Source organism: Pagrus pagrus, assembly GCF_965226575.1.
Source record: "Pagrus pagrus genome assembly, chromosome: 3".
Taxonomy (NCBI): Eukaryota; Metazoa; Chordata; class Actinopteri; order Spariformes; family Sparidae; genus Pagrus; species Pagrus pagrus.
In genome coordinates this window covers 17,174,207-17,300,935 of record NC_140187.1, presented here as the reverse complement: position 1 = coordinate 17,300,935, position 126,729 = coordinate 17,174,207, and the positions used below count along the sequence as shown (strand labels likewise).

General features: G+C 41.6%; 8 protein-coding genes across 23 annotated transcripts; 6 read left to right on the top strand and 2 right to left on the bottom strand.

Moving 5' to 3' along the window:
• Nucleotides 1–7,003: 7,003 nt before the first annotated feature.
• LOC311254636 (transketolase-like) lies at nucleotides 7,004–18,386 on the top strand. Its single transcript, XM_084348508.1, has 14 exons — nucleotides 7,004–7,244; nucleotides 9,071–9,188; nucleotides 9,334–9,447; nucleotides 9,555–9,652; nucleotides 10,478–10,669; nucleotides 10,817–10,935; nucleotides 11,441–11,637; nucleotides 11,716–11,880; nucleotides 13,011–13,167; nucleotides 13,647–13,777; nucleotides 13,864–13,947; nucleotides 14,063–14,156; nucleotides 15,209–15,331; nucleotides 17,272–18,386. Exons 1-14 carry the CDS (start codon nucleotides 7,138–7,140, stop codon nucleotides 17,457–17,459), a joined length of 1,887 nt encoding a protein of 628 aa, XP_084204634.1. The 5' UTR covers nucleotides 7,004–7,137; the 3' UTR covers nucleotides 17,460–18,386.
• A 759-nt stretch (nucleotides 18,387–19,145) lies between these two features.
• LOC311254909 (uncharacterized protein) lies at nucleotides 19,146–21,003 on the bottom strand. Its single transcript, XM_084348960.1, has 8 exons — nucleotides 20,926–21,003; nucleotides 20,624–20,660; nucleotides 20,437–20,508; nucleotides 20,226–20,294; nucleotides 19,998–20,048; nucleotides 19,614–19,676; nucleotides 19,454–19,529; nucleotides 19,146–19,282 (listed from the first exon to the last, which is right to left on the bottom strand). The coding sequence occupies exons 1-8, from the start codon at nucleotides 20,926–20,928 to the stop codon at nucleotides 19,249–19,251; spliced, it is 405 nt and encodes a 134-aa protein (XP_084205086.1). The 5' UTR covers nucleotides 20,929–21,003; the 3' UTR covers nucleotides 19,146–19,248.
• Nucleotides 21,004–23,823: 2,820 nt separating this feature from the next.
• On the top strand, nucleotides 23,824–35,554 carry LOC311255077 (protein bicaudal D homolog 2-like). Its single transcript, XM_084349255.1, has 8 exons — nucleotides 23,824–24,364; nucleotides 28,831–29,043; nucleotides 29,775–29,927; nucleotides 30,203–30,649; nucleotides 30,957–31,946; nucleotides 32,121–32,272; nucleotides 32,760–32,991; nucleotides 34,292–35,554. The coding sequence occupies exons 1-8, from the start codon at nucleotides 24,125–24,127 to the stop codon at nucleotides 34,292–34,294; spliced, it is 2,430 nt and encodes an 809-aa protein (XP_084205381.1). The 5' UTR covers nucleotides 23,824–24,124; the 3' UTR covers nucleotides 34,295–35,554.
• Nucleotides 35,555–36,705: 1,151 nt separating this feature from the next.
• On the top strand, nucleotides 36,706–41,851 carry card19 (caspase recruitment domain family, member 19). Its single transcript, XM_084350000.1, has 6 exons — nucleotides 36,706–36,764; nucleotides 37,253–37,392; nucleotides 38,497–38,653; nucleotides 38,754–38,813; nucleotides 39,049–39,114; nucleotides 39,250–41,851. The coding sequence occupies exons 1-6, from the start codon at nucleotides 36,758–36,760 to the stop codon at nucleotides 39,357–39,359; spliced, it is 540 nt and encodes a 179-aa protein (XP_084206126.1). The 5' UTR covers nucleotides 36,706–36,757; the 3' UTR covers nucleotides 39,360–41,851.
• Nucleotides 41,852–41,859: 8 nt separating this feature from the next.
• Nucleotides 41,860–50,577, bottom strand: ninj1 (ninjurin 1). 2 transcript variants are annotated; one of them, XM_084350001.1, is made up of 3 exons: nucleotides 49,868–50,577; nucleotides 45,507–45,747; nucleotides 41,860–42,905 (listed from the first exon to the last, which is right to left on the bottom strand). In XM_084350001.1, the coding sequence occupies exons 1-3, from the start codon at nucleotides 49,922–49,924 to the stop codon at nucleotides 42,763–42,765; spliced, it is 441 nt and encodes a 146-aa protein (XP_084206127.1). In that variant the 5' UTR covers nucleotides 49,925–50,577; the 3' UTR covers nucleotides 41,860–42,762. The 2 variants fall into 2 exon arrangements, with proteins under 2 accessions (XP_084206127.1, XP_084206128.1); XM_084350002.1 differs by lacking the exon at nucleotides 49,868–50,577 and adding an exon at nucleotides 49,618–49,847.
• Nucleotides 50,578–55,420: 4,843 nt separating this feature from the next.
• On the top strand, nucleotides 55,421–83,828 carry wnk2 (WNK lysine deficient protein kinase 2). Of its 8 annotated transcripts, none has more exons than XM_084349953.1 (28): nucleotides 55,422–57,083; nucleotides 62,035–62,207; nucleotides 62,811–63,031; nucleotides 63,921–64,078; nucleotides 65,504–65,592; nucleotides 65,811–66,030; nucleotides 67,192–67,459; nucleotides 67,781–68,088; nucleotides 69,562–69,684; nucleotides 70,489–70,605; nucleotides 70,781–71,197; nucleotides 71,386–72,012; nucleotides 72,791–72,840; nucleotides 72,935–73,097; nucleotides 73,189–73,305; nucleotides 73,397–73,567; nucleotides 74,502–74,544; nucleotides 74,679–74,828; nucleotides 75,014–75,885; nucleotides 77,186–77,243; nucleotides 77,369–77,433; nucleotides 77,554–78,146; nucleotides 78,250–78,482; nucleotides 78,573–78,803; nucleotides 78,945–79,043; nucleotides 79,808–79,852; nucleotides 79,958–80,280; nucleotides 81,229–83,828. In XM_084349953.1, exons 1-28 carry the CDS (start codon nucleotides 56,409–56,411, stop codon nucleotides 81,511–81,513), a joined length of 6,894 nt encoding a protein of 2,297 aa, XP_084206079.1. In that variant the 5' UTR covers nucleotides 55,422–56,408; the 3' UTR covers nucleotides 81,514–83,828. The 8 variants fall into 8 exon arrangements, 7 of the variants coding, with proteins under 7 accessions (XP_084206079.1, XP_084206078.1, XP_084206080.1 ...); XM_084349952.1 differs by having other exon boundaries at nucleotides 74,667–74,828; nucleotides 75,017–75,885; XM_084349954.1 differs by having other exon boundaries at nucleotides 74,667–74,828; nucleotides 78,945–79,019.
• A 1,126-nt stretch (nucleotides 83,829–84,954) lies between these two features.
• LOC311254792 (inter-alpha-trypsin inhibitor heavy chain H3-like) lies at nucleotides 84,955–101,945 on the top strand (the record flags this gene model as incomplete). Of its 7 annotated transcripts, none has more annotated exons than XM_084348785.1 (25): nucleotides 84,955–85,026; nucleotides 85,671–85,831; nucleotides 85,939–86,043; nucleotides 86,979–87,141; nucleotides 87,259–87,369; nucleotides 89,301–89,429; nucleotides 90,150–90,266; nucleotides 90,469–90,637; nucleotides 90,728–90,838; nucleotides 91,658–91,839; nucleotides 91,989–92,168; nucleotides 92,248–92,369; nucleotides 94,076–94,326; nucleotides 94,413–94,430; nucleotides 94,703–94,735; nucleotides 95,597–95,656; nucleotides 96,135–96,167; nucleotides 96,462–96,503; nucleotides 96,796–96,837; nucleotides 97,127–97,168; nucleotides 99,452–99,559; nucleotides 100,181–100,349; nucleotides 100,550–100,698; nucleotides 101,539–101,623; nucleotides 101,719–101,945. In XM_084348785.1, the coding sequence occupies 25 exons, from the start codon at nucleotides 84,955–84,957 to the stop codon at nucleotides 101,831–101,833; spliced, it is 2,769 nt and encodes a 922-aa protein (XP_084204911.1). In that variant the 3' UTR covers nucleotides 101,834–101,945. The 7 variants fall into 7 exon arrangements, with proteins under 7 accessions (XP_084204911.1, XP_084204910.1, XP_084204914.1 ...); XM_084348784.1 differs by having other exon boundaries at nucleotides 94,413–94,457; XM_084348788.1 differs by lacking the exon at nucleotides 95,597–95,656.
• A 3,848-nt stretch (nucleotides 101,946–105,793) lies between these two features.
• On the top strand, nucleotides 105,794–121,078 carry LOC311254605 (inter-alpha-trypsin inhibitor heavy chain H3-like). Of its 2 annotated transcripts, none has more exons than XM_084348476.1 (23): nucleotides 105,794–105,867; nucleotides 106,566–106,726; nucleotides 106,837–106,941; nucleotides 107,831–107,993; nucleotides 108,111–108,221; nucleotides 111,131–111,259; nucleotides 111,980–112,096; nucleotides 112,301–112,469; nucleotides 112,560–112,670; nucleotides 113,103–113,284; nucleotides 113,434–113,613; nucleotides 113,693–113,814; nucleotides 115,150–115,400; nucleotides 115,487–115,504; nucleotides 115,778–115,801; nucleotides 117,310–117,330; nucleotides 117,713–117,763; nucleotides 118,053–118,094; nucleotides 119,310–119,417; nucleotides 120,105–120,273; nucleotides 120,475–120,623; nucleotides 120,785–120,869; nucleotides 120,963–121,078. In XM_084348476.1, the coding sequence occupies exons 1-23, from the start codon at nucleotides 105,796–105,798 to the stop codon at nucleotides 121,075–121,077; spliced, it is 2,655 nt and encodes an 884-aa protein (XP_084204602.1). In that variant the 5' UTR covers nucleotides 105,794–105,795; the 3' UTR covers nucleotide 121,078. The 2 variants fall into 2 exon arrangements, with proteins under 2 accessions (XP_084204602.1, XP_084204601.1); XM_084348475.1 differs by having other exon boundaries at nucleotides 115,487–115,531.
• Nucleotides 121,079–126,729: the final 5,651 nt, after the last annotated feature.

Sequence of the window (126,729 nt, the reverse complement as noted above, 5' to 3'; positions counted from 1 at the left end):
CGTCAGTAGTCCCTTCTTTAATTCTGTGACTTTGTGACATCACACAACGTCAGCATGTCACACATTTGCATAATTTATTCCTAGAGGCTAGTTTGACACGTTAGAGTTGATTTATCACAGCTGCTCTGCTGTTGATAGTGGAGCTGGCTCAGGTGTGTGTGAGCTGACCAATCAGAGCAGACTAGTTGTGGGGAGGGGCCTTAAAGAGATAGGGGCTAAAACAGAGCGTTTTAGACAGAGGGGGAATACAGTGCTGCTGACCTGGACAGAATAAGAAACATTTCCAGCACAGAAACCCTGCAAAGCCACAACTTAGCATTTTTACATTTTGCTTGTTTGTTTAAACAAATGAGATGTATTTTGTGTTATTGGTTATGTGTTGAGAGTTAATAAGTGAGCTTTAGAGTTGCCTGTAGGCCTCGTTTTTCCCCATTGCAAGTATCCAGGTTGGTTGTTTCTCCAGTCTTTATGCTAAGCTAAGCTAAAAGGCTGCTGGGGTGCCATGCCATTGTTCAGACCACCCATTATTTCCAATAGTAATAAAATAACTTAAAAATGTCCAATTTCTCTGAAAATAAAAACTCTCTCTCTCTCTCTGTAGCTGTTAGTTCAATGACAATGCTACAGTACCGAACTGGGTGGGAGCTGCCCTTTAAAAGCACAGCATGTCATTTCTGCCACAATGGTCTCTCAATCAAAACAAAACAAATAAACACAAAGTAGTGTGGGATCATGGGAGTTGTTGTCATTATTAAGCAACATTGCTAATGAAAATCTAGTTAAGTGACTCAGATAGAAATGTTGACAGATGACGTAATGTTTTAAAGTTTCATTCACGTTACGTTTAGTCATGTTCGCTGACTTCCTTCCTCACTCTCAGATTTTCTCTGGGAAGTTAAGCATCAGTTGACCAAAGGAAATGCACTGTTACATTGAGAACATCGTTGGAAACATTTAAGCTATGTGAGCTCGCAACTCAACAAAATATATAACAGATGTCCAGATGTTTTAAGACATGTTAATGCTGAAATGTTAGATAGTATATTTTTAATAGGCTTTATTTCTGGCCTTACAACAAACAACAAACCCTAGTGAGATATTGAGGGCAGAAAATTCTGGGGGGAGTGTGTATTTTTGGATTGAGAGGCCTTCAGAGCATTTTGTGTACAGGATAACGGGTTGTCGGACAAATTGGCTTTCTATCCAATGGGGCATTTATGGACTATTGGGGTTTCGGAACAATGGGCAGAAATCTCTAGCAACAGCTTTCCCATCCAGGACGTTTGAGGTTGACTGATTTAAATATAGTATTAGCATATACGTTATCAAAAGTACTTCATTAGGAAGCAGACTGTTTCCTTTTCCAATCTCACCCTTCAAAAAATGTTGCTTTTTTTCTCTTTTTTCCACTCTTTTCTTCAGTTGCTCTTGACCTGGTTTCCTTTGCACTCATCATTTCCCTACAAAGATCACCGTATGGTAGTGCGGAGGGTGGAAATAGCAGTTACATGTTTCAGTGTTCATTCACCTGGAATTGCTGATGTTCATGTATCCGTGTGTGTTTGTGTTCAAACTGCGTCTCTCTTCCCCTTCAAACACACACAGACCCAATCTCTGGTCCCCAGTAGGAAAGCGCAATGCAGTTCATTTTCACTGAAAATAGAGTAAAAACACAGACAGAGGGTGCAGTGGCCCCCAGGGACCACTGATGCCACTTGGCTCAGTACAGCAGTCTGCCCCCACCTCCGATTTGATCTGCTTCTCTACTCTCTGTGCCACCAAACTCTCCCAACCAAAATTAGCATTCAAACGTGGTGACTCACTTTAAATCATTCCACAAGAAGGCTTTTCTTGATTTCACAGCACAAGATAAACAAACATTATAATCTTAATTTCTGTGTAATTTCTCCAGATGTCTCTATGAAGATGCCTGTAATCCCTGAATAAAAGAAATCAGACAAATGTAATTTCTACTGCACAGAGCAGGTCTTTGGCTGTTAACTCTGCTGCTGTGAAGGTCTTGTTTAAATGCTGTGTTTGGTTAACCTCTGAAGGGATTAGGATGTGTTGACTCAATAAAATGTGTTTAGTTTACTAATGCAATTTACAGTGAACAGCTGTTATGTTTTTCTATCTCTCTGTGAATGCACTTAGTTTTTACTCTACTTCCTTTATCCCTCAGCCCCACCCTCCAACAGCCGCCCTTCCTCTCTTTCCGCAGCTCTAAATCAGATTGCAATAAATCTATGCGAGTGCTTATAAGCTGCAAAACTGCTATTTTTTTCCTAGTGCTGCTGACATTTAATCTCAGTCGCATTTCTTTATCTTCGCTCTGTATAAATGAAATCTTTTTTTTTTTTTAAATCATATAGCGGTAATGAGGGAATGGGATATTTGAAAACGAGTTTGAATATTAGCACGTGCGGCTCGATGTCTGATTTCCTGGCCTGACCAGGCATATAAAACCTGGTTTGAAGGCACTGATGCAGAGCACTGATGCAACAATCAGTGCTTTTGCATGTTTATGAGAGCTGTGTGTGTATTTGTGTGTATCTGTGTGTGAGGGAGTGTGTTGGTGGAGCTGCTTGAAGGAGAGCAGTAGTGATGGAGCCTGAAAGCCCTGCAGCGCAGCTGTTCTCCCAGTGCATCGTCAACTTCACTGCTGAGCCCACAACACACGCTCAGCCTTAACCCCTGCTCGCACACTCTCCTCTCCTCTCTGAATCTTCCTCTCTCTCTTGGTTGTCTCCTCATCCACTCTCTCTGCTTATCCAAAGCGCTCCATCTGAATCTTTACATCTCTCATCTTCAAATGGTTCCCCGTATCCACTTTGCTTCAATTAGCTCACTGATTACGCCTCCATGCCTCGGCCATGTCTTGATATCTCAGTCAGTTGCTTTCCCTTCATCCCCCAACCACTGCTTCCAGGGCAATCAACCAGTCCACCTGTGAACATCTGTATGACTGAATGCTCCGCTGATAACTCAATCATAAGTCTTATGCTCTTATCTCGTGCACCATCAGAGGGTGGGGCCTCCGGGTGACAGACAGCTCTCAGATAGAAGGGCAAGCAGTATGTCATCATGGTGACTGCAGAGCGATTTAAGGAAATGGAGTGATAAGAGCAGAGTGGAAGAGGCTCCAGCCTGAAGGAGCGACTGGCATTAAAGCAAAGATTCATGGATGTGTGTGTAAGATTTGATGCGTATGACTGTGTGAATATTCAGTTCATCTGTGTGTGTATACCTGAGAAGGCCTGCATACATGCATGTGGATTAAAATGCTGTTAGTCATTGAAGCCTGACGACGCTGAGTAGATTTATGTTTACCTTAGCTCTGCATTGTGTTGGAAGAGCCGCACACATGATCTGTGTTATATTAAGGCATTGTTTCAAAAGTGGTTGCTTTGCTCCTCTTTTTCTGCCAGAGAGATTAAAAATAGAAACATTCATGCTCTCTGAATGTACTTTCCCTCCAGGAAGTGTGCAGTTGTGGGTGTGTGACATTGGCTGCGCACCATCACGTGGCATCTGCTTCCCAGGCTGCCATTGGCTGGCACCTGTGGGGCTCTGTGAAGAAAAGCTTTTCTGACAGGACCCAGGAGCCCAGAGGAGTTGCTGGAAACTGGGAGAAGGACAATGTCGGTGGAACCAGGAGAGCAGTGGGGGTGCTCAAGAGATGGCATCACCATGGCTGTGAGCGCTGAGGTGCTGGGACGTGACCTCCCAGCTACAGCAAAGGGCAGGGATCCAGAGAGATGATCACATGGCTGGAGAGGTGCAGAGGAAAATGAATGAGGGACGGGAGAGGACGATGATTCGCAGCAATGACAGTCAGAGAGCACGTGTCAGGATCATATGAGTTCAGCTGACACTTACATTTGTTGTCATCCGATCACACTGTTGCCAAAAACTTCACATCTATCCAGTTGGTCTCATTCCATGAAATGATGGTTTAAAATACATTTGACCTCACACATACAGATTTGTCAATTTCATAAAGAAGGAATACATTTAAAAAACAAAAACTAATCTCCGCTAAATAAACATGTCAAAGTTATAATGATTTTACTTCAGTTATTGGTGAATACAGTGGATGGAACTATTCTGTAATAAACCATCATTTATGGAGGTTGTCACCCAACATTTATTGTGAGACAGTGTCCTCTGGTGTTTGATGTAAGGAATACAACTGGCCTGGAACGAAAGGACGTCCAAAATGGAGTAAAGAAACATGTCCCTGCGGCACATTCAGTGTAATGTGTTGATGATATTTCCATATAATGCCTCACTGATTGACTGACCTTTCAAGTCAAGACACTAATGTTTGATCAATCTATTACAGCTCTAATAAAATAGAAAGGGGGGAGATGCCTAAAAGACATAGATAGAGTGTAATATGTACACTAAAATCTGCTCACTGCTCCCCATGAAGGATGACATTGTACAATGATTTTGATAATCCCCCTCCGTCCAGTGGAAGATTCTGGACTGTACCATGTCAGCAGTTATGGAATGAAACAAGTGTAATCCGTTTCTAAATAATTAGACAATTTGTGCTTTGTGTCTTCAGGAAATAAAAAAAATGAAAAATACTAAGAGGTCAAAGACGGAACAATGTTAGTCTTCATTTGCTTCATATTCGATTGATTCTCTCCAACAACATCACATGTTAGATAAAGGAGGTGACAAGTGGAAACAGGTCAAACGTACCAGCAAAGATGATCCTCTAGATGGCAGGCTGACTCTCTCCATGATGATAACCCCATCTGGTGTTTTGTGCGCATGAACGTTTGGTGCTGCAAATCAGACACCAATATGTAAGCAACATTGATTTTTTCACATTTGATTTCTCACAATGTAATTCAAATATTATGGTAAATATTAGAAAAGGGTAACGGTGTGCTGTGTTTGAGGCTGTGCTTATCTGTATGGTTAAAGTCATGTAAATAGGTCATCTTCAGTTTCAAAGAGAGGAAAAAGCAGCTCTCATAGTTAACATAGTTTTAACGCTTCAGTGCTGAACTACAGCTGTTTTACCCTCCAGGTAATTTAGAAGAAGCAGCTCTCAGTGGTGAGGTCCAGACATGTCTGTATATTGGCCCTTGAGGTCAGCTGCTGTAGAGGGTTTCTAGGTTAATGAACACAGTGTCATCATGATGATGTGAGATAGTGAAGCAGGGATCACAATTCAGGTAAGATTTTGTGCATATCAACAGTTTCAGAAGTAAATTTTGAAGGACACTACCACTCCTCCCTCTCTCTGTCTCATACTGCCTGATGGCAGGACCATAATTCTTAAGTCTCTCAGTTGCTAAATTGCATTCTGGGTAATGCAGGCAACATGTTTGAGAAGGAAGAAGAATGTGTGGAATAAAACGTGATATCTCTGGTTCAATTTGAAAATGTCTTCTTCAAACTGTACATAAAAAGAGTGCAACGCTAGACCAGTGGACAGGTTTTTGAAACCTGGCGCCTCCATTACCCACAATGCAACTTAGCCACTGAGTGACATCACCAGAGGCAGCTTATCAGAATACATGCAGCTTCCTCTAGAGCCACAAAAGGCTTTATACCACGGATCTCAGACATGTACATGTAGTAGTTCTCCCCAAGACCCGCAAACACACTTGAATGTGTAAATTGGTGGAGTTACTCTTTAATTGCAAAAGAAGCATGTACAATGTCCATATTAGTCACCCCAAGCAGTTAAGGGTTCAGTGTCTTGCTCAAGGGCACCTTGGCAGTGCCCAGGAGGTGAACTGGCACCTCTCCAGCTACCAGTCTATGCTCCATACTCAGTCCCCAAACTAAGTCCCATATGGACTAAGCTACTGCCGCCCCAATTAACACAAATAAAGAATTTAATAGATCTATGAAGACGAGATAAAGTGTCCATCTTTCTGGTTAACGTCTTTGTTTCACTTCACACCAGCACACAGTAAGTACTGTTATACTTATAGTGAAGAGAGTGCACTTAATCATGTCTTATCTACCATAAGATCTGAGTCCACCAATGTTTTTATGGAAAATGAATTTGAGTTGGTTTTGGTGGATGCTGATTTGATACAAGTAATATGTATTTTTTATTTCTCAATAACACTGCATATATACCACCGACTCTTTTTTAGTATTTATTACAGTTTACTCATTTTCCTGAATTTATCTTTATCTTTATCTTTATTTTATTTATTTTTTATTGTTATTCTATTTGACACTGATTTTAGCATTTGCTCACTTATACCCTTTTTATTATCTTGCACACTTTTTTGTTATTAGTTTATTGTGTTTTTGTATTTTATTCTTATGTTACTGTTATTCTGAGCATTATCTGGCACAAGAATTTCCTTCAGGATAAATAAAGTTCTATCTTATCTTATCTTATCTTATCTTATCAATTTTCTTGCCCTCTATCTTTCTCATATTTCTTTTTTTTGTTCTCTTTTCTTAAATCTCTATTCATCGATCATTCATCATCTTTATTTCCTATTAAATTTCCAACAAAAACAAATTGGGGCCTTTTCAAAACTGAGTTTTGAGAGTGGGGCGTTTGTGAGTGTGAGTAAATAACAAAGAACAATCAACCATCAAGCTCTGATGTATTAGTTTAGACAGAAAAGCCAAAGTGAATCAGGGTGAGATGCTTCAAATGTTTCCCCTCCTCCCCCAAATTATCCAGCCCCTCCTTACAGACACACACACACACACACACACACACACACACACACACACACACACACACACACACACACACGCACATACTAAGGCACGTTTGTAACTGTGACACACCTCCACCATCCCAGTCACACAGTAGCCAATGAAATGACTGCCATTGGATTTTAGCAGCAACACCCAGCTCACGTCACTGGATTCCCCCTCCTCTCCTCCTCCTCTGTGTGTGTGTGTGTGTGTCCTTGTGCATCTATGTGTCTGCACGCCTCATAGGATAAATCCAACTTCTCCTCCATTCTCTCTCTCTTTCTCTCTGCCTCCATCACTCACACACACACATACAGGTGCTGCTCTTTGGCAACCCTCACTCTCTCACACACACACATTCAAAACACACAAAACTCACCAAACAGATCTTAACTGATCCACTTTTTCTGGTGCTGAGGAACTTGACATTTTGCCTTCATGGAGGATTACCACAAACCTGACCAGCAGACAGTGCAGGCGCTGAGGAACATCGCCAACCGCCTCCGAATCAACTCCATCAAGGCAACGACTGCAGCGGGCAGCGGGTGAGTCGCCTCCACTGACTCTCACACATCACCTTTTTAACTGTGAATGCAATGCACAATGCAAAAACACAAAATGGTGCAAAACATAATGCAAAGTTAAAATTGCTTTGCAACATGCATAGATGAACACAGTCACATGTGCAGACACACACACACACTCGGACATGTGAAGGGCCAAAGGAACATCATGTCCTGCCTTTGTTCTCCTCCTCTGGTCCACCGACAGAATCATTTGAACATCCACAGTTGTTATTTGATAAGTCGTGATCTGGATTTCCTCTTAATTAAATAAATGAAATGAAAATATCTACATTACACAACAGACTTTATTCTGCATTATTGGACATTTATGGAATATGAAATACGCACCATGTTGCAGAAAATTAAGTGCATCCTTTTTTAATCCTTTTGAGTGTTGCGCAGTTAACATTCGCAACTGCAATACGTTTTAATCACAGCTGACATTGAAATTAAATTTTTTTCAGGTGATCAAATTTTCATTTTCTGGAGAACAACTAAAAATGTATATGTCCTTTGGTGCATTTAGGCTATTTCAAAATTTTATATTTACTTATGTTTCTTTGCAGGATGAATTTTGTGTTTGATTTCTGACTTTGAACACATAATATGCCACTGTGCGGTATTAGGCACAATAGGCTGCCTTCCATGTGCAGTGCTTGGTGAGGGATTGCATGTTGCAGACGTGGTTGCTGCAAAACTAAGACTTGGAAGTGATGAAGATAAACTAAAATCCTGTGTATTATGTCCTCTTATAGCTAACTTATAGATTGTTGCCGCATCATTCAGTGTGTAATATTATACCATAAATATTATTAAGAATGGTGATTTTGCCCAGAATTGTCTCTATAATTAAAAGAATCAAGATCACAGGTGCATCTCAAAAATTAGAAAGTCATGGAAAAGTTCATTTTTCAAGTAAATGAATTCAAAAAGTAAAACTTTCATATATTCAAGATTTATTACACATAAAGTGAAATATTTCAAGCCTTATTTTGATTTAATTTGGATGATTACTCCTTACAGCTCATGTAAATCCAAAATCTCAAACTGTTGTTACATAAATATTACATAAGACCAATCAAAAAAAGGATTTATAACACAGAAATGTCGACCTTCTGAAAACTATGTTCATTTATGCACTCAATACTTGGTCGGGACTCTTTTTGCACGAATTACTGCATTAATGCCGCGTAGCATGGAGGCGATCAGCCTGTGGTACTTGTGAGGTGTTATGGAAGCCCCAGTTACTTTGACAGCTGCCTTCAGCTCGTCTGTATTGTTGGGTCTGGTGTCTCTGATCTTCATAGGTCAGGCGAGTTGGCTGGCCAATCAAGCAGAGTAATACCATTACACCAGTTATTTTCTAATTTTAACAGTACGATTGTATTTAGAACTGGTTCTCTGTCTAATCTATTTGGGGGCCTTTGCATGCAGCATGCTCTATTAGCACCACATACGCTCTTCCTACTGTGTGTCTGAATGCATTTCTAATATAGTAACTTGTCCAACTTTTAGCCATTCTGGGTTTTCAAATTAAATTAAATTTACATTCCTGGATGATTTCACAACATGATTACCTGGGCTTCATCTACAGTCACACCTCTGCAAAAACAGAATAGCATTTCCAGACAGTAGCATCGCCTTCCGCCTGTAATAATATGCAAAATGGTATTTTAGTAACCTGCTATTAATAATAAATGTGTTTAAATTGAAGCAGTCTGTGTGTCTTTGTGGTTACTGTACATTCCTGCGTGCACGTGTGTGGCTGACATGTGGGTAACAGCAGCCTCTCCTCTGTCGTGCAGACATCCCACATCATGCTGCAGTGTGGCAGAAATCATGTCGGTGCTGTTCTTCCACACCATGAAGTACCGCTACGATGACCCACGCAACTTTAACAATGACCGCTTCATCCTGTCCAAGGTGACAATCACTCAGTCCTACCTGTCTGAACAGGAGGCCTTATTTCTCTATTTTTGGTTCTGTCTAAATGCTGTCCTGAATTTGATCTTTTCCTTGAATTACTTCAGTTTATAACACTGATCTGTTGATGTTTCCTCTTCCTCAGGGTCACGCTGCTCCGGCCCTGTATTCCATGTGGGTTGAAGCAGGCTTCCTGAAGGAGAGCGAGCTGCTCAGCTTGTGCCACGTTGACTCCACCCTGGAGGGCCACCCAACTCCAGTAAGCTTCCACATGTACTCACACACTGGCCATCCTCTCGTGCAGCACAACCAGTGTACTGAACGTTTTAATAACCCTTCACTTTGTGTGTGTTGTGTGCATTTCAGAAGCAGCAGTTTGTGGATATAGCCACCGGCTCCTTGGGCCAGGGTCTTGGTGTGGCCTGTGGAATGGCTTACACTGGCAAATACTTTGACAAGTCCAGGTAATCTGTCATAAATGTGGATTCACACATAAGCAGAAAACTGGCTCTGTAGTTTTACTATTTGAGTATACATATATGCATTTTTTGTTCTTATACACATTTTAGATTACTTGCACTGACCCAAATTAATTTGACATACAATACTTAGATTCATAATATTACAGTGTGTTGATGTAGCAAACATTGTTGAGCTTTCTTCATTAAAATTTTAGGTCGCATTGTACTTGAGCGGTAAGGGTTTTCCAGATCCTGTGGGTGTGTGCTGCGGCTACATGCTCTGCTCTCGCAATTCTTCTGCTCTAATAATCACAGGCCCAGCAGTCATATCTCACTTATTTTTACCATCCAAGCAGATTTAATCTCAGAATCAAGCTTATGCATAGTGCTTCCAACCATGCATTAATTTTTTAGTCAATTGCTCTAATATATTATCACAAGCTGATTTTATTTCCTTTGTAAAGACGGGGGGGAAATGACATTAAATAAAACACCAAATAAGAGGAAATTGGTAATATTTGACCCTATACAATACTGTTTATCGTTTATATGTTTTTGAATAATCAGATGATAATTTGCCCTATTTCAATGGCTCTGTGGGATTCTTATGGGAGACTTGTCTCAGAGGCAGGTGTGAAACTCAGCAGCCACGCCTTCAGGGGCCTCGGGAAGCTTTTATCATGTCACAGCTGGTTACCGAGCCAACTGTCAGATAGTGGAAAAGAGAATCAATCTGACTGGAAATGTGTCAGAGAACATTTACGTGAGATTTGCCTGCTTCTTGAACACCCCGCCCTCACCCTCATCTCACCCTGTTCTCCACCTCAGCTATCGTGTGTACTGCCTGGTGGGGGATGGTGAGATGTCAGAGGGTGCTGTCTGGGAGGCCATGTCATTTGCCTCCTACTACCAGCTGGACAACCTGGTGGCCATCATGGACATCAACCGTCTGGGCCAGAGTGACCCTGCACCCCTGCAGCATCATGTGGAGAAATATCAAAAACGCTGCGAAGCTTTCGGGTAACAGCGCAGAAAACCTAGAGATCTGTCTATCCACAACTATTACATTTAGTGAATTCTGTCTTGTGTGAGACCATGCCATCTTCCTATACATCATACTGTACAAAGTGTGTTTTAATGTGTGCCTTTGTGTGTGTGTGTGAATAGCTGGCATGCCATCATTGTGGATGGACACAGTGTGGAGGAGCTTTGCAAGGCTCTGAGCCAGCCACGCCATCAACCCACCGCCATCATTGCTAAAACCATCAAGGGCAAAGGCATTCCAGGTAATAGTCTGTCTGTCACTGTCCGCTCCTCATCTGCAAATGCATCGCTCTAATGCATATTAGATTTTAAGGCACACAGCATCAGTTTTCCAGCTTAAACAATATTAAAAGACATAATAAGTAACATTTCTGTGTGGAAATGTCAAAAAACGACTAAGATTTTGCTCTATTTTACCGAGTTGTGTACTTACATTATCTAAATATTTGCGAGAATGTTTAAACCCAGAGATATCCTTAATCTAATTTAAAATTTATTTTGAATCAATTTTATTATATTTTATTTGGTTGTCTGTTGCTATAACTTCTGGGAGAGAGTGATTTTTTTCACATAACATGAATAAAACTAAAACATTACCTCTACCATGAACATTTCTGCCCTAAGTCATCAGAATGGTCATTGTTTAACAATAAAGACAACAACTCCCATGATCCCACACTACTCGCCCTCAGGCAGCAGAAATGTCATACTCTCAACCAACGTGATGCCGTGTTTATGTGGTTTCAGCCGCAGAGGATAAGCTGGGGTGGCACGCCAAACCTCTGCCCAAAGACATGGCCGACATGGTGATGAAGGACCTGCAGAGCCGCATCATGAACAGCAGCAAGCACCTGTACCCTCCTGCTCCCATCGAGGACGCCCCGCCAGTCAGCCTGAGGAACATCAGGATGCCGAGCGCACCCAGCTACAAGTCTGGAGAAAAGGTTTGTCACCTGTACACAAGCAGAGGGAAATTACTCAGTGATGTTTAAAGATGATTAATGTTTTTTCTTTCTTTAAAGATTGCCACACGGAAGGCATATGGGATGGCGTTGGCCAAGTTAGGCCGCTACAATGAACGTGTTGTGGCCCTCGATGGAGACACCAACAACCTCACCTACTCAGAGATCTTCAAGAATGAGCATCCCAACCGCTTTGTGGAGTGCTACATCGCTCAGCAGAACATGGTATGATCTCTCAAGACTCTGTAGATTATTATTTTTATTAACAAAGCCATCTATATTTGCTTTATGGTATTTTTGGTAGAATATTCTCACATTTTTGAAAGTTTATTTTAAAAAAACACAAACAAAACCTCCCTCTCTCTTTAATACTGTGTTCTCAGCTCCGACTTGATATAAGTGCGTCTTACTGTGCATCTCACAGCTGTGTGTCTGAGCCTGTGTCACTTAATTATACATGACCATCTATACATAATGTAAGGACGGGCAAAGACACGACCCATTTGCCCACTTATGGCCAATGTGGCTGCTGCTGACACCAGTATCCGGGCAGCATCCTTCCTCTGCCTGTCATTATTTTATCCGATCTTGGATTAGTAAATGGCAGCAGGGCTATCAGACATTAATTCCTTTGCTTGCGCTGTAACAGCTCCAGCAGCAGCCAACTCCAATGTAGGTCAGGCATGTGTATGATGATGAGCGGTTATGACAAGTGTATTCAGAAGTAAAATATTAATCAGCGCAGAGGGTGGGACCATCTGGCTGAATGCGTGAGAGAAGTCAAAAGTTGAATGACGACATTTTTGTGTCGTATTGAAATTAGATTAAAGAAACTATTGCTTTATAAATAAGGATTAACACCATAAAATCAAACCCTTATCTGCTGCAAAAACACAGATACATTATATTCTACTGGACACTTTGGATGAAACTAGTTAAAGTGCAGCCTTTAAAGAAGCCATTTGTCTTCTTTGATTATATCTGTAAGAATTTATCTAACATCACATTTGCACTTTCATGGATGTTTCGCTGCTGCTTTTCACAAAGCAAAGGGAAGACGTTGTGGGATTGGGGAGAATTGTGGAGACAGGACAAAGGAAATTATTTGTAAGAGGAGGTATGCTGCTGATTCCACCCATATGGGAAAATAAGCTGCAAAGCTTCAGAGAAATCTCTCCTCACTGACTCTCTGCTTACCATGGAATTTGGTTCAAAGAGTCTTTCAAAATATGGTTTGTGCCACCGATATTTGACCCTCTGGGTGATCTTTTTAGCATCCAGCACGTGTGACCTGTGTCTACATGTTATATCTCTTGTGATCTCTTGTCTTAAATTAATATAAATTCCTTTCACAGGTCAGTGTTGCCATGGGGTGTGCTGCCCGTGAGAGGAACGTTGTGTTTGCCAGCACTCTTGCTTCCTTTTTCACCCGCGCCTACGACCAGCTCCGCATGGCAGCCATCTCTGAGAGCAACATCAACCTGTGTGGCTCCCACTGCGGCTTGTCCACCGGTTAGTCAACTGCTGCTAATGAACCATGCCCACCACAGCCCTTTCACACACCTTACCCACCCACACCTTCACAAAATCCACCTTTACTCCCCTCTCACTGAAGCCAGACACTTCACAACACTTCCTCAGACCATATCCACTGTATTCCTAATTGGTGTGAATATATATAAGAATGATCTGTGTGTTTTTGTGTGTGCAGTTGTTTCAATCCTTTCTCTTTCCCTCTAATCCTGTTTTCCTTACCATTTACCCTCTTCGGCCTTGCAGCTAGTACTCAATCCTCCCCTTTTCTCCCTTCCTGTCTGCCCTGGAAGCTGTCAGCAGGGAACCAGGTGTCCCTCTGTTAGTGCAGGTACACTGCATGCAAAGTCTGGCTCTCTGGATCTGCATGTATCAGCTCACCTGACCTGTCAAATCATTTTGAGGATTTTATGAATGTTGGATGCGGGAAATCAACTATAAATATACATATATTACAGGAGAGGAAGGCCCCTCTCTGATGGGTCTAGAGGACATGGCTATGTTCAGAGCTCTTCCCACAGCGACCATTTTCTATCCCAGTGACGGTGTGTCTACAGAGAAGGCCGTGGAACTGGCCGCAACCACAAAGGTAAGTGCAGTATCTGTGGAACATTTATCCATCAGCAAAAACATCCTATCTGCTGTCTGCTAATTGTCATGTTTCCCTTTGTAAAGGGTGTTTGCTACATCCGAACCAGCCGCCAAGACAGCGCCATCATCTATAACAGCAACGAGGACTTTCATGTTGGACAGGCGAAGGTGAGGCGTCCTTCTGCTTGTATATCTGTTAGGACTGAAAGGGAAATAAGAAAAAAGAAAACACTGTTGACAACGATTGGAGTGACAAAGAAGGAAATACATTTCCCTCTGTCAGGTGGTGTACCAGAGCAAAGAGGACCAGGTGACTGTGGTGGCAGCTGGAGTGACTTTGCACGAGGCCCTGGCTGCAGCTGAACATTTAAAGAAAGGTACAGTACATTAAATGCCACCTTTGAGCAAAAGAAGGACAGAATATTATATTTCTTAAATAAATTGCATCTTAAATTTCCTGAGATAAAACCTGTTGTATCATCCATCCTTTGATGTGATTCTTATTAAAGGTCCCATATTGTAGAAAACATGTGTTGATGAAGGTTCTCAGTCATCTTCAGGCTTTGCAACCAAGCCTGCAACTCCCCTCCAGTTAGTTAGAACTGAAGAAGCCTCTTCAATGAGAGGTGAAACGTCTTCAAGAAACTGAAACAAGTCCAGTTACCTACGATATAGCCCTTAGAAAGATGGCCATGTCTTTTTTTTATTATCATAAAACAGATGTAGGTGCTGTAGAAATACTGTGAAAGCATCAAAATGCTCAGTCCACGAACAAATGCACGCTGCCCGTATTCAGAAAAACCTTTTTAACAAGCCGCCAAGACTTCTTTAAGGTTGTGATTTACAGTTATACAGTCAGCCACACCCCCAGCATGAACATGGTTGCAAAAAAAAGCAGATCTGATGCTGAAACACAGAGGGCAGTATTTGCTCAGGCCTCTCAGAGCTGACCAGTCAGAGCTGATTGGGCTTTCTGGGAGGGGGGCCTTAAAGAGACAGGCGCTAAATCGGAGTGTTCATCCAGAGGGAGCATAGAGATGCTGCAGTAATGGACAGTATGAGAAAAATAGTGTGTTTTTTTTACATTAAAGCACGTAAATATTTTTAGTAGACACCCAAAATAAAAATATGAACCTGTAAATAACCATAATATGGGACCTTTAATCTTTTTAGACTTCCCCTAGCATTCTGCCTGGTCTTTTTCACTGCTTTGCATACATAGATAATAATTGCTTTACGTGGAGAAATACCCTCACCTACAGCAGAGCCAATTGTGATTTTCACTGTGATAGTGATATTAATCACTAGTTAAAAAACACAGGATTTATAAAGCCATTCTTATCTTAGTGCCATTATATGGACTGCGTCTCACAGTTGCAGCGATTTTTTTCCATGTTGTATTACTCAATTAAATTACCTGAATTTCCAGAGCGAATCACCGTCAGGGTCATTGACCCCTTCACAATCAAACCACTGGATACCAAAACCATCATCGACCACACACGTGCCACTAGGGGACGAATCATCACCGTGGAAGACCACTACTATGAAGGTAAGCTCTATAAAACAGTTCAGCTCCTGCATATTGTATGACCACTACCCACCTAGCAGCAACACGCTTCTCAGCGTAACACAGCTGGGCTCTGCCATTGGTCCACATCGTCGGGTGTGTTGCGGTGGCATGCGTCCATTGGTTCAGCTACAGAGAGGTGATGTGGTGGCATTTGCGTATTGGCTGTGAAGGGAGGCTGACTGCTGTGTCCCCTCATTGCAGGCAAGGTATTGGTATTGTGGTGCATTTTGTAAGTGTGAGAGGCAGAGAGGCAGAGTGCTGTCAGATTTCTTTAACTGAGCATGTGCCCATGGGGCTCTCTGTGACCTAAATAGCACAGACAGCCATGCCCTGTGCCTGTTAAGAGAGAGGGGATTGGTGATGGCATGGACTCGACTAGACAAAGGATATTTGGCAACTGTAATCAGTCTGATGTTAGGATATCTCGTGCATTTACATCTGGACTAAGAGGGTATAGAGTACAAGGGGACATGTTTAGATGATTTATTTTCCTCTCTATTTTGTGTACATGTATACTGCATGTGATGATATTATGTTAATACACAGCCAAGCTTGGAGAGTATCAGAGTACATGTAACGGGAGAATGTTATTAGGATACAAAAAAAGGTAATTGTATCTGGTAAAATTATAGAAACAATATGTAATTAGATTTGAGATGCCTTCAATAAAATGGGGATTTACCAACAGGATTACAATTTTAAAATAAAGAATGATAAACTAGTCTGCACATCAAGTTACATTACTTCTGTCAAGCTCCGAGTCAAATATTGTACTTTTTACTCCACTAGATTTGCCTGAAAGCTATAGTTACTTATTACTTTACAGATTACAATTTTTCATATCCTTCCTGTCCAGTTAAAACCATGTATCTCCAAATCTGATGGTTCTGAATGGTTCTTTTTTTTCTGATTAATTGGAGAATTAACTGTCGCTCCTACTTAAAGGATAAGTACCGTTTTTTACAACCTGGACCTTATTTCCAGCAAAAGATATGGTCATTTACTCACCCAGATAACTTTGGTGTCATTCGGCGTCGTTCGGACGAAATTAGATCCAGTGTAGCGGCGATATATCCATATAATGGGAGTAACGGGGCATCGACACACAGCCTCTATATAACACATTATCTGCCACGAAACTAGTTAATTTCATCAATATTTTGTTATGAAATGCTAGCGCTATTAGCCTCTGAGTCCGGGCTCGTCTATTGTCAACATCCGGGGTCTGTAGGTTGAGCTACTACCTCTGACCTGGAAGATGTCGTCTCTGAGCTGCGCGCGCACCCGCGACAGCCCAGCTTGTTTACCTGTAGCTGCTACTGCTAGTTTGACCCCGGATGTTGATAACGGACGAGCCCGGACTCAGAGGCTAATAGCGCTAGCATATCGTAACAAAATATTAGTGAAATGAACTAGTTTCGTGGCAGATAATGCGTTATATAGAGGCTGTGTGTCGGTGCCCCGTTACTCGCATTATATGGATATATCGCCGCTACACTGGATCTAATTTCGTCCGAACGACGCCGAATGACACCAAAGTTATCTGGGTGAGTAAATGACCATATCTTTTGCTGGAAATAAGGTCCAGGTTGTAAAAAACGGTACTTATCCTTTAAGATAAATAAACATTATCACAACCCTCTTGGATTAGGTCAAAAATACGTCATCCCCAAGCTGAAAACAGAGCTGTTGGAACTTTTTAGAGATACATGGTCCTCACAGGATGGAGATGTCACAAACATATGATGATCTTATAGAATATGGTGCAGGTAAACTGCTTTTACTTCTCGAGGAGATTTTCAAGTGTGGCGTTGCTTCTTTTACTTACAATAAAGGATCTGAATACTTCTTCCACCACCACCATGGATGATTAGTCTTCCCTCAACATCTCTCTCATGTGATGAATTGTCATTCCACAGGCGGCCTTGGGGAGGCAGTGTCCTCAGCTATGGTCAACGAGTCTGGCTTCAATCTGCACCGCCTGGCTGTGTCCCATGTTCCTCGCAGTGGCAAACCTCAAGAGCTGCTCAAGATCTACGGCATCGACCGTGATGCCATTGCCCAAGCTGTCCGCAAAATGCTCAGCAGCTCTACCAATGCCAAGTAACTTTTTTTCCTCGCCCCACCCACTTCTATCACACCCCTGCAGATGACGATAAACAGTCGAGTATGTTTTTGATTCACACGACACCCAGCTCTTTAAATTCCTTCACTGTGAATGCCCCCTAAGTGTGTACCGAAGTAATGTGATTTTGTGCCGTACACTTTCAAGTAGTTTACCTCTCTTTCATGCGTCCATCACACCAGACACAAGGACAGATACATATCCTCATATCTAAACTCAGAGTTTCTGTCGTCAAAATAACCAACTTTTTCAGCGGTGGATGCTCACGATACAAAACCATACATTATTACATGTTCAACATAAGTACCATGTGATGCTCTGGTGTGTTTTTTTAAATGCTTTTTGATTAACTTCATTCAAAAGGAAATGTTTTTATATTGTTCTGATGTAGCTCTCAATAAACTGGGTGGGGTGTAGTTTTTCAGTGTTTCTCATGACAACAGTGTCAGAGAGAAGCTAATTGAGTTGTTGTTTGTAGATGGTAGTGGAGAAAAAAAATCAAACAAATGTACGTAGGTCATAAAGAGCAGTCACTCGAAACCACGAATCACATCCTCAGACAATTTAAACTGTTTCATTTCATCTCTTCAGCACTGAATTTTTTTTTTTTTGTTATTAATTTTAAAGTTACCATCAACTTACACACCTCAGTGTTCATTTGTGCTGTACAACTGGACCATACCAGCAGTGTGATGATAATCATTGTGCTCAGTGGCATCATCTTTCTTTTTTTAACATAAGCTGGAGGGGCTGAGGGCCTCTCAAGTGCTGGAGAATGGAGAATGTGGGTGATTGTGACGATGAAGGTAGAGATACATCCGACTTATGAACCCAAGAACAAACACTTTCTTTGTTACTTGAAATTTTCTATGTACCTTACTTTCATGTAATAAAGCCCTCTGCATTTGACTTTGAGCATTTCCAATATTTTGTTCTTTTCCCCTAATTTGTGTCAGTGTTTGTCATGCAAGCAGTTCACACACACACACACACACACACACACACACACACAATGTGTGTCCCCAATTGCACCAGTCGTCCCAAATTAACTGGGCTGTAGTCGGACGTGTGTCCCCAGAAGTGGCATAAGTCAGAGCACACACACACATGCACACACAAACACATACAAGTAGATTCATATCACTTTTGGGGACACACGAGCATTTACAATTGTTTGTTCTTTTCCATTAATTTGGGTTAATATGTGTAGTTCAAGCAGTGTAAATACACACACACACACACACACACACACACACACACACACACACAATATTGCTTACATTTACACATACATTCATTAATTTCCTGGAGACTTACTCTAACTCTAACCATAACCAGTGGCCCATAAATCAGCTTTTCAGACACAGACATATTTTTTGATTGGTTGGACAAGCGGTCCCCAAAACTGACCTTTGGTCTGAAAGTTGTCTCATAAATTTGCCTGTGTGAGAAACACATGTACACACACACGTACACGGAGGAATCTGTCCTTAAAGATTTTTTTTAAACAGTAAGTAAGAAAGTGATAGAAAACCATGATTATTGACAAGATACATAAGTGTAACAAAATTCATACTGTACATGTCTGCATCATGTGTTTTACAAGTTTATTAATTAATTATTTATTTACTGTTATGACAGATAACCACAGTATATGATCTTGTTTGCATGACTTCCCGGTAGAATTCAACATCTGTGAGTCTAAAGTTCACACACACACATTTCTGTACTTTGCACTGAATTTAATTGACCATGTGGTTTTACAGTCTCTCTACCACCAGGGTTGTTGTCTTTCTCTCAGCTCCCTGTCCAAAAGAGACAAATAACACTCTTAGATCATACAAATACCGTCCTTTCACTTTGAAACAACATTAAAAGACACTGAATTGAAACTGTAATAAAGCCACAAAGGCCGCCAATCTATCAGAACAATGTGAAAAACTTAGATAAGCTCTTTTTTTTGTAATCCTACCCACCATAGAGAGCTGTATTTCCGTTTTACTCCTCTTAGAGCAAACACAATGATTCCACATCCATATGACAGTGTGTAGACTGGAATAAAGCACAACATGACATTACAGAAATAATATTTTCCCAAGGCATATAACATGTGCTGTATAAGTCATGTAGCTTTACCGTGGTATGATTTGAGGTTCAGGATGGCCACAAAAAGTGCAAAAGCAAATCCCCAGTAAACATCTAAACACAGGTAAAGGAAAAGTATAATCATTATGAAGAACAGGTCTGAATGTGGGTAATAATTTATAATAAGAATTCAAGGTCATTGTTTAATCATATATACTATATGTATTGATGGTAGCTGCATCTTTCCAGCAATGTTATTGCTCACTCCATTATTGATCAGCTATAAATAATGCATACGCCATTAGATATTAATGAACCAATTATTAACACTTGATAGTGATATATACATATTTTGTTGTTATTATTAATATGCTGTAAGTTAAAAATAAAATGCTGGCATGAATCATAAACAAATCATTTATTAGGCGTGTATACCTTTTATGTCATATGGACGACCTTTACATCTCCTTGTATGGGCTGGCAGGTCTGACAGGAAGCAGACAAAGTAAACATTGTTGAGCAACAAAACATATAATTAAGTTGTCATCTAACATTCCATGTACAGCATTCTGAAAAAGGAACACCCTCTGGTAAAAACAATAACAATAACAGCTAATATGTTTTAAAATACTGGTGGAAAGTTTAAAACAAAGTTCATCTTACCAGATATTACGCCAACAACCTCAAACAGAAACGTGAAGAACACAGCAAGAGCTAAAGGAACTGCGAGTGCTGGAAATGCAGCAAGGACATTAAGACTCAGAGTGCATGTTTCAAAGTTGAAATGTACCAATCAAATACAATAGAGGGTAGGTTTGATGGTAAATAAGAAAATTGGAAATGTAGATTGTTCCGAGAAAGTTACTGTACTTACAACGATAGGGTCTATAAAGTGCTATTCCCCATCCAAGACCAAAGCAGATTGAATAAAAATGGTAATATTTATCTGAAAATGGTCACAACACAAGATTAACATTAAGAAATATCTTCTAAATACGTATGAATTTGTTTTAGGATGTGCCATAACCATACACTTTTAATGTAGACTACACAGTACATACACTGTTTGTAAGCGTCAGCAACTTCCCTTCCATGTTCCTAAAATAGAAACATAATCATGATGTGTATGTAAAGAGAAATCTATGCAAATGACTTGATTGATAAACACAAAGAGAAAGTAAGAGAGAGGGAGACTGAAAGAAGAAGACAGAGACAGCAGGGAGGAAGTAAACCAAGACAATATATACTTATTTCATTAAGTAGTGTATAAACACAGAATATTGTATACTATATATATTAACAGAATGGATTAACATTACCACATGTGGAAGACCTTGAAAGTCAGGAATGCAGATGTACCCACCATTTACTGTAGGTTCAGCTCCTCCTGGCAGGTGCAGCAACAACTGAATGATCAAACACCCAGACAGCTGCCTTAACCAGATAAACCACTCTGCCAAGTAATGTGACAGAGGGAAGTCCCAGATAAGATTGTTTTGCTTTCACATTCATTCGGTTTACAGTATGTGAGAGACTTTTAAAAGTACTGCTTGTGAAACGATCAAAGACAATAGAAAACCTAAGAGACCTCTCAGTGTTTTTCAGAGGTATATATACAATCATATATTTAATGCAAGTGTCTGACAACTAGATGAAAGAAACATTTTTGTGTGGCATTTATTAATGTCTGTAAACATTGCACAGGCAATACTGGTATAAACAAAGAAAAGAAAAAAGGAAAAACACAAATAACTGACTTAAATAGTTTTGCTGTCTAAGTCTATGTATTTAAAAATAAAAGTCAATCATTTTGAGAGCTGCGTTTACATTTAAATTCTGAGCAGAGGTGTTAGCCAAGCTGACGTCAATAATGGACCACCTCTCACCCCCTGCACCAGTTTGTGGAAGCCTTGAGCAGCTCTTTCAGCAGCAGACTCTTACACCCACCTCACTGTGTAAGAAGGAGCTTTACCGCAGATCATTTATCTCCACAGTCATCAGACTGTTTAACTCAAGCACTACATGAACAGTCACTTTCCACCCACTTGTTTGCTTTTGTAAATATCTTGTTGTTTTTTGTAAATATCTTGTGTTTTTCTATTTATTTTCTATTTAATAGTTAATATTTCTATGCATATTTTTCTGATTCTACTTGTACTGTTGCACCTTGAGCTGTTGTAACGTGAATTTCCCCGTTGTGGGATAAATAAAGACAATCTTAATCATATACAATTAGACCATCCGACCCGGCAGACTACAGACCAGTCGCCCTCACAGGTGAGGACGTTTCTGGACCCTTTGCAATTTGCCTATCAGCCCTATTTAGGAGTCGATGATGCTGTCGTCTACCTGCTGGAGCGAGCCCATATGCATCTGGATGGTGGAGGAGGCACTGTGAGGATCACATTCTTTGATTTCTCCAGAGCTTTCAACACCATTCAACCTCTGCTACTTGGTGAGAAGCTGCAGGTGATGGGTGTTGACGACGCATGGATCTCCTGGATTACTGACTACTTGACAGGCAGGCCACAGTTCGTCCGTCTGGGCAGTGTCCTGTCTGATGTGGTGGTCAGTGATACAGGAGCTCCACAGGGAACTGTGCTTTCTCCCTTCCTCTTCACCTTATACACCACTGACTTTCAGTACAACTCTGAGTCGTGTTACCTGCAGAAGTTTTCTGACGACTCAGCTGTTGTCGGGTGTATAAGAGAGGGAGAGGAGGGGCAGTCGGGACACTGGTAGACAACTTTGCTGAGTGGTCCGAACAGAATCACCTGAGACTGAATGTCAACAAGACCAGAGAGATGGTGATTTACTTCAGGAGGAAGAAGATGCCTTCACAGCCACTACGGATCAGGGGGGAGGCGGTGGAAGAGGTGGACGACTACAAGTACCTGGGAGTGGTGATCGACAACAGACTGGACTGGAAAACTAATACCGAGGCTATGTACAAGAAGGGGATGAGCAGACTCTATTTCCTGAGGAAGCTGAGATCCTTCAACGTGTGCAGCAAGATGTTGGAGATCTTCTACCAGTCTGTTGTTGCCAGCGCCATTTTCTTTGCTGCTGTGTGTTGGGGCAGCAGCATCAGAGCCAGCGACACTAACAGACTTGATAAAATCATCAAGAAGGCTGGCTCTGTACTTGGTCTCAGGCTGGACTCTTTTGAGACCATGGTGGAGAGGAGAATGCTGAAGAAGCTTTTATCCATCATGGACAATGATCAGCACCCTCTCCATCACAGTCACAGTAGACAGGCAGCGGAGTACCTTCTCTCACAGGCTGCTTCAGCTCCGCTGTCGAAGGGACAGATACAGGAAATCTTTCCTGCCACATGCCATCACACCATACAATAACAGCTAAGACTCTGGTCATAACATACAGTCTCTACGCACTTTATATGTCTGTACACTGTTCTGCACCTCATCTGTTCACTGCACCTTATATTTTATTTTGCACCACAATCAATACTGCTCATTTATACATCAATACTGCTTATTTACACATTTTTATACATATTTTTTATATATATACATTTTATATTACATTTTATATTGCTATGTTAATATGTCTAGGTTGTTCTTTTTATTTCATTGTGTTGTCATTGTCTCTGTGTGTAATGCTGCTGCTACACTTTAATTTCCCAGTTTGGGATCAATAAAGTATATCTATCTATCTATCCATCCATCTATCTATCTATCTATCTATCTATCTATCTATCTATCTATCTATCTATCTATCTAGACAATTAATTAATTAATGTTGTGACAGTCAGTTTATCTGCAAATGTTTGGATATTGATTAATCGTGTAAGTTGTTACATTATAGAAAAATATCAAATATTTGATGACCCCACCCTGCTTTTCGGCATTAAAATAATTTAAAATTAAATATTGGGGGGGTTGTTTGTCAGATAAAAATAGGCTCTGGTAGTTTCTAATGGGATGATTTTTTTAACATGCAAAATTAATTAGTTAGTCAGAAAATATTTCATTATTAATAATGAAAATTAGTATCTTTGCAGCCATGTACACAAACTGTGTCTTTAATAATTTAAGCACAGTGTCTGTCTCGTTGACATGGTTGTAGTTCATTAACACGTCTCTAGATGGCAGTGTTGTATTGACATCTGCAGGAGGTTGCCGAATCCTAGCTAAACCTGCGCAATGCATTCTGGTACTTGAAGTCAATATGCTTACTGGGCTACGCCAACGTTGGGATTCTCACGTTCAACTGAAAACTACATTTCCCTTCCCATTTACACAGATTTGAATGCCGTTCAGGGGCAGCTTTTTCCAATCGATGATCTCAACTGAAGTTTCCTCCGTCAGCTTCATGAAGAGGCTCAAGAAACTCCTCGAGAATGACAAAAGTGTCGTCTAGGTTGAGCATTGTCGAAGTCTGTGGCGGGAAAAGGCAAAATGAACTAAACGCCATTTAAGTCCTGACAATGCGGTTCAAACAAAGAAGGCAGTGATTTGCGGTCTCGGTGGTTTTCTCTGCTGCTCCTGTTAGCCAGGGCTGGGTCCCGTTACAGTTGTGAGTCGGCGAGGCTCACCAAGATGTCCATGGAGGAGCAGGAATATGCCGAAGCGGTACTGGTGACAGAGGCCGGGCCGCAGTGGCTTCGAGTCGAGGTCGAGCGTCTCACCCGGGAGCTCCGAGAGACGACCCACGAGAAGATCCAGGCGGCGGAGTACGGGCTGGCGGTGCTGGAAGAGAAACAGCAGCTCAAGCAGCGATTTGATGAGTTGGAGACGGAGTACGAGACGGTCCGACATGAGCTGGATCAGCTGAAGGAGGTAACCTCGGGTCATAGCCACGCAGACAGACACCTTACAACATGTACTGGTACTGGTGTCTGAATGTGGACGCTCGCCATGTATAAAATGCCCTATTAGCAGCCCGTTAAGAGATACTAATTTGGGGCAGCAGCGGTAAACACTCAGACAAACAGTCTCTAATCAGAACCATCATTACATTATGTAAGCTATCAATCATGATCCAGGCTGCTCTGAGGCTCAGCCATAACTTTAAAGTGCCATAAAGTGTATATTAATTAGCTCGACTCTTGGTTGTAAGCTTGTGACAGATTGCTATTGACTGCGTAATATAAGCATATAAACATTATGGCTCAATGCTTTCCTGGTATTTATGGATACAGATTGATATTTCTTTTAGGTACAGTAACTTCTTGCCCGCACTTGCTCCTCTTGCTGTGTAATCAAGGCCTTCAAATCAGACGTCTGCAGCTGCAAGAGTGTATCATATTTACATGCCTATGTGGCCAACCTGGTGTTGGTTTATTGGGTCTAAAAGTAGCTGGAAGGGTCAGGCTGCAGTAGAAAATAAATGTGTTTCAAACTTGTTTTGCCGTTCAGTGTTTTTTGTGGATCCCGAGTAAGGATCTACAGATATTGTTTTTTCAAGCCCCATACTGATAACTAGTAATCAAAGTGATCGTCAATCAATATTTGGATACGATATACATAGGCAGCAAAAGTGAAGGCCATGGTGTGAAAATTGAGAATGACCAGTACTAAGTACTATTCACATAAGTACTGTACTAAAGTAACATTTTGAGATACTTTACTTCAGAATTTCCATTTTCTGTTACTCTATACTTCAACTCTTCTACATTTATCTGATAACTTTAAGAGATACACCGATTACCGGCCCTGCGATTTTTCTGACAGATTGCCGATAAAATGAACTAAGTTTAAAATGTGCAACATGCTCTTACCCAATGTCCCACCTACAACAATATGCGATTAATAATCTGAATTAGTAGCCTATAAACACTGAATAATCTGAATGTGCAAAGTTACTATTAACTAAATGTGTCAAATAAATGTAGTGGAGAGGATATATAAGAAGCAGAAAATGGAGATACAGGTAAAGTACCTGAAAATTGTACTTAAGAACTGAACTTTTACAAAATTTTACTTATGTTTATTCCATCATTTTGTTCGAAATTTTGGCACAAAGAGTTTAATTTTTACTGCAAATGAATATCAGTCCCACGTATTTGATACCAGTCTTGATTTCTAAGTATCGGTATCTGCCCTGAAAAAGCCATATTGGTCAACCCCTAAACTTTTGTTGCTTAATTACCTTGTAGGTTCAGATTATTCAGGGTTCATAGGCACTTACTTGTGACATGTAACAAGCAGATAGTGTTGTGGATGGGACATTGAGTAGTGAGGCCGCAGAGAGGTGACTTCAGACAAAGGACGGTTGCTGAATCATAGCCAAAGCATTGCCTTTTAAAAAATATAATTTATTTTATTGGCAAGCGGACTCAAAAAGCACCGATACCGCAAATCAGAAAAATGCTAAATATCGTCCTAATTGGCCTGTGAATTCCTGCTTATTAGCTGCCACCTTTTGGGATTTGTCAGTATAGTTAAGAAGAGACCTTAGTTCACAAGGCAAGGAGGTTTTCATCTGTCATCATTAATGAATTCAGCTGCCCGAGACTCGTTTTACCCAGCTCATTTCAGCATTAAGATGTTATGACTTTAAGCCAAGCTGTTGTCAGGGAATCTCTCCTCGCCTCCATTATGAGCCTGACACCTGTGGAGTAATTTAATTCTCACTAAGCAAATGCTGTGTCCTTCCCTTTCTTTTTTAATATGGTAATCTGAGACATCAGCCATTGATTTCTGAAGGGATGGTTTGAAGTTTGGGTGTACCATTTGCTGCCATCTGAGACAGTTATCTGAGGACAAAAAATTGCTAAATTGGTGGATGAGGAAGAGCGTGGGCAAAACTGAGATCAAGACACCGGTCAGTTAAACAAACACAGGTCAAAATGTACAATTTCATACATATGGTCTTTATATCTTCTTCATAAATCAGTGATTTTTAAAAATTTCCTCAACAAAAGACATAAGAAGAAGTTACATTAGCTACTGAGATCCTAACTTGTGGGAAATGTTGACTGTGTCTCCAGAGAGAACTTGGGTTTTCCCTTCTGTTTTCAGAGTTTACGTGCATCTAGTTTATAAACCTTTAGAGGAACTGTGTCTTAAGACCACTTCCACATTGGCGTCAGCATGCAGCAGTTATAGCCGCTCACTCTTAATAATTTAGTGTATTCGGATACTTCACTGTGTGGTATTTCTGGTAGCTAGAAGGCCATAAAAGTGTAATATCGTGAGATCACTGCTCTGAGTAAAGAACAAGATAGACTCAGAGTAGTCAGTCTTTTCCTTAGCTGTCAAAAAGCCTTTGTTTATTTTCTAGATGTCACAACATTTTACTATTGTTATACTGATTGAGTCCAATTTTCAGTTAGGGCTCCACCTAAGGCTTATTTTCTAAATGATTATTCAGTTGTTTATAATTTCAGTTAATCGAGTAATCGTTGGGTCTATGAAATGTCACAAAATAGAGAAAGCTGCCCGTTATTTCCCACCGCCCAAGGTCATGTATTCAGATCGCTTGTTTTATTTGACCAACAGTCTAAATCTTAAATGCAATCAGATTACTATCGTGTATGACAAGGAAAACCATCAAATTCCCACACTGAATCAATCGATTACGTGTCCAGTCTGAATGAGGAACTGACGTGTGTCCTCCGTGGGTCTTCCACTGACTTATTCTCAGTTGTACGTTGATGGTGATTTTTGTCCGCATTGCTTAATTCACGATGTAGATCACAGTCCACTCATTGTTTGACTCATTGTTTGACTCATTGTTGGAGTCACTCTCCTGGTATCTCATGATTCTGAGCGCTGCTTCTCTCTTTAGTCGAGTGTGTCACAGAGGCTGATGTAGGAAAAGAAACAATCCATCAGCGCTCACTGTGCTCATTAAGCTATAGATCAATTCCCCTCACGACTGACCACACGTGTTATACATACAAATTTGTTTAACTGGAAACTACTGAGGAATAAAAGGCGGGGTCAGATGCCAGTGGAGACCTTCAGCTCTGTGGTGGCTCTCAGGACTTTCTTGGACGGGAGTTGTTACATCACCAGTTCAGCTCAGTGTCTGTGTGTGTTGGCTGGATGTCTAAAAGCTTTTAAGTCAGTTGACTGTGAGAATCTGACATCGGCCTGTTCATCCTATGAACTATTAATGTGTTGTCCTAACTCTGTAAGTTCTGTCAACTTAACTTAAGCCTAAGCACAATCATAGCCACCTCCATTAGACCCACCTCTCCGCTATGGAAAGATTTTTATAGGACCCAAGAGTCGATGCATTTGTGTCGTCAGTTCCCCCTGCATTTTCTGGAGTTGTGTTGCAATGTGGGATTAGGTTTGATAAGAATTAAAAATAACTGACTTTTTGTCTTTAAGTTTTAGTACATTAAGATTTATTTGATAGATTTTTGGTAAATGATCATGAATTTTGTTCTTTTTTGAGATGTCTGGGAGTTCTAACCTTCAAGCTGCATATCACAAACAAGTGCTGTAAATCAGCTGTTAAATTAAGGTAACGTTTGGGTATAAGGAAAGGAAGCGTTTTGCAGAACTTGTGATGTGATCAAGTGATGCTTAACTCGTGATTGAACGCTGTAGTATGAAAATATTTTCAAGTTATTTTGTTAAGGTTTGTTCGGGGCTTGTGACAGTCACTCTGATTGAATTATTGTATCAAGAAAAGGGCAGTCATGGCAAAACTCACATAAATGTCTGCAGAGGTGGGCAGTAACAAAGACTAAATAGTTTGTTACTGCACTTAAGTCAATTTTTCAGGTGTCTATTTATTTTTCTGAACTTTTTACTCTTAATCTCGACATTTTAACACAAATATCTGTACTTTCTACACACTCACATTCTCAAAACAGTTTATTTTCTTTTGGTCAGCTAATCATTTATTCCACTGACGATGCTGTGGTAGTCTGGAGTCAGATTTTCAAGACAGATCAAACTGAATAAAATGTTTTTTGTTTTTTTTTCTTTGGTATCCGAATGTGGATTGGCAGACAGCAGACTCCAGTTGTCTCCAGCTTGTCAAATGAATATGACAGAGTGATGCAGTTCAAAGTCAGTCAGTGCTTGCAATCTTTTTCCATGCTGGATGCCATGGAGTTACATCATGATATAAGGGTGACACAGCACTTGTGACTTAAAGGTCTTCTGAGGTATAAATGACCAGTAATAAATGCAGTGAATGACATGCCCCCAGGTATTTAAAAAAACCTGTTTGGATAAGCAAAGCCTTATCTTATCACCAGTGATTATCCTGCTCGTACTTGTGGTTATGTGTGTGTGTCAGTATTTTGCCCCTGATGTTTGTTCTTCCTGTGTTTCCCCAGGCCTTCGGACAAGCTTACTCAACCCACAAAAAGGTGGCAGCAGATGGGGAAAGCAGGGAAGAGTCACTGATCCTGGAGTCGGCCAGTAAGGAGGCCCTGTACCAGCAGAAGATCCTAGAGTTGCAGAATGAGCTCCGACAGGCCAAAGTCTCCTTCAGCGGTGTGCAGGCTGAAAATGAGCGCCTGTCGTCCATCTCGCTGGAGTTGAGAGAGGTGATCATTTCATTATACGATTATTACACAGCATTACCTTTAAAGCCCGTATATATCAATGACACGTTGATCTTATAGGCTAGATCGTTTTTATGTGTATGTCTGATATGTTAACCTGACGTTGTCGACAAACAGCCCCACCACTTACATCTGTGTTGAGTTACGTGTGTTTTTTTAATAGTAGCCTTTTATGTGGTAAAGCTGTGGAAACTTTAAATGTCTTTCCCTAAATCAAATGTGAATTTGTTAGTTTCAAGTACATTCATGTTCACAGGGCTTGTGCTGAGCCTCAGTTACAATTTAATGTAAATAGGATGAAAGAGGCAAAGTTAATGGAAGTTTTGACGAAGACATGGGGCCCAGACCATCACCACTAGTTGTTAGGGTGAGTTGTGAGAGAGTCGAAGTTTGTGCTTGTAGTGGGGGGAGGGTCAGTTAGCAGGACTGCAGTGAAACCAGCAGGAAAGATGATGTAATGTTCCGCTGTGAGTGACACAAAGGATGTCCTCCGCCAGGGCTCTGTCTCTGTAGCATGGAGCGGTAAGTGGACCATGTACTCCTTCCGTCATTACATTTGCCTGCCAAAGTCTTGACCTTGTGATATGTGAAACATGCTGACACCCTGATCCTCATTTCTCTCACAGTGGCCAGACAGTTGTAAGGATGTAGTTTGCACAGCCTGGTTGTTTTTCTTTTCTAACTGTGATAATAAACATTTATTTTTATTTCAGAGCTCAGAGCTGGCAGAGCTGCAGCGTGGTCAGCTGCGTGATGACATCAGAGAGTACAAGGTGCGGGAGGCTCGTCTGCTGCAGGACTACAGCGAGCTGGAGGAGGAGAACATCTCTCTTCAGAAACAAGTGTCTGTACTGAGACAGAACCAGGTGAGCTGAAGAAGACAGAACTTGACACTCACTGTGTTACACATCACAATCCTGAAAAATAGTCACCCTTTTATGCCTCAAACTAGGTATATTAATGTATGTGGTTCTGATATAACCACACAATCATTGGTTCATGGTTCCTGTTCATCAAAACAAGTGTTTTTTTTTAATTTACAGGTTTTACATAGATTTGAGGCCTAATAGAGAAACGACAGTGGACACATATCATTTGAGGAAAATTGACATCCTTGTTTATATTTTTACCATCTGCTTAGGTGGAATATGAAGGTCTAAAGCATGAGATCCGCCGTCTGGAGGAGGACTCCCAGTGCCTACACAGCCAGCTGGAGGAAGCCATGCGTCTGAGAGAAATCGCTGAGCGACAGCTAACAGAGGCCCTGGAAACGATTAAAACAGAGCGTGAGCAAAAGGCCACCTTGCGCAAGGAGCTCTCCCACTATATGACCATCGGCGGCTCTGTGTACAACAGCTCTTTCAACATCTCCATCGACAACCTAAAAACCCATGATGATTCCTCTGCCGCCACCGAGCCTGACAACGATGATCTGATCAGAGGCTTTGAAAATGGCTTGATCAAAATGGGCGAAGGTGATGAAAACAAGAGAGGAGAGGCTTTCAAGCCTGCTCCCAGCCTGGTGGACGACCTGCTGAGTGAGCTCAACATCTCCGAGATCCAGAAACTGAAACAACAGCTTGGGCAGGTATGAAGACCATGAGATGCTTTTTGCAGGCTGGCATGTTTGTAACACAGTCACTCAAAAGCAGATTACACTTTAGCTAAAAGTTTAGGGTTGGTTCTGAAGTTATTTGATGTATTTTGCCAATGTCACAACATGTTGTTTGTTCAAAATGTTACTGCATAAGAGCTATACAGTTGACACAGTCTGAGATTTAACTGTCCTTACATGTGAGAATAGAAGAATCTATGTTGCTCACAGTGTATCTACATGGTTATCGATCATCTATGGCTATATCAATTGCTTATGCATTTTTACATTTGTATGTTAGGTGGAGCGGGAGAAGATGGCCTTGATCAACTCTCTCCAGGAGAGCCAGAAACATCTGGAACAGGCCTATGGTACTGTGTCTGAGCAAAAGGAGACTGTCAACAGGCTGACCGAGAACCTCAGCGCAATGAGGAAACTTCAGGCCAGTAAGGAGCGCCAGTCTGCCCTCGACAGTGAAAAAGACCGGGACAGCCATGACGACGGAGACTACTACGAGCTGGACATCAACGGACCGGAGATCCTGCAGTGTAAATACACCGTGGCCGTGTCTGAAGCTGGGGAGCTGAGGCAGGAGCTGAAGACTGTGAGGGCAAAGTACGATGAGTGTCGAACCCAGTATGAAGACGAGCGAGCACGGCTGGATAGCGACGTCCATGAGTTGAGGTCCAGGTTGGCGTCCCTGGAGAAGACCAGCCAGGCAGATAAAGCAGAAGTGGCTCGCCTGGAGAAGGAGCTCCGTCTGGTCAGTGAAACTGCAGGAGAATCACTCGGCAGCCTCAATGTGGCCCAGGATGAGCTCATAACTTTCAGTGAAGAGCTGGCCAATCTCTACAACCACGTGTGTATGTGCAACAATGAGACCCCTAACCGTGTCATGCTCGACTACTACAAGCAAGGCAAGGCCATAGTAAGAAGAGGGCAAGAAGGGAAGGAGCACCAGTCTTCAGTGCTTCTCACTAATGGGCTGATCAGTGAGACTGAAATGAAAAAGTCTAACTCCAGCAGCACTCCTGCTCCAGAGCATCGGCCAGAACCCATGAACATCTATAACCTCGTAGCTATCATCAGGGACCAGATCTGCCACCTGCAGCAGGCAGTGGACCGCACCACAGAGCTGTCGCGTCAGAGACTCGCGAACCTGGAGCTGAGCACGGTGGCAGACAAGGACAAAGAGGCTTGCATGGGAGAGATCCTCAAACTGAAGTCCCTGCTGAGCACCAAAAGGGAACAGATCGCCACGCTCAGAGCTGTGCTCAAGGCCAACAAACAGGTCAGGACACCACTCAGTGTGTGTATGCATGCCTGCTGTGTATGTCTCTCTGAGGAAGGATGTTCATTGTTTCTCAAACTGTCCAATAGAAAAGGCTTTAGCTTAAAATAACCACTGAGTTTAGACCTGAAACGCATGAAATAGATAATGATAATGAGATCTTCTTCCCTTTAGACGGCTGAGGTTGCTCTGGCCAACCTGAAGAGTAAGTACGACAGTGAGAAGGGCATGGTGACTGAGACGATGATGAAGCTCCGCAATGAACTAAAGGCTCTGAAAGAGGATGCTGCTACGTTCTCCTCTCTTCGAGCCATGTTTGCTACAAGGTATGATTATACATAATCATCGGTTTACATTTCTTTCCTGACAAACATGAAATGAACCATCATGTTACATCCTGGTGGCGAGGTGGTCCAGGGCTCACACCATGATGTACGACTGTGTTTGTTAGGAAGAGGGAACATAAATAATTTATATCAAACATATAAATCTTTAGATCCCGTCAATTCTGCCTCTTTTCAGCATCTTTTTCTTGTAGTGGAAAGAAAATTCTAAGTTTTCGTGCATATTCTGCATGACTGTTTTGCCTGAGTGTCTGTCTATGTCTGCGAGAAAGACACAAAGCATTGTGGGAACAGTCTGATGTAATACTTGTGCGAGTCAGCTAGCAGGGAACTCATCCTCCCATCTGGAAAATGCTGTCTGGGGAATGGAGAAAACATGTGACAGCAGCAGCACTTCAAAGGCTCATTGCTCCACCTGCTGGAAATAATGTGCATCTCTCGTTTCTTCTTATTCCTCGCTTTCTCTCAGGTGTGACGAGTATGTGACCCAGCTGGACGACATGCAGAGGCAGCTGGCTGCTGCTGAGGATGAGAAGAAGACCCTGAATTCTCTGTTGCGTATGGCCATCCAGCAGAAGCTGGCCTTAACGCAGCGCCTGGAGGACTTGGAGTTCGACCATGAGCAGGCGCGTCGCAAAAGCGCCACAGCGGCAGGAGGCAAGGGGAAAACAAAGGGCAAGGGAGCCGCTTCCAACCATCATGTAAGTTGGAGGCTGTACTGCAGAACCTATTCTGAGCTACAAAGCATCAGCAGAGGCCCTGGGTTCTTCTGCAAGGTTTTATTTGGCCTTTTAAAACTTTTATATCTACGTTTGCAGGATTTGCATCTCTCTAAGGCTTTGCATGCACTCATTTTGTCTAACACTATGCTCTCTGCTTTTGTAGCCATTATTCATCTAATAAAATATTTATATCACACTAAGAAATACTTCTTAACGCTATAGTATAGTTGTTTTCAGAATAAAATTAATATATAGAATCTATTCCGTTGGCACAGGGAAAGCATAAATCCAAGCATGGAGCTTAAGTCTTATTCTCCGTAAGATATTTATATCATTTGGCCCGAGAACAACATGAAACTGGAAACCTACGTGCTAATTTTAATTCAACTGCCATTTGATTCCAGGCTGCATCCCTCAAATTCAAGTATAAGCAGGTATAATTGATCATGGAAAGTACCAAGTCTTCATCAGTGTTTGAGTTCTGTAATATGTTAGGGTGCTGGTGAATCATTTTGGGGGTGGAGGTTGCAGTGAGGATCGTGCTACACATAATGAAGAAAGCATGAGGTGACAAAGCGTTGTAGCCTTTCTGAAGAGTTTGCCACAAGAGGTCACTAGTTTTGTGTTATACACTGTTTATATTGTATTTTTAGAATTTTATGACATGATATGTTACGACAGAAATCTGACAACATTTTTAGATATACAAACCTAAACCTCAGTCCCAACAATTGTAGTAGAAATGTTGTCTAGTAGAAATGTTGTCTAACTTCTCAATTCTTGAGGAAAATTCATCTCTTTGTAATCTCAGTGCAACTGTTTTTTGTCTCACTGGTCTAAAACAGCTTGTGAGAAATTGATAACAAAAAAAATAAGTGATTGTACTGTGAACTGTGAATTTAGGTTCAAAACAAAAACAACAAACTAAATTGTCTGCATGAATATTTTTAGTTTTTGCTACAATAATCATGTTTTTCCACTACAAATAAGAAGCTTTTCTTTATATTCTCTATTTCCTTTCAAGTTTACATTAAACTTTTTACCTCACTCTTATTCTAACACAAATCTTTGTCTTTTTGTCTTGAGTGACTCACTGACTCACTCGCCTGCATGCATAACACACCTCAATCCTCTGCTTCCTGCAAGCCTCTAACTTTCCTCACTGCTAACTTTTAATTTACTTTATTAATAAACTCCATCTCACTAATGAAGTGGAAATTGAAATTCAATCAACAATCAATTAAATGTGATTTTCCTGTTTTATCTTTCCCATTTGCAGTAAATCTATGATGCCAAGTGTCCTTAAGGAGGTCCGTCAGTGTCTGTGACACAGTCACCTGTGCTCCTGGTTCCTTCACTTTCTAATCACGGTCCGATTCATGTTATCGTTAACACAAGAATAAATCCAACAGTATGTTTTATAGTGCCAAAACACGTATGTGGAGAAAAAAACCCTTTGACTGCATAAAGAATGACTCATCGCATCAGCTGCCCACTGCAGTCCCTTCAGTCTTCCAACAATATGCACCACTATCATTACTGAAAAAGAGGAAGAATCAAGATGGGTGTTGTGCTGATTACTCATTGCCTGTGTTACCCTGACTGAGCACTTAGGTGATTCCCCTTTCTTTCTAAAATCATACTAATGTTTCAAGTATCGCACAATGTTTTTACTGGATGTGCATGTTTATCTGACAGATTCATGACGACATTTGAAGTGACTCCAACATGTTTTATCTGTATTTATTTCATAGCAACAAAATCAGAGATTATTCTTTTAATCTTTTAAAACCAGACCTTTCATCCAGCTGGTTGAAATCAAACAAAAGAGAGGAAATACGTTTTTCTGCCTTGGTTTTTTTTCTTTTGGCCTTAGATTTAGAGGTGCCTTTTTGACAGCCACATAGATCTCCTGTTTATTTTCACTATATAATCCTGCAAATATGGAGCTTCATATTCAGGGTCTTAACTAGATTTTGTATAATTTGGCTGCTCCTTTGTACACATGGCAGAGCTGTTACAAATTAAAAGTATGCTTGTTGTGACTAAGGAAAAGTATTAATGCCAAGCTTATTTAAAGATGTCTAAGTTAAGGTCAGATGTTAATAGTATTCATAAACTTTATTCATGAAGGAGTGTTTTTTTTAATGTCATTGTTTTAATACTACTTTTTGTAAACATTTGAGTCCATTGTCTGCAAACAATAAGCCTGCTTTGTGTGTTTTGTGTATACAAGTGCAATTTGCAAACATGACAAGGAAAAAAAACTAAATGTCTATGCTATGTGGAAATATTTTACACATTGTTGCTCACTTACTTGGTCCTAATTGATTTTATATGTTTTTACTATAACTGCAATTGTATTTATTTGACACTGTTCAGACTGCAGGATGTCATCATCCTTTTTGTTTTATAAAGGGAGCTTACGTGGGTGTCGACAAGACTGAACTTGTGGTAAAACACTAGCAAGATTTATGACTGTGGGCTACTGTCTGTGCTAACAGTTATGGCTGGTGATGAAATAAATCTAACTTTCACAGTACTGTAGTCATTGTTCTTTTTCATTTGAACATGAGTTAGCTACCATTCCACAGTAATTTGGACAATTGAATTATATTCTTTCACAGTAGAGAAATTTAAAAGATGCATAGTAATTTGAGAGCATCTGTGGTACAATTACAATCTGTGGAGGCCGAACCGTGGATCAGACTTGTCCCTGACCCATCGAGGCTTGGACACAGGACTTTAGGAGGTACCCTGTGGTGTCTGGCAACATTGGACAGATCAGTTGAGTCCTGGGGGTTGCGACGTGGGACCTCTGTGGGTAGCACTTGAGGCGTCCCACAGATGCTTGATCAGATTGAGATCTAGGGAATTTGGAGGCTGGGTTGAGATTTTGAGCTTTCTGTCACATTCCTTGGATCGTTCGTGAGCAGTTTTTGCGGTGGCAGGGCTCATTGTCCTGTTGGTGAGGGTCACTGCCATCAGACATTAGTGAGGTGATCCCTTGTGAGGGGATATACTTGGTCTGCAACAAAGTTTAGTTGGGTGGTGTGTGTCAAGTGGCATCTACATGAATGCCAGGACCCAAGGGTTCCCAGAGGAACATTGTGTTACAACGAGATGTTCACTTTTAACTTCAGTCAGTTTTAATGTTGTGGCTGATCTGTGTATTTTCTTTCTCTCTGAAACATATAGCTCATTAATCAGATAAATACAGGGTGCATACAAGAATTCCACATTATATGGAATATATAAAGTCATACAATAAAGGCCTCATGACTCACTATAATACCAAAAATATGTACATAATTAACGAGTAAAACAGAAACGACAGTTGTTTATTCTACAGTAATGTACTTAGTCTTAAAGGATCCATAGAGAGATCAAGTTATGCTTAAAATACATTTATATTGGGGATCTAAAAACACTGAAATTTAGCCATTCTGATATTAACAATTAAACATTTATTTTTACATTAAAATATGATTAAAATAGCTTTACCCCTTATTAAAACACGATACCCAGTTCTACACAACATAAATTACAGTATATCTATAAATTTAACTCATAAGGGTCAACATTAAAACAAGTAGCCTAGCTTAGCCTTTGCTACATTCATTTCCATTTCCGGTAAAAAGGAAAGTGTGTTTTTCCTTTTTGGAAGACGTTGACGTAAGCCCCTCCCTCCCAGCGAGGTGACGTAAGAGGGCGTGTCCAAACAAAGGACAGAGCGGACTCCACAATGGGAGGTTTGTGTCTTTCTTTAACTAGAAATAACCTTCATTTTTACCAGCTAGTAATCCTTCTGTTTGAATTTTTTAGCGTCTTCCCGTCTGGTCCAAATCACAAACATGACCACTGCCCTATTATCGAGCTGAAAAGTTGCTTCGCGTTGCCAAAGACAATGTAACGTCTCACTCTGCGTCCTGTTGAGCTTTCTGAAAACTTTCTTACCACGTCTGAGACTATTAAGGGTCTTGTTTTTGAAATGGCGGTCAACGTGCAAGTTAAATAAAGTGTTTTTTCGCTTCATTCCCGATCCTTCATGCCTTCATACTCCTCCCCTGCCACAGTTACGAGGAAAGACTGTCCAATTTACACTCAGTAGCCTGTATGGATATGCAAGCTGACGTCCCCTTCCATTGACATAGCTAACCCATTAGTCAGTGTGTGCTATGCTGGGGTCTTGCTCATGTACTTGTTAAACAACTCCTCTCCGCTCTGTTGCCATTCACAGACAGTTTTCGTGAGCAGCTGATAGAGGACAGCGCCTTCCTCAAAGCTGAGCGGAGATTGGACACAGAGCTGGTGGACAAAGTCATCCTTCAGCTCAACAGGATCTACCCACAGATCCTCTCAGACAAGGAGGCCACCAAAGTAAGTCCTCGTACACAAAGTAGCACAAGAATGACCCCTGTCAGTATCATACAAGCGTCTCTTATGTGGCCATATAATACCTGCTATTACTGGTGTGTCAGTTTGACAGCAGTCAATGCTGTAACCATGTTTGTCTTGTAGTTTAATCTTTAATGCATCATGTTCACACCCACAGTAGGTTTCCTATGCAAGATCTTAATCTGAAAAGTAATTAACAGGGAGGGGAATGTAATGGAGTAACACATACAGTATTTCAATATTTCCAACTGAATCGGAATGATAAAGTAGCATAAAATAAAAGTGCTCAAGGAAATAAGGTGTGCAAATACCTTAAAATCGTACTGAAAGGTGCCCCCATGTCGTTTTTTGGAAGAAATTTTAGAGAAAAAGAGGAAAAATCTTCATTTGTTGATTTTCATGACTGAATAAACAAACTGTCCTTGAAGAACAACAAAATTTCATATTGTTTTACGCTGTTTATGTAAGCAGGACCCTTCTAAGTAGTTACTGTTCTAGCATCAAACAATGTTTTGGAGACCTTATTCCCCTCCAGGACGACTTGTTTGTATGGAAATATATTATGTAATTATTTCCAAATTTGTATTATTACCTTATTAATATTGTAGATATTGACTTTCTAAATTAATTATTTTCCTCCAAACTACATAGTGCACCTTTAAAGTTTTGTACTCACTGACGTTGCTTGAATGAATTCACTTTTAGCTGTGTTGTATCATTGCATGTAAAATTACAGATATATAAGCCTGATGGCGTCTTGACATTTCTTGACACATACATTCACTATCTGGATGTTATGTAGTCAAATAAAAAAATAAAGACTCTTACTTTTGAAGCACCTGGTAGGCTTGGTGCATGCAGCTCTTCTGGCCGTGAACAGAGGCTGTGGTTAAAAAAAAACTGTATCAAGGAAATGATGTAAATAACATGACAATAATAAAACATAATGCGACAACTCTTTGATATGAATAAATTCCTGTGGAGATGCTTCGTTCAGGCATGGGCTAGCTGTGTCAGCAAGCACCCCAGGAAAGATTATTTGCATTTGGAGGTTGAAAACTCTAAATCACTGTTATTGTTATCCAGTTCCGAAACTTGGACGTGCCCACTGGTGTTCGACTGGGTGAGCTCCTGACACACCTGCAGGGGAAAGGAGAGGAAGCGTGCAGGGAGTTTTACAGAGCTCTTCACCTGCATGTAGAGGAGGTGTACTACAGCTTACCCACACGGCTCCGCCTCAGAGGTTAGTCCCCCAAAACTCAAAACTGTTTCTCTGTATTGCAAGTGAGATATTTATGATGATGATTGTTCCACACACTGAAATGTATATGTCCTGTTTCCAGATTACTCAAATCCACTCAACTATCCACACGTCCATCAGAAATATGTTCTTAACGACAGAGGTAAGATGTTTTGTAAAAGGATTTATTGTCAGTGATTAAACTGTAACATGCTATTCCTACATGTGGCAAAACCAGAAAACTTTTTGCAGATGAGTTACTGATAACCTTCAATAATCACTAAATAAGGAATGGTTTGTGTGATTTAAACTATTTTCAGGCTCACAAGTGTGTCAGGTAATTATTTAGCGCTGACAAACACACCAGATAATGGATTACATTTATGTTGTTTTTCCAGGTTCCCTCTTCTTTCTGGGCTGTTTCAGTGTTGCAGTGGGAATGGCTTTCCTCTATTACTACAGTGGTCAGTACATTTTTTATTTAAAACATCACCTGACATTGAAATTGTGATATTGTCAGTGTAATTTACGAACTAATGTATATATATTGACTTTATTCTGTTAATCAGTGTTACTATGAAGCTGTCTTTGTTCTGCAGAGTCCAAATTGTCGGGAGGTAGCCGGGCCCTCGGGATGGCTGCTCTGGGTTTGAAAAGAAAAGCTCAGGAGGTCCTCATATGGTACACTGAAGAAAGCCTCATGAAGTAAAGGGTGACTCCAGGTGCTTCACCAGTGCTGCTCTTCTTAATGCTACTTGCACCAAAGCACAGCACAACATAGCTTTTCAAGAGCTGAATACTAATTTTGTACACAATTGTATATAATATTTTGCTTGGGATTTAAAATTAGAAAGATGGGGCAAATTCAGAGCTACATTTGACACTTTGCTCTTATTTCCTCATATTTTGTTGTTGTTGTACCTATTTAAGTGGGTTAAAAGGGATTGAATACACTCGAGGGATGATTACAGTTAAATCAAAAACATGTCGTCCTTGCTACTGTCTACAGATGTGGCAAAAAAAACACCTTTTACAAATCAACTAAAATGGAAACATACTGCATAATGACAAAATAAGGCATTTTAAATCACTACATATTAACATTTGGTGGTGCATTCTTATTTGTATAGGACGAGCATACATTTTCCAATTCATCAATATATTTTGCAGCAATATGATAATTATCCTTGAATGCACTAAGCAAGAATCTGCCTTTAATTTGCTTACTAACACTTTGGTATAAAGATTCAGGCCAGATTTATGATATTTAACGTTTTATATTTTGGTCCAGACAGCAGTCCATGTATGTGTGCTTGAGCCATTTAAGTTCATATATGTATATATATATATATATATATATATATATCATTTTCAAGCATACTGAAAAGACACATTTCAATTTCCTCCACGAGCTGATCAAGAAACCAAGGTGTCCAGGAGGCCAGCTGTTGGTAGAACATTACCGCCATCCTGTGGTCAAAAAGTGAACTACATCGCCACACACAGTCGGGCTGGTTTGTGCTGGTTTCATAAGAGCTTCCCGACACTCTGCAGCTATTATTAAGAGAAAAATACTATTTAAAATGTATTATCCAGGTATAATATGGAGCGGAGTCAGTATGAAGCCAGTTTAGACGATTTCATAAAGAGTGCCGCCTCCCGTGACCGCCTCTGCCAATGATATCCCGCTCTGCCAGCGCAGTGCATCATGGGTAGAGAGCTACAACCAAACCAAAAACATACAAATGTCGGATAAAGACGCGTAATAACAACGCCAATAATAACAGCGAGTAAATGCGTGTAAGCGAATCATATAAGCGCTGTGTTAGTAGATGCAACACTTGAAAACCCGGAAATTGCACCGCAAGTGAAACTATCTTGCGTAGTTCGGGATATATAGTGTGACGTTTCCCACAGTAATAGACGTGTTGTATGAAAGGAGAGAAGGTTAGCACTCCCCTTGACAAGGATGGAATTGGCCCTTGTGGCCATCAACACACATACGGTTAAGGCATTGCCACCTACTTCGTGGCATCTCTAACCAAATTTTTTTTTTCATCTGTTACATTAAGACTTTCTTTAAACGATGCCTTACTATGGCTCAACTTTATACGTACTTATCTCAAACAACATAATTTATCTCAACATCGAGCCTACTCTGAGACCGGAAGCATGCTGGATCTTTTCCCAGGGCTTTGTTTCCACTGGGTTGGGCAGGATGGAAAATTTTACTTTTCCTGTCTGACTGCAGCTTGGTCCGCTGCTGTCTCACAGTGAGTAGGAGGACTAGTTTGTGAGAGTGAACGTACATTTAAATGTTTATCATTTCCACCTTCAGCTATTGATAGCTATTGTATCCTACAGTGTGGGAATGTGTTTGTTCTTACTGTGCCTTTTTCGCTGACTGTATATTGAAAAGTTTGTTTCTAATATTTTAAATACAATGTCTGACAGTAAATGAATTTAACCCGCAATGACAAGCAGATACATTTTTATAACATTTCTCAGGCTGTTTGTAAACAATGTATAACAGAGAACGTAACAGTAACTATCACGATGGTGCTTTGTTTAACTGTATTTCTTAATGGTATGGTGGTCAAACTTCCGGAAATCAGAAGCCAATATCAGTTACACCTGGAAACATTTCTACAACTTGCATGATTTTTTCTTTGTATTCAACACTTTTGAGGCACTAAGTAGTTTTGGAGAAGATATTCAAACTCAGAGTTTTAATATTCACAATTAAACATTTTTTTTTCATCACTGAATAAATGAGCTGTTCTTAGAGGAAGATAAGGTCCACAGAACACCGTTTGAAGCAATAAAAGTGGCACACAGAAACAAAGTAAAACAGTATGAAATTGTGTTGTTCTTTAAGGTCAGTTTGTTTCGTCATGGAAATGACGAGTTTTAGTTTTTTCTTTAGGCATAAAAAAATCAGTCAGATGAAGATCTTTCTCTTCTGATTAAAACTTCTCCAAAACTAAACAGTGCACCTTTAGAGGAATACTGATATTTGATTTCTGATTTATTGTCCACTCATTAAGGTCCATTGCCTGACAGTGTGTAACCCTCACTGTGTACTGTGTTGTGTAAAAATGCCTTAAATGTAGAAGTGCCACAATTTGTAAGATTGAGACTTCTGTCTTTGTACAATAAAACAAAAAACTTATGATGAGAATAAACAGGACAATAAACACATCTTATCGCTTTTGTAGTTTTATTTGTAAATCTCACAGTGGGTCATCCAAGGTCATAAAAGCTGTGAAAAAGTTTTGGTCCTTAAAAAAAGAAAGTAATAAAAAAGCTTAAAAATAACTACATATACTATTGAGAAATCCACTAGCAGTTGTAGACATTAAATAATAAAAACATTAATAAATCAATTTTACACAGTAGACTTTGCATAGCACTCAAATAAACAAAGCATGTGAGGTCCACTTCATAAATTGGTTGATGTCTATAACACTGTAAACAACATAAGCCTCCATAATGAAGCTTTTAAATCATGTAATGCCTCATGAGCAGCAGGAGGCCTGACGGCTCCTGATGCACTCACTATTAAGGATGTCATTTGGATTACGCTGTTAATTCAGTTTCTTCATTTTTATCTAAAGATGTAGGCATAAGGCTTAGACTGGTACTGACAAACGTAAAAAATAACAGCAGAATGTCTTTTGTTTTCAGGAAACATTCACATTGGTCGTGACTGATATACAGCATATTGCTCCTGATAAGTTTGTTTTAAAAGTAAAGGCAACAATTTGATTGGTTCAGTTACCTGAACATTAAAAGAGATAACAAACTGGTGAATTGTCACAAGATATTAAAACGGACCACACATTTGTCCATAGACATGGTTAGAGAAGAAGTGAAACTCTCTAACACACACACGCACGCACGCACACACACACACACACACACACACACACACACACACACACACAAACAATGTAACCGGATCCTCAGGGTGTCAAGTGACCAGCTCCAGAGGTTGAATTACAGAATGGCAATACACCTTCATGCCATGTAGCTTGGTGAATAAATAATCATCTTGTCCATTTGCACAAATAATGCAGAGGTCCATCTTTACAGAGTCATGTCAAAGGTGATCAAGAACTTTGAGGGGGCCGCTGGACACCGAACGCTGTGATGAAGACGTTGACCACAACTATGATGAAGACGAAGGCTGTGGCGAGGTTCTCTAGGATGTTCAGCTTGTAGTGCATGCTTGCATCATTCAGGTTCCATTTGACTGTCGGAAGAGAAATCAAAACATGAAGACATTAGTCAGCAGGAATGACCTCTTTTCCCCACAAGGGGGCAGCACAGAGTTTCCTGTTTTATTAGCAGAGAGGTAATCATTACTTCACTATGACTGAGCACTAGGATTTAAATTAACAGCTTCTGACAGCACTGCCCGCAGGTGACTCATTAGTGTCTTCCTCTATTATGACGATATATGCCCTCGAAAAGGGAACATTTTTCTAGATGGAGGGGAAGTCCATATTTTTTCCCTCGCCATCGTTTTATTAACAGAATCTCCCATGACTCTTTAAAACTGGAAACAGCTGACAGCAGAGGCGTTATTTCCTGCTTTGGATCCCTAAACTCAGCTCACAATAGTCTTCTCTGCGAGGATGAGATAAGGATACTGTCCAGAGGGGGAGGAGGGAGCATACCAACGTATGTGAAGACAAGAGTTGTACTGCGAGGTTCAGTCCAATGCATGAGTCATCAGCAATTTATGAAGACATGAGTGTGGCTCTGAGATTTATGTGCTCGAATAAGCGTGAAGGAGATTTTGTGCTTGTGCGATGATGTGCATAAATTATTTCCAGGCTTGTGGTTGTAAACCTGGGAAAAAAAAAACTCTGCATGTGCAATTGGTTTGTGCATTTCTCAATGTATAGAAAGGATTTATAGTTGTAGAGGAAAATTACTGATGTTTAAATATGAGTCGATTTCTATCCACAGAGAGGTTGATTGAGTAATCTGACTTTGTGAACGTTTGTCAAATTGACAATTGTCACTTGTGTTTTCAAAATGTGACATTGAAGTTACACATGCAAACACATTGTTCCAAATGCAAAGCCAAAAGTCATAAAACTAGTAGCTTTAATGTGTTTAATGTTTAATGTGACCAGCAGTGGCATGTAACTAAATACATTAAGTTAGGTACTGTGTGTTAGGCGTAGCAGTCCCATTGTTTGAGACTTGCTAACTATCTTTGTTTTGGGCTGATTTTCCAAAATCCCTCAAGACTAATTGCAGGGGATTCAGATCACCTGTGCGCAGGGTGAGGAGACTGACTCCTGACTGAGGAGTGGAAGCAGCTTGGGGCATTTCCCTCCCAGCCAATCATGGTGTGACGACGCCCTTTTTATGAAGACTAAAAAGAGGTGGCGAATGGCACACAAGTTGCTCTCACCCTCATTCTGAATCTGTCCCGGACCCATTGAGAACCTCATTCCCCTTAGATTGCCAGCCAGAAACTCTGGTTTGTTTAGGTCCTATTGGGTTTTCTTGGCTGCCTACATCATTCTAGTGAGAAAACCGTGTTTGTTTGGGAACCCCTTGAAACCCAAGTCCCTATACACCTTCAGTTTGACCTTTTATTTCCCTGGGGCTTGTAGGAGCACATTTTTTTGTTATACCTGGAAGAGGCATTTGTTTATTATAGCCGGAAGGGGTATTTGTTTATTGATTTAATGTCCAAGTAGCGGCCATCGGGGCGTTTCCCTTAGATTTACATGTCTTTTGTTTATATTTTTATGTAGGTTGGGCTGGCCTGTAAGTATTTTACTGCCAGTACCGCCACATAGGTACTTGTACTTTACTTGAGTATTTCCATTTTTATACAACTTCATACTTCTACTCTACTACATCTCAGAGGCAAATATTGTACTTTTTACTCCACTACTGTTCATCTGACTACAATTTTTATACCTATCCTGTCAATTTTTCAGATTTCCTGACGCTAAATAAAGCATTTAAGAACCCTCTTGGATTAGCTGGAAAATGCATCGTCATCGAGCTAAAAAAACGGGCTGCTCATAAAAAGTTGACGTGGTTCTCACAGGACATATGACAATCTTACAGAATATGATGCATTGCTGTAGATTAAACTACCTGACAGTATATAAAGTCGTTTTTAGCTCAACCATAAACACCTGCAGAGGTAAAATACGACATACACATTAAGGCAGCAGTAAAAACTGACCGGAACCATTTTACTGCACCAACTTCTTTTACTTTTGATACTTTAAGTACATTTTGCTGATAATACTGACATACCTTTACTAAAGACTTTTACTTGTAGTGGAGTATTTTTCGTAGTGTGGTATTAGTACTTTTACTTTTAGTAAAGGATCTAAATACTTTTTCCACCACTGCATGTGTGGCTATGTGCATGTGTAATACTGCGTTCCAGACGAATAGGAACTCGGAAATTTTCCAACCTCCTACCAGAAAAAGTACAATAGAACGCCACTTGAAGTTGGAATTCCGACTTGTAAACTCAGGGCACATCCATCTACCCCGAGCACTTGTCTGACGTCACACAACAATGGCAGCACCAATGGTCAAAAACACAGACCACAGACCTTTGACGTTGACTGGATTGCATTATTTCAGTGTCACACATCATACTGTGTGGTAGGTTTACATGCAGTTGTATTTATTTAACATTAACAAGCTTATATTGTTTAGTTGTCACATTCAGCTGTTCTGGATAAAGTTGGGGACATTTAATACAATACATATTATATAAGTTTCAGTATTACTGTAAATCTTCTCATTTGTAAATACTGATAAGACAGTAACAGGCCTCACCAAAGAGAAACTCCAAACTTACCTATGAAGATGAGCAGAACTCCCACTATGATCTGCAGGATGAGGGAGATGCTGATTAGAGTAATGAGGGGCACATAGAAGGTGAAGTCTGATCCTTGCTCCATCACAGCCTTCAGCTGTGAGGCATTGGCCATCAGCAGAGCCACATCCAGCATGCTCTCCGCTGCACTCTTCTTATTGGCATAATGGTTCATGTTCAGAGGTCTGTCTGTTTGCCTCCTCATGTGGCCTCGCAGCGGGACCTGAGCACAAACACAAACCCTGACATCAGTACCTCCTCTGTTTTGACCATTTTCACTTTGCAAAAGCACCCGCGATCTTGTCCTTAAACTTGTGTGAATATGGTGATTCATCTAAAAGTTGTTTTAACACTGCTGCCATCATATTGGATTTCAAATAAACATGTGACATGTTTTTCACCTTCTAGGAAAACACGTGGGGATTTTTTTGCAGGCTTTAAAATCCTCTACTCTGCATTACAAATTACAGAACTTTTTTGAGTTTCAGATCAACTTAACCCAAAACTAAGACCCAGACAATGGAAGTGAAAGTGTCCAATGGGGAATTCAAACAGGAACACCCACGACTGACCAAGGACACCGGAGTGGTTTCAGTCCAGAGGTCAGTCTGTCATGCCACATTCCGACCATATCCTGGTAGTGACCTGGTCGGTCTGAAAAAAAGCCAGGTCACACATCTGAAACATGTGACAAACATCACAAAAACATTATAAATGCTGCATGTAAAGGCTTGCACATGATCAGCTTTTATTAATGGACTATTGCTGAATATTTTTTCTTAAAGAAAATAAACAAAATATGACATGTAATGTTGTGGAAAGTCAAAGAAACCCTCAAATGTCGTGTCGCAGAATCAGTTTCCCTCCTGTTTTTGAAACAGCTAAGACAGGAATTTTTCTAACAAGTGAAATGACTATGAAGGGTTAATTTAAAACCATGTTGTAAAAACTACACAACAGGAAACCAGCGTCACTCTTGAGACCCCCTGTTTTTCTTCACATGTTTAGTTCAGTACTCAGGGTTCAGTCTTGGTGGAGTACAGTGTAGCTGTCCAACAAAAGCCGCTCTTGTGCCAGGTTTGCATCATCATATGCTGAGGTTCAGCAAACCTGCCAGCAACAGAGGAAAAGGGTGTGGAAGTGTGAGCGCTGTCACATTAGCTGTCACTCTCTCATGCTTACTTCTTGTACTGATGTTTGTGGGCCTCTACAACTCAGAATCTTTATAGTCAGGTGGGCGAATATGAACAATGACTAATAACTTGAACCTTTTTCTGAGCTAATTTATAAAAGTTAAGGCTATTAAGTAGTAAGATGCTCTAAGGCAAACCACCAAACAAAAATGCAAACCATAAATTCTAACTTCCTCTTAACTAACTCAAATGACAAATCTGAGTTACATAGTTGCTATACATTATAGCATCTACTGATATGATAACACATTTAGCCTGCATACTTTGAATAAATAATTAAAAATATTGGCCAAATTGGCCATTTAAGTCATCATCCTTTTTTTGCAGAAGTTGGGCAATCCTTGCCGCAGTACACCAATTTATAGGCTTTAATCTGAGGAGATTGGCATTAATTTACTGGATAAGTAAAATGCATCGTTACAGAGTTAGTGTGAATGTGATTTTCAGAAAACAACAATATGAGCTTTATAGTAATCAACAATGCTCTTACCTGCAACTAAACCTGTGCAAGTACATGTGGTCATGAAACTACGACAAGGCAGTCAAAGAGCCGATGAGGCCTTTAACAAAGAGGTCGGCCACTTTAAAATTGAAAAAAAAAAAAAAGATTGAAAACCACTGTACCAGACATATATATATATATATATGCTGAGGTAAGAAATAGGTCAGCATTGGTATTTGCACCAATTCTCTCCACCACAGAGGTTATGTTTGCGTGTTTGTTTGTGAACAGGGGTTACACAAATAATGCTCAACGGATTGTCAAAGTTAGATGGAGGATGGGTCTTGGCCCAAAATAGACCCCATTTACTTTTGGTGTGGATCCAGATAAAGGGACAGATCCAGGGATTTTTTTTCTCACATACTTGACATTATGAGGTGGGACTTTTTCCCACACTTTTGTTAACCTCTCAGAGAAAAATGCATGAATTGTGATGCGAAAAAAAAAACACATGCACATTTGGGTGGCTGCTATCTATGAGTGACTCCTGTTTATCAACCTGACTGCAGCAGCAATCCATGATGTTGACCTCCATTTTTGGGTGTTTATGCTCTGTAAACTGAAAACTGGTGCTGGAAGGGAAATGTACTTTCCCCTTGCTACACTGAGAGTCCTCCTGAATTTAACCACACAGACACACACGACTTTGGTGTGTGTCGTTGCTTATGTTAGCTTACGGCTAGTCTACAGTAAAGTAAACCGGCTGTTTGGGGCAGATAAACACCGCATGAGTAACGCAAATAAACATGAATGAAGTTGCTTCACTGTTGATGTTTACACCACTAAGCAACCAGCAAATCTATCTGATGTGACCAGCCAAATGTTCACAGATGAGGTAATGTAGGTAACGGAAGTACCGATAGCGTCCACATGAAACGCACCCTTACTTTGAGTAAACTTGCAGATTTCTCTGTGTTTGAACGTTGTTGGAAATATTTTAGATAATGTAAGTAGGCTATACAACAAAATATATAACAAAAGTCTACTCGTTTTTTTGACATTTTAATGCAGAATTGCAAGATATTATGTCTCTAACTGTGGAAAAAGTGACAGAAGTTATGACTTGAGACCACTTTAAATCGAAAGCTTTGATAAAATCAACAAAAAATGTACTCGTTATATTATACTATTGAGGTTGTCATTAGCTTAAATCTTTAGGACAGACTTTCCTCATACAGTACAAAGATATACTGTTGAAGTTAAAGGCGATTTAAGCTTGTATTTGCATTTTTGAACGTGACCTCTATAAAACTGTGCTATAACAAGCACAGTTTTAATCCAGCTGGTTAAAACATTAACCTGATTTGGGTCACTGAGGTTACCAACCTGGATTCCTATACACAGACATGATTGTTAACCGCAGCCACATGATCATTCTGTGTAAACTGAGCCCCCTGAAAACCTGCCAGGCCTCAGAGGATGAGGCTCATGTGGTAGACCAGCGGAGGAGTGTGAGCGCTGTCACATTAGCTGTCACATATATCTCTCACGCACACTTCTTGTACTAATCCGGCTGCGTTTTCCGTTTGATGTGCTTTCTAAGGTGGTGTCCGGGGGAAAATTTTGCCTCATCTTAGAGAACTTAGGTTAGGAGTGTTGCTGTTTGTGGGCCTTTAAAATGAAAGAGATTTGGTTTTACAAGTAAATTTGATTCAATGTCTTTACCACTATTCACTTTAATTAACAAAGTTATGTCAGACAGAAAGCCTTACATACCTACTGTATGCTATTTCCTTTATTTATAAGTTGACACACTCCGCATCACTGTCATATTTATTTATGTGTGCCTTTACCAGGGAAGCTTGTTTCCCACTATAAGAAATGACTGATAATAACAAAAATAATAAAAATAAGGTTTGATTAGTGACGCTTACAAAATTCCAATGATCATTTTCCTAAAACTGAAGGTAGATAAAAGATATTGGGGTTTTAAAAGTAAATGTGACTCAATGTATTCGCTTTAATTAAGTTTATGTCAGACAGAAAGCCTTACATACCTACTGCATTCTGCTTCATTTATGTATGAGTTGACACACTCTGCATCACTGTCATATGTATTTATTGATTTACCAGGGACACTTGTGTCCAGGCATAATAACTTACGGGTAATATGTGTAAAACAACGTTTAATTGGCGACACTGCCCTACAACTGAGGATGTGGGTCAGTGACTGAGGTCACCCACCTGGATTCCTGCACAGAGACATGATTGTTACCCGCAGCCACATGGTCAAATACAAATATGTGATACCTGAGCCTTCAGAGATAACAGCTGAGTGACTAAACAAGTAGACTGAACACCACAAACACAAATAACTTTATGAAGTAGTTCGATAAACGTCCCAATTAGCCCTGAAATGACAGCTAACTAATCCACCGCTCAGCCGCTTATCGCTCACCTCAGCTTCACGAAACACTCGACACTTGTTCGGACGCTAACATCAAACACAACATGTCTGAATGGATGAGAGAGATGGATGAAGCCTCAGACAGCCTGTGTGAAACGCTGCCTCACACTTTGGGGATGTTTCTGCGGGGATTCACCCTTCACTGAGCCCGACTAGGTCATGAAATGCCGGTTAACGTCAGTGAACAAGAAGGAAGATGTTGTTAGTCTTTGTAACGGTCACTGGTGTCGCGTTTACGTACCTCAGCGTCGCCGTTTCGGTCAGCATCACCGTTCATTTCCAAGTTTTCCGTAGCCATGTTGTTAATAACCGCGTTATATCCCGGGTGTGTCGCTCAGTCGTGGCGCGGGCTTCAACAGAAGTCGGTGGTCCGGACGCAGACTGGCACGGACTGTTTATAAAGCGGTGACGACAGGAAGGGGGAAAGCTCCAAGATACCACCCCCCCCGACCTGAGGGCGGCTGCCCTCACAGAGCCGGGTGCTATTTGGGGAAGTAAGAGCAGAAGAGGAAATTCACTCGGCGATGGTACTTGATGTGGTAATTCCCATGCCTGAAGTGAAACCCTGATGTCATATGAACTACAAGAGCAGTGCAGTGCTTTCATTTGGACTTTATCCGCAGAGCTTCTCATCCACAGACCGGACAGGCAACGTGACTCTTTACTGCCACCGTGCGCTTTAAAGCTGGGGCTGCATGTTGGACAAAGTTGTTGTTGTTGTTGGTTTTTTTTACATGCGTAATCCCAACAATTAAAGGGGAAATTAGCCCAAAGAAGAAAATTCAGTCATTATCATCTCACCTTCATGTGGATAGAAAGTCTGGTGAAGTTTTCGTACTCCACAAAACATTTCTGGCAGCAAAAAGGCGTCGCAGCTGTCGCCCCAAACAATCGAAGTGGATGGGGACCAGTTTTAAAACGTAAAAAAAAAAAAAAAACATGAAATGGCTTCCAAGTCTCTGGAAGCTACACATTTATTTGAACAACCGTTCTTATCATTTAACGGTCTACATGACCCTATTAGGGCCCGTAAGGATACAGATTTTGGTAGTGCATGTTATTATAAGAAATAAACTGGCTTGAGTCTTGAGGCTCTTTGTTTGTTTTTTTAATCCAGCCTTGAGAAACTGAATTTAGCAAAACAAAGGAAAAAACTAAAATTGATTTCAACATGATGAATGTTGCAAGATCAGTTCTAGTGAATTCTGGCATGATTATAATCCTCATCTCTACACTAAAGTACTCACCAGGAGTTCTTTAGGGATTAAACAACGACACCACCAGAGTTAATTTCATTAAACACTGTAAAGAATCATATGTGGATTTAGTGGAATCGACCAATCTTTTGTCTTTAACTTTACATAAATATACAAGTTTAATTTATTTCATAATAATAATCATAATTAAAACTTATTCTAATTTTTATTTTCAGACCACTTCAGAATTTAAACACAAGTCGTTTGATTTGAAATGATGACTTGGATGATCATTAAAAGAGGTTTCTGAAAAAATATGATCAGTATATATAAACAGACTTCCCAGTGTATATTGTTTGAGAGTTAAAACTCTCCTAAGACCCTTCTTTTTTCATAGTTTGAAGAAACCATGATGGAAAGTTGCTGTGTATCTATTAAGATAAGTCATAGCGGTTTTCACACTAATGAGAACAATGGAAACCATGATGAAGGTTGATATTGAATTCAGTCTCTACCCCTCGCACTTGCAATCAAAGCAATTTGCCGGGAGCAATTTCACACATTGACCTCGTACCAGTGCTACAATAAAGTAGCTCCAATAGGAATGGCTTCAGCTTTGTAATAACTGCAGAGCTAACTCTTAAAACTGAAAAATTTAAAAAGCAATTGAGTTTGTTTGCATGCTTATCAGTGTGACTGAACAGTTGCTGGTTGAACCTAATATTTCAAGGTTATTGAACATAATTTGGTTCCAGAAAATAAGATTTTTTAAAAGAAGACTTGACGTAATTACATGACGTGTGATACATAAGAGAGAAAGCTTGTGGTAATGGTATTACACGCATGTTACTAAAACTTTTTCAATATTATCTTAAGCAAAGTTGACAAAGCGAGAAAGCAGCTGCATGGTCACTGAAAAAATCTGGTCCAATGAAACACATGGTGTCCACCCAGTGAATAGGACTGCCAGACACCAATTGTCACACATTGATGGTTTAACATTGTGCACTGGTCCTCTTTAAGGCCTGACCACACACACCAACTGGTTCCTATTATTTCCACCGTTTCCCTGGTGATCTGGGCACGTTTGTTCTTCGAGGTTGACCCCATAAAATTTTAAGCTTCCCCTTTCAGTTAATCCTTGTGGAGAAAAAGAATACCTTTTGAAGCCTAAAGTGTGAAACTAATGTGTCCTTTGTATCTTGTTTCTGTCACTTCAGATGTTATGGATCTGCAGTATAAAATAAACCAATCAAGATGAAATATGATAGAAAGATAAAGCAGAAAGATAGATGTGTCAAACCTAAAACAGAGCAGAGAATGACAACATGGCCAGCTAAGCTCCACTTCTGACCTCTGTGAGAAAAAAAAAAACAACTTTACTCATTCCATGTATTCACTTTATGTATTTAAACTACATGTGTAAAGGTGATACAAAGCTGTACAACATGGACAAACTTTAGCAATTTGTTACCATGACTCAGTAAACTCAGCCCACAGTTCAGATCATTCTGTCAGGTAACTTGATCTCTGCGCTGCATTATATTAGTCATACAACAGTACTTTCTGATACATCAATGACATAGTGTATGAACTCTTCATTTGTTAACTTCTTTACCTTAAACCAACAGCTTCAAAATGTTGATGGTACAGTGTCTTGTAACAGGGTTAATGGTGTCTCTGTCTCAGCCACTGCCTATCACTTGTTTCTGCACTGTGTAACTTCAGTGAGAGGGTAGGATCACAGTGTTACTACATGTTTACATCAACATGCAGGTTTTCAACACATAACATTGTTATGCCGTAATGAGTTTTGTTTGTAGTTAGCACCTACATTACGTTTGACAAATTGTTACAGACCTGGGATTTGTATATACGACAGTGGTGTTGCACTCAGAAACTGTGGGGTGCACCAAATCACACAAAATGCCAAGTGCTACATAATGATGCTTTAAAGGCTTTAAAACTTAAAATAGTTAAGTGTCAAAAGTACCAATAAAAGTAAACTGTTCATTGGTCTGGTCAATTATCAGATCCAAAATTCAGCACTTTTGGTTAAAGGTGCACCATGTAGGTTTGTTAAAGAAGTTTTAGTCAGAAGAGAAAGATCTTCATTGACTTTTTTTATGCCTAAACAAACTAAATAAGTGTTTTCATGTCTAAATAAACTGAATAATCAAACTGACATTAAAGGACAACACAATTTCATACGGTTTGACTTTGTTTATATGTGGCAGACCCTGCCACACAGTGCCCCTTTAAGAATACCATCAAGTCTACCAACCAACTCCAAACGGCCTGAAACGTGCTCCTAAACACTTTCTGGAGGAACAATTGAAAAAGTTTACCCCTGACACTTTTTCAAATTTCACCTCTGATCCGTCCAATTCACTTTGCAAGCCTGCCTCTAACCAAACCCTGAACCCAGATCCAAAAAAGTGTCCGCACAGAGGGGTGCCAGCATGCTCCAACTGGCCTGAAACACGCTCCTAAACACCCCCTGGAGGAATAATTGAAAAATTTTGCCCCTGACAGTCTAATTTCACCTCTGATCCATCCCATTCACTTTGCAAGCTTGCCTCTAACCAAACCCTGAACCCAGGTCCAAAAAAGTGTCCGCACAGAGGGGTGCCAGCACGCTCCAAATGACCTGAACACACCGGGGGTCAAAATTTGAATTACCCCTTAAATGATGACTTCTGGTGAATTTTGTGAAAACTAATTGATAAATTGAGATAAATATATTTCATACATTATAGCATATTACAATACAGCCTATTAGGCCTGAAGAAAACCTACACAGGTTATTATATTCAACTCATTCATAGAATAGCAAAGTAGTCTATATACGCAAGACTGAACCGTATAGTGGTGAAATACAAAGGCCATCATGATAATTTTGCCAACAATGAACCATGGATTTGACACATTTTGTTTGACTTCAACAAATATGATAAGGTTTGGCTGTTTTTGTTTGTTTTGACCAATACAGGGACACAATGGTCAATTACACATCTCATTCTCTTTCTATCACCATCACCTCTCTGTTTCTTTCTGTCAGTCTCCTTTCCAGTACAAAAGTTCAGCTTTGCCTGACGTAGTCTTTTCATGTTCATCTGTCAGTGAATAAAGTAAACACAAGGTCAACTGATAGGCTATTTTCATGCTACCACAGTCTGCTAGAATTAAGTCATGAAAATACCAAGGCTAGCTACTGGGTAGAGTTTACACAGATGATGCAATCCAAGGATGAAAAAGCACCGTTTCCATAACAACGCATTTTTACACCACTCGTTGTAACAGTCAGTAAATTTGTGTTTGTTTTTGTTAATAAGTTAATAAGTACATCTCTGCCTCTCCTTTGGCAAACACACTGACCTGATGCCAGCTGCACTGACTGATTAAAATATAAATTTACGAAAATATTTGATCAAACCAGGGCTGTCAACATTTTTTCTTAGATGTAATACTTATTTCATATCATACATACATACAAACGTGTCGGCCACCACCTGTTATTGGTGAGTCGATTTTAAGAAACTTTGTTTGAGTCTAACGTTACACCAGCCATGGTTCTGAAGTATTTACATTTGGATAAGCCCCTTTTTTCAATGCACTTACTTGTATTGGTATTTTCCTTGTAATAAAAAGATTTTAGTGATAAAATAAATTAGATTTCTTCTAAAAATAAATTGTATTTATTTATTTCACAGTGCAACTCGTAGTGAAAAAGTGTAGGGATTCAAGATAGTAGGAAAACTAGTACCTATAAAATGATACTACGAGCCAGTCCTCAAATAATAATATAGCCTACTTGTGGAATAATACAGGAGTGATTTAAAATTACTGCATGCAGAAAAACTACAGGAGGAAGCATTGTAGTCTAATAAACAGTCCTCAGCCTGCCTGCACCGCCTCATGTGAATAAGTAGCCTATAATATTAAGATGGGCTCCTGTGCCTGTTATCTGGTAGCCCATACTTCCTCGCAGCGTCCCTTTTGGTTGGCAGGCTGTAACATAGACATACATAGACACTGCATTGAGCGCTGAATCGTACGTCCACGTCGCCGCCATATTGGATGTGCCAGATCTGCCCCGTGAACTACAAGTCAATGGAGTGAACTTTATAAAGCGGTATAATACAGGTAGGCACCAAACCTAGGTATGCATTTTTCTAATGTTTTTATGCGTGTTTACAATATGTTCTTCAATGTGCTTCCTTCTACATACAGCTGTATAGATATAAGTAGGCTATGTATATGTTCTTCAATTTGCCATAAAAACAATTAATCAAAATCAGTTAAATGTAAACGTCAGTGCTTTTTATCCCCACAGGCTACATGTCATTTATCATCACAGTAACAGCGTTACATAAATTCAACACTCATAAAAACATTAGAAAAATACATATGTTGGTTTGGTGCCTACCTGTATACTAATGAATGGGTAATGGGTAAAAAAAAATGTTCACTCCATTGACTTGTATTAGTTCACGGGGCAGACCTGCCACATCCAATATGGCGGACGCGCTGACGTATCGCAGCAACGGGCCAGCCCGCTCAGTGAGGCAGTACATGTACATGTGTCTATGGGCCGTAACAGACCTCCTCCCATTGGAGGCTCGGCGCGTCACGCAGCGGTGTGGCCCACACAGCCTGTACCAGGGGAGGCTGAGGGTGCCGCCTAAAAGCGCGCGGACTTATTGGATGCGTGTTGTTGCTAGGGGCGTGGGTTGCGCCGTCAAATACTCGACTTTTCTCAAACCTGAGACAGAGATTACGTTTATGAGAGCCCGGCAGCATCAGCTGGATGAGAGATGAGCCGGCTGCTCTCCTCCGACCTGAGGGGAAAGTGTGCCGCAGTGGGCATAATCTGATAAGCGCGTCTGTCCATCCTGCTCCACAACAACAGTAAGGAGACAACAAAGTACGTGCAGGTAGTTAAAGGAGCAATGCAGAGGAGCTGAGGTCACACTTCTCGGAACTTATTCCGATTTCCACCCGGAACACCTGCGATCCACTTGCATCATCCTGAGCCCGAGCTGCTGAGTCTTTCCAGGGGATGACAGCTGCGCACTTGCTCGTCCCGTGATATGTCTTTGGGGGGGATTAGTGCGCGGCACAGCCTAAACATCCCGGCCTGTCCACTGGAGGCCAGTGATTTGATCTGCGGAACGGATCACATTTGTGTAGTATGCGCCGGAGCGGGGACCTTATGCAATGTGGAGGAAAGTGTTTATCGTGAGCTCATAGGTTGAACTGGCAATGACATCAGGCTTGACTTGAATAGCTCTGCGCTGTATTGCAGCAAGGTGGACCGAGGCGGTGAGGTGGTGGCCAGGAGCAATGCGCGCATCCTCCGAGCTGGACATTTTGTGGGGATGTTCTGAGTCCTGAACAAATCCGAGGCGTCAGGCCATCCATCCTGAGCTGGCGAACTGCGTCACTGCATGCGAGTGTTGCAGGTAGGCAGCAAACTCTCCCACCACCACCACCACCTCCTCCACCACCACCGGGAGGGAGAGCAGCATGCGCGTCATCATCCCCACACCATGTCGCCGCTGAGTGTCTGACAAGTTACCGGGGATGGATTCGGCGGAAGATTCAAGAAAAGATCCGCCGCTGGGATCCACATTTTCCTCGGCACCCAATTTAGACTCGGACATTAACGCGAATGCCCGTCGTCCTGTTTATGAGAACGGGACAGACCACAATGTCAACATCCAAAACGCAGCCCTGCGAGGAGCGAGTGACCCCAGCGCGTACCCGTCCACAGACTACCAGGGGCTGATCCGCCAGAGGTTCATCCGGCGGAGCTTATGGGTGTCCGACTCCGAGGAGCAGCCGCCGGACACGCAGGAGTGTGTCAACAGCACCCCGGTGCTGACCATTGACCTGCGGAGCATCGTTGATCGGAATCGGACCCGGGGTCTGCACCCACCCCGGCTGGGCCTCGGGGAGTCTTCGAGCACAGAGAGCCAGGTGGAGCTGAAGGACAGCGCCACAGAGAGCGTGAGCGCCGATGAGGACAAGGTGGACAGGGGCGAGACCGAGGCCAAGGCAGAGGTCGCGCACTCGGATGTCACAGGTAAAGCAGGAAGTGACGAGAACGAAGAGGAGCCCGGGATGAAGGCAGTGTCCACCTCACCTGGGGGCCGCTTCCTCAAGTTTGACATTGAGCTGGGGAGAGGGTCCTTCAAGACCGTCTACAAAGGTCTGGACACCGACACCTGGGTCGAGGTGGCCTGGTGTGAACTCCAGGTGGGTTCAGTGATCACTCAAGTCCAACATCAGTCTGCCAGTAACAGGCCTGTATCTGGGGTCTGTAGCTCGGGGTGTAGTGTTAAAACATCTGGATCTTTCTGGATGAGACTAGTTTAATCACACACTCTCTTCACACTTTGAAATAATGAGATGTCTACATTGAATGTACCATCTAGACAGGTACCAGATCATATAGCATTCTCTCAGGCCAGGGTCTCTCAGGTCACAGCCTTAACGCCCTCCAGTGAATATGGATTATTGTCAGATTATTCTGTGTTTTATTCTGATTATTTGTTTGTGCCCTCTTTGTTCCAGGTTTAGCTACATTCAGGAACAGGGTGGATTTGATTAAGTTGATTTCCTGTTGTAATAATCTCATATCACTGAGGTTTAATGCCTTTCAGCCCCTGGACGCCACGTTCGCCCCTTCGGTTTTCCAAAAATATTTTAATTAATGAGCTGTCATTTAAATATTTTTTCTCACTGTCAACCTCAGAGAGACTGTCATTCAGAGTTTTGTCACAGGGCACTCGGCACTCATACCAACCTTTCCTTTCTTAAACTTCAGCCTAAACAGTGCCATTATTTAGTTTGTGTCACCCAAAAGGTGTGACTGAGTTATAACTGAAGTCATTCTGCCCCTGCACCGAAACAGCATTCAGTGTCGGCAGATGAATTTCAGACGCGGTAATTAGTCCGAATTTTAGCATGTGGCTAATATAAACACACGGCTTCACAGCAGTGAGAGCTTACTGTGTCACTAATCTGTGTATGTGGTAATCTAATGAGCAGTTTAGATGCTCTCATGTGATATACAGATTATCCTGTAGACAGACAGTGGTTGCCCTTTCGGGGCTCAAAATGTGCTAAGCTACTGCAGTCCGTCCAGAGCAAATAAATACCTTTAAACAGTGTTCTCCAATACAAACGAGGCACAGCCACCTGGTTTTTGGATGGAATAAACTGAATAGTGATACGTGCGTTTTTAATTTACTGATAACATCTTTAACAGATAGTTTATCTTTTCTGTAGCTTTACTATTGCTATTGTTCGAAGAATTCATAATATAAGTTCTTTCTTATGAAAACGTGGAGGGGCCTGTATATTGTACTACCTTAAAGGTGCATTATTTATGAAATATTGACAGAGCGTGAAGAAATAACAGCTATAATGTTGTGGCACCTGTGAATTATTTTGCAGAGTTATCTACTCAAGTTAGCATGCTAACCGGTTAACCCTGGTCGTCCTGGCCCAAAGCTCCTGTGCTAGTGATGTAAACACGAGCCACTTCCCGCTAGCTGCACGGCTAACTGAGCTAACTACTGCAGCTACAGTTAGCAGCAGTTAGCAGTCAATCTGGTGATATGCTGCCCCCTATTTGCTTTTAGTATGAATTTGACAGGAGGCCAATTCTTACATACTGCACCTTTTAAGAGTAGAAACAGACTACTAGATTAAAAACAGTGTTTATTCAGCTACTGTTTTCCCGTGAAATAGCTTTTACTGCACTTTGATTAGTTTCTTTGTTGTATTGTTTGAGTCAATGCACTGGCTGCTACATGTATATTGCAGTTTAACAGAGACCGAGCTGGTTCAGGCTGAGTCAGCACCTCAATATCATTTTATTAGCATTAAATTATCATAATAAGAAAAACGTCTGTGACTTTGAGACAGAGCCCTGCAGCATGGCTTTATAGATTTAATGGCAGCTTCAACAGTGAAGGGGGCTGATGCTTTTTTCGTCCGCCTACTCTTGCAGAATCCAGGTTCACCCTGTCAGGCCCGAGGGAATAAGTAAGAAGAATTACAGCCCAACTCAATCTGGTTCAGACAATGATGACAATGAAGTCACTGTTACGTTGTACGTATCTCACTGCTCTGATCTGGGAGGCAAGGAAACTTAAGTTTTCTGTTTTGTTACTGTTAGCGCCACAATATATATGCAATGAGGGTCATTTGGATGTAAACTATAATCAATCCTTGTAGGAATTAACAAAGTGAGCCCTCAATTGATTGTGCACAAGGTAATGAATTGTCTCCTGTTTACATCCAATGTTTCAGCCTCAGTTTTCTGCTTTTGTAACTTCAATTTATTAACGCAGTGTTTAGAAATACTCCGGAGCAGCACATTAACTTTAGCTTTCTTCATAAGGGATGTAAAGGTTTTTTTTTTCAGTATTTCTTGTCATCGGTCAAGATAGAAACCGACCACTGGTATTTTTAAACCCTTTTACATTATTAACCAAAGTGTGAAGAGGAAGAGTACATTATTTGTGATGTGAATGTGGAAAGGCATGTATCATGCATGATGATCTCTACAGCATGTATGTGTGTGAGTGTGTGGTTGTGTGTGTGTGTGTGTGTGTGTGTGTGTGTGTGTGTGTGTGTGTGTGTATGTGTGTCTGTATATGCGTCTGAGCAGGTTCTTAGTGATGATTCAACCATTCTGTCCCTGGAGATGAGGCCTTGCCCTTCAGAGCCTCTGTGCCTTGCTCACAAAAGCCACTGTAACTCAAATCGTGTACCTTTGCTGCCTGCACAGTGTGTGTGCGTGCGTGCGTGTGTGTGTGTGCGTGTGTGTGTGTGTGTGTGTGTGTGTGTGTGTGTGTGTGTGTGTGTGTGTGTGTGTGTGCGTGCGTGCGTGCGTGTGTGTGCGCGTGTGTGTGTTTGGGGGTTAGACTAAGCGTGAGACAGCAGAAAACATAAACGCTCACGGAGAGATTCAGAAATCAGATTTGAAGAAGAAGAGCTGGTGCCCGGATATCGAGCAAACCAGACAGCTCGTCTTGTTATTTATTCATCCGCTATAATGACGATCAAACATCTGCTGAGCGAGTTGTTTGTCTGAAAATTAACTAATTATGCATCACAATTTAGCGAAAAGCACTTTGAGATGTGGGTTTCGCTGTTGTACATTATTATTTGGCCTGTTTGATTGCTTAGAAATGAAAGCTAAACATATACCCCTGTGGTGGAACCACACAGATGTGTCTAGAGAGTGAATCCTGCTGATGCAGCCCTCTGCACCAAGACAGAGCATGGAGAGAGGGAGCGGGTGGGTTCAGCTAAGGACAGTGTGTGAGATGTGTAGTATTGGATGCACAGCAAAACGATGGTGCTGGATTTAAATTGATTGCTGCGCTGTGTCCTCACCGCTTCACGCTCCATGGGATAAAAATATCAGCAGGCTAACGTATTTTCTTGCTGTTTTTATTGTGCAAAATGCGCAATCTCAGTAAATCAGATCCTGTGTTGTGCCACACCCTGCTCAGATCCTCTCTCTGCAAAGAATCATTAATAACCTGTGTGTACATTTTCATCAAAAATGGAAAATATGGACAGAGAGGTGATTCAAACTGTATTTGTTCTCATTAAGAATTAGCATAGTGAAGCTAGCTAAAGCAGGAGGTGAATCCCTCATAATGCTGCTTGTAATCTAAGACGCATTAGACTGCAGACTGCATAGGTCACTATGGGCTGTGAATGAAATCTGATTCCCCAGCATCAGTCAATAATCAATGCCAAGAGATGTACAGGAGGTTATTGTGTTCACTTCAAACACTAAATGCACCCTCATCGTCGTCGTTAAAATGTGTACATCAAGACCGCGGAGGGAAAATCTGGAGGTCATGCAGCGTTTGTTGCGGCTGAAGCCATCGGTCTGTCTGCCATGCTGACTGGAGAGAAGCAAAAATGTGGAGGATGTTCACTGTCAGCTGTTTTACTATTTATACAACAGTTCAGGGAAGGCAGGGGCCAAAATATTGATCCAGTATACACGGATTCACTCCAGCTTGTGCACCCAAAGATGTAAGATTTAAACTGAAGAATTGTACACAGAAACTACGAGCAAGGTTCTTGCTTCGTGATGTAAAATAACTTATCTCCAGCTCGCCGTTTTAAACTCTTAATAGTCTTTTTAGTTCGATTTATTACCGGCTTCAGCACATTGGACATTTGCTGATTAAAAATGCAATTTAATCTTTTGTTTATCTGTCATGACAGATGTGTCTGTCTCTGTAGCACAACACCAGATTAAATATAAGGCTTTTACTTCCTCTGAGCATGTCGTCAGGATGCCACTCATAGTTGTGGGGTGTATTAGTGCTGTGTGTGCTATACACAGTGGTGATATAAAGCCTAAATGTTTCAGACCCCCATGTTTACCCAATCAAAATACCAAAGTTGTGTTCACTTTAAACATGAGCTACAGGCAGCTCTAGCAGAGCTACACCAGACTATTTAAAAGAGATTGTAATGCATTTTTTTCCCATTACAACTTAATGGGTAACTCCACCTATTCTTCAGATTAAAGTGAGTTTACAGGTCTTGGGGAGTACTACTGCATATGTGGGGAAAAGGCAGTATAAAGCCTTTTGTGCTCCAGAGGAAGCTGCATGTAATCTGATAAATTGTCTTCAGTGAGGTCACTCACTGGCTGAGTTGCATTGTGAAGACGCCAGGTTTTGAAAAGCCACTGGTCTAGCACTACACTCTTATAACACTGTTGGACTCATAATGGACAGTTTAAAAACAAATAATCAAAATCCATACATCAAAACCAGAGATATCTTAGCCACTGAGTGACATCACTGGAGGCAGTTTATCAGATAATAAGCAGCTTCCTCCGGAGCCACAAAAGGCTTTATACTGCCTTTTTCACATATGCTGTAGTATTTCCCAAGACCTTTAAATACACTTTGATGTGCAAAAAAGGTGGAATAATCCTTTAATATTGGAAAAACAAACAAACGAAAAAACGATGATGATACAGCCCCTCCTGCCTCCTCCACCGCCCCTCAAACTTGTTACACTTGAACAAATTGACCACTGCTGGAGCTTCTCCTCTGATAAGGCTTCAGAATACTTAAAGAAAATTGTGTGGGCGAACTCTGAATCCATCATTTCTCATTTTTGAAAATGAATTGTCTTTCTCCATTTCCCCAAGGAACGGAAACTGTCCAAAGCTGAGAGACAGAGGTTCAAAGAGGAGGCCGAGATGTTGAAGGCGCTCCAGCACCCAAACATCGTGCGGTTTTATGACTTCTGGGAGTCACCGGTGAAAGGGAAGAAGTGCATCGTTCTGGTGACAGAGCTAATGACCTCAGGGACACTAAAAACGTAAGTGTCCATTTGAGATACAGAAGCATTATATTTTCTTTATTAAATGATTATCTTTATTGGTATGTTTGAGATGTCTTTGTATGCTCAAATGCGTCCGTTTCAGCCTTATACTTGGCTGTAAATCACTCGTCATGAGACGCAAATTTCAGTCTCTTATGACTGCTTCAACCTTACAGTAATGAGCATTAGACAGTCTGCATCATGTGTATCAAGTTTCATGCCAACTGACTGACACCATTACAGTAAGTCTAATGCTAGACCGTAAGAGATACTGAATCACCAAGATGAAAAATTAAACAACTGTGATTTGTGATTGTTTTCTTGCTCAAACCTTAGCAAATTAATCCGACACACAGTGCGGGCACACAGCGTTTTCAGGCAGTCAATACGAGGAGATTAGCTTGAGAATGGAATAGTCATAGATTTATAATGGCTGTGTGTTTTCAACTGCGATAACAATTTACAACACAGACACAGCTTTATCGACACAGCGACTAGTGGGGACAGACCTCGATATGTCAATTTGCCTTTTTAAAAACAAATGTCTTTACCAGGTGTCAACTGGAACATCTCTGTCGTGGTGTATTCATCCCCCCACAGGTATCTGAAGCGTTTCAAGGTGATGAAGCCTAAAGTTCTTCGGAGCTGGTGCAGGCAGATTCTCAAAGGCCTCCACTTCCTCCACACGAGGACTCCTCCAATCATCCACCGAGACCTCAAGTGTGACAACATCTTCATCACCGGTCCTACAGGCTCTGTGAAAATAGGAGACCTGGGCCTGGCAACACTGAAGAGGGCCTCGTTTGCTAAAAGTGTTATTGGTTAGTTATCAGCCAGTTGGCAAGATTCTGTTTTATTGAACTGTGACTAACGCGATATTTATTTCAATCCTGCGATAACTGATTTTCTGGGCACACGGGGGCAGCGGAAACAAACTGTGGGCACAACACTGACATCTTACCTTTTAAGGCAAACTTGTTGCTGATCAATGCTCCACTAGCATTGATCAGCAACATCAATGCTAGTGGAGCTTTGGACCAGTACGTGCTGGGGCTAGCTGGTTAGCATGCTAACTTCAGTAATATCTCTGCAATACATGTATGTCATTACATCAAAACTGTTATTTTTCCCAATTCTGTTAATAGTTTTAGTTAATTTCTGATGTTTTTCAACTAAAATTCTTACATATTGCACCTTTAAGCACTAAATCATAAAAACATCAATCAAATTGATGTGTTTACAAATCTTTTTTCTCTATAGGCCATTTGAAATGGCACTAGCTCATATTTATATTTAATTACAAATCCATATGTTATTTTCTTAAATGTTACAGACAACAATGAGTAAGTGTTTTGTTTCATAGGAAATAAGTGTACTTCAGGACATCCTATAATAGTGTTTGATCTCACTGAAAGTCCACAACTTTGGTTGAGATTTTCTCGATTAGTTTAATACTTAATAATCATATCACAGGTATTTTGATACAGATACATCATATTATTGCCTTAAACGTTCGTCTGTGGTTGTTTTTACTTTTCAACTAATTCTCTCTCGTCTGTCATTTGAGTGATTGGACGATTCTTGGAATTGTGATTAAGCAGCTGTGTTGGATTTCAGTCCTTGACACTGGCATCGATCCCACTGAAACAGGATGAAACGAGTTGAATGCCAGTGTATAACTTATCTCCCTCTCTTGCATTAATCCTCCAGGCACTCCAGAGTTCATGGCCCCTGAGATGTATGAGGAGCACTATGATGAGGCTGTGGATGTCTATGCCTTTGGGATGTGTATGCTGGAGATGGCCACCTCAGAATACCCCTATTCTGAGTGTCAAAACGCTGCTCAGATCTACCGCAAAGTCACCAGCGTGAGTTCATCTTGAAAGCTGTTCAACTCTGCTATTATAATTATTTCATAACAGTGTTTCAAGTAATTTTTTAGGACCCAGCCATGTGTTTACCACACCTTTCTTCTTAATTCTCATTGTTGTGGCTATAAGATATGTATATATTTTTTTATAGCAGGGTTTATTGTTTTCAACAGAGTCAGTCAGTTGTTACAATTAGTATGTGGGTCTGGGAGACATGTATAGAGGTTGCATCTCATGATTGTTTTCACTACCATTTTTTTAATAGACTAACCAGTATTTATGTCAAAACCGATGACACCTGCCCACTTCTTAAACCTGTTAGGCTCTGTCTGGCTAGTTCATCAAACAATACACAGCAAATAGGCTAATGCCTCCATTGAAGCCATACCTCTTTACAAAGCTTGTTCATGCAAACTATGTCAAGATAAAACCACATCAGCAAGGTACAATCAATAAAGAAACTAGCACGTACAAAGGTTTGCCAACTCACCACTGTAGTGTCTGGGTGTTTCAGTAGTGTATCAAACTCCATCAAAAACTGCCTAGATCCATTTCAGTAACATATTTAGTCCAAAACACAATATTCTATGTATAAATGGTGACAGAAAGGCACAAATAGCAAAAAAAGCTGCTATTGTGGATGCTTTTACATGCTTTTATATGTAAAAAGACTAATTTCACAGCAGATGCCATTATCCCTCTACACCAGCTAAATCCTGAGATGGCAGCTGTTTCATTGAGAGGTCTTTTGAGCAGATATGAGCCCCTAAGCCCGCCCTAGAGCCTACAACAGCCAATTAGTGATTGTGTAGACCAGTGACCCACTCTCTCTTCTCTCTCCTGAGCTAGTTACACACCAGCCTTTGGTTGAGTGATGCATTATGTAGCCAATGAGATTTCAAAACCAGCAATATGTAGTTTATATCAGTTATTAAATCCATAAACTTGGAAATTCTGCAAGTTTAAGTTTTATGCGGTTTGCTCTTTGAATGGGCTGTTTTTCCACCTAAGCACTTTTTTGACTATTTCATACGCATAAAGTTAGCAGGAAGCAGTAGCAAAATTAAACTGTGAAACTATGTGTTTTGTTTCTTAGGAGTTCAACTAATAAGATTTTTCTTTTTTCAGTGGTTACATAGTCCTGAACAGTACATTTTTGGTATTTATTGATATATCTGATTTCTACAATGAGTCAATCATTTTAATCAGTTCTTTGTCAACTAAGCGCTCCAGAGGTCCTCTTATACAGCAGTAACATCCTAATCCCCAGAGCTGAGATGTCTGGGAGAAAATGTGTTTTGGAGAGTCTATGATTAATGCTTTTGACACAGCAGACAGTAGTTACTTCCTCTGTTACGCAGTCTAAATAGTGCTGTTTTGAGTGTGTGAGCTGAGACGTATCAATGCTGGTTTGTTTTGCAGGGGGTGAAACCTGCCAGTTACGGTAAAGTCAGTGACCCAGAAATCAAGGAAATAATCGGGGAATGTATCTGTCACAGATGGGAAGAAAGGTAAGTGGGCCACGACCTGTGTCTCAGGGCTCGTGACGAGTCTTGTATGGAGGCAGAGGTTGATCCTAACCGTGTTGTTTTGTTTCTGTTTCTGCAGTGTGACGTTAATGCCAGTATTTGGCTCTGGCGCAGTTTGTGTGTGTTGTGCATCATTAGGTTTAACTGACATTGTGACCTTTAGTGCAGATCAGTAGCTGGTGTTTCTGTATTTCCTGCAGGTACTCCATCAAGGACCTCCTGAATCATGCATTCTTTGCAGAGGATACAGGCGTGAGGGTGGAGCTCAATGAAGAGGACGATGGGAAGAAATCATCCATTGCTCTGAAGCTGTGGGTTGAAGATCCTAAAAAGCTGAAGGGGAAGTACAAGGACACCGGTGCCATTGAGTTTACCTTTGACTTGGTGAGCGAGGTCCCCGAGGTCGTTGCCCAGGAAATGGTAAATATGAACACATAGTAGTATTAGAGTTTGGTTTGTGGTGGGTGTTAACTTTATTATTATTATGTTTTAATTTATTGTGTTTTTTTTGTTGGTTCTGTCCAGACTGCACTTTATGTTCAACAAGCCTGCTTTATTTGTCGACTCGGCCTTAGCCTTTGAAAACACTTATTTCTGATTGGTTGGTGTGGCTCGTCTGTTATTGATGCACTGATTCAGTGCGCAAGGAATATTTAGCTACAGGTAACCGTAGCAACAGTTATGTTGCTTTACCAGTTATCACCAGTTATCCAAGGGTTAAACTGGCTACAAATAAACTTTAAAAAAAAAAAAGAGTGCTGAATTGAACACAATTTCTCATTTTGCCAGTGATAAGTGTCCGTGGTATAACCACAGTGATGCACAATGAAGTATAGCAGAGGTAATCAGTAACTTTGAATGCTGGTGACAGGGAAGCATGAGAAATGGAGATCCACCATCTCAGAGGCATCCTCCAAAGTGGAAACAGACCATTTATTTCAGTGTCCGTCTGTGAACAGTGGCTCTTTGTGTTGTTCTCCAGACTGCTCTGCTTGTAGCAGAATGGATTTCCATCACTCTGGTTGTGACGTTGTTGTTGTTTTGTGTAGCTCTTTGTGTCGAAGAGATTTTTAAACCAGAGAAGCTTCATGAGAAGCATGAAATCCAATTTTAATCACATTTTAAAACTCCTCCGAATATGGCTTGGATCTGATTTGCAAAAATAGCATTTTATGTTATGTTATGTTATGTTTATTATATGTTTTTAGATGTCCAGACTTTCTAAAATCATTCTGGATACAATCTGGACATGCCAAAAATAGATTTTAGTTGGCAGTCTGAACAAGGTCTTGTAATAATGCAATCGTCTTTGGAACATACACTTGATCCCCCGTAATTAGGTGTAATGTAACTGGGAGTGGGTTAGTGGTCATGTCAGTAATGATAGGCTTGTATTGATTGAAACTAGAGCAATTGATCAGTTGATCTTTGCTCTTCTATGTAAACTTATGAGACGGCATGAAGAGGCCGTTCTTTTTGGTTCAGGGGAAGAAGAGAATATAGATTTGTTGATTTATTACATAAGGTGTTGAATTACAACCAGGACTTTGCTGCATTAAGCATCTTACCTCTGTCCTGTAGGTGGAATCAGGTTTTTTCCTGGACTGTGATGTGAAGATAGTTGGGAAGTCCATCCGGGACCGCGTGGCTCTCATCAAATGGAGGAGGGAGCGAACTGTATCGCCAGGTAATGGCGAGGTAGCTGTGAAGAAGACGCAGCAGAACCTGCTGCAGGTGCCCGGCACTGGTGTACCACAGGCAGCCACATTAGCTCCGACAGATTATGAGGATCAAGAGGTGGAGCAGCAGACCCTGATCTGCACCGTGCCAGCCACCACGTCTGCCACATGTAAGAGCCTGCAATTAGACACACACATATACAAACTCTGTGACAATAAATCTACTCACTGTTAGAAGTCAATGAGACATTAACAGGAAACTACACACTGACTATGACTGCAGATGGCTGAAGTGGTATTTGTGAGAAAAAAAGAGAGAGGGAGACTGCAGCGCATGAGTAACACCTATTAGTCATCAATGGGACATCATCATCCAGCTTTTGAATTTTAATGAGATGCTACTCCATGTCTCCCCCTGCCCTTCCTCACTGTCTGTCCTTCCTGCAAGGCATCGTGGTGAATTATAATATTTTGTTCCCTCGTTTTTACAGCTGACAGTGGAGTGGGCTCGACCATGCAATTAGATGATGTAAACAATCAGCAGAATGGCCCCTACCAGTCGCTCCCAGAGCCCATCTCCACAGCTCAGACGATCTACAGTCCTCCTGCGCAGGCTGACCTTCAGCTGCACCAGGGGCCCTACCAGCAACCCACAGCACAGGCCTCACATGAAAACTACACACACGCATCCACTCAATTTCACCAGGGAGCCTACCAGCAAACCACAGGTCAGCTGTATCCTGGGGCCGATCAACAACCCGCTGCACAACTGCACCAGGGGCCTTATCAGTCTCAAACAGTGAGTAAAAGCAGTCCACTCTATGGCCACCTTTCTTAAATCCTTCATTTTGTGTTTTTGAGTTGTTGTTTTTTTCTGAAATAACTACATTTTCATTTTCTGTTTTGGAATGATACCTGCTCAGCGTCACTACAGTGAACCCTTTGTATGCCTTGACAACCTGCTCATCACTGAGAGTACAGTGTGTTTCAGGCGTGGAAGCACCTCCCTGGTTGAGATGCTACGCTGTAGGACACAATCTCTCACTAAGACAATGAATCAGAGCGCCTGTGTGTGTCCGTCGCAGGATGTGGCTTCAACAAAAAGCACAGAGAACACAGACTACCTATCCTCTAACTCTGCCCAGAATCCATCATTATTATCTCCCCTCTTGTCTCCAAATCAACACTTTCATCATGACTCAGCAAGTCATTTCAATTCACCTCTCCTTCCCCTGAATTTACAACCTCCCTCGGAGCACCGTCTGAGCGTCCCTCGTAGCCCGCAGCCCCACCACCACTGCAAGGCCTGCATGTCTCTCCTACTCAGGGAAAGGACAAAGGGAGGAGGATCTCTGGGACACACACATATACGCTCTTTATCCTCATCCGCCCAGTTTACACCAGTCCCTAAGCCAGACTCACCCACATCTCCCCAACGGGCAAGGTCTCCTACAATCAATCTACCTCCTCTTTTGTCATCACCATCTTCCCCGCCTTCAAATAGTCAAACGACCCTGCTGACTTCTCCTTCACATCTTTCCCCACCCTCACATGTTACACTCCCACGGAGTTTGTATGAAGGTGGAGATCTCACTCTTCTCAACCACTGTCTCCAGCACATCGTCAGTCGCAGGACCAGTTCCCCCAGCCTCTCTACTAATCATCCAATGCACAGCCACGGGGAGGTTCGGGGTCGTACCTCCTCTGTAGCTGAGCATATGGACAAGAGGCAGAGTCTGGATGTCCCATTCTTTTATAGCCCAAATCTGGACAGGAATCTACTTTTATCGCCATATGACAAAGAAGGCAGACCAGATCCACCGGTAGGTTAGAGAAGGAGGTTTCATGTAGGCTAAATCCTGCCACAACAGCTGCTATTTATGATTCTGCTAGCTGCTTCACTCCTCTGGCCTTTCCATGATGGTAGAAAAGGCAGGCCAGCACCCAGTCTCTGCTCCTGCCTAATCCAAGGGTTTAAATTGTGAATTCTGTTTAAATTATGGGATTAAATTCTGAACTCTGAGTGCGTTATCATAAGAAATAATGTGCTCGCACAGCTTGGCTAATGAAAAAATAATCCTTTTTTCACCTCCGCTTGCAAATCTCTCCACGATCTTGCTTAGGACTACCTCTGCCTGCTTTGACACGCTGCACATTTGAATCAAGCTTGATTTGTTGAAGAAATATACAAGCATGATCGTGTCATATTAACCCTAAAACCAGAGTTCAATAAATGTGATTTCTCTGATGTGTTCTAATGTGTGTCCAACAGACAGTTTCTGCTCCACCTACGCCGGCCCCTATTGTGCACCAGAGCAGACAGACAGCACAGAGCTTCCCAGCTGCAGCCCCCACCCTACAGCCGCAGCCCACTGCCCAACCCAGCCAGGAGCAGGTACTGCTTCCCTCTAACTGCGGCAGGCCTTGGCAGCAGCTTTAGAGAGATACAATAAGCAGAATTTAGGTGTCTATGCTAGGCGAGCTATGCTTGCATGAGCCATCATCAAGACCAAATACCTGTGTAATTATTAATGCTCATTTGACATCTACAATTAATAGTTATAGCGGGGACATTCAGTGTTAAATCTTAAAGGTCGTGTGTTTAGGATTTAGGTGGATCATTTGGCAGAAATGGTATATATCATATATGTATACCATTATGTTTTCATTAGTGTATAATCACCTGAAACTAAGAATCAACGTGTTTTTGTTTTTTTTACCTTAAGAGGAGCCTTTTATATCTACAGAGGGAGCAGGGCCGCAATGTTTCAGACAGAACAAACACTAGCTCTAGAGAGCATGAGCCTCTCATGTTTAGTTAATGGAAGTTAATGTTCAGCTGTATGTTAGTAGCACACGCTATCTGAAAATGCATTCTGTGTGGCATCTTTGTGTGAAGTGGGTAAAAAATGCATGTATGCGTGTGTGTATGTGAATGGCATGGCTTGTCATGTGGTTTGTGTTTCCTTCCCATTTGTCTTTCCTACCTTTGGTGCCACCTCCAACCAGCTGCTGGCCGGCCTCACGTAGAGCCGTCGTCTCTTATAACTTACTGCTGGCTACAGCGCCTACACAGCAAATCGCACATTATAATTAAATCGCATCATGTCTACCTGCCCTGGAGCTCGCTTTTATTAAAGTGGAGCTTTTCGAGTAGGATATCTTGTCAGTTTCATTCAGTTTTGATTTCCCTCCTCAGCTGTTTTCTTCTGACCAGCCTACATCTCACCTGAGTCCTCCTGACATATCGACCAGTTATCCACAGACAGTCTCCAGTGCACCTCCCCCACTCCTGCCCCTGCAGATCAGCACACAGGTGCGTTGTGGTAGTGATAGAAACACAAAATCAAACTAAGGTAGAGTATAAACATCCTGCGAAAGGCAATATAGGTTATAGGGTTGAGTCATGCATAAAGGGCCTGTGTGAATGTTATTTCTATCCACTGGTTGTCTTTGTTCATTTTCTATCATTTTCCCTTTTTCTTTCCCAGTTTCCCTCACCATATCACGTTGTTCAAACAGGGGACATTAGGCCCCCTCCCTTCCCCACAGGTCCTCTGCCATGTGCCTACAGCAGCACTGGCCCTCCTATGTCTAGCACTCGCTACTCACCTTCACCCCACCATCCCTCCCTCCCTCTGACCCCTCATGCTGCCTATGCCTCTATACCCACTCTGGGAACCCCTCAGACCCCTCTGTCCACTCCTCAGCACGTGCCCAATGTGGCGCTCTCTTTTCCACTTCTTGCTATGTCCCCTGCTGTGCCCCAGCAGCAGGGCGGCCATTTCACATCTCAGACAAACCTCGGTAGCTTCCATACCACCCATCCCTTACCTCTCTCCCAGGTACAACCCACCCCATACCCTGTCCCCTACCCTGAGCAGGAACTGGCTGAGCAGCCTGTCCAGGTGAATATGTGACTCAGTTCTCACTGTAATGGTTAGGTCATAATGAGAAATCTGTAGTGTTAAGGTGGCAATGTGTATGTGTGTATGTGTAATGCATGCAGGGCATGCGTTTGGGAATTTAGAGGTGAACAATATTTGTATTAACCGCTGAACCATCCCCTGAATGTGCTCTTTTTGTCCAAATACAGACGATTGCACCACAGGGGAATTTGGGAGATGTTCACCTTTTGGCTGCGGTCCACCCTGTCTTACCTGCTGTTCAGACTTTCTGGGGAAGTGGAGGAGAGGCAGAAACAAGTCCAGTCCAAGTAGAAACTCAAGCCCCAGCACAAACTCCAGCTCTGGTCTCAGCACAAAAACAATCACTGGCCCCTGTATCAGCTCAAGCTGCAGCCATGTCTGACACTCCAGCTTCAACCCTTAAGGCCCCAACTTCAGTCCCAATGCAAGTTCAAACAGCAGGGCAAGCTCCAGCCCCAGTTCAAGCACCAGGCTCCGCATCAGGTCACACTTTCGAACCACCAAAAAGCTCATCTACAAGCTCCGACACATCGTCTGCAGTTGGTGAACCCAAACTCTCAGGCCCAGGTTTAGCCTCGGCCCCAGTCCCTGTCACGTTGCCAGCCTCAGTTCAGTCTGCAGCCCCTGCTCACGCTCCAGCTCCTGTCGCAGCTTCAGTCCCAGCTCCAGCTCTGCAGCCCGCTGGCATCCAATCAGTGCTCTCAATGTCTGAGTGTGCCAGCCTGGCCACAACTCAGCAAAACATCGAGTCGACATCTGCATCCAGCACCCTCCAACAAGAGCCCTGTGTAGAGGTAGGGATGAAGCCAAAGGTTGCACATTTTCAAGTGGAGATTTTCCCCACATCAGAGACTTCTCATTGTTACTCAGAAAACATGTTCAGACCACAGACTGCTATCTGCTTTATATGTCCATCCCATCTTGAAACCAGCCTTTCCACCTGTGACTAAAAAAACCTTTCAAGATCAAAAGCTCAGAGCGCACATTAAAGGTGCAATATGTAAGAATTGGACAACTGTTGAATTGATACTTAAAACAAATAGGGGGCAGCGTATTACCAAGGTAACCAATAACAATTTCTAACTATAATGGTTGTCAGCCATTTAGCTCAGTTAGCTCAGTTAGCCGTGCAGCTAGCAACCCAATTAGCTTACATGTCTGCCTGGACTGGCAGTTTGGAGCACTGGGGAAGTGTTGGTGTTTACGCCAGGGAGGGCAGGCATAAGTCAGCACCCAACCCCGGAGGCCTGAGCTACACTACCAGACTATTTCCTCTTGAGGTACAAAATGGTATAAGTAGACATGGCAGGCCCGGCTAGCTGGTTAGCCTGCTAACTTCAGTAGATATCTCAGCTACACAATACATAGACATGGATATAACGTCAACACTGATATTTCTTCAAATTCTTTTGATAATTTAAATTCATTTTTGAACGCTTTAAACTGAAATTCTTACATATTGCACATTTAAGATAAACATTAGTGTTACACAGTCTTGCAATGATCCATTCTGTATCAAATAAAACCTTTACCAAGCTCCCATAACTGTTCTGCACATTTTTCTGTCTCCAGGATGTGCTTCAGGAAAAACCCTTATCTTTGCCCAGTTACACCTATGACAGGTTTGTGTCACGTTTTTTTCACTTTCATGTCTTCATAATTTTGTGTGACACTTACCTGAAGTTGATTAAGCGTTTCAAACGTTTCCTGTTACAGTCTCAACTCTGATGTGGCATCTGGTAAGGAAACAAGTGACGGCTATGACAGCCTGGCGAGTGGAGGTAAGGGAGACGGAAAACCAAGGAAACACCACCGCAAGTCTGCCCGCACACGTTCCCGGCAAGAAAAGACCAGCAAACCCAAACTGAGCATGCTCAATGTGAGTCATGACGTAATTTATGACAACTGAAGCTACATTTTTCTTAAAAGTGTAATGTGTTTGATTGAAAGCGTAACCCCTCTCCCCGCAGGTTTGCAACACTGGGGATAAAATGGTCGAATGCCAGCTGGAGACTCACAACCACAAAATGGTGACATTTAAATTTGATCTTGATGGAGATGCTCCGGAGGAAATTGCAACTTACATGGTTAGTTCAACCTTTAACAGTTTGCAGCTTTTGTCTTGGATTGGTTTTAGTTATGACATTATTCAACACCTTCAAAACTTTGCACCTACAGGTAGAGAATGGCTTCATCCTGCTGTTAGAAAAGGAGATCTTCATCGACCAGCTAAAGGACATTGTGGATAAAGCTGAAGACATGCTGAATGAAGACACGGAGGGTGAAAGGGCCTCCACCTTGAGTTGTAGTCCTCAACAAGGCCAAATATTTGAAGGGCAGGTCGGAGAGGTGAGAATATAGCCTGTGAATATAGTCTGAACAGATACACTACTGATGCTTCTGCATAGATTGAGACATGGACTGGGACATACATACATAGTCTTAGCTCCAATGGTGGAAAAAGTATTCAGAAGATTTACTTGATCAAAGTACTAATACCATATTTTGATAATACTCCACTACAGGTAAAAGTCCTACATTCAAAAACATACTCAAGTAAAAGTATTATCAGAGAAATGTACTCATTGTGCTTTAAAATGGTCCCCGTCAGTGTTTTACTTTTACATCTGATGGTTTTGGATTAATGTTACAGCTGCATTAATGTGTGTGTTGCATTTGTTATTTAAATTTACGCTAATTTAAAGTACTTTAAATACTATTGGGTAATTTGATCTACAGCAATGCATCATATTCTTCTTTCAGCTTTGTGATGAAGCAACTTACAGCTAAGAAATCCAAGATAATTAATAGTTAGGCAAGATAACTTTCTCTGTTTATAGAGAAACACTTAATCCTTCAGTTTACCACAAACAATCAAAGTCAGCACATTTGGAGATAATATTCACTGTATTTCTGTCTCCTACAGATCATGTCATGCACGCATATCCTCCTTGCTCCGATGTCCTATGTCAAATAAAAACCAAACAGATAGTAAACAGCAAAGGGGTGGTGTTCGTCATATAGCGGTGGTTATCAAGATATTGTTGTCATAGAGACAACATGCAGTTTTTTTCTCTGTGCACACAAGCACTCCCGACCAGCAGCTCTTTTCTGCCCCCCATAAAATGCTTTGTGGCCACAGGCCCTGAGACTACTTTGTCCACATATGCAGTAGTACTCTCAGACCTGCTCCTTGTCTAAGTTGGTGGAGTCACCCTTTATGTAGAGTACTTGAGTAGATGTTCCACCACTGTTCAGCTCTCATCTGTTTCTCGCTCCACAGTGTCAGCAGCCTGGAGCACATCAGCCCGTCTATCAGCAGAATGGTAAAACAATTATCTCTATCAAAAATGTATTCGTTTGCATGCCTGTGAAGTCCTTTGTGCAAATGTCACATTGAGTTGTAAAACAAAAAGGAGTGCTAATTGTCTGAACACTTGGATAACAGTTCTTCACACAGGGAAGAGATGGTTCATTATCTGCCCTGTGGAGGAGACGCCCACATCCAGCCAGGAGACCCCATCTGATGCCACAACTACTCAGTCCCCTGGGAGTTCAGCCACCACCCAGCCTGCTGACAGTGGCACTGCAAGGCCCACTGTATCCAGAGGTGACTTTGCTCCTACACAGCAATTTCAGCACAATAGTTGACAGCTTCACAGAACAATAGCACTGCCTGGTGGCAGCTGAATGAAAGACATCTTACAGCTCGTGTGCCATTTATTACTTTAGAAAAGGTTGAACTTGTTTTTAAATATAATTATCTCCCATCTAATCAATGTTTTTCTCCGTCAGAAGAGGGGTCATCCTCCACAATGTCTGGTGGAAGTGGAGGCTTCACCTACGATGTGTACGGATTCTGTAGCCCTCCGATAATGTCCAACACGGACCCTCTTCTCTTAGCTACTCTGTCTCCACCTGTGTCTGCTCCCCCAACCCTTCAGTCGATGTCGTCCGTGGAGCCTGCAGGCAGCTCAGTGCAGCCTAGTGTTCACCAGGCTCAGCCAGCCAGAGCTCAAACTTTGCCCCCGTCATCCCCACATACGTCTTTTCCAGTGGATGAGTCACAGGGATCCCCTTTGGGCTCCATCTCCCCGATCCATGCAGCTCAGCAGATGCCCGACATGACGTGTCCGGTTTCAATAGCTGACGAGGTGCCCTGCTGCCCTCTGGTCATGCCCCTGTCTCTGGATGTGGGCAGTTTACAGGGGGGGTCTCCTCTCACTCCTCTTCCACTCCAGGAGCAAGGTTCCGCCAAGGAGCCGCTGTCTGTCTCCTACACCTCTGCAGCACGGAGCGAGCGTCCACAGCAGCCTGTGGTGCTCCACCAGCCTTTTTCCAGCGTGGGAGGGACCAAGGTGCCCTCATTACCCCAGAGCCCAGCGCCATCCCAGCACGGAGCAGGTCCCGGCGAGTCAGATGGCGAGGGAAGGCTGGGCCGAGGGGGCTTTGTGGACAGCACCATAAAAACACTGGATGAGAAACTAAGAAACTTGCTGTACCAGGAATACGCTCCGATGTATCCATCAGGCAGTGCTGCAGAGACACCAGGCTCCGGCACCGAGTACATCCAGTCTCCTCCTGGTCCGGACAGCGCCACAGGAGGGTCAGGGAACAGCACACCAGGGCCGATGGGGGAGGGACGCTACAGAGGAGGAGAACAGCTGGTGAGTAAAGTGTCATTGTAACTTGAATTGTTTTAAATGTAATAGTTTTTTTTTTACTTTAACTTTTAAGATGACATTACATGGCATGACTGTAAATTACAGCTGCAGGATGTTCACATGCAGTTAAGACTGAAAGTTTATTCTTGACCTTTTGAACAGCAGCTGAGAAAATCATCCCACCATAAGGCCCATTAGTAGCTGTTCTGTCTCACACGGGCTTCTTCAACAGGTGAAGTTCGCTCAGTTGTAGGGCTAGGCAATTTGCTTTTAAAATAATACTGCGATATCTTTAGGTTCAATCACGATACAATTTATATATATCTCAATATTTTTGAAATCATACATGCTAGGACTGGGAGAAAAAAAATACCACGATATTTTTGACCAAATACCTCAATATTGGAGGGATGACTTTTAGTAATTTCACAAAATACTAACATGATTAGATTTTTGACAAATAAGCATCAGTAATGTGGATATAAAAACTAAGTGAGTAAGGGCAAGTATTAGATCAAGTAGAACAGTCTGATGAGTTCAGATTACATCCATTTACTGTAAAGCAGCTTTTAAAACCAGGAGAAGACAGCGCTTATGCTGCATCACAGTATAATGTGACCAAAATCTAAGACGATATGTAGTCTCATGATAATGGTAAAATATTCATATATTTCCCAGCAGTCTCCTTTTATCATTCAATTACAGAAGTCCGCTTTTCCAATTTCTTTCTGAACAGTTGACGGACTCATCGTACATGTTACCTTAACAAATTAGGCTTGGATTTCTTTCAGCTCTTCTTCATTGAAGCAGCAATTGACAAATAATTTCACCACAAGGTCCAATTAAATGGAGCTTCTGATTCGATTGTTTTTACGTGTGTAATAATGTGTAATAATTTGTATGTCAGATTATTTTATTAAAAATAAGCTTCTATATTGCTTATTCTTGCACATATTACTGATATAAACAAAACATTTCCAGCATCAGAAAATGTTAATATTTCAGATTTTGTCAACAATACTAGTTGTAGTACGTCACGTTCTAAATCTTGCAAACATGACTAACGATACTGTATGACCACATGGAAATACATTTTTGTTACAAAAGGAGTTTCAAGAAAAACTGTACTGCTTTTTTACATTGCTACAATTAGATTTCAGGAGAAATATTTAGTTAGACGTCATCGTCAATATTGCTGAACCTTTAAGGCCAACAGTTAAATAACAAGACAATGATTAATGGTTTGTATTCTCAGTTTCTCATGTCTCTGTTTGTTCATCTCTCATCCTGTCACCCCTATTAGCCTCAAATTCCAGAGAGAATGGATAGTTTGAGCACACTGAGTGACTCAGCCGTGTGTGGTACGTACAGCAGACACTTATCAATCTAACAAGGCTGGCATCATTAACTTCTAACTAAACTTATGTTTCACTGTAAGTTGATCACTGCAGTGCCACAGTGTTCATTGTTGTGGAAATCTTTGCAGCTTCCCTCTCAAGAAGACACGTTCCTCACTCTGCTTCCTGCTCGGGAACAAGAGGCCGATTTAAGGTAAGAAACTGAGACTTTCCTCATAAGTGAGGGGAAAGTGCTTTGCCCATCAGATTAGTTCAACAGCTATTACAGAGGCATTACCTGATGTATGACCCGGTCTGTTCTTTCTTTTGGCAGATCATCTCCGTTCCTCCTGAAGTGGCCAATAGACGAGATGTGAAGCAGAGGAGCTGGAGCAGCGCCGCCTCACCGGCACACCCCATAGGCTACAGTGTGGACCACGTTCAGGCTGAGGCCATGACCGCCTCCACCACAATCGGCCGCTTCTCTGTGGTGAGCACAGAAGATGACATCACACAGAGGACGCGCTGCAGCCGCTACTCTGCCCCGCCTGATTTCTACCTGGACACACCTCCATCCATGGCCAAGCGGGGCTCGGTGCCTCGCGCCCTGACCTCGCCTTCCGTCCCTGTGGACGTCACAGTACACGCTCGTTTCCTCTCTTCAGACTCGGGGGCTGAGAGCAGCCCTGCAAAGCTGACTTCGGCTACCCCGTCTCACACACACACTCGCTCTGAGCGCAGAGGAAGCGACCTCATGAAGAGAGCAGTGGCCTTCCTCCGTCGCTCAGGGCGCAGCAGCAGCGTGCAGAGCTCTGACTCACCCAGTAGGCATGGAGGTGTGCACGGCTCGGCCTACGCCAGCAGTGATAATGACTCAGAGATGGAGGACTCGGACATGAAGAGGGAACTACAGAGACTCAGGGAGAAGTAAGTAAAGCAAGTGGTTTTGCTTAATCTAGTGTCTTCACATTAAAATACTCTGTCATTTAGCTCAGAAGTGACCAGTGTTTTCCCGCCTCCATCTTCTCAGACATCTGAGGGAGATATCTGAGTTGCAGGCCAATCAGCGAGGTGAAGTGGAGCTGCTGTATCGCCGCCTTGGCAAAGCCCCTCCTCCTGGCCTGGGTCTCTCACACACTGCACCACACGCTGGACGCAGGAAGAGGTCCAGCAAGCACAGACTGAAGCCGGGCAAACTCCTCAGCCCTCTGGTCCAACAGTTTAGAAACGTCACGACCAAAAGTGGTGACTCCAGCAAATCCAGTGAGTGCCTTTTAAAAACTCGAGTATCACAAGTTGAATATGAACAGCAAGAGCAAAGAGTGTACCATTGTGATTCTTGTGTGTGTTCAGGTGCTGCTACAGGTACAGGTGAGCCCACAGTGAGTCTAAACGGCTCCCCGGCAAAAGGGTCTTTCCCCACTCACAGCAGGGCCCGCTCATGCACCAGCCACCTTCCCAGCTCCACCTCAGAGCCTGTGCAGACTCAGCAGCCTTGTTCCCTCAAGGGCTCATTGTCCTCTGATAATATTTATGCTGGACTACACGGAGACGGCCGTGGCACACATGCTCCGCCCGGACAAGGTGAACACCAGCAACACACAACAAAGAGCCTTAGCTGAATAGTCTCTGATTCACCTGAGAATTAATACAAACACTTTTTGTTTGTGGCGTTTTCTTCTTACCTTGGTGTCTTCTTCCCTCTGTGATTATGCTTCTCTACAGGCTGGTCTAATTACCCTCAAACATCTGAGAGAGTGACCTATAAATCGAGTAGCAAGCCAAGAGCTAGATTTCTCAGTGGGCCTGTGTCTTTGTCTATCTGTTTGTATCCTCTCTCTTCCAGCATAGCTTCACTTTTTTGTTCCCCGTGTTTTCTATTTTTCCACTTTAAGCTCACTGGTATCTTTTTGTTTCTGTCTTTGCCAAAATATTCTGCAACACTGCTGGGTTTTCTTTTGCCTCGCCTCATCCTTGTCACTTGCCTTTACCGTGCATGTACAGAAATATATTGCTTATTCAAACCCTTGAAGAGTAAAATGTGTTTTGTAAGAAGTACAGATTTTTGATTAATTCACAGTTTTTAAACTTTTTATTCATATTAAATATTTCTTTTACTTATCAGTCCTGTTTATTGGACCGGTAACCGTGTTTCTAAAGGGGGGTTTGGATAATCAAGGTTCATTTTACAGTAATGGGCATTATCTTACATTTCAAGTGTCTCCTACTGATGCTTGTGGTAGTTATCCACCTTATGACATACATGTTTGTGACTTATCCATCCTGCATTACTAGGCAATGCATGCAACATGCACCCCAGTCAAAAATTCTCTCATCTCTTCCTAACCTCTCTCTCTCCCTCTCTGACACTCTAACACTGCATTTTGACTGTTTGCATGATTTTGCTAATAAATGTCTTGTTTCAGGGGACTGATAGCTTTGTTTACCTGTTTGTTAGTTTGGTTTTAGTTTGGTCCTTTATTCCGTTGCAGTATTTAGCTGCTTTGTTTTGCACTGCATCCTATTATTAATCATTACTACCATTAAATGTGAGTGATTATTCGTTTAAAGTCTTCTTTTCCTCACAGGGTCAACGCTGAAGCGACTGTGTCTCGGCAAAGAGCGTGGCCACAGTACGTGGAATTACATCTCACTACAAGTGAATTCATTCAAAATCATGGTAATTTATAGCTCCATTAACATGATGTCACAGTGCATGTGTATGTGCCTCCTCTCAGGGTCTGGAGCCGGGCCAGGGGCTTTCAATCAATCACAGCAGCCGCCTACCGGTGCCACCCCTCCCGCTCATCAGCCAGTGATGGGACTGGCCCAAGCTCAGGCCAATAACAGCAACAACAAGACAGGCACATACAGTGGCACATCCATGAGTGCCAATGAAAACAACCTGCCTGAGGACTTGCAGCGGCTGATGGACGACTGGGCGCAGGAGGTTCTTATCGTCACCCACAGGCCACGCACCAACTCCCTGAGCATCAGCGGGCAGCAGCTCTGGCATCAGGCTGTGCCTCGAACACACGGACCACTGGCTAGTGCTTCAGATGTGAGTTTCATGTTGTTTCATGCACAGAGATTTGTGTTCAATAAGCCATGTGGTCATAAGAATCTAAAGGATTCAAATCTTTAACAATATTAGAATTTAGTTTGTAAAAGACAGTGTAGTGAGGTGAAGTATTTCATATAACCACAGTGGTTAATAAGTCAGAACACAAGACTAAGCCATAAATGTTACAAAGGAATTAAATGAATAATGCCTTTAATTATTAGAGATCATCTATCCTGTCAGAAGACAGCAGTCAGCGACTAAAGTCGTCTTTAGTTGCATTCTCACTTGCAACTTAAGTTAGTCAGTTTAGCTTTAGAAGTGGAGTGTGGGTGAAGCTGACCCATGCACTTAATCACACAAATCGTTTAACCTTAATGTAATTTAAACAAGTGAGTTATACAAAAATTCTCCCTTACATACAGTTGTCATGAACGAGGAAATTAGCTCTAGAGACCAAAAACTTTGTTTGTAGTAGGCTGTACACATGTTTATTTCTACTGTAAATTTGGACATTTTATTATGCGGGTTTATGGGGATTGACTCATGCTGGTGTAGCGCAACAGAATGATGTTGCAAAGGCTCAGTCTGGTGCTGCAATACTGACACGTACCGGCGATCTACAGGTGCTGCTGACTAACAACAACACTGGCAACGATTAACACTGTACACCGAAATTCTTGCTTAATTTAACACTTTCTTCAGAGAAGAATTTGATATATGAAACTGGTTTAAAGAAAAAATTAGTCCACACAAAGACACACACACACACACACACACACACACACACATACAGACACAGTAACTAACCTTAAAAAACGAAAAGTTAAGTTTACAGCTTAGTTTCACACTACTAATGTAGTGTGATGTAAATATCTGCTTGTATTGTATAAAGGCAGTTAATTATTGTGGTGGAGGTTAATATCTGGCCATCATGTAATCTTTTAGGTATCATCATGGACAGCCGCAGGTCCAGAGGCCTGCAGTTTTCCCCTGTCATGGCCTGACAGCCCTGGCCACTCCACAGGGCCCCATCCCAGCCATCAGCTACACTCTCCCGCTCCGTTCAGGGCCAGGTCCTTCCCTCTCTCTGTTAGCCAGTGGCCTGGGTTTCTCTTCCCCCTTCCTTCAGGAGTCTTTGCCTTTCCTGCTTTGTCCTCAGCCCAGGACGCCCCCAGCCCCATTCCAGCTCCATCATATCAGCCGCCGGACCCCAAAGCCAGGACTCTCTAATCTGAGTAGCATTGTGTCTTCCAACTCTGTTACCAAAAAGAAATCTCATGATAGGTCTAGTCAATCCTATGTGCATATACTGTATATATTTAACCAGCATGAATTTAACCATATGTACATACTCATCTCCATTTTTGAGTTTTTTGTTTTTCGTTTTATTTTCGTCGACATACCTCATGTCCATATTGCAGTACTTAATCCTCGAGTGCAGTGTAACGTTAGTAGTACATTAAATATGTATAATTAGCCCAATCAGGCTTAAAAGTGCAGATTTTTGTCATTGCTTATGTATGTACCTTACCATCCATTGAATGTACATATCGTACTGTTCATTCATACTGTGTTTATATAACTGGTTTATGTTTGTGTTGCTCATATCACCCTTATATATAAGCTGCCGTGTGTATATATGATTCTTGTTAGTCTGTACATAGCTCCTGTGTTTGTACAGTTAACATTAGATAATCCATAGGTTGGTGCTGCAGATATGTGTCTTAATGCAACACCTTATTAGCCACCATCATGCCGTCACTGTGAAGACTTGACATCCTGGTCGCTAGGACCGGTTGCTTTACTCTGCTCTCTCAGTCCAAGGATAGGTTTCATTCATCATCGATGAAATGCTTCCAGCACAAGCGCTTGAAATATCCTTAAAGAGATTTGAATGAACTTGAACTTTATCTTCAGGTGGAAAAAACACCTGCGAGAGTGCCTTGAATTGCAGTTTCAATTTTATGGGGAAAAGCATTTAGATTCAAAGCAGACACTAGATATTCTATATATATATCCTTTCACCTTCTGAGGTAAATTATGTGATTTGAATAATGAATGTGGATTGAAACATATTTAATTTAGCAACAAAACAACACAACTAAACAGTAATAATAATCTGGTCATGTTGCAGTTCATAGAATATCACAGATTGTAAGAAGAAATCTTGTTCACTGACGTTTTTCTTGTGGGATTGCTCTGCCACCTGCACCACCGCCTGCATGAATACACTGATATTCTGAATGTGCACAGGTTGATGTGGTGAGTTACAGGAGGATATTGTTGGGAGAGAAAACCATACGACAAGGAGGGCTGAAGGACTCGAACATACGAGTCGAAGTCATAATCATACCATACCTCTACTAATGCAATCTGTAGCTTTACATATTGTTGCCTTTGTGGTTTTTAAGAGATTACCGTGTGGTTGGTTGTTGTTTGACAAGTGTTGATGATGTGATGATGCTAGAGGCACATGAAGAATGTGAATTATTGAGAAGCCACAACTGTTTGACATGTTATTTGTACAATGCGTAGGTTTTCTAAATTATGTTTATTAGATGCTGGCCTCACGCCTCATCCGGCTCATACCGCCAATTCTATGTGTCATGGCTGACTTAATTCAGAGATCTCCAACAAATATTACACTATCACGGTTTCTGTTATTTCAGTAGTACGACTTCAAAATCAACACCTTCACTTACAATGTCTTCTCTTTTATAACTTTGTTAATTATGTCGGAAGAGTAGTTTGTTGAATGCATTAACATTTTTATGTATTCTGCACAAACAAAGCTGTGGCAAAAGTAGTCAAGAAGTATGAATCAGACAGTACTTCAAAACCAAGAGAGCAATTATAGAAAAATTGCTTAATTGCACAGACTACTGTGAATTGACTACAGACTGTGCTTGACAAAACATTTTGAACTCTCTGTGGTCTGTTTACCAATTCATAGCTCAATCAATTCTAACATGACTTTTAAAAGGGTAATCCAGCTCTAAACTATTTAGATTTTTAAAAAGAATGGTCAAAATAATGCAGCAGAGGCCGAAATATCCTGAATTTTAGTCTCAAATCTGGGTCAATCATCTGAAACTACATTTCCCATGATGCAACTCAGTCTATTCAAACTTTAGAAAGCTCTCTCCAGAGCCACACAATACATTATACAACCCTTTTCATAGGCTTAGTAGTACTCCTTGTGACGAGTCAACTGAACTTTCGGTGTAAAATCAGTGGAGTGCCCCTTTAAATTCTCCCATGTTTGCACAGTGGGTCAACTGTCTTAAAGGCTTCTTCCATGATGACATATAGTTTTTTTTTCTTGAGATCATCTCCTATGCAGCTGTTTTCTTTGTGCTTTACGCAGTAACTCCTGTCTTTGACCTCTTTAATGCTTGCAATGAAAGCTAGGTGTATGATTGCTTTTGCCTGCTGTATCACCTGTTCCCCCTGCCATTTCCTGGCCTCTTCTGAGGGTACTCTTTCACAAAAGCTGTACATACTTGAAGACGGAAATAATAAATTCATTTTTGCTTGACACCATACACTATTAGTCATGTATGTGTTTCATTAACAGTGCACTCTAAATGGCTGAAGCCAAATTGTCTCTGTTTATCTCTTTAAGTTTTTAAAACAGTATTGTCTGTGTTGTATAGATAGCTTTCACTGTAGTGATGAAGTCCTGGCGAAATGGGCTGGAGCACACATAACCAACTGAATTTTAGGCATAATCATTATTTTCATTGTCGATCAAAGCAACATTATGTAGGAATTGTCATTTTGTGATTTGGCGCCACCATAGTTTATGAGTGCAACAGTATTGTCATATACAGTATATAAATCACAGATTTTTGTAACAATATTATCAGATTTAATGTCAGATGAGCTAAGTAGCTAATGGCAGCTACAGTTACTCCGTAAATCACTGAGAGCAGCCAAAAAATATCATAGGGAAAACTAGAAAAATGGTTTCCATAAAATATTATCTAGATTCGCAGACATAGTTGGTATTGTGACATAGTGCCATAAAGCATTATGCATTTCACATAGGAGATGCTACACACCAACCCAAGTTATATAGGGCAAAGACAAGCGATCAGGGGCTGACAGAGACAGCATTGTCCCTACCACAAGACGGTATACCATAAAAATGTTGCTTTAATCTATAAATAATTTTCTTGATTAATCAATTAGTTTTTTGTTCTATAAAATGTCAGAAAGTGGTGAGAAAATGTCCATCAGAGTTTTCACAAAGCCCAAGTTGACGTCCTCAAATGTCTTGTTTTGTCCACAACCCAAAGGTATTCAGTTTGCTGTTAGAAACCAGAAAGTATCCACATTTATGCAGCTGGAATCGGAGAATTTTGACTTTTTTTCTTTAAATATTAAAAACTACTTGTTAATTGTTGCAGTTCTACTAAATTTCTGATATAGATTTTTTTCAATCCCAGCAGTAGAGAACAACGAGTGTGTGGGTTGGTGGCAGTGTGTTTGTGAGTGTGAGGGTGTATATATGTGTTTTTGTCACGTGTGAGGGAGAGAAAAAGAGGAGTTTGCCCTTTTAAAACAAACAAACAAAAAAAACCTTGTGTACACATCAATGCTGTCCTTGTCTGTGTGAGTTTAAAAGACAGGTTCAGCTGCCTGAGTTGCACTCTGGTGGGAGCCATCATGGAGAGAGCTGTGGGGAGAATTGCCCTCTTTGGGCTGCTGCTGGCATTGGTGACCACACTACCAAACAAGGTGAGGTCACAAAACTTAAAGGACAGAGCAACACATTGCAAAGAAACTGAATCTTTTCATGTCTTATGCAAAATAATTGACCGATATCTGAGGATTGTGCTTGATTTTTTTTGTATCTCAGCATCTTCAATCAGCTGCAGCACACTGAACTTTGTCTCTTCACCCTCAGTGTTGTTTCATATTGTTCATATGTGTGTGCTTGTGTGTGCTTTGTATATTCTTGTTGTAGGGAAAAGGTCACATGAAGCTGATCCATTCGATTTTAGGGTTAAGACTACTGTTTACTAAAGGTTTGGGTTAATGTTAGTTTATGGTAAAACTCCAGGGAAATCAATGCAATGTCCTCTCAAATCACAAAAACATGTAATTGTATGTGTGAATGTATATTTCTCATTTAGTCATTGGAATGAAACTACACATTGGGGGAAGGGGGACTTATAAAAAAATAACCATCTTAAAAAACTTAGAAAAAAGAACAGATTGGGGTGTTTCTCTATTTAGACCAATGAGATTTCACTGATGCCGCCCACCACCAACACCTTGTTTTTCATCAACATCTGATCTTTGGTCAGCTGGATGTCAGCCAGCGAGATCAAAACGAGCCATTACTTTTGTTGTGAAATGTGCATAATGTATTTGCTCAGGACGACTGGGACATCTACAGCTTTCACATCAACTCCACAGTGACCAGCCGTTATGCCACCACTGTCATCACTAGCCGTGTGGCCAATCGTATGGACGAGTCAAAGGAAATCGAATTCCAAGTCCGGATTCCCAAAAACGCCTTCATCAGTAAATTTAAGATGTGTGTGAAAAAAAGATCTGTGATTATTTATAGAAATGTGTACATAATTATACATTAAAGTGTAATTGATAAATATAAATCAAGATTTTTCCTCCGTGTTCATCCAGGCTTATAGACGGCCAGGAGTATGATGGTGTTGTGAAACCTAAAGAGCAAGCTCAGCAGCAGTACACTGAGGCGGTGTCCCGTGGCCAAAGTGCTGGGATTGTCAGGTACAGCGATCAATGGATCAGCTTCTTGCCAGGTTATATACAAGCTTTATTATGTTGTATTTTGGAGAAGAGCCTTGTGTGTCCTTTCTCAAAAGATTGTTTTTTTCACAGCAATATCTAAAAAGTAGGTTGCTCCATGTTCGTGCTCCAAAACCATGCTTGCCTACCTCTTTTCCTTAGCAATGACAGAAAGCTAACTAGTTCAATAGGCGCCATCATGGTAGGCCTAAGTGAAATATTGAAAACGTTATTCGTTTGAGATACTAAGTTTTTGTTTCTGAATGTTTCTCATTATTTTGGGATAACGTCATTATTTTGAGAAGGTCATTTTGGTTATTTTGAGAGTTATTAATTAATTTGAGATACTTATTCACAACTTTTAAGATACCAATTAATAATTTTGAAATTCTAAGTAATTATTTTTGAGATACAAAGTCCTTGTGATTTGATGGGGCACCCATTAGCTCAGTTGGTAGCGTTGGCGTCCCATGTGCAGAGGCTCTGCCCTTGCTGCAGCAGTCTGGGGCTTGAGTCCGGCCTGGGCCCTTTGCTGCATGTCACCACCCTCTCTCTCACCCTGTATCCTGTCATCTTTCTGAAGCTGTCCTATCAATAAAGCCATAAAAAGGCCCAAAAAAACCCAAAGTCATTATTTGGGAGGAAATTCTCATTATCATGACTTGCCGGATCTTGTTTTAAAATCACATTGGCGGAAATTGGCTTCCATAACTTACACATCCTAGGATCTGTAAAATCCTTCAAATGAAACAATCTTAGAGGGAAAATTCACTCTATAGTTTAGGTTCTCACAACGCATATCCACACTGGCCATTACTTGTGATAAGAAGTCATAAGTAGGCATTGTTTTCATTTTAATATGTTACCAGACAGAAGGGGGTTGGGCACTAATGCGATGATTACCGTCTCTGTTGTAGTTCTGTAGGGAGAACCCTCGAGGAGTTTAAGACCTCTGTGACTGTGGCTGCTCACAAAAAAATCACCTTTGAGCTCACGTATGAGGAACTGCTGAAACGTAGGCATGGCAAGTACGAGCTCCAAATCCACGCTCGACCCATGCAGCCTGTCAAAGACTTCAAGGTGAGTCTTTCCTGACTCTGTTCTCTATACTCTATTCAATGAACATCCAGAAAAGCATCCTCTATGGTCAGAACTTCTTACTCTTTTATTTATTTATTTTGTCATTCTCAATGCCAGGTTGATGTGTACATTAATGAGGAAGCTGGCATCAATTTCATCGAGGTTAAAGGAGGACTAAGCACCAAAGCCCTGGCCAATGCTATCACCAAAACACATGCAGACAAACAGGTACAGCATGCACTGGTGCAAAATCATGAGTTCTCTCGCCTCATACATCGAATGAACTTGACTATTACATTAACATCCTTTTCTCTGATAACCTCAAGGTAAAGGGAGTAAACCAATTTGAGTCAGCAGCCATTTCAGCATTTCCCAAATGCGATTCTTCTTCAGGAGATTATTTTTCTAATTGCACACTGGTGGTGGCTCCTCCTTGAACCGACACCGTATCGTGGTGGAGGGGTTTGAGTACCTAAATGATCCTAGGAGCTATGTTGTCCGGGGCTTAATGCCCCTGGTAGGGTCTCCCAAGGCAAACAGGTCCTAGGTGACAGGTCAGACTAAGAGCGGTTCCAAAGCCCCCTATGAAAGACACAAGACCAAGGACGTTCACGTCGCCCGGAATGGCGTCACCGGGGCCCCACCCTGGAGCCAGGCTCGGGGTTGGGGCTCGCAGGTGAGCGCCTGGTCGCCGGGTCTTTGCCCACGGGACCTGGCCAGGCACAGCCCAAAGGAGCGACGTGGGACCGCCCTCCAGTAGGCTCACCACCCGCAGGAGGGTTCAGAAGGGGCCGGTGCGGTGTGATTTGGGTAGCTGTTCTGGGCGGGTGCCCCGGGGACCCAATCCCTGGACGGTGACTCTAGCCATGGGGACATGGAATGTCACCTCGCTGGGGGGAAAGAGCCTGAGCTAGTGCGGGAGGTTGAGCGTTACCGGCTAGAGATAGTTGGGCTCACCTCCACGCACAGTCTGGGCTCTGGAACCCAACTCCTTGAGAGAGGCTGGACTCTTCTCTTCTACTCTGGAGTTGCCCGCGGTGAGAGGCGGCGAGCTGGTGTGGCCTTTCTTATAGCTCCCCAGCTCAGACGTCATGTGTTGGAGTTTTCCCCGGTGAACGAGAGGGTCGTCTCCCTGCGCCTCCGGGTCGGGGATTGGTCTCTCATTGTTGTTTCGGCCTACGGGCCAGTACCCGGCCTTCTTGGAGACCCTGGGAGGGGTACTGGAGAGTGCTCCAACCGGGGACTCCATCGTTCTACTGGGGGACTTCAACGCTCACGTGGGCGGCGACAGTGTTACCTGGAGGGGTGTGATTGGGAGGAACGGCCTCCCCGATCTGAACCCGAGTGGTGTTCTGTTGTTGGACTTCTGTGCCAGTCACAGTTTGTCCATGACGAACACCATGTTCAAGCATAAGGGTGTCCATCAGTGCACGTGGCACCAGGACACCCTAGGCCGGAAGTCAATGATCAACTTTGTGGTCATGTCATCTGGCCTCCGGCCGTATGTCTTGGACTCTCGGGTGAAGAGAGGGGCTGAGCTGTCAACTGTTCACCACCTGGTGGTGAGTTGGATCCGCTGGCGGCCCCTGTGGACAAAAGCAGTATGAGCACCTCCACCTCTTGTGGTAAAAGTCTTGATCTGGTTAGTGGGTGCATTTGATTTGAGAGCTAGTGAAGGACAGAGCTGTTTGCAGGATGCATAGCGATGAAGTAATGTATCTAGCCCTGTTTGTGGCTATGTGAGATCAATAACATTAATATGACGATGGTGAAACGAGCAAACTCTTAGCGTCATGCCATACCACCAGACTACCGAGCAGCTTCTTTCCTCAGGCTGGGAGACCCATCAATTCATCCTCAGCACTCTATCAGTTTTAATATCATGACTAATCTGACCGGCCCTCGCCTCGTTCAAGGAGAGGTCTCGCTCTGAAATCTCAAAGTTGTTGTAGGAAGATGACGGTGGAAACGTGTGTCACAGTTGGAGAGAGGAAAGAGGAGTTCATCTTAATTTACTTAATTCAACTGATTTTGACATTAACTAACCTGTATTTTCATGTTTTTATTCACTCCTATTCTTGTTCTGTCAGTGTTTTGTTGTTTTGTCTTGCAATTTATAAAAACTAAATTTTATATAACCTGATTCATCCTGTTTCCAGGCGTGGGTGTATTTCTACCCGACAGAGGACCAACAGAAAACATGTGACAGCTGTAGCGATCAGGGAATGAATGGAGACTTGGTTATTGTTTATGATGTCAACAGGGACACCTCTCTGGGAGACATCGAGGTACAGCAAGAGTTCATTTTCTGGAAGATTGTTGACTTTGAATGGTTACTTAGCATTGTGCCTAAATAATCTGTAAGAGCTAAGAAAAAAAAGTAATGGAAATGTAGATCTTATCTTGTTGATGAAGGTTCTCAGTCATTCAGGTCATGGTCATTCTAAGTGCTGTATCGTAAGCAACTGGACTTGTTTCAGTTTCTTGAAGACGTTTCACCTCTCATCCAAGAGACTTCCTCATCAACTGGAGGGGAGCTGCAGGCTTTTAAACTCTGTGTGGGAGTGTCCTTACAGAGTCGTTAAGGACACGTGTGAGCTCTGAGTTCCAGAGTTGTTAGGGCCACTTGTACAGCATTGTAGGTGTCTGATAAGTAATGTCTTAGGCCACCTCCTCCTCAAAGACGGTCGTTCCAGTTTGACATAGATGGATTCTTTTACTCCTCTTTCAAACCATCTGTCTTCTCTGGCCAAGATGTTTACATGTTGTCCTCAAAGGAATGATTTTTCTCCTTCAGATGTAAATGGACAGCAGAGTCTTGACCTGAGGAGTTGGCCCTCCTGTGTTGTGCCATTCGTTTATGGAGATGGATGAGAGGTGAAACATCATCCAAGAAACTGAAACATGTCCAGTTTCCTACGATACAGCACTTAGAATAGATCTTATCTTCTGCTGTATTTTCATCAATCTTTTCTAACCAAGCGAATGTTCTACTTACTCCCTGGAAGAAATCAGCTGGGTACTTTGTTCATCACTTTGCTCCGTCTAATCTTCCCCGCATACCAAAAAATGTTGTCTTCGTGATTGATCAAAGTGGCTCAATGAGCGGCAGGAAAATAGTACAGGTATGATTATTTTTTTTGTTTGTTTCGTGACTGATTGACACTGTAGCATAAGAGGAATTTTAAGTCTATTGGTGTATTATTTTGCTGATGTACTTAACAGACAACTTTATTAACTACATGATTTAAGAACACACATGAAACAATATTATAACAGCTTTTTTCATCAATAAAAGTTCTAACGTGTTAATTTGTTTTTGCTCAGACCCGCATGGCATTGATCCATATCTTGAGTGACCTGGCAGAAGATGACTTCTTTGGTCTTATCACTTTTGATAGTCAACTTTTTCACTGGAAACGAGAACTTGTTCAGGCCACTGGAGCAAACCTGGAAAGTGCCAGGACATTTGCACAGAATATTAGAGATAGAGGAGGTGAGATTTTTAATAACAATTGTATTAACGGAGGGAGCATTTGACAGCAGAAAGGCAGTAATGAAACATTTTATTATTCGTTCATTTCAGTCACTGACATTAACAGAGCAGTGTTGGAAGGAGCACGTATGCTAAATGCACATCCCAGAGAAGGTTCAGCCTCTATCCTTATACTTCTCACCGATGGAGACCCGACCTCAGGTTACAATACAACACACATGCACACAAATGTGTACAGATATAAGACTTACTTATTTCTCGACTTACTTTTCATATTGGTTGTACTGGTGCACCAGTGCATAATTGAGGTGTACCTTAATTTAATTTCTTTACACATTATGTTAATGATTGTAAACAGAAATAAAAGTGCCCATTGATGGGCATCATTTAAATCACTGCACACTCAACAAGAATTTGCGATAATAACAACTTTAAAAAAAAAAAAAAATGTGGTTACAAAGTGCTGATGTTTATAAAGGTTGAGAAACTCAAATATAGCAATCAACCTCAAGCCACTATACGCTGACAAAATAATCCACAGAAAATATGTTTATACGCTAATATCTGCACACCAAGTTGGTGGTTATCAAAAATATTTTTATAGTCAAGTTTATTTGTGTAGCACATTTCATATTGCCGATATCATTTTTTTTCAAAAATCACACCTGCTAAATTTCAGGTGCACCGGTGCAACCACTGAAACTATTTAGTCGCTCTTGACAGGTTTTTGGGAGCTTGTGCGACCTAAACAGTCGCAGCCTGGAGCCCTGACTGGGTTGACAGGACTCTTTTTCCCAATACCCTCTCCTGTCAGTGAGCTAAAACCCACCCTTGTGCCACAAAGGTGGGTTTTAGCTCAAGCTAAAACCTACCTTTGTGGGACAAGGGTGGGTTTTAGCTCACTAAACATTAACATTATTTACAATTAAGTGTACAAAATCTGTCCATGTACACACTGTAACTTCTAATAATCACAGGATAGTTGTTTGATTGTGAACAAGGCGTCTTGTGTTTTTGCAGGGGTGACAAATCTTGAACAAATAAGGTCAAACGTGAGAGGGGCTATTAAGGGCAAATTCCCACTCTACTGTCTCGGATTTGGTTTTGATGTCAATTTTGAGTTTCTTGAGAAGATGTCGCTGCAGAATGATGGTGTCGCCCGACGAATTTATGAAGACTCTGATGCAAATTTACAGCTGAAGGTATTTTAAATCACTTGTGCTTCCCACATTATAAACACTTCTGATATTTGACATGTCTTCATTAATAAAATTGATCATAGTCGGTTGTGGAGGGATTCAACATTCATGTTGAATGTCATACTGAATGTGTCCATACTGAATGTCAACAGGGTTTCTATGAAGAGGTGGCAACTCCTCTGTTGACAGATGTGACAATGATCTATATCGGTGGGACCAATCTAACCCAGACAAACTTCAGCCAGTATTATAATGGCTCTGAGATTGTGGTGGCCGGTCAGATCACTGATAACAACATTGAAACCTTCACTCCACAAGTTGTGGCCATTTCGGTAAAGATCGATCCACACTACACATCGGCTGTAATGTATGTGTGTGCAGTCAAATAACAATTCATTTGGATCATGACAGAGCAATAACAGGATGGTGTTCTCTGAAACAAACACCACTGGTGTGTCCACTGGAACGATGACTGACCACCACATGCAACGTGTTTGGGCCTACCTCACAGTCAAACAACTTCTGGAAAAAGAGTGAGTGTGACGTCAATCATCTTTTCTCTTTGTTCCTATTTGTTGAACATTATTTATCAGAGAGATGCAAACCTCATATTTCCATTGAATCAATGAATTGTTGGCCTAAAGAATGTAATGAAAATGAAAAGGACAAATACAGCAAAAGGTCCATAGGAAATTCCCTGATCCCAAGTTTGATGTCTTTAAATTGCTTGTTTTTGTCTATCAGATTTTATGGCTAGCTTAAGCTGACGTTGATGCGCCAGTTAAAACTAATAATTTCAGCACAAATTCATTGACAGAAGAGAAAAGCTGATAAGAGTAAAGCCTGCTTTATGGTGGGCACTCAACACTTTTGAGTGTCACTTGACAGAAAATCTCCTAACATCCGACAGCAATTACGAAATCAAATGCTCTGACAAATAAAAACAGTATCTATGAGCATCACAGGCCTCGTAAAAACCCCATGCCTGCATGCTCCCTGCCCGTGTACTTATAGCGTTTGACTGGAGTCTTCCACAGGGCTAGGAGGCTCTATTGCTAAAACTATAAGCGAGCTAGTCACACAACAAGGGAAGAGAAAGTGCAGCCAAAATTTCCTACCTTAAAATGCTAGCTTGACAGCAGTGAGTACTAACGCTAGGTGGATGTGGTTAGCAATGTGGCATGCTCCGAGTACACAGCTGAGCTTTTGTTCAGCAGCTAACTCAGTAGCACAAAGCTCACAGCCCCTGAGCCAAAAATCAGAGCGGTAGCAACAGACTCATTCAGCAGCTAACCAAGTAGCATACAGTCATGCTGGGTTGCCTTTTTAGACCAAGGTGCGTTCCAGATGGCTATTTTACTGGTGTTAATACGATTATGGCATCAGCAGAGTTGTTTATTTATGTATTTATTAGATTAAAAATGCGAAGAGATCTTGTGGAAGTAACAATTAGCCACTGACACACATCACCCGGCTGGTCAGCGACAGTGATGGGCCAGTCAGTGTTGGTGTAGTCGGGCACGTTTCTGTGTTTTGGTGGATCTACTTGGACTTGGAGAGGTGGGTTTTTTTGGGGTTATATACAGTACTTACAAAATGTAGTTTGCTCTTGTTGGGTTTTAAAAAAACCCAGCTTTAAGTGTATACAAGTAATTTAACGTTACCTGCCACAAATATCACAAACATTACGTGAGCAAAACACAGCAGCACTAATGTTATTAGTTAGTTATGTATTAGTTATTAGCACTTATTGAGCAAAAATAGAGCAACCCTTGCATTCTTCTTCTTGCCATACACCTCTTGGAGGTCTTGAAACACAACTCTTCACCCTTGCCTGATCATAAAACTTTTTAATTTTTGCTCTTCTGACCTTCTCCTCTTTGGCTGTTTTTCAGCAATGTCTCATTCTTAAATGTACCTCATTTACCGTCCCTCTCACTCTTCCCTGCCCTTACCCTTGTCCTGTGCACAGGCATGAACATCACTACTTGCTGACTGTCTAGAATAGTGTTGTGTGAATAGTGCTAGTGTCTTCTCACAGCTAGCACACTGTGAGAAGATATTTGCTGAATTTGACAAAAAGTAGTATTGGAAGAATTACAATCAGAATAGCTGACCCTGCCTGAATTGAAGGAGAAGCCAAACAGCCTTTGAGGATACTACAAAAATATTATCAAAAGACAACACCACACAATACTTTACTGTCATGTCTAAAACACTTACACAATTTGTGACACAGGCTGCTTGTATCTGGACCTGAGAAGAAGAGTGTGACGGAAGAGGCTTTGAGGCTGTCGCTCAAATACAACTTTGTGACACCACTCACATCCATGGTGGTCACCAAGCCTCTGGGGGAGACCACAGATGTGCTCCACAAACCCAAAGAAGGTGAAACACCACCAGTAGGGTCTGGTCTGCCACTGAATCTTCCACCTAGACAATCCAGTCCACCCATGCATTACCCAGCTAGTGGAGGCAGGACAGGCCAACGTAAGCAACACAAATGTGAACAAAACAGACACAATGCCAAATCAGTTGCGTAGAGCATCTCTTCTCAACATTTTCTCTGTTAGCAGGGCCAGCTGCAGTTCCAGGTAAGAAACGCCGGCTTATGAAATCAGGTGGGGGCAATTGCAATGATTGCAATACACTTATTGCATTTCATAAAAACTATAAATTCCCTTCAACTTTTCAACTGACAAATTAAGTACAAATGTTAATCATTCAATTGATTTGAACATTAATTGCTAATACCTGTGTCATGCAACACTGAAATGCCAATACATTTTTCTCCAATACAAGCTAATGTGTCAACATCAAAAGTATTTTAATGTAAATGAATAAATGAATATTATTTTTTGGACAGGAGGTGGACATTTTGCAGATGATGTTGAAGACGGTATGTACACATATGCACTGTTATGACACAGATGACATATATATGACACATATATATAGTCTTTCATTTTATTTATTTAAGTATGTTTTATATGTCTGTGAAGGCTATAGCCTACAGCATATACTCTCTTTGGCAGGTTGAGGGTTTTACACGGAAGGGACCCAAAACAACATGGCAGGCAGGTTAAGGAATGAAAAGCAAGCTTTAATGACAAGCCAAAAGTCCAGAGTCCAATATCCAATATGCAAAACACATGCAACCAAAACTGACAAAAATAGGCTGAAGAAAATCCAAAAAAGAACCAGAAGCTGAAGGAACACAGGCAGGAATCCAAAAACATGAGGACAGGGAACACGAGCACACACCAGAAACAAAACGAACTGACAACGAGAGGAGGAAAAGTCTGGTCTAAATACACAAGAATACACAGGAAGTGAAACTAATCAGGACAATTATAAGGAGGGGAAACAAGACTAAGGGCAGGAAGCAACGCAACATGACACATGAGGATGAACCTTACAAAATAAAACAGGAAATAACTTAACCAAAAATCCAAACCACGACAATCTTATCATTCTTCCATGTACATTTTTTGCACCAAAATCTCAGCATGAAAATGTAAATAACAACACAAACAAATTACATGAAAACAGATGTTGCATCATTGCATAAATTGAATACAACTAAGTGACGCCCCGCCAAAATATCAGTTGCAAATTAACAATTGTATCTTAGTTTCATGTTGTCATCTTTTTTCTTTTTTTCTTAAGCAGTGGCAACGAGCTAAGTTAGAATTTATGAGTATTTCAAAGTAAACATACAACTTTTATTTCATTTCATGTTATCATTGTCTTTCAAAAGGGGGTACTCTTCGCAGTCTTCTTCTTAATGCAGGTCGTGTCAGCGCTGTAGACTTTGAAGGTATTCTTTGAATTTTGAAATAGTTTTCTCCTTAACTTTTTTTCTTTATTGATAAATGCTTAAGAGGCTTATCCTGTGAATTTCTAATTGTTACTAGCTATAGTTGTATATTTTGTGTTATTTTATCATTCTGGTGCCAATCAGGTTCAACTAAAATAACTCTGGAATGACATACCTCCACCGCCACAATCCTAAATCTGTCCTTGTAATGATCAATAGACCTGACCTGATTTGTTTTATCCAAATTTATCAGCATACATACACATAATTTCAATTTGTATATGTAGATTAGGGTTTGTAGGTCAAATCTATATGAAGCCTGTGGTTAACTTTAACTGGTGGGGATTAAAATAATGTGTCTGTTTAGTGCTTCGTTTTGGAGTTTGGTGTCAGAATAGGGTTGATAGTGTTTAAATATTCAATTAATACAATGTCCTCTAAAGCTTTGTAATACAAATGTATGTCTGGCTTTGTGTAGATGTGTATGAAGATCTCGTTATGTATGACATAGGTGAGTATGAGAGTATCTCCCAGATGTCATTCATAGTTTCTGTAAAATCTGTCTATTTCTGTTGCATAAGTAAATATTAACAATACAACAGTGTGTGACATGTTTCATTTTTATTTACAATTGTTGTCAAATTTTTAGTAGCATTTTGAATCAGTGTTTTATTAAGCCTGTGTATATGAAGCCCTTTAACTAGTGAGGATTAGAATAAGATGTGTATTTAGTTGGTTTGTTTTGAAGCTGAGGTTAGGTGTCACATGGCAGGTAATACATTAATACAAAACCCTACACTTCCAGACCCTTTTCCTGCCTCCAATATGCCAGACCACACAAGCCAAGGTAGAGTATATCGAAGATGTAATTCATAGTATAATTTATATAAAATCTGTCTATTTCTGTTGCATAAGTAAATATTAACAATAAAACAGTGTGTGACATGTTTCATTTTTATTTACAATTGTTGTCATATTTTTTAGTAGCATTTAAATCAGTGTTTTATTAAGCCTGTGTATATGAAGCCCTTTAACTAGTGAGGATAAGAATAAGATGTGTATTTAGTTGGTTTGTTTTGAAGCTGAGGTTAGGTGTCACATGTCAGTTAATACATTAATACAAAACCCTACACTTCCAGGCCCTTTTCTTGTCACCGTTGTGCCAGACCACACAAACCAAGGTAGAGTATATTGAAGATGTAATTCATAGTATAATTTATATAAAATCTGTCTATTTCTGTTGCATAAGTAAATATTAACAATAAAACAGTGTGTGACATGATTCATTTTTATTTACAATTGTCATATTTTTTAGTAGCATTTAAATCAGTGTTTTCTTGAGTCTGTGTATATGAAGCCCTTTAACTGGTGAGGATTAGAATAAGATGTGTGTTTAGTTGGTTTGTTTTGAAGCTGAGGTTAGGTGTCACATGTCAGTTAATGCATTAATACAAAACCCTACACTTCCAGGCCCTTTTCTTGTCACCGTTGTGCCAGACCACACAAACCAAGGTAGAGTATATTGAAGATGTAATTCATAGTATAATTTATATAAAATCTGTCTATTTCTGTTGCGTGAGAAAAACTTAACAAAAAAGTACAATTAAAAGCATCATATACAAGCGTATAAAACACACTGAAGTGTTCCTTAAAACATTTTGTGATGGGATCACACCGACTACCTTGTTATGACGTAACAAGTTTTTTTGTAGTTAGCACCGAAATGGCACAAAATTCCAATTTCTACATAATGTCGCTTTAATTTCTTGTAATTATGATTTTCTTTTTAACAGGGCGTTCTCTAGGTACAGATCTTTCATTGTGCAGATTGTAAAGCCCACTGAGGCAATGTGATTTGTGATTTTGGGCTATATAAACTAGGGCCCGACCAATATGGATTTTTTGGGGCTGATGCCGATACCGATTATTAGGGGGGAAAAAATCCAATAACCAATTAATCGGCCGATTTTTTTTTTTTTTATATAAAGTTTTAAAATTTTATTAATTTAAGTAATATATCTACATATATACTTATTTTTTTTAACAAATGGCTGCTTTTGAGCCTTTCAGACACTTCTACAAAGAATTAAAGGCAGAAAAATTATTTCAAATCCTTTTTATTGCTGAGTCAAGCAGCATATTAACATGACAACCATCCAACATTAGGCCTACAACAAGGCACCATTAGCTACTGCTCTTCACGCCGACAGGAAGACCGACTGATCATCTCAGTAATATACCAGGGATTTATCAGGAATCAAACTCGGACCAGAAAAGCGTTTTCAACTACTCCCTCCCTCCCTCCCCTCCGCCGGTCGGTGCCTCCCCGTCTTAACTCACGTTGCTCATTTTGCTCCGGTTATCTGGAGACATGCAGCTGCCTCAGTGAGAGAAGTAGCTAGTCGATTACGTAATGTGTACTGTTATGTTTAATCTACCGTTACCATGGATCTATAATATAACCTAATAATACATCCATGACCGTTACTGGCACGGCTAATATGTGTAGCAAGGCTAATAGCAGATGGCTAATGCTAACTTTAGCTAGCATATTACATAGTGCTTAAACGTTAACTCGGCGTGATCGAGACCAACACAGCGGGGAACATCGTGAAGTGGGTTGAATTGAAACTTGTTGACTTATTGTTTATTTCACAAACTTGTTTATTTACCGTTGAGGCGGACCACTCTCCTCCGTGCGTCCCTGCCGCTGCCTGCTCCAGATCAGTCACTCTGCTGTGCTCTGAGGTGGTTAGTGGATAGTGGATGGAGTTTGTCATGAGGTCGGTGCGCCTTCCACAGGATAAATAGCCTAATGTCGGGGGATCTTTTCAAATGGGGAAACATTTTGTCCCTGCATTTTATTTCTGAAAATATCGGCGACAATCGGCGAGTTTTGGCCGATTACCGATTAGTCTCAAACGGGCTATAATTGGCCGATTTAATCGGCTCGCCGATCAAGAGTCTTAGTAGTTGCCAGTTTGTGGGAAAAACATGGAAGAATGGCTGAGTTCTGCAGTATGCGGCCAGCAACTGTTATGCCCTAACACTAGCTGGTTAGCCTTAGTGAGGTTAGAGTTAACTACCATTAATGATGTTCATGTTTGCTAGCTAGGGTTAGCAAGCTATTGCAGCTTACTGGCAACTACTTGAGGGGGCAGATGATTCAAACAGAAGTGGTGTTGTAATGTGAATGCAGTGGAAGGGAGATGAGGTGGCACATTTAGAGGCTAAATGTTGTCAATAATAACTTTAATTATCTGGAGATTCTGCAGCTTTAAAGAATGGCATACACACAAAAAAACACATACACTGGAAATTTAAACCGAAAATGTCATTATCAATATCTTGGATTATTTCGTGGTTTTAAGTTAATCTAAAAAAAAGCTACAGAAAATAGGACTGAGCAAAAAGAAACTTCTTACACTTCTCTGTTTACATTTTATAACACTTAAAAAAACCTGTCTTAAACTATACGCAATTACAAAATAAAGGTCTTGTCATTGAAAACATAATTGAAAGATATTCTCCAGCTGTATTGTTTATTGATGAATGCAAAAAAAACTTTACTCACACTTACAAAGACTGCAACTTGCAATGTGTAATATTCAAAGGCTTAAAAAAAGACTCATACGCTCACTGATCACCTGCACATGAAAGTCACCATTTGAATAGTCATTATCAAACACGCTTCAGTGCATCTTTGTCAGTTAAATTTGTGTTGAGAACATAAGCAGTTTATTTTCAAGAGTTTCCTTCTGCTGTGTGACTCTGTATCTCTGTGTTCCTCTGCAGCTTCTCTTACCCACAGGTTTTTGATAAAACCTGAGAATCAGTCTCTTCCACTGTGCTTTGATGTCACTGGAAATATCCAGGTGAAGCTTTTTCACCATCCCAACGGGGGTCAGTAATGTTCCTTTTTCTGCCATCACTATTTCCCCTTAATTCCTTGAACAGCCTAATCAATAAACCCCTTTAGCTCTTCATTTGTAATGGCAAATGGTTATTTGTCTTCTTTTCTCCTCAGGATCTTTGTGTCAATTATAAAATGTGCACCAACCCACAATCACCCATATAGATTACAGTAGTGGAAGGAAACTTAGTACATAGACTCAAGGAATGTGTACAATTTTTGAAGTACTTTACTTGAGTATTCATTAACAGATTTGATAAGCATATTAAGCACAATGCCTTGTTAGAGATTAAACCAGCAGCTGCAAATGTATGGCTTGTGACCACATACAAAGAAGCAGCGTGTACTTGTCACTTTTCTGATGGTTAGCAGTTCCACTGAATTAACTGTTTGAGGCCCGAAGAGGCAAAACTATCCAATAGTTCACCATAGAAGAAAAAAATATTCAGACTCTGTTTCTTCCTATTTTCACTGAACTAGAATTTTGAATGAAGGACTTTTTTCTTAATTGAATATTTTTACATTGTTGTTCTGTCATTTTTACTGGAGTAAAGGATCGGATTGGATCGGATTGTATAAGTGTGGTTGTATTTGTTTTCTTTTTGTACCAGAGCTGTCTGTGAATGGTAGGCTGGATTCAAATGTGCCTGGAGGCTTCAAAAAGATCGTCATCCACCTCAAGACTGATCAGCATATTGAGGTTGAAACCACTGGAGTCACTGTACGAGAGGGACAGACAGAAACAACCCACACCGGACAGGATCTGATCACTGTTGGAAGGTGAGTTTGGATTTTTGGTGCGTACAGACTAGGGCTGTCACAATATCAGGTTTTATCTACACGATCATCGTGGCCTCACAAATTCACGATAACGACATTATTACAATGTCTACCAATAATTGAAAGAAAAATGCTAGCAATCCAATCTATCTTTATCTTTGTTAACTGTGTGTTAATTTGCTTCTTTTTTTCCTTCCTAGTGTGACAGTGTTAAAACGGGACAAGGAGATAGATGTTGCAACTGGTGACACACGCCTGCTCATCTTAATTCATAGGATACCTAACAAAGAATTCCTCTGGCCGGTTTTAAGACAGCGGCCATCGGACCCCAGAGCCACAGGAATTTTAGGTGGGCTGGATTTTCTTGTATGATTTAACAATATGCTGAATCAGTTTTTGCACCAAGCTGTGCTGGTTGATGGAGAAATAATTCACTAAAAGACACAAATATTTTGTGCAAAGTCTCTTTAAAGGATAACTACCGTTTTTTACAACGTGGACCTTATTTCTAGCAAAATATATGATTATTTACTGACCCAGATAACTTTGGTGTGATTTGGCGTCGTTCGGACGAAATTAGATCCAGTGTAGCGCCGATATATCCATATAATGCAAGTGACGGGGCATCGACACACAGCCTCTATGAGCATTATCTGCCACGAAACTAGTTCATTTCACCAATATTTTGTTACGATATGCTAGTGCTATTCCCCTCTGAGTCCGGGCTCGTCTATTGTCAACATCCGGGGTCTGTAGGTTGACCTACTACCTCTGACCTGGAAGATGTCATCTCTGAGCTGCGCACGCACCCGCAACAGCCGGCTTGTTTACCTGTAGCTGCTACTGCTAGTTTGACCCCGGATGTTGATAACAGCCAAGCCCGGACTCAGAGGGGAATAGCACTAGCGTATCATGACAAAATATTGGTGAAATGAACTAGTTTCGTGGCAGATAATGCGTTATAGAGGCTGTGTGTTGATGCCCCGTTACTTGCATTATATGGATATATCGGCGCTACACTGGATCTAATTTTGTCTGAACGACTTCAAATGACACCAAAGTTATCTGGGTGAGTAAACGATCATATATTTTGCAAGAAATAAGGTCCAGGTTGTAAAAAACGGTAGTTATCTTTTAAGTGCCATTTTTTCATTTTCTTTGCCTCATTGTTTGTCTTCTGTGTGTTCAGCTCTTAAGCCAGCAGTGTATGAGGAGGTGCAGCAAACTCCCACAACAAAGCTGCAGATCAACAACCAGGAGATTGATGTCACCAGGTACATTTTGTTCTGTGTTATTAGTGTATGAGTGCTATAATCATTATGACTCTGACACACAAAGATAAATGACCACTTATGTCTTTTCCTTGTAGATCCACAGCTGATGACTACAGTGTTGTGTCTCCCCCGACTCTGGACTGCTGGCTCATGTCTGCTGAGTCTGCCCTGCAGGGAAGCCTGGACGATTTCACCGTCACAAAGCTTTAACTGGGAAACGTGCTGAATCACTTTGAACATTTCGTAATTTGTAACACTGATTCATCATGGAAAAAAGACTTTCCACCTGTTACTAACATAAACAAATAAATAGCATCCCAGATCTTTGGTTGTCTTGTATGAACTAAATTGATTGATACTTATCTAAAGGATATTTTAGATGGTTCATTTGTTTGGAATAATTCATCAATCCTTCTGTAAATTAAGAAGTCAGAGTGGTGTTTGTTCTACACCCCTGCTGGATGTCCCATTCTTTTATAGCCCAAATCTGGACAGGAACCTACTTTTATCACCATATGACAAAGAAGGCAGACCAGATCCACTGGTAGGTTAGAGAAGGAGGTTTCATGATGGCTAAATCCTGCCACAACAGCTGCTATTTATGATTCTGCTAGCTGCTTCACTCCTCTGGCCTACCATGATGGTAGAAAAGGCAGGCCAGCACCCAGTCTCTGCTCCTGCCTAATCCAAGGGTTTAAATTGTGAATTCTGTTTAAATTATGGGTTTAAATTCTGAACTCTGAGCGCATTATCATAAGAAATAATGTGCTCGCACAGTCTGGCTAATGAAAAAATAATCCTTTTTTCACCTCAGTTTGCAAATCTCTCCACGATCTTGCTAAGTACTAGTCTGCCTGCTTTGACATGCTGCACATTCGAATCAAGCTTGATTTGTTGAAGCAAATATACAAGCATGATCGTGTCATATTAACCCTAAAACTAGAGTTCAATAAATGTGATTTCTCTGATGTGTTTTAGTGTGTGTCCAACAGACAGTTTCTGCTCCACCTACGCCGGCCCCTATTGTGCACCAGAGCAGACAGACAGCACAGAGCTTCCCAGCTGCAGCCCCCACCCTACAGCCGCAGCCCACTGCCCAACCCAGCCAGGAGCAGGTACTGCTTCCCTCTAACTGCGGCAGGCCTTGGCAGCAGCTTTAGAGAGATACAAAAAGCAGAATTTAGGTGTCTATGCTAGGCAAGCTATGCTTGCATGAGCCATCATTAAGGCCAAATACCTGTGTAATTATGGAGGTTCTGCTACTCTGCTGGAGCCAGGTCGAGGAGCACCTGCAATGCCTTTCTTTCCAATGCCAGGGCCAGGTGGGTGGCTGCTTCTCTGTCGTTCCAGCCCATGTGCCATGCTGCTAACTGGACCTGTGAGAGGTATGGCTCCAGTTGTGTGAGCCCATTATACTTGGGCAGCTTGGCTGCTGTTCTGGGTGCAGCTCTGGGGTACATCAGGCCAGGCATGGGGTCTAGTGATGATGGCTCAATAGCAGCAGCGGCAGTGATGGGTATCAGCAGCTCAGCAGGAAGCATGTTGTCTCCAGCAGTACCTATCCTGGACTCTAGTGGGCGACCACCGTCAGCAAACAGCAGCCGTTGTCCTGCGGTACCGCTCCAAGCCTCTAGGGGGCGACCAGCATCAGCAAGCAGTGGATGTTGTGCTGCGGTACCACCTCCAGCCTCTAGGTGGCGGTCAGCGTCAGCATGCAGCGGGCGTAGTGCTGCTGTACCACCTCCAGCCTCTAGGGAGCGATGTGGGCGCATTGCGCTGGAGCCATCAGGACGCTGTGGAGATCTGCTGACTTTCGCCGGTCGCGTCATACTCTCCAAGCGGCAGCGCGTCTGCAAGATGGCCCGTTCCGGCATAGACATATATGTCTATGCGTTCCAGCTTCTGGATTTCTCTCTCCATCTTACCATCCCACTTCTGACACCAATGTGGTGAGCGTGGAAGAAAGAAAGTCTCAAGAGACAGATCTTTGAGTGCAATGCAGATCCGTGCCACTTTCACAGCACAGTTCCAGGATTTATTAACATTGGACACACACCTTAGACACAAACATTTGATGAACGTCATTACCCGCTATATCATATTAGGCCATGGTGGCACAATGTAAAACACAGAGAACATAACAGCAATACAGAATACAGAAAGTAATAAAACGAAACATATCTGAACAATTACAGTCTCATGAGTATTTGACATCACACTCCCATGAGTCATTGTATAATTGCATACCTTACCATCCATTGAATGTACATAATGTACTGTTCATTCATACTGTGTTTATATAACTGGTTCATGTTTGTGTTGCTCATATCACCCTTATATATAAGCTGCCGTGTGTATATATGATTCTTGATAGTCTGTACATAGCTCCTGTGTTTGTACAGTTAACATTAGATAATCCATAGGTTGGTGCTGCAGATATGTGTCTTAATGCAACACCTTATTAGCCACCATCATGCTGTGACTGTGAAGACTTGTCATCCTGGTCGCTAGGACTGGTTGCTTTACTCTGCTCTCTCAGTCCAAGGATAGGTTTCATTCATCATCGATGAAATGCTTCCAGCACAAGCGCTTGAAATATCCTTAAAGAGGTTTGAATGAACTTGAACTTTATCTTCAGGTGGAAAAAACACCTGTGAGAGTGCCTTGAATTGCAGTTTCAATTTTATGGAGAAAAGCATTTAGATTCAAAGCAGACACTAGATGTTCTATATATATATCCTTTCACCTTCTGTCAACCTTCAATCAATTCTAACATGACCTTTAAAAGGGTAATCTAGCTCTAAACTATTTAGATTTTTAAAAAGAATGGTCAAAATAATGCAGCAGAGGCCGATCTATCCCGAATTTTATTCTCAAATCTGGGTCAATCATCTGAAACTACATTTCCCACGATGCAACTCAGTCTATTCAAATTTGAGAAAGCTCTCTTCAGAGCCACACAATACATTATGAAACCCTTTTCATAGGCTTAGTAGTACTCCTTGTGATGAGTCAACTGAACTTTCTGTGTAAAATCGGTGGAGTGCCCCTTTAAATTCTCCCATGTTTGCACAGTGGGTCAACTGTCTTAAAGGCTTCTTCCATGATGACAAATAGTTTTTTTTCTTGAGATCATCTCCTATGCAGCTGTTTTCTTTGTGCTTTTTTAATAATAAATTCATTTTTGCTTGACACCATACACTATTAGTCATGTATGTGTTTCATTAACAGTGCACTCTAAATGGCTGAAGCCAAATTGTCTCTGTTTATCTCTTTAAGTTTTTAAAACACTATTGTCTGTGTTGTATAGATAGCTTTCACTGTAGTGATGAAGTCCTGGCGAAATGGGCTGGAGCACACATAAGCAACTGAACATAAGGTCTGCACCTAATGATTATTTTCATTGTCGATCAAAGCAACATTATGTAGGAATTGGCATTTTGTGATCACCAGTTTATGAGTGCAACACTACTGTCATGAATACAAATCACAGATTTCTGTAACAATATTATCAGATTTAATGTCAGATGAGCTAAGTAGCTAATGGCAGCTACAGTTACTAGCAGTTAACGGTTACTTTAGCAAAAAGTAAAGCTCTCTGTTCATCACAAAACTCCGTAAATCACTGAGAGCAGCCAAAGGACATCAGAGGGAAAACTAGAAAAAAATGGTTTCACCTAGGAGATGCTACACACCAACCCAAGTTATATAGAGCAAAGACAAGCGATCAGGGGCTGACAGAGACAGCATTGTCCCTACCACAAGATGGTATTCCAATAAAAAGGTTCTTTTAAATTATAAATAATTTGCTGTTAGAAACCAGAAAGTATCCGCATTTATGCAGCTGGAATCGGAGAATTTTGACTTTTTTTCTTTAAATATTAAAAACTACTTGTTAATTGTTGCAGTTCTACTAAATTTCTGATATTGATTTTTTTCAATCCCAGCAGTGGAGAACAACGAGTGTACCTGTGGGGTGGGTGGCAGTGTGTTTGTGAGTGGGAGGGTGTATATATGTGTTTTTGTCACGTGTGAGGGAGAGAAAAAGAGGAGTTTGCCCTTTTAAAACAAACAAACAAAAAAAACCTTGTGTACACATCAATGCTGTCCTTGTCTGTGTGAGTTTAAAAGACAGGTTCAGCTGCCTGAGTTGCACTCTGGTGGGAGCCATCATGGAGAGAGCTGTGGGGAGAATCGCCCTTCTTGGGCTGCTGCTGGCGTTGGTGACCACACTACCAAACAAGGTGAGGTCACAAAACTTAAAGGACAGAGCAACACATTGCAAAGAAACTGAATCTTTTTATGTCTTATTGCAAAATAATTGACCGATATCTGAGGATTGTGCTTGATTTTTTTTGTATCTCAGCATCTTCAATCAGCTGCAGCACATTGAACTTTGTCTCTGAAAAAAACATCAAAAAGCACAGGTTGAAGGACCGACTGGTTCTTCACCCTCAGTGTTGTTTCATATTGTTCATATGTGTACTTGTGTGTGCTTGTGTGTGCTTGGTATATTCTTGTTGTAGGGAAAAGGTCACATGAAGCTGATCCATTCGATTTTAGGGTTAAGATTACTGTTTACTAAAGGTTTGGGTTAAGGTTAGTTTATGGTAAAACTCCAGGGAAATCAATGCAATGTCCTCTCAAATCACAAAAACATGTAATTGTATGTGTGAATGTATATTTCTCATTTAGTCATTGGAATAAAACTACACATTGGGGGAAGGGGGACTATTAAAAAAAATAACCATCTTAAAAAACTTAGAAAAAAGAACAGATTGGGGTGTTTCTCTATTTAGACCAATGAGATTTCACTGATGCCGCCCACCACCAACATCTTGTTTTTCATCAACATCTGATCTTTGGTCAGCTGGATGTCAGCCAGCGAGATCAAAACGAGCTATTACTTTTATTGTGAAATGTGCATCCTGTATTTACTCAGGACGACTGGGACATCTACAGCTTTCACATCAACTCCACAGTGACCAGCCGTTATGCCACCACTGTCATCACTAGCCGTGTGGCCAATCGTATGGACGAGTCAAAGGAAATCGAATTCCAAGTCCGGATTCCCAAAAACGCCTTCATCAGTAAATTTAAGATGTGTGTGAAAAAAAAAAGATCTGTGATTATTTATAGAAATTTGCACATTATTATACATTAAAGTGTAATTGATAAATATAAATCAAGATTTTTCCTCCGTGTTCATCCAGGCTAATAGACGGCCAGGAGTATGATGGTGTTGTGAAACCTAAAGAGCAAGCTCAGCAGCAGTACACTGAGGCGGTGTCCCGTGGCCAAAGTGCTGGGATTGTCAGGTACAGCGATCAATGGATCAGCTTCTTGCCAGGTTATATAACAGCTTTTTAATGTTGTATTTTGGAGAAGAGCCATGTGTGTCCTTTCTCAAATGTTTGCTTTTTTTCACAACAATATCTAAAAAGTAGGTTGCTCCATGTTCGTGCTCCAAAACCATGTTTGCCTACTTCTTTTCCTACAGAAATGACAGAAAGCGAACTAGTTCAATAGGCGCCATCAGGGTAGGCCTAAGTGAAAAATTGAAAACGTTATTCGTTTGAGATACTAAGTCTTTGTTTCTGAATGTTTCTCATTATTTTGGGATAACGTCATTATTTTGAGAAGGTCATTTTGGTTATTTTGAGAGTTATTAATTAATTTGAGATACTTATTCACTACTTTTAAGATACCAATTAATTATTTTGAAATTCTAAGTCATTATTTTTGAGATACAAAGTCCTGGGGGTCCCATTAGCTCAGTTGGTAGTGTTGGCGTCCCATGTGCAGAGGCTCTGCCCTTGCTGCAGCAGTCTGGGGCTTGAGTCCGGCCTGCCCCCCCCCCCGTTTCCTGTCATCTCTCTGAAGCTGTCCTATCAATAAAGCCATACAGAGGCCCAAAAAAACCCAAAGTCATTATTTGGGAAGAAATTCTCATTATCATGACTTGCCGGATCTTTTTTTTAAATCACATCGGCGGAAATTGGCTTCCATAACTTACACATCCTAGGGTCTGTAAAATCCTTCAAATGAAACAATCTTAGAGGGAAAATTCACTCTTTAGTTTAGGTTCTCACAACGCATATCCACACTGGCCATTACTTGTGATAAGCAGGCATTGTTTTCATTTTAATATGTAACCAGACAGAAGGGGGTTGGGCACTAATGCGATGATTACCGTCTCTGTTGTAGTTCTGTAGGGAGAACCCTCGAGGAGTTTAAGACCTCTGTGACTGTGGCTGCTCACAAAAAAGTCACCTTTGAGCTCACGTATGAGGAACTGCTGAAACGTAGGCATGGCAAGTACGAGCTCCAAATCCACGCTCGACCCATGCAGCCTGTCAAAGACTTCAAGGTGAGTCTTTCCTGACTCTGTTCTCTATACTCTATTCAATGAACATCCAGAAAAGCATCCTCTATGGTCGGAACTTCTTACTCTTTTATTTATTTTTTTTGTCATTCTCAATGCCAGGTTGATGTGTACATTAATGAGGAAGCCGGCATCAATTTCATCGAGGTTAAAGGAGGACTAAGCACCAAAGGCCTGGCCAATGCCATCACCAAAACACATGCAGACAAACAGGTACAGCATGCACTGGTGCAACATTATGAGTTCTCTCGCCTCATACATCGAATGAACTTGACTATTACATTAACATCCTTTTCTCTGATAAACTCAAAGTAAAGGGAGTAAACCAATTTGAGTCAGCAGCCATTTCAGCATTTCCCAAAATGCAATACTTCTTCAGGAGATTATTTTTCTGATTGCACACTGGTGGTGGCTCCTCCTTGAACCGACACCGTATCGTGGTGGAGGGGTTTGAGTACCTGAATGATCCTAGGAGCTATGTTGTCTGGGGCTTAATGCCCCTGGTAGGGTCTCCCAAGGCAAACAGGTCCTAGGTGACAGGTCAGACTAAGAGCGGTTCCAAAGCCCCCTATGAAAGACACAAGACCAAGGACGTTCTAGTCACCTGGAATGGCGTCACCGGGGCCCCACCCTGGAGCCAGGCTCGGGGTTGGGGCTCGCAGGTGAGCGCCTGGTCGCCGGGTCTTTGCCCACGGGACCTGGCCGGGCACAGCCCAAAGGAGCGATGTGGGCCCGCCCTCCAGTAGGCTCACCACCAGCAGGATCAGAAGGGGCCAGTGCGGTGTGATTTGGGTGGCTGTTCGGACGGTGACTCTAGCCATTGGGACATGGAATGTCACCTCGCTGGGGGGGGAAAGAGCCTGAGCTAGTGCGGGAGGTTGAGCGTTACCGGCTAGAGATAGTTGGGCTCACCTCCACGCACAGTCTGGGCTCTGGAACCCAACTCCTTGAGAGAGGCTGGTTTCTCTTCTACTCTGGAGTTGCCCGCAGTGAGAGGCGGCGAGCTGGTGAGGGCTTGCTTATAGCTCCCCAGCTCAGCCGCCATGTGTTGGAGTTTTCCCCGGTGAACGAGGGAGTCGTCTCCCTGCGCCTCCAGGTCGGGGATAGGTCTCTCACTGTTGTTTTGGCCTACGGGCCAAACGGCAGTGCAGAGTACCCGGTCTTCTTGGAGACTCTGGGAGGGGTACTGGAGAGTGCTCCAACCGGGGACTCCATCGTTCTACTGCGGGAACTTCAACGCTCACGTGGGCGGCGACAGTGTTACCTGGAGGGGTGTGATTGGGAGGAACGGCCTCCCCGATCTGAACCCAAGTGGTGTTCTGTTGTTGGACTTCTCTGCTAGTCACAGTTTGTCCATAACGAACACCATATTCAAGCATAAGGGTGTCCATCAGTGCATGTGGCACCAGGACACCCTAGGCCGGAGGTCAATGATCGACTTTGTGGTCATGTCATCTGGCCTCCGGCCGTATGTCTTGGACACTCGGGTGAAGAGAGGGGCTGAGCTGCCAACTGATCACCACCTGGTGGTCATTTGGATCCGCTGGCAGGGGAGGAAGCCGGACAGACTTGGCAGACCCAAATGTAATGTGAGGGTCTGCTGGGAACGTCTGGTGGAACCCTCTGTCGGGGAGGTCTTCAACTCCCACCTCCGGGAGAGATTTGACCAGATCCCGAGGGAGGCTGGGGACATTGAGTCCGAATATACCTTGTTCTCCGCTTCCATTGTTGACGCGGCTGTTCGGAGCTGTGGCCGTAAGGTCTCCGGTGCCTGTTGTGGCAGCAATCCCCGAACCCGGTGGTGGACAACGAAAGTAAGGGATGCTGTCAAGCTGAAGAAGGAGTCCTATCGAGCCTGGTTGGCAGCTGACGGGTACTGGCAGGCCTGTGGGAGGTGCTTTGGGAGTACGGGGTCGGGGTTCCTCTGCTAAGGGCTGTACGGTCCCTGTACGACCAGAGCAGGAGCCTGGTTCGCATTGCCGGCAGTAAGTCAGACCTGTTCCCGGTGCATGTTGGACTCCGGCAGGGCTGCCCTTTGTCGCTGGTTCTGTTCATTATTTTTATGGACAGAATTTCTAGACGCAGTCATGGGCCGGAGGGGATCTGGTTCGGGAGTCACAGGATTTCATCCCTGCTTTTTGCGGACGATTTTGTCTTGTTGGCTCCTTCGAGCCAGGACCTCCAGCATGTTCTGGGGCGGTTTGCAGCCGAGATAAGTGGTAGAGAATGGATGGATGGATGGATGCACACTGGTGGTGTAGTCTTGATAAATTCTTAATCAATACATTAAAAACTAAATTTCAGGTGGTGATGTGTGAATGGAGATAGTGACTGTAAGAATATTACTGAGATGCTGTTACAAAAGCGTTATATTATTGTGTTACCACTTAAAAGTAATGTGTTATTGTACTCAACACTGTAGAGACAATAAAGTTGAATGTAATCACATTTAAAGCTGCTGCAAGGAACTTTCATTTTGTGTTGATTCTGGCGGCCCCTGTGGACAAAAGCAGTATGAGCACCTCCACCTCTTGTGGTAAAAGTCTTGATCTGGTTATTGGGTGCATTTGATTCGAAATCTAGTTAAGGAAAGAGCTGTTTGCAGGATGCATAGTGATGAAGTAATGTATCTAGGCCTGCTTGTGGCTATGTGAGATCAATAACATTAATATGACGATGGTGAAACGAGCAAACTGTCAGAGTCATGTAGTACCACCAGACTACCGAGCAGCTTCTTTCATCAGGCTGTGAGACCCATCAATTCATCCTCAGCACTCTACCAGTTTTAAGATCATGACTAATCTGACCTGACCTGGACCTCATTCAAGGAGAAGTCTCGCTCTGAAATCTCAAAGTTGTTGTAGGAAGACGACGGTGGAAACGTGTGTCACGGTTGGAAAGAGGAGTTTGGAGTTCATCTTAATTTTCTGCCAGCAAGAACTTATTTCCAAAATCATTCAAATGGTCATGGCTGAGTATTCAACTGATTTTGACATTACTGTAACGAACCTGTATTTTCACGTTTTTATTCACTCCTATTCTTCTTCTGTCAGTGTTTTGTTGTTTTGTCTTGCAATTTATAAAAACTAAATTTTATATAACCTGATTCATCCTGTTTCCAGGCGTGGGTGTATTTCTACCCGACAGAGGACCAACAGAAAACATGTGACAGCTGTAGCGATCAGGGAATGAATGGAGACTTGGTTATTGTTTATGATGTCAACAGGGACACCTCTCTGGGAGACATCGAGGTACAGCAAGAGTTCATTTTCTGGAAGATTGTTGACTTTGAATGGTTACTTAGCATTGTGCCTAAATAATCTGTAAGAGCTAAGAAAAAAAAGTAATGGAAATGTAGATCTTATCTTGTTGATGAAGGTTCTCAGTCATTCAGGTCATGGTCATTCTAAGTGCTGTATCGTAAGCAACTGGACTTGTTTCAGTTTCTTGAAGACGTTTCACCTCTCATCCAAGAGACTTCCTCATCAACTGGAGGGGAGCTGCAGGCTTTTAAACTCTGTGTGGGAGTGTCCTTACAGAGTCGTTAAGGACACGTGTGAGCTCTGAGTTCCAGAGTTGTTAGGGCCACTTGTACAGCATTGTAGGTGTGTGATAAGTAATGTCTTAGGCCACCTCCTCCTCAAAGACGGTTGTTCCAGTTTGACATAGATGGATTCTTTTACTCCTCTTTCAAACCATCTGTCTTCTCCGGCCAAGATGTTTACATGTTGTCCTCAAAGGAATGATTTTTCTCCTTCAGATGTAAATGGACAGCAGAGTCTTGACCTGAGGAGTTGGCCCTCCTGTGTTGTGCCATTTGTTTATGGAGATGGATGAGAGGTGAAACATCATCCAAGAAACTGAAACATGTCCAGTTGCCTACGATACAGCACTTAGAATAGATCTTATCTTCTGCTGTATTTTCATCAATTTTTTCTAACCAAGCAAATGTTCTACTTACTCCCTGGAAGAAATCAGCTGGGTACTTTGTTCATCACTTTGCTCCGTCTAATCTTCCCCGCATACCAAAAAATGTTGTCTTCGTGATTGATCAAAGTGGCTCAATGACTGGCAGGAAAATAGTACAGGTATGATTATTTTTTTTGTTTGTTTCGTGACTGATTGACACTGTAGCATAAGAGGAAATTTTAAGTCTATTGGTGTATTATTTTGCTGATGTACTTAACAGACAACTTTATTAACTACATGATTTAAGAACAAACATGAAACAAATATTATAACAGCTTTTTTCATCAATAAAAGTTCTAACGTGTTAATTTGTTTTTGCTCAGACCCGCATGGCATTAATCCATATCTTGAGTGACCTGGCAGAAGATGACTTCTTTGGTCTTATCACTTTTGATAGTCAACTTTTTCACTGGAAACGAGAACTTGTTCAGGCCACTGGAGCAAACCTGGAAAGCGCCAGGACATTTGCACAGAATATTAGAGATAGAGGAGGTGAGATTTTTAATAACAATTGTATTAACGGAGGGAGCATTTGACAGCAGAAAGGCAGTAATGAAACATTTTATTATTCGTTCATTTCAGCCACTGACATTAACGGCGCAGTGTTGGAAGGAGCACGTATGCTAAATGCACATCCCAGAGAAGGTTCAGCCTCTATCCTTATACTTCTCACCGATGGAGACCCGACCTCAGGTTACAATACAACATACATGCACACAAATGTGTACAGATATAAGACTTACTAACTTCTCAACTTACTTTTGTAGCACATTTCATATTGTCGATAAATTTTTCCAAAATCACACCTGATAAATTTTAGGTGCACCGGTGCGACCAATGAAACTATTCAATCGGTCTTGACAGGTTTTTGAGAGCTTGTGCGACCCAAACAGTCGCACCCTGGAGCCCTGACTGGGTTGACAGGAGTCTTTTTCCCAATACCCTCTCCTGTCAGTGAGCTAAAACCCAACCTTGTGGGACTTTGAAGATCATGGACAGTTGAATAATATAACATTAACATTATTTACAATTAAGTGTACAAAATCTGTCCATGTACACACTGTAACTTCTAATAATCACAGGATAGTTGTTTGATTGTGAACAAGGCGTCTTGTGTTTTTGCAGGGGTGACAAATCTTGAACAAATAAGGTCAAACGTGAGAGGGGCTATTAAGGGCAAATTCCCACTCTACTGTCTCGGATTTGGTTTTGATGTCAATTTTGAGTTTCTTGAGAAGATGTCGCTGCAGAATGATGGTGTGGCACGACGGATTTATGAAGACTCTGATGCAAATTTACAGCTGAAGGTATTTTAAATCACTTGTGCTTCCCACATTATAAACACTTCTGATATTTGACATGTCTTCATTAATAAAATTGATCATAGTCGGTTGTGGAGGGATTCAACATTCATGTTGAATGTCATACTGAATGTGTCCATACTGAATGTCAACAGGGTTTCTATGAAGAGGTGGCAACTCCTCTGTTGACAGATGTGACAATGATCTATATCGGTGGGACCAATCTAACCCAGACAAACTTCAGCCAGTATTATAATGGCTCTGAGATTGTGGTGGCCGGTCAGATCACTGATAACAACATTGAAACCTTCACTCCACAAGTTGTGGCCATTTCGGTAAAGATCGATCCACACTACACATCGGCTGTAATGTATGTGTGTGCAGTCAAATAACAATTCATTTGGATCATGACAGAGCAATAACAGGATGGTGTTCTCTGAAACAAACACCACTGGTGTGTCCACTGGAACGATGACTGACCACCACATGCAACGTGTTTGGGCCTACCTCACAGTCAAACAACTTCTGGAAAAAGAGTGAGTGTGACGTCGATCATCTTTTCTCTTTGTTCTTATTTGTTGTACATTATTTATCAGAGAGATGCAAACCTCATATTTCCATTGAATCAATGAATTGTTGGCCTAAAGAATGTAATGAAATGAAAAGGATAAATACAGCAAAAGGTCCATTGGAATTTCCCTGATCCCAAGTTTGATGTCTTGAAATTGCTTGTTTTGTCTTACCAACAGTCTAAAACCCAAAAGATTTTCATTTACAATCCAGTGAAACCAAGTAAATCCTCACATTTGAAAAATGTTGAACAATGTCAATGTGAAGGGGCTCAGTGGAACTTCTGTGTGGTTTGTTCTTCTGTTGTAGGCAACTGAGAGTTGCGAATCTTTCATGTGATGTTGCGAGGCCCTTTAAACGATTTATTCAATTATCAAATTTTTTCAGTCAGTTGACTATTCTCTAAGCCGCCCTAGCTGCTACACCTTTCAAGGCAACTTTTTTCTCTCCTATTCAAATCGGGGGCATTTTCGGGGACAGTTTTAACCGGGGACAGGGCGGTCTAATTGGGGACTGTCCCCGGAAATCGGGGACGTCTGGTCACCTTACTCTATTGCTTAAACTATAAGCGAGCTAGTCACACAACAAGGGAAGAGAAAGTGCAGCCAAAATTTCCCACCTTAACATGCTAGCTTGACAGCGGTGAGTACTAACGCTAGTTGGATGTGGTTAGCAATGTGGCATGCTCCGAGTACACAGCTGAGCTTTTGTTCAGCAGCTAACTCAGTAGCACAAAGCTCACAGCCCCTGAGCCAAAGATCAGAGCGGCAGCAACAGACACGTTCAGCAGCTAACCAAGTAGCATACAGTCATGCTGGTTTGCTTTTTCTGACTTTTCTTTGGCTGTTTTTCAGCAATGTCTCATTCTTAAAAATGCAATTTCCACATTAGCATGTACCTCACTTACCTTCCCTCTCACTCTTCCCTGCCCTTACCCTTGTCCTGTGCACGGGCATGAACATCACTACACTGTACTTGCTGATTGTCTAGAATAGTGTTGTGTAGCTTGGCTCAATTCCACTCGTTCCAATTTAGAGAGCCAGGGCTGTGTATGAACAGTGGGTTTTTGTCAGCCAGACACAGAAGGCTAGCTATAGCTACAGCTCGCACACTGTGAGATGATATTTGCTGAATTTGACAAAAAGTAGTACTGGAAGAATTACAATCAGAATAGCTGACCCTGGCTGAATCGAAGGAGAAGCCAAACAGTCTTTGAGGATACTACAAAAATATTATCAAAAGACAACACCACACAATACTTTACTGTCATGTCTAAAACACTTACACAATTTGTGACACAGGCTGCTTGTATCTGGACCTGAGAAGAAGAGTGTGACGGAAGAGGCTTTGAGGCTGTCGCTCAAATACAACTTTGTGACACCACTCACATCCATGGTGGTCACCAAGCCTCTGGGGGAGACCACAGATGTGCTCCATAAACCCAAAGAAGGTGAAACACCACCAGTAGGGTCTGGTCTGCCACTGAATCTTCCACCTAGACAATCCAGTCCACCCATGCATTACCCAGCCAGTGGAGGCAGGGCAGGCCAACGTAAGCAACACAAATGTGAACAAAACAGACACAATGCCAAATAAGTTGTGTAGAGCATCTCTTCTCAACATTTTCTCTGTTAGCAGGACCAGCTGCGGTTCCAGGTAAGAAACGCCGGCTTATGAAATCAGGTGGGGGCAATTGCAATGATTGCAATACACTTATTGCATTTCATAAAAACTATAAATTCCCTTCAACTTTTCAACTGACAAATTAAGAACAAATATTAATCATTCAATTGATTTGAACATTATTTGCTAATACCTGTGTCATGCAACACTGAAATGCCAATACATTTTTCTCCAATACAAGCTAATGTGTCAACATCAAAAGTATTTTAATGTAAATGAATAAATGAATATTATTTTTTTGGACAGGAAGAGGACATTTTTCTGGATACGGTATGTACACATATGCACTGTTATGACACGACAGATGACACACATAATATAATGTATTATATATATATAGTTTTTCATTTTATTTATTTAAGTATGTTTTATATGTCTGTGAAGGCTATAGCCTACAGAATATACTGTACTCTCACGTGTAAACCTTTGTCAGGTTGAGGGTTTTACACAGAAGGGACCCAAAACAACATGGCAGGCAGGTTAAGGATCGAAAAGCAAGCTTTAATGACAAGCCAAAAGTCCAGAGTCCAATATCCAGAATGCAAAATACATGCAACAAAAACTGACAAAAATAGGCTGAAGAAAATCCAAAAAAGAACCAGAAGCTGAAGGAACACAGGCAGGAATCCAAAAACATGAGGACAGGGAACACGAGCACACACCAGAAACAAAACGAACTGACAACGAGAGGAGGAAAACTCTGGTCTAAATACACAGGAGGATTATCAGGGACAAGTGAAACTAATCAGGACAATTATAAGGAGGGGAAACAAGACTAAGGGCAGGAAGCAACGCAACATGACACGTGAGGATGAACCTTACAAAATAAAACAGGAAATAACTTAACCAAAAATCCAAACCACGACAATCTTATCATTCTTCCATGTACATTTTTTGCACCAAAATCTCAGCATGAAAATGTAAATAACAACACAAACAAATTACATGAAAACAGGTGTTGCATCATTGCAAAAAATTGAATACAACTAAGTGACGCCCCGCCAAAATATCAGTTGCAAATAAACAATTGTATCTTAGTTTCATGTTGTCGTCCCTTTTCTTTTTTTCTTAAGCAGTGGCAACGAGCTAATTTAGAATATATGAGTATTTCAAAGTAAACATACAACTTTTATTTAATTTCATGTTATCATTGTCATTCAAAAGGGGGTACTCTTCACAGTCTTCTTAATGCAGGCCGTGGCAGTGCTGCAGACTTTGAAGGTATTCTTTGAATTTTGAAATAGTTTTCTTCTGAACTTTTTTTCTTTATTGATAAATGCTTAAGAGGCTTATCCTGTGAATTTCTAATTATAACTAGCTATAGTTGTAATAGATGATTTTTTCCAGAAAATGTACATGCAAGATGATAACATTTGTTTAATTCTGTTCAAATTATCCTCCTAATTTTATCATTCTGGTGCCAATCACCCAGGTTCAACTAAAATAACTCAGGAATGACATACCTCACCACCACAATCCTAAATCTGTCCTTGTAATGATCAATAGACCTGACCTGATTTGTTTTTATCCAAATTTGTCAGCATACATACACATCATTTTAAATTATATATGTAGGTTAGGGTTTGTAGGTCAAATCTATATGAAGCCTGTGGTTAACTTTAACTGGTGGGGATAAAAATAATGTGTCTGTTTAGTGTTTCGTTTTGGAGTTTGGTGTCAGAAAAGGGTTGATAGTGTTTATATATTCAATTAATACAATGTCCTCTAAAGCTTTGTAATACAAATGTATGTCTGGCTTTGTGTAAATGTGTTTACAGATAACCCTATGTATGGACTGGGTGAGTATAAGAGTATCTCCCAGATGTCATTCATAGTTTCTGTAAAATCTGTCTATTTCTGTTGCATAAGTAAATATTAACAATAAAACAGTGTGTGACATGTTTCATTTTTATTTACAATTGTTGTCATATTTTTAGTAGCATTTGATATATATAATAACATAATCAGTGTTTTATTAAGCCTGTGTATATGAAGCCCTTTAACTAGTGAGGATTAGAATAAGAAGTGCATTTAGTTGGTTTGTTTTCAAGCTGAGGTTAGGTGTCACATGTCAGTTAATGCATTAAAACAAAACCCTCTGAAGCTTTGTCAAATAAACTGATATAAGTGGCTGTGTATAAATGTATTTTTACAGTTGCTCTTCCTGATTTTGATAAATAGGTAGACTTCCAAGTCCTGTTCTCACCATTGTGCCTATCCACACACATCAAGGTAGAGTATATCAAAGATGTAATTCATAGTATAATTTATATAACATCTGTCTATTTCTGTTGCATAAGTAAATATTAACAATAAAACAATGTGTGACATGATTCATTTTTATTTACAATTGTCATATTTTTTAGTAGCATTTAAATCAGTGTTTTCTTGAGGCTGTGTATATGAAGCCCTTTAACTGGTGAGGATTAGAATAAGATGTGTGTTTAGTTGATTTGTTTTGAAGCTGAGGTTAGGTGTCACATGTCAGTTAATGCATTAATACAAAACCCTACACTTCCAGGCCCTTTTCCTGCCACCGTTGTGCCAGACCACACAAACCAAGGTAGAGTATATTGAAGATGTAATTCATAGTATAATTTATATAAAATCTGTCTATTTCTGTTGCGTGAGAAAAACGTAACAAAAAAGTACAATTAAAAGCATCATATACAAGTGTATAAAACACACTGAAGTGTTCCTTAAAACATTTTGTGATGGGATCACACCGACTACCTTGTTATGACGTAACAAGTTTTTTTGTAGTTAGCACCTAAATGGCACAAAATTCCAATTTCTACATAATGTCGCTTTAATTTCTTGTAATTATGATTTTCTTTTTAACAGGGCGTTCTCTAGGTACAGATCTTTCATTGTGCAGATTGTAAAGGCCACTGAGGCAATGTGATTTGTGATTTTGGGCTATATAAATGTAATAAATTGACTTGGCCTGACTCAATTAGTGGTATGACATGTGCACCATTCTGAAATGAACACATGCAGTTTGTATTTGAAGGGCATATTTTTATGTAGACAAATCATTTTTTGAAAATAATACATCTACAGAACTTGTAGAAAGGTGCAGACTAAAAGTATATCTTTCCCTTCAAAACATTTCAATGATTGTGAATGAATAATTTTACAATGTTTGTTGGGTCCAAAATGTTTGTTATCACTGTGTAAGAATTCTCACAGCTGCTTCCAGCTTCTGACAAGGTTTGTGAGCCAATAGTATAATGCCATTGGTATCATGTGGTATCTATTTCGTCAGCGATCAAGAGTCTTAGTAGTTGCCAGTTTGTGGGAAAAAATGGAAGAATGGCTGAGTTCTGCAGTATGCGGCCAGCAACTGTTATGCCCTAACACTAGCTGGTTAGCCTTAGCGAGGTTAGAGTAAGCTACCATTAATGATGTTCATGTTTGCTAGCTAGGGTTAGCAAGCTATTGCAACTAACTGGCAACTACTTGAGGGGGCAGATGATTCAAACAAAAGTGGTGTTGTAATGTGAATGCAATGGAAGGGAGATGAGGTGGCACATTTAGAGGCTAAATGTTGTCAATAATAATCTGGAGATTCTGCAGCTTGTGTAATATTCAGAGGCTTAAAAAAACACTCATACGCTCACTGATCACCTGCACATGAAAGTCACCATTTGAATAGTCATTATCAAACACGCTTCAGTGCATCTTTGTCAGTTAAATTTGTGTTGAGAACATAAGCAGTTTATTTTCAAGAGTTTCCTTCTGCTGTGTGACTCTGTGTCTCTGTGTTCCTCTGCAGCTTCTCTCACCCACAGGTTTTTGATAAAACCTGAGAATCAGTCTCTTCCACTGTGCTTTGATGTCACTGGAAATACCAAGCTGCTGCTTTTTCACCATCCCAACGGGGGTCAGTAATGTTCCTCTTTGTGCCATCACTATTCCCCTCAACTCCTTGAACAGCCTAATCAATAAACCCCTTTTAGTTTCCCTTTAGCTCGTCATGTGTAAAGGCAAATGGTTGTTTGTCTTCTTTTCTCCTCAGGATCTTTGTGTCAATTATAAAATGTGCACCAACCCACAATCACCCCTATAGATTACAGTAGTGGAAGGAAACTTAGTACATAGACTCAAAGAATATGTACAATTTTTGAAGTACTTTACTTGAGTATTTTTATTTTATGCTACTTTTTACTCTACTACATTGATTTTAAAGTTACAGTTAGTACATTAACAGATTGAATAAGAATATTAAACACAATGCCTTGTTAGAGATTAAACCAGCAGCTGCAAATGTATGGCTTGTGACCACATACAAAGAAGCAGCGTGTACTTGTCACTTTTCTGATGGTTAGCAGTTCCACTGAATTAACTGTTTGAGGCCGGAAGAGGCAAAACTATCCAATAGTTCACCATAGAAGAAAAAAATATACAGACTCTGTTTCTTCCTATTTTCACTTAACTGGAATTTTGAATGAAGGACTTTTTTCTTAATTGAATATTTTTACATTGTTGTTCTGTCATTTTTACTGGAGTAAAGGATCGGATTGGATCGGATTGTATAAGTGTGGTTGTATTTGTTTTCTTTTTGTACCAGAGCCGTCTATCAATGGTAGGCTGGATTCAAATGTGCCTGGAGGCTTCAAAAAGATCGTCATCCACCTCATGACTGATCAGCATATTGAGGTTGAAACCACTGGAATCACTGTACGAGAGGGACAGACAGAAACAACCCACACCGGACAGGATCTGATCACTGTTGGAAGGTGAGTTTGCATTTTTGGTGAGTACAGACTAGGGCTGTCACAATATCAGGTTTTAACTACACGATCATCGTGGCCTCACAAATTCACGATGACGATATTATTACAATGTCTACCAATAATTGAAAGAAACATGCTAGCAATCCAATCTATCTTTATTTTTGTTAACTGTGTGTTAATTTGCTTCTTTTTTTTCCTTCCTAGTGTGACAGTGTTAAAACGGGACAAGGAGATAGATGTTGCAGCTGGTGACACACGCCTGCTCATCTTAATTCATAAGATAGCTAACAAAGAATTCCTCTGGCCGGTTTTAAGACAGCGGCCGTCGGACCCCAGGGCCACAGGAATTTTAGGTGGGCTGGATTTTCTTGTATGATTTAACAATATGCTGAATCAGTTTTTGCACCAAGCTGTGCTGGTTGACGGAGAAATAATTCACTAAAAGACAAATATTTTGTGCAAAGTACCAGTTTTTCGTTTTCTTTGCCTCATTGTTTATCCTTTGTGTGTCCAGCTCTTAAGCCAGCAGTGTATGAGGAGGTGCAGCAAACTCCCTCAACAAAGCTGCAGATCAACAACCAGGAGATTGATGTCACCAGGTACATTTTGTTCTGCATTATTAGTGTATGAGTGCTATAATCATTATGACTCTGGCACACAAAGATAAACGACCACATATCTTTTCCTTGTAGATCCACCGCTGATGACTACAGTGTTGTGTCTCCCCCGACTCTGGACTGCTGGCTCATGTCTGCTGAGTCTGCCCTGCAGGGAAGCCTCGACGATTTCACCGTCGCAAGGCTTTAACTGGAAAACGTGCCGAATTACTTTGAACAATTCATAATTTGTAACACTGATTCATCATGGAAAAAAGACTTTCCACCTGTTACTAACATAAACAAATAAATAGCATCCCAGATCTTTGGTTGTCTTGTATGAACTAAATTGATTGATACTTATCTAAAGGATTTTTTAGATGGTTCATTTGTTTGGAATAATTCATCAATCCTTCTGTAAATTAAGAAGTTAGAGTGGTGTTTGTTCTATGCCCCTGCTGGATGTCCCATTCTTTTATAGCCCAAATCTGGACAGGAACCTACTTTTATCACCATATGACAAAGAAGGCAGACCAGATCCACTGGTAGGTTAGAGAAGAACCCAGTCTCTGCTCCTGCCTAATCCAAGGGTTTCAATTGTGAATTCTGTTTAAATTATGGGTTTAAATTCTGAACTCTGAGTGCATTATCACAAGAAATAATGTGCTCGCACAGTCTGGCTAATGAAGAAATAATCCTTTTTTCACCTCAGTTTGCAAATCTCTCCACGATCTTGCTAAGTACTACTCTGCCTGCTTTGACATGCTGCACATTTGAATCTCAAGCTTGATTTGCTGAAGAAATATACAAGCATGATCGTGTCATATTTACCCTAAAACTAGAGTTCAATAAATGTGATTTCTCTGATGTGTTTAAATGTGTGTCCAACAGACAGTTTCTGCTCCACCTACGCCGGCCCCTATTGTGCACCAGAGCAGACAGACAGCACAGAGCTTCCCAGCTGCAGCCCCCACCCTACAGCCGCAGCCCACTGCCCAACCCAGCCAGGAGCAGGTACTGCTTCCCTCTAACTGCGGCAGGCCTTGGCAGCAGCTTTAGAGAGATGAAAAAAGCAGAATTTAGGTGTCTATGCTAGGCATGCTATGCTTGCATGCACCATCATTAAGGCCAAATACCTGTGTAATTATTAATGCTCATTTGACATCTACAATTAATAGTTATAGCGGGGACATTCAGTGTTAAATCTTAAAGGTTGTGTGTGTAGGATTTAGGTGGATCATTTGGCAGAAATGGTATATATCATATATGTATATCATTGTGTTTTCATTAGTGTATAATCACTTGAAACTAAGAATCAACGTGTTTTTGTGTTTTTTTTTACCTTAAGAGGAGCCTTTTATATCTACAGAGGGAGCAGGGCCGCCATGTTTCTACAGTAGCCCAGAACAGACAAAACAAACACTAGCTCTAGAGAGCATGAGCCTCTCATGTTTAGTTAATGGAAGTTAATGTACAATTTAGTAGCACCAGCTATCTGAAAATGCACTGTATGAAAATCTGTGTGGCATTTTTGTGTGAAGTTGGTAAAACGTTCATGTATGCGTGTGTATGTGAATGACATGGCTTGTCATGTGGTTTGTGTTTCCCTCCCATTTGTCTTTCCTACCTTTGGTGCCACCTCCAACCAGCTGCTGGCCGGTCTCACGTAGAGCCTTCGTCTCTTATAACTTATACCTACACAGCAATTCTCACATAATAATTAAATCGCATCATGTCTACCTGCACTGGAGCTCGCTTTTATTGGAGTGGAGCTTTTCGAGTAGGATATCTTGTCAGTTTCATTCAGTTTTGATTTCCCTCCTCGGCTGTTTTCTGCTGACCAGCCTACATCTCACATGAGTCCTCCTGGCATATCAACCAGTTATCCACAGACAGTCTCCAGTGCTCCTCCCCCACTACTGCCCCTGCAGATCAGCACACAGGTGCGTTGTGGTAGTGATAGAAACACAAAATCAAACTAAGGTAGAGTAGAGTATAAACATCCTACGAAAGGTAATATAGGTTATAGGGTTGAGTCATGCATAAAAGGCCTGTGTGAATGTTATTTCTATCCACTGGTTGTCTTTGTTCATCTTCTATCATTTTACCCTTTTCTTTCCCAGTTTCCCTCATCAAATCACGTTGTTCAAACACGGGACATTAGGCCCCCTCCCTTCCCCACAGGTCCTCTGCCATGTGCCTACAGCAGCACTGGCCCTCCTATGTCTAGCACCCGCTACTCACCTTCACCCCACCATCCCCCCCTCCCTCTGACCCCTCATGCTGCCTTTGCCTCTAGACCCACTCTCGGAACCCCTCAGACCCCTCTGTCCACTCCTCAGCACGTGCCCAATGTGGCGCTCTCTTTTCCACTTCTTGCTATGTCCCCTGCAGTGCCCCAGCAGCAGGGCGGCCATTTCACAACTCAGACAAACCTCGGTAGCTTCCATACCACCCATCCCTTACCTCTTTCCCAGGTACAACCCACCCCATACCCTGTCCCACTGGCCCCTGTATCAGCTCAAGCTGCAGCCATGCAGTTGATACAGGGGCCAGTGATTGTTTTTGTGTTGGGACCAGAGCTGGAGTTTGTGCTTCGGCTTGAGTTTCTACTTGGACTGGAGTTGTTTCTGCCACTCCTCCACTTCCCCAGAAAGTTTGAACAGCAGGTAAGACAGGGTGGACCGCAGCCAAAAGGTGAAGCTCCAGCTTCAACCCTTAAGGCCCCAACTTCAGTCCCAATGCAAGTTTAACTTTTGAACCACCAAAAAGCTCATCTACAAGCTCCAACACATCGTCTGCAGTTGGTGAACCCAAACTCTCAGGCCCCGGTTTAGCCTCGGCCCCAGTCCCTGTCACTTTGCCAGCCTCAGTTCAGTCTTCAGTCTTAAAATGGTCCCCGTCAGTGTTTTACTTTTACATCTGATGTTTTTCGATTAATGTTACTGCTGCATTAATGGTTGTGTTGCATTTGTTTTTTAAACTTACGCTAATTTAAAGTACTTTAAATACCGTGGCGAGCTTGGAAGAAAGAAAGTCTCACAAGACAGATCTTTAAGTTCAACGCAGATCCGTGCCACTTTCACAGCACAGTTCCAGGATTTATTAACATTAGACACACACCTTAGACACAAACATTTGATGAACGTCATTACCTGCTATATCATATTTGGCCATGGTGACACAATGTAAAACACAGAGAACATAACTTGAATACAAAATACAGAAAGTAATAAAACGAAACATATCTGAACAATGTAAAACTTATGTTTATGTTAATTTCACACACACACCCTTAGAACATAACAGGACACAACCACAACTCAGAACATGTACAGAAAGTAATAAAACGAAACATATCTGAACAATAACAGTCTCATGAGTATTTGACATCACACTCCCATGAGTCATTGCACAACCTAGCTCTCACTGTCCGTAACTACCACTCCTCCAGTCATTACATAGCCCCCATCTGAGGGGTCAGTCGTCCCCGACAACCCCATCACCCAACACAAAGTCCCTCAAAGTCCAGGACATTGCTGCTGGTGAACAGGCCGTCTGGGGCTCCCAGAAGGTGCATCCAGGGGAGGGTCACACCGGTCGGGGCATGGGTTGTTGCTGTCGCTCTCCTCTCTGGTAGCGGATTGGGCAAGAGGGTGGTAGGGCGAGAGTCTGTCTTGGTGCAGCACCACCACATGTCCCCGGTCAGGCATGCGTATCAGGTACACAACCTCAGACAGCCGGTTCACAACTTCACCAGGCCCAGGACAGGACAATACACCCTCAACTTGTCCCCTGGTGTGAAGGCCCGGCCCCGGCACCATATGTCATAGGCTCTCTTCTCTTAGTAGTCATGAGCTACCTAGAGGCGATCCCTCAGCCTGCAGAAGCAGTCCATCTCTTTTCCTCTAGGAATCTCAGGCTCAGGCAGTGTCATTAGACCCTTTATCTACCAGGGCCCGGCAGGGTTGGCCATCAAGCTGGCAGACCAGATACAGTCCTCTGGTGTGTCCAAGGTGCTCAACCAATGTGCATCGGCCTTGGAGGGGGGCTGGGGACTGGAGTGGTGGACCCCTCACTAGACCACTCTGCAGGACAGTTATGAGGATGTGACCAGGCTCATCCCACCGGTAGCAGCGGTCAGTTGGCCAGAGTGGCTGTCGCCTGGATCGCATATGCCAACCCTGAGACTGTGGTGATGGAGGCTGAACTTGGCAGACTTCTTCTACCTCCTCCTCCTCATAGTCCGTCATCCTGACGTGCGGTTGGAGAATCGGGGGCCTCTATTGGCAAGGCCGCGGCGTGGAGATCACAACCTCAACCCATTCAGCTTCACAGAGGGCCTCACTTAGGGTTTTGGGCATAACAAGGCGAACATGTTGCCACAATATTCTGGGGTGAGCCCCTGCAGGAAAGCATGGAGGGCCAGCTCCTCTTTGGCGGCTGCAGGGAACCGTGGATAACCATGTTGAGCATGCAGTTGCACATCTGCAGCGAAGGTGCCCAGGCTCTCTCCTTCTTGGCGGCGATGGCTGGCTAGTTGCTCCCTGCTTTGGTTAGCGAAAGGTCGACATCCAAATCGCCTATCCAGTGCCCTGGTCAGGGCCTCGAGGTTCCGCTGCTCTGCTGGAGCCAGGACGAGGAGCACCTGCAATGCCTTTCCTTCCAATGCCAGGGCCAGGTGGGTGGCTGCTTCTTCGTCGTTACAGCCCCTGTGCCATGCTGCTAACTGGACCTGTGAGAGGTACGGCTCCAGTTGTGTGAGCCCATTATACTTGGGCAGCTTGGCTGCTGTTCTGGGTGCAGCTCTGGGGTACATCAGGCCAGGCATGGTGATGGCTCAATAGCAGCAGTGGCAGTGATGGGTGCCAGCAAGCAGCAGGCGTTGTCCTGCGGTACCACTCCCAGCCTCTAGGGGGCGACCAGCATCAGCAAGCAGTGGGCATTGTGTTGCGGTACCACCTCCGGCCTGTAGGTGGCGGTCAGCGTCAGCATGCAGCGGGCGTAGTACCACCTCCAGCCTCTAGGGAGCGATGTGAGCGCGTTGCGCTGGAGCCATCAGGACGCCGTGGAGATCTGCTGACTTTCGCCGGTCGCGTCATACTCTCCAAGCGGCAGCACGTCTGCTTGATGGCCCATTCCAGCTTCGTGATTTCTCTCTCCATCTTTCTTTCCATCCCACTTCTGACACCAATGTGGTGAGCTTGGAAGAAAGAAAGTCTCAAGAGACAGATCTTTAAGTGCAGTGCAGATCCGTGCCACTTTCACAGCACAGTTCCAGGATTTATAAACATTGGACACACACCTTAGACACAAACATTTGATGAACGTCATTACCCGCTATAGCATATTAGGCCATGGTGGCACAATGTAAAACACAGAGAACATAACAGGAATACAGAATACAGAAAGTAATAAAACGAAACATATCTGAACAATTACAGTCTCATGAGTATTTGACATCACACTCCCATGAGTCATTGTATAATTGTATATAACATTTGTATAATTAGCCAAATCAGGCTTAAAAGTGCAAATTTTTGTCATTGCTTATGTATGTACCTTACCATCCATTGAATGTACATATCGTACCGTTCATTCATACTGTGTTTTTATAACTGGTTCACGTTTGTGTTGCTCATATCACCCTTATATATAAGCTGCCGTTTGTATATATGATTCTTGTTAGTCTGTACATAGCTCCTGTGTTTGTACAGTTAACATTAGATAATCCATAGGTTGGTGCTACAGATATGTGTCTTAATGCAACACCTTATTAGCCACCATCATGCCGTCACTGTGAAGACTTGACATCCTGGTCGCTAGGACTGGTTGCTTTACTCTGCTCTCTCAGTCCTAGGGT

Coding starts and splice junctions, on each gene's coding strand:
- LOC311255077 (XM_084349255.1), top strand. CDS start 24,125: ATGTCCATGGAGGAGCAGGAATATGCCGAAGCGGTACTGGTGACAGAG. Junction 29,044..29,774: donor TCTCGCTGGAGTTGAGAGAG/GTGATCATTTCA, acceptor TTTTTATTTCAG/AGCTCAGAGCTGGCAGAGCT. Junction 30,650..30,956: donor TGAAACAACAGCTTGGGCAG/GTATGAAGACCA, acceptor TTTGTATGTTAG/GTGGAGCGGGAGAAGATGGC.
- card19 (XM_084350000.1), top strand. Junction 38,654..38,753: donor CACACGGCTCCGCCTCAGAG/GTTAGTCCCCCA, acceptor TCCTGTTTCCAG/ATTACTCAAATCCACTCAAC. Junction 39,115..39,249: donor TTTCCTCTATTACTACAGTG/GTCAGTACATTT, acceptor TTTGTTCTGCAG/AGTCCAAATTGTCGGGAGGT.
- LOC311254605 (XM_084348475.1), top strand. CDS start 105,796: ATGGAGAGAGCTGTGGGGAGAATCGCCCTTCTTGGGCTGCTGCTGGCG. Junction 108,222..111,130: donor AAACACATGCAGACAAACAG/GTACAGCATGCA, acceptor TCCTGTTTCCAG/GCGTGGGTGTATTTCTACCC. Junction 112,470..112,559: donor GAATATTAGAGATAGAGGAG/GTGAGATTTTTA, acceptor CGTTCATTTCAG/CCACTGACATTAACGGCGCA.
- LOC311254909 (XM_084348960.1), bottom strand. Junction 20,295..20,436: donor ACTTTATAGACCCTATCGTT/GTAAGTACAGTA, acceptor CTGCATTTCCAG/CACTCGCAGTTCCTTTAGCT. Junction 20,049..20,225: donor GGTTGTTGGCGTAATATCTG/GTAAGATGAACT, acceptor GCTTCCTGTCAG/ACCTGCCAGCCCATACAAGG.
- ninj1 (XM_084350001.1), bottom strand. CDS start 49,924: ATGGCTACGGAAAACTTGGAAATGAACGGTGATGCTGACCGAAACGGC. Junction 45,748..49,867: donor ACCGAAACGGCGACGCTGAG/GTACGTAAACGC, acceptor GTTTGTGCTCAG/GTCCCGCTGCGAGGCCACAT. Junction 42,906..45,506: donor AGTTCTGCTCATCTTCATAG/GTAAGTTTGGAG, acceptor CTCTTCCGACAG/TCAAATGGAACCTGAATGAT.
- wnk2 (XM_084349951.1), top strand. CDS start 56,409: ATGGATTCGGCGGAAGATTCAAGAAAAGATCCGCCGCTGGGATCCACA. Junction 66,031..67,191: donor AGGTCGTTGCCCAGGAAATG/GTAAATATGAAC, acceptor TCTGTCCTGTAG/GTGGAATCAGGTTTTTTCCT. Junction 72,013..72,790: donor AACAAGAGCCCTGTGTAGAG/GTAGGGATGAAG, acceptor TTCTGTCTCCAG/GATGTGCTTCAGGAAAAACC.
- LOC311254636 (XM_084348508.1), top strand. CDS start 7,138: ATGGAGGATTACCACAAACCTGACCAGCAGACAGTGCAGGCGCTGAGG. Junction 9,653..10,477: donor AAATACTTTGACAAGTCCAG/GTAATCTGTCAT, acceptor TCTCCACCTCAG/CTATCGTGTGTACTGCCTGG. Junction 10,670..10,816: donor AAACGCTGCGAAGCTTTCGG/GTAACAGCGCAG, acceptor GTGTGTGAATAG/CTGGCATGCCATCATTGTGG.